Here is a 144,179-nt window from a genome sequence, read left to right as displayed (position 1 = left end):
CGACAACATGCGCCATGCGACAACATGCAGCATGCGACAACATGCAGCATGCGACAACATGCAGCATGCGACAACATGCAACATGTGACATCATGCGACATGCCACATACAGTACATACATACATACAACATACATACTGACATACAGTACATATAACATACTCACCATCACTTGTCACTTTGATCCCCGAAGCCATTGTCATCTGTAAAAAATATTAAAATAATAAACAAACAATATACTCCCTGATCCGCAGAAATCCAATTAAAACGAGTGTCCCTCGACGATCTCCCGTGGAGAGCAGCAGCATCAGATGATGCAACCACTCTCCAGGGGCACCAGGAACACAATGAGGGGAGGAAGGTATCCTTCCACAATGTATTCCCCACAATGTATTCCTATGCCCCTGTGAGAAAATAGTCCCTAGTCTCACTTTATGGCATGCTGTATGAGAAAGTTCCCACGCAGCTTTTTGCCATAAAGTGAGACCAGTGAACTATAGTAACCTCAGTGATGCACTGCAGGAGCCATTGTCTCCTGTCAGTGTGTCACGGAGGGTCCTATAGAGCAGTAACATCACCCGATGTCACTGTTCTATAGGGGAGATCGTCGTGGGACACTCGTTATTAATTGGACTACGGCGGACAGGTAGTATACGGTTTATTATTTTACGTTTTTTTCAGGCGCTGAAGTATGGTAAGTATGGTTAAATGAAGAATATTAAAATACTTTTTCCTAATGTGTGTGTGTTTTATTAACCCTTTTCTTACTATTGGATTAATAACGGATAGGCGTCTTATTGACGCCTCTCTGTTATTAACCCGGCTTAATGTCACCTTACAATAGCAAGGTGACATTAACCCCTTATTACCCCATATCCCACCGCTACCCGGGAGTGGGAAGAGAGGGGATAAGTGCCGGAATTGGCGCATCTTACAGATGTGCCATTTCTGGGGTGGCTGCGGACTGGTATTTGTAGCCGGGGGGGGACCAATATCCATGGCCCCTCTCTAGGCTATGAATATCAGCCCGCAGCTGTCTGCGTAGCCTTTCTGGCTATAAAATATTGGGGGGTCCCCACGTCATTTTTTGGGGGGGCCCCCCTATTTTAATAGCCAGTAAAGGCTACGCAGACAGCTGCGGGCTGATATTCATAGCAGGCTACAAATATTGGCCCCCGGCCGTCGGCTTTCCCCCTCTGGCACAGAAAATTGCGCGGGAGCCCACGCTGTTTTTTTCCGTTTTTTTATTAAATGCTCATTAAGGCCTGTTTCACACTTGCGTCGGTACGGGTCCATCGCTATGCGTCGGGCCTACATACTGACGCACGTTGTGAAATTTGTGCACGTCGTGGGCAGCGGATGCAGTTTTTCAACACATCCGCTGCCCATTCTGAAGTCCGGGGAGGAGGGGGCGGAGTTTTGGCCGCGCATGCGCAGTAGAAAATGGCAGACGCGAGGGACGTGCCAACGGTCCGCCAAAACACGCATCCGTTGCACGACGGACGCGATGTGTGGCCATCCGTCGCGATCCCTCACTAATACAAGTCTATGTGTAAAAAACGCATCCTGCGAGCACATTTGTAGGATCCGTTTTTTTCCCAAAAAGACGGATTGCTAAAAACGCAAGTGTGAAAGTAGCCTTAGGCTGCTTTCACACTAGCATCGGTAAGGGGCCGTCGCGCTGCGTCGCTAATAAAAGTCTATGGAGAAAAAACGCATCCTGCAGACAACTTTGCAGGACGCGTTTTTTCTCCACAACGACGCATTGCGATGTGCAGTGCACAACGCTAGTGTGAAAGAGGCCTTAGAAACATCGGCCTTTCTATTATATATCTATGGATATATCTATCCATAGATATATTTATAGATAGATACATAGATGTATCTATCCATATATTTGGCTGCTTTCACACATCAGGTTTTTGCCGTGAGGCACAATCCGGCGAGTTTTGAAAAAAACGGATCCATTTTTTCCGCCGGATCCGTTTTTTTCTCATAGAGTTGTATTAGCGCCGGATTGCGCCTGATGGCCACACGTTTCATCCGTTTTTTACCGGATCCGTCAAAAAAGCTGTTTCCGCCGGATGGAAAACACATACAGAGGAACGTTTTTTCTGTCCGGCGAAAAAACGCACAGCGACGGATCCGGCAAAAAAACGTATGAAACTGAGCTGTGAAATTATGAATCTGGCCTTGGAATCCGTTTTTTCATGCATGTTTCCATTTAAATCATGCACATTTTCCGTTTATTTACTTATTTCCAAAAACGTCATTAAAACCGCGCATAAACAGCACCAAAAAAAACATCAAAACTGCACCAAAAACTGCATCAAAACTGCACCAAAAACTGCATCAAAACCTGGTGCAGTTTTGCAGTTTTGGTGCAGTTTGCAGTTTTTGGTGCGGTTTTGATGCAGTTCTTGGTGCGGTTTTGATGCATTTCTTGGTGCGGTTTTGATGCAGTTCTTGGTGTGGTTTTGGTGTGGTTTTGATGGAGTTTTTGGTGCGGTTTTGATGCAGTTTTTGGTGCATTTTTTGCGCAGTTTTGATGCAGTTTTTGGTGCAGTGTTGATGCAATTATGGTGCGGTTTTGATGTGTTTTTTTTCAGTTTTGAGGCGTTTTTTATGCAGTTTTTTGCACGGTTTTGATGCATTTTTTAATTCGCTTTTGTTGCGGTTTTTGCACGGTTTTTAGGCGTTTTGGTGCGTTTTTGAAAGGTAAATAAAGATGTATTATTGAACAAAAAAAAAAAAGATTTGTGATGTCATTATTGTCCAACTTCTTCTTTTACATTTGTCCAACCCACACTCCATTAAACACACAGATAGACAGATAGATGATAGATGAAATGGATAGACAGATCTACATATAGATAGATCTATAGATGCATACATCTATCTATTCATATATCTGTCTATAGATGTGTCTGGATAGATAGATATATCTATTGATAGATGTATGGATAGCGTAGGGTGTGTGTCCACTGTCCGGATTACATCCGAATAAGCTGCAGATTGGATGCTGCGTACTTGTAGTCCCATCGGATGATGCCTGCACACACACCCCAAAAGACCCCCCGCACAGCCCCTCACACACACGAACAGCCCACAGACCCCGCACACACCTGAACAGTCCCGCACAGCGCCGCATACATCCGATCAGCCAGCAGACCCCGCCCGCACACACATACACGCACACAGTCACCGCCCACACACTTCCATCCTCCCGAGCTGCAGCGTTTCTCGGACCCACATCCGCCGCAAAACTGCAGATCTTTTTTACATCTGCGGTTTTGCTGCGGATGTGCCCAAGTCAATGAAAGTCTAAAGGTGCAGAAACACTGCAGTTCCGCACAAAAGAAGTGACATGCTGCGAGAAAAAAAAGCTGCGTTTCGGTGCGGCTTTTTCCGCAGCATGTGCACAACAAGACTGCGGCTCCCATTGACTTACATTGGTTGTGCACTACACTGCGGATTTGATGCAATTCAGTGCGGCAAAAAACTCTGCGGATCTGCAATTAAATCCGCAACGTGTGCACACAGCCTTAGGCTAGGTTCCCATTGCGTTAGCGCAATCCGCTAGCGCTTAGCGCTAAACGGATTGCCCTAACGCAATGTCTTTTAAGGGGTCACGTTAAACGTCCCCGCTAGCGCAGATCCCCGATCTGCGAGAGCGGGAAACGGACCTCGGGCGCGCCGCGGACGCTGCAAGCAGCGTCCGAGGCGCGCTACAAAAGAACGGCACATCGCTAGCGCGTGCCGAAAATGACACGCGCTAGCAATGCGCTTTAACATTGCCGGCAATGGGAGTGCTAACGGATGCGTTGCACGGCGTTAATTTCGCCGTGCAACGCTGTCCGTTAGCGCTCACACTAAAACGCAATGGGAACCTAGCAAAAAAGCCAAGCAAAAAACTAGTGTGGGATTGCACTTTTTTTGCCATTTCATTTCACTTTGAATTTTTTTCACATTTTCTGTTACACGACATGGTAAAACCAATGGTGTCGTTCAAAAGTAGAACTTGTCCCGCAAAAGATAAGCCCCCACATGGCCATATTGATGGAAAAATTATGGCTCTGGATAGAAGGGGAGCGATAAACAAAAAAAGGTCCAGGGGTGAAGGGGTTTAGAAACATGGATATGGACATATCTATGGAAACAGACATAGATATATCTGTATCTATCTATCTATCTATCTATCTATCTATCTATCTATCTATCTATCTATCTATCCATCTATCTATCCATCTATCTGTGTGTAATGGAGTGTGGGTTGGACAAATGTAAAAGAGGAGGTTGGACAGAAATTACATCACAAATCTTTTTGAAGATAGAGGAGTGAGGGGTTGGGTGTGTTTTGGAGTGGGTGTGCTAGGTTCGGGCTTAGAGGCCAGTGCAATGCATCATGGAACTTGTAGTATTAGAGCACAATAAGTCAGGAGAAAGGAAGTTGTCGATTAACTCCATGAGAGCTGGATCCAGCACTGAAGATGTGCTGCTACAGCATGATAAAAGGTAATATTGCTAAAATAAACACAGTGGATGTTTTCAGTGGCACATAATAGCAAGATTTATGAAAAAAAAAAAGGTTATAGTAGTGGACAACTTCTTTAAATTTAAGAGGGGACTGGATACCTTTCTTGAAAAATATAATGTTACAGGGTATATACACTAGATTCCTTGATAGGGTGTTGATCCAGGGAACTAGTCTGATTGCTGTATGTGGAGTCGAGAGGGAATTTTTTTCCCCAATGTGGAGCTTACTCTTTGCCACATGGTTTTTTTTTGCCTTCCTCTGGATCAACATGTTAGGGCATGTTAGGTTAGGCTATGGGTTGAACTAGATGGACTTTAAATCTTCTTTCAACCATAATAACTATGTTACTAAGTCAAGAGTGAGCCAAGAAATATCTGAAGACAGATTTTTCAAAGATTTTATGGACAGATGAGATAAGACTCTTGATGGACCAGATCAGTAACGGACACGAAGCTCCCCTTCCACTGAGATTGCCAGCAGCATGGAGGTGGAGTGCTGCTATAGGCTGGAAATATTAAATTTTCAAGTTGAAGTTGGACTCAAAATCAACACCCTATTGAAAACTTTTGGAACCTTCAACCGCAGATTTATGGTGAAAGAAAATAGTCACCTCTCTGATCAGTAATAAACTGAAAAAAAAAAAAAAGAGATGGAGATAAAGCCCGAATAAATAATAGTAATATAATTCTTTACTAAATACAAAACTACAATTAATTAACCCCTTCATGACATGCGCCGTACATGTCGTGTCTCTTCCTTTGATGTGGGCTCCGGCGCTGAGCCCACATCTTTCCCAGCACATGTCAGCTGACATGTGCCCCTAACAGCCACGGGGTTAATATAGACAGTGCATACTGTATATAATAAGGCAGTGTAGTAAACACAATACATAGAATCATAACACATTAATAATAGTCATTATTGTAGTTTTTATACTGTAATGTTCTCCAGGATTAGGTATTGGAAAGTATAAATCAGGCTATTGTAGGGAGTTGGCTCTTGTAGTTACTGAATGACACTGTGGCTTTAAGAGACCATGCTCCCCTCTGAGTTGTGTGCACTTGGACTAGTCTTTTCTCCCCTGCAGTTTTGCTGTGTGTTGGCTTTGGACAAGAACCAAAGAGTGAAGAGGGCCTCGTGTCTGAGGGACATGGACAAGATGAGTTTTTGCTGTGAGATACTGGTAAAAGTGAACTAACTGCTTCAAGGTAGAAGATAGTGCCCGTCCACTGCATGATTCAGAATCAGGACCGCATCCAAAGAGGGAAAGTGTCACATCGTGCATCCAGGGCAGTTTTCCTGAAACACTTGTAACCTGAGAGAAAAAATAACACTGTGGTACCAGCCATCCCTCCACATTGCAAGAAGGAACTAGACTTGGCCAGACCCAGGAAAGAGAGATTCGTTAATCTGAAGGAGGAGCTCACCACAACCAACCTGGCTCAGCTGCATCAGGACCAATTAACAGCTACCAGACTTTCTTCTAAATCTACAGAACTGGGAGTTACACCGATGTAAATTGTGTTAGGGTTTAGCGCAAGGTTCTTTATCTTTATCTAGGATGCTATAGCAGCGTGGCCAGATTATCGGAAGCCAGGTAGTTAGTTAGAAGAGAGTAGTTTGTGAAACTTATTTATACGGTTTATATTGAACTTTGCATTGCCATAGCTGGAGCGCAGCTTGTATGACACGCTCCAACTATCTCCCTTTGTATCTAATATTACTGTTCTCATTACAGTAACTGTTAGTCTTACTGCCCGGCATATAATCCTCTGTTTTTCAGTAAAGCCAGTGTTTTATTTCTGAGTCCTCGTCTACTGTACTGTATTTGAGTCCTGCCTGGCAGTGTCGTTCAGTCACCGCTTCACTTTTATTAAGTAAATACATGTGGCAGTGGTACATGTATTGTTGCCCAAAGTGGAACCCTCGACGCGCATGTGCAGGGCAACTTTGTCAGGAGGTACAAAATAATAAGGATGGGGAATATACCGTATATATTTGTGTGTACCATGGCCACGTGTGATACACAATCAGTGTGATGTACTTCCGAGATATGGCGGCGTCCAGGGAGCTACCATGTGGCATGTGAGCGCAGGCGGAAATTATTGCATCACAATTACATAATTTGAGATCACGCATAACGTCCAGACCGCCAGTCCCTGTTATACCTCTTTGAATAGTGTCTGGGAGGCCACGATTGGTGATGCCCAAAAGTTGATTGTCAAAAGATTAAGAAACTAACAGACTCCATAGATGGAAGGATTATGGCTATTTTGATCACTGATCTTTTTTTTTTTTTTTTTTTTTTAATGTCACAAATGACTTTTTGTACATTTTGAGTTGTTTGGTGATTATTCTAACTTTAAAAGATTATTATTATTTTTATAAATAATATAATTGATGAAAATAAAAACAATTGAGAAGGAAATTTTATGTTTTTAATTTAGTTGCATAAAATAGTTGCCCAATAATTCTGCACACAGATGTTCTCCGAAAGACAAAGCCTCGCTTTTACTTTTAGGTTTTTTTAAACCTTTTGGATTGACCCGAAAGCACTGTAGTTCAATAATAAACTGAATCATGAAAAATACAAATTGCCTATTAATTCTGCGCACAGGGCATGTATAAATGGTACATAACTGTCATCACCTCTTGTTTGCGTTCGTACCTCTTTTAAGTATTAATCATCTTGATTTTTTTTTGTTCTCTCCTAAAATGACAAAAATACAATATGACGAGATTAAAGGGAAAACACATTTCTAATATACAATATAGAGGTATTCAGAAAATTACATTGTGTTAGTCATGACCATAACTATAGCCATAGCAACTGCAATAAGGCCCAGAAGGTAAGAGGACCCAGTGATGTGCAAAATCATTGTGTCTTTTGTACACATTTGTTCTGTCTAGCACTATAATGTGGGTTCTTGGATATATATTGCTATAATGCATACCTTTAGTTATTGCTACTCATGATGTTACTTCTGTTTTCTACCATTCCATTTAATTTTCCTATGGGGTTTTATGAATTTTAGCTATGCTCCTAGTTAGGGTCAGATCAGGTCCAGCTCTAAAAAAAAAAAAAAGAAGCACCCTGGGCCTGTCCTTTTTAGCATTGCTCAAGAATTCCAATAACCGTTTATTTAAAATGCTATGTCTGAGTATTGTAGAATGCCTGCGGTTAAATGGGTTGTCTGCTCTTGTGGTGAGAGGCACTCTGTGTGACTGCAGAATTCTGAAACCTCACAGCATGCACAGTGCGCACTGTCAGGATTTTATATGCCAGCACCGGGACTGGGCAGTCATGTGACCACAAGTATGTGATTTGCATACTTACCGCCACAATCCAAATGGACATGCTGAGAGGAACCTGCAGATGTGTCAGGTATAATCACACACAGCTCTGCAGTGAGATCAGGAGAGCGGAGTGGCAATTACACATCACACTGGTGACACTGGTAACCATCACACATCACACTAGTAACCAATACACATCACACTGGTAATGCCTCCTTTCATTTACAATAATCTCTGGCAACATCAGTTTCCTATAGACTGCTTTTAAATGTTGCTGTCAGTGATTGACAGTGTAAGACCCCAGGTAACCGATTGTTACAGTGATGTTGCCTTCCTTTTGGGGAGGGCGAAATCATTTGTGGAGGCAAAGGGGATTCTCTTTACCAGGTTAGCACACACATGCAACACATTCTGAATCCAGGCCAGGAGGGGGAGCTCAGGACCCAGATTCAGGGGAGCTTCCGTCAAATATGGACATATGTCCTGGTCTGGAGGAGGAGTTGGAGAGTCTGGGAGAGACAGTGGATGGAGACAGTTGGTCTCCAGGAGGGAGAGATAAAGGAAGGATGTCTGGAACAGACAGGGAGGCCAGCAGCCACGTGGGAGCTGCAGCCTCCGGGACAAGGAGAACCTGAAGAGTTGTTGCATGCAGTGGAGCATTGAGGAAAGGAACGCAGGAGTGGAACGGGGCTCAGAGGGGAACAGTGGCAGGACACCCTCAGAGCCAGAGCGCAGCAGCCGGGTACCGGGAGCCCGAGGCCTTAGTGGAACTGTAGGACACTTGGCAGAACCGGAGGACTAAGAACTTTATGTGATTGGCCCACACCACACCTGATCGCAGCACCTGAAGAGCCCAGGGCATGATAGAGTCCCTGTAAAATGGCTCAAGCTGCCCGTTGTGCAGGTACCTGTCTTAGGATGGGGGAGAAGAGGACTTTGCTAAACAGCTTCAAGCAGCAGGGACCTCATAGGACAGCGCTAATTGAAAAAGCTTACGGACCTCATCCCAATTGCCTCCAAGGTGGCCGGACCCTAACTACACCTGTACCTGGTACCCTGGACTGAGGCCTGCTACATCTACAGTAAACCAGGTAAAGACTTTACAACTTGTGTCCTCCACTTATTCGTCGGCATACACTATCATCGACACACACCTTAGGACCCCTGGGAACCCCGCTTCACCTGGGGAAGCGTTACCATCATTGCTGCGACAAAATCCCCCAGAGGACCCCTTTAAAGCAGCGTCGGTCGCCCTATTGACCAAACACCACAGGTGGCGTCATGACAGACTTTACCACAATTTCCCTTAAAAGACCTTTCCCCTTTAATTGGACACCCAGGGCCACGGACCGGGTCGCAGCCACCATGACATCCCCTTTAAGAGCGACCGGACCCGGTACCGAGAACCCGCTGCCCAGGCGGGGCGCTCCAACAGCAGCACTTAAGAGGTTAACAATGAGCGCTCTGATTGCTGCTGTTAGAGGCAGATGTCAGCTATGTAATATAGCTGGCATCTACCCTATGTGGAGCAGGCTCTGCTTCTGTCTCCAACATGCTCCATGATGTAATAATATGTCGTTGAGCCTGTAGGAGTTAATGGATGTCTGAGGAATGTTCTGCCATGCTAAATGTACTTTGGCAAATCATAAAGATCAGCTGCTGGCAGCTCCCTTTGCAATTGACGACCAATGTCGTCTCATATGTGTTCAGCCGGAGACAAGTCTGTAGATGCTGCAGACAGTGTTGGACTGGAGCACAAATGGCCCACCAGAGAACAGCATGTTTGGGGACAACCACCCATTTACTATCGAAATAAGAAAGTTTAACATATGAAACAAACTGGAGGACGGCGCTCTGTGTATTAAGATTAAAAAAAAAGATAAAGCGTGGGAAAATAAATATCAGAGATTTCTTTCATTTTTCTTATCACGAGATCACATTGGATTTGATGGACTACGTTGGAATGTCCACCCATCAAACACACCAGCAAGTCCATGTCTGAATGGCTTAAGAAAAACAAAATTAAGACTTAGGAGTGGCCAATTCAAAGTCCTGATCTTAAAGGGAACCTATCACCCCGTTTTTTAAAGATTAGATAAAAATAGTGTGAAATAGGGGCAGAGCTGGGCTTTACATTCGTGCCTTTTTGGTGCCTTTATTCCCCCGTTAGCCTGCCGAAATACCTTTTTGAAGTGGCCGTTTTGTCCTGTCACTCAAGTTGGTCAGGTCGGATGGGCGTGGTTAAATAGCGGTTCCTCCCCCCCTGCTTCTCGGCGTTTCTTTCGTAAACGCGATCTGTGAATGGCACAGATCGCGCTTTTTATTAGCAGTTGCGCAGTGAGTTGTCCTCCGGCGCCTGCGCATTATGTTTTGCCCAACTGTGGGCATAGCATAATTACCATCACTGCGCATGCGTGGGTTGTAACTTTAGCCTTGGTGCCCCGGAAGTGATCATATGGGCACAGTGTTTATCTGGATGCCGTGCCGGTAAAATTTTCTCAGCCCGAACTGCGAGCGTAAGTTTGGTGCCAAAATCGCTCGCAGTTCGGGCTGAGAAAATGTTATGTTTGAATAATGCTATCACCAAGAAGGAGGCTGAGTTTCTGATGACATCTCATCCTGTGGTACCTACCTTTTACGCTTTGCCCAAGATACACAAATCCTTAACTGAACCACCAGGAAGACCCATAGTCTCAGGTATAGGCAGCATCTTTGAGCGACCATGTATCTATGTGGACCATTTTCTTCAACCCTTGGTCACTTCTCTAAAATCATTTACTAGGGATTCCACTCATCTTATGCAGACCTTGGAGACTTTGGAGATCCCTGCGGGAACGCTTCTAGTGAGCATGGACGTGGAATCTCTTTATACCAGTATCCAGCATCAATCAGGTATGCAAGCTGTCATGTACTTTCTTGAGAAAGATCCACATCGAGTCGCGGTGCATAAAGATTTCATTCTCCAACTTCTATTTTTTATCTTAGACAAAAATTATTTTGTGTTTGATAGAAAGTTTTTTCGTCAGCTATCTGGTACAGCGATGGGTGCACGTTGTGCACCGTCGTATGCCAACCTATTTCTTGGATGGTGGGAGGAGTTGATTGTTTACCAACATCAGGCGTTCACATCCAATGTATTGGTATGGCAACGTTACATTGACGACATTCTGTTGTTGTGGACGGGCTCTTTGGAAGAGTGCAATAGGTTTATTATGGATCTAAATGACAACTCAATTAACATCAAACTTACCTCTGTGGTGTCAGAATATAGTATTGATTTCTTGGATCTCAAACTATCTATTCAAAATTCAGGTATCGTGAGCTCCCTCTTCAGAAAAAAGACGGCTACGAATAGTCTCCTTCATTTTACAAGCTTCCATCCACACCATCTGAAGAAGGGTATACCAAAGGGACAATTTCTCCGATTAAGGAGAAACTGCAGTACTGACCCTGATTTTTTGCAACAAGCCAAGGATCTTTCCTGCCGGTTCAAGAAGAGAGGCTATCCCCATAGGGCAATCTCGGGTGCCTTCCAACACGCTTCACAACAGGACAGGAATAGTCTCCTTACTAAAAAGGTACGTGACTCGTCTCGTCCCCTCTCTTTAATTACCACCAATAATAACCGGTGGGCAGACATTCGCAAAATTCTTAACAACAACTGGGACATCCTTATGAGTGAAAAAAGAATAGTGCCTTTTGTGTCAAGATCTCCTTGTTTGGTGGCCAGACGAGCCAAAAACTTGAGGGATTCATTGTGTCACAGCCATTACCAACGGCCCACCTTAAGATTAAATAGTGGCACCAGGATTTACGGCTCATATCCTTGCGGCAACTGCACCATCTGCCAGTATATGATAGCACAGGATGGCTACTCAATTTCTACTCTTCCCTTCCAGATCCGACCCAGGGAATTCTTTAATTGCAGATCCAAGAACATCGTTTATGCGATCCTCTGTGATTGCCCGAAAATATACGTTGGACAAACGACACAAGAACTCAGAAGACGAACACAGCAACACATATCTAACATCTCTACGGCTCGTAGGGATAGAGAAAAGAAGAAAATTCTATCATCAGTGGCGACACATTTTTTGGATGTCCACCAGGGTAAAACATCTGGCCTCAAAGTCATGGGCCTTGAAAGTGTATGGACTAGCATCAGAGGCGGGGATATTATTAATGGCCTACTCCGCTGCGAAACTAAGTGGATATTTAATCTAAAGAGTCTGGCACCCCAGGGCCTCAATGAGGAATTACTTTTTACGGGCTTCTATAAAAAAAACTTTAAAATGTCTGTGATCTTGATAACCCTGCTATTACGGATACCAATACCTACATATATATCTATGCACGGAAGCAGCATAGCCCATTATCAGTATGAGACTGACATTATATTCTTGCAAAGGGCTACTGCATAGTATATTGTATGCGGCACACTATCTATTTTAGCTGCCTTTCCTAGTGCCCACCCCAATACTTATGCCATTCTTTATGCACGGTCACACGTGCTGCTGTATTGTTGGTATGGGCATGGTGCATTGGGTATACTCTTCTAACCCTTTCTTCTTAATCTATCATATTGCAGTAGGAACTGTATCATCATTTAAATGACAGTATCATACAGCATTTACCTATTTCTTGTGTTGGGTTTGGAGATATATATTGGTTCCACATGGTGTCTTCTCACTAATCTACATAGGTTTTATGTGCCACTTGCATTGGCGTCCATATAATATGGATGCCTCTATATTCTTGTACAATCCCGGTGTAACAGGCCAAAGTAACCCCGTCCCAGATTAACCCCGGGTATAATTTGGCCTAGGCCAGAGTATACCCCGGGGTATAAACTGGCCTAGGCCAAACTATACCCAGGCATAAAATGGCCTAGGCCAAACTATACCCCGGGGTGTAAAATAGCCTAGGCCAAACTATACCCCTCCAGGCCACATTATACCCCCCAGGGTTAAAGTGGCCTAGGCTACATTTAACCCTGGGTATATTTTGGCCTAGGCCAAACTATACCTAAGGATGTAAAACAGCCTAGGCCAAACTATAACAGGCCACACTATACCCTCAGGCCAGACTATAGCCTTTTACTGGTTGCTATGGGATTTTACATGGCCACTTTATCCTAGCAACGCCCTGGATACGGTTGGAAAAGGGGTTTATCTACCTTGGGGGCACCCTCACAGCACTGCGGGGAAGCCGGGGAACCCTTTTACTGGTTGCTATGGGATTTTACATGACCAATTTATCCTAGCAACGCCTTGTATACGCTTGGAAAAGGGGTTAATCTACCTTGGGGGCACCCTCACAGCACTGCGGGGTGGGTGGGGATCCCTTTTACTGGTTGCTATGGGATTTTACATGGCCACTTTATCCTAGCAACGCCCTGGATACGGTTGGAAAAGGGGTTTATCTACCTTGGGGGCACCCTCACAGCACTGCGGGGAAGCCGGGGAACCCTTTTACTGGTTGCTATGGGATTTTACATGACCAATTTATCCTAGCAACGCCTTGTATACGCTTGGAAAAGGGGTTAATCTACCTTGGGGGCACCGTCACAGCACTGCGGGGTGGGTGGGGATCCCTTTTACTGGTTGCTATGGGATTTTACATGGCCACTTTATCCTAGCAACGCCCTGGATACGGTTGGAAAAGGGGTTTATCTACCTTGGGGGCACCCTCACAGCACTGCGGGGAAGCCGGGGAACCCTTTTACTGGTTGCTATGGGATTTTACATGACCAATTTATCCTAGCAACGCCTTGTATACGCTTGGAAAAGGGGTTAATCTACCTTGGGGGCACCCTCACAGCACTGCGGGGTGGGTGGGGATCCCTTTTACTGGTTGCTATGGGATTTTACATGGCCACTTTATCCTAGCAACGCCCTGGATACGGTTGGAAAAGGGGTTTATCTACCTTGGGGGCACCCTCACAGCACTGCGGGGAAGCCGGGGAACCCTTTTACTGGTTGCTATGGGATTTTACATGACCAATTTATCCTAGCAACGCCTTGTATACGCTTGGAAAAGGGGTTAATCTACCTTGGGGGCACCCTCACAGCACTGCGGGGTGGGTGGGGATCCCTTTTACTGGTTGCTATGGGATTTTACATGGCCACTTTATCCTAGCAACGCCCTGGATACGGTTGGAAAAGGGGTTTATCTACCTTGGGGGCACCCTCACAGCACTGCGGGGAAGCCGGGGAACCCTTTTACTGGTTGCTATGGGATTTTACATGGCCACTTTATCCTAGCAACGCCTTGGATACGCTTGGAAAAGGGGCTTATCTACCTTGGGGGCACTGTCGCAGCATTGCATGGAGGCTGGGGAACTCTTTTCCTGGTTGCTAAGCGATTTCAAATGATCAATCTAAGGTACTTACACCATGTAAAACCCTATAGCAAGCAGGGTGCCCCCAAGGTAGATAAACCCCTTTTCCAAGCATATACAAGGCATTGCTAGGATAAAGTGGTCATGTAAAATCCCATAGCAACCAGTAAAAGGGTTCCTCGGTGTAACAGGCCAAAGTAACCCTGTCCCAGATTAACCCCGGGTATAATTTGGTCTATGCCAGAGTATACCCGGGCATAAACTGGCCTAGGCCAAACTATACCCCAGGGTGTAAAATAGCCTAGGCCAAACTATACCCCTCCAGGCCAGATTATGTAACTAATCTGGGGTTAAAGTTGCCTAGCCCAATTTATACCTCTCAGCTCATATTATACCCCAATGAAATCATTTGCATTGAGTGATATACACAAGAATTACTTAATGCTTCAACATTTTATTGAGAAACCAAACTGACAATTCTTAAAGAGTACCTCCCACTATACAAAACTTTTGCCCATGGCAAAAGTAGTTGTAAAGGGGGGTATTTGTAATGCATATGCATTACAAATACCCCCCCATTTTATAGTTACCTTAGGGGGGCTGCCCGATTACCCCCCCTCGCTAACCGCCGCTGCCCGTCTCCTGGTAGACGGGGTCCCCCTCCTGCCGCTAGGTGGCGCTGCCTCTCCATGCGCCGACGTCACAGCCAGGCGCCATAGAGGAGAGCGGCACCTGGCTAGTGCCGTTGGAGCTTGTAGAAGCAGAGCCAGCACCACCTAGCGGTGGGAGGGGGGGCAATAATTTCTCATTAGCTATAAGTCACTTATCATGCAATGCAATTATCTGGGGCAACAAATCGCCCAACAGTCATTCTGTGTATTATGACATTTAGTCTAGCATGTCCTTGCTACCAAATTAACGTTTAAAGCTAAACACTGATAACAACATTGAAATGATCGTGCTTATTTTCAAGATACAGTGCATGTTCAGTTGTTGACTGCAGATTGAAGCTTGCAGGATATGTCAACCAATCCATGGAGTCACCGACGTTTGTGTAGATTATTATGTCGCAACTCAACAGATTCGCCGTGGTCATGATCTCTGCATCAGTTGCCCAGACTCCATCACGAGAGATTCCAGAGATGTTCACATATTCATTCACATTTTGGTTCAAGTAGTCCTGTAGTTTTTTTGTCAAGTCAGTTTTCATATGGTGGATGACTTTATCTCTGAGAAGGGAATGGTTGTCCTCTGTTCCTGTCAAGATGTAGCTGATGGCCCGGAAGAAGCAGTTTCCATCACCTTTGGTTTTATATGTACGCCGTGGTTGTTCAAGGTCTCGTCTGCATCCACAGTATACAACCTTACTAAACGTAAGGCCAAGAGTGGTGCTAAGATACTTCCTTCTTGAACTTGGTAGTAGGTTGAAAGCCTTAGTTTGCTTATTTTTCTGTGTGGCAGAGTCACTGGAATAATCATCATCGGATGGTGGAGAAGCCTCTTTATCCTGGTAAATCTTTAGGTTGCTGGTGTGGTATGTGTTGCTTAATATCTTGCCAGTTTTGTTGTTCTTAAGTTTTACTCGTCCCTTGGTCAAGGATTCCACAACTAAATAAGGTCCAATCCAGCGTGGTTCCATCTTTGAACCTATGCGTTGAATACGGCGCTGATTCTTGATATAAACTATGGTACCAGCAGTGATTTCTTTGTTGCTTTTGTGTCGGCGATCAAAGGCACACTTCTGGTGTTCTTGAGCAGAGTGGATGTTGGTACTGACGTCTGAGTGCAGCTTTTTAAGAATGCTTGACAGTGTATTTAGCACATCAGGGGTGGCATGATCTGAAATGGGCATGGGATCCACCGTATCATCTTTTGAGGGATTAAGGTCCATGGGAAGCTTGGCCTTCCGTCCATACATGACCTCAAATGGAGTAACCTTGGTTGAAGCATGCACAGATGTGTGATAGGCAAACAGAACACCAGGGATGAATTGATCCCAGTTGTTTCCTTGGTCATTGACAAGCTTACTAAGAGCTTCTTTAAGTGTCCGATTATCACGTTCCCGCTGGCCATTTGTTTGTGGGTGGTATGCAGATGAAATACGGTGATCTGTTTGAAAATGTTCCATCAGGTTGTCAATGATCGAGTTTACAAACTCTCGTCCCTGGTCGCTAATCAGAGTCTCCATACAGCCAAGGCGACAGATAACGGAGTACAAAAAATTTGCCACTGACTTGGCACTCTTATCTGGGACAGCTGTTGCTTCAGTCCATTTGGAGAAATGATCAGTGGCAGCAACTATATATTTGTTGCCATTTGATGTTTCCTGAAGAGGGCCAATCATATCAATCCCAACTAAGCTCCATACTTTTCCAGGCACTGATATACTGTTGAGTGGTGGAGCTTCCTTTGTGATTTTGGGATTTATAACAAAACATTTTTGACAGGCTTTCACATACTGGTGAACGTCATTTTTCATTCCCTTCCAGTAAAACCGGTCAGAGATTTTGGCTAAAGTTTTATATCTGCCAAAATGGCCCCCAGATATTGGGTTGTCATGACAGGCCTTCAGGATATTTGGCAGTCGACTTTTAGTAAGAACCTCCTTTTCCCTATGATAAACAATTCCTCCTTGGGCTCGATATGGCTTTGCTGTTTGTCTAAACTGGGACTTGGCATTTGCACGTTTCTCAGGAGGTAGATCGTAGGTATACTGAGGGTACCTTTGTTCTGTTGCAGTGTAGAATCTCAAAAGCTGGTCATACAATTGATCTTCCATGGTTGTCAAAATTGGAAAAGATTTGGTGTCATAGAGAGCAGAGAGGTGTCATAGAGAACATACAAAACAAGTTATCATTAACTATGCACTGACAGGACAGCGCCATCTACTGTCAGTTCAGATCTGCACACTTTTCAACAAATAAGCAATAGGGTGAGAAAAACAGTGAAGTGATAACATTATGGCCTAGAGAAATACTATAAAAACTATTTTATACCCCCTGGTATAAAGTTTATCCCCCGGGGGTATACTATGGCCTAAGTCAGCTTTTGAATTTTTGTGCTGTTTCCTTCCTCAGTAAAAGGGTTCCCCGGCTTCCCCGCAGTGCTGCGAGGGTGCCCCCATGGTAGATAAACCCATTTTTTAAGCGTATCCAAGGCGTTGCTAGGATAGAATGGCCATGTAAAATCCCATAGCAACCAGTAAAAGGGTTCCCCACCCACCCCGCAGTGCTGTGAGGGTGCCCCCAAGGTAGATTAACCCCTTTTCCAAGCGTATACAAGGCGTTGCTAGGATAAATTGGTCATGTAAAATCCCATAGCAACCAGTAAAAGGGTTCCCCGGCTTCCCCACAGTGCTGCAAGGGTGCCCCCAAGGTAGATAAACCCCTTTTCCAAGCGTATACAAGCCGTTGCTAGGATAAAGTGGTCATGTAAAATCCCATAGCAACCACCTAAGGGGTTAACCACCTATCCTTAAGTGCTGCGAGAGTGCCCCCAAGGTAGATAAACCCCTTTTTCAAGCGTATTCAAGGCGTTGCTAGGATAGAGTGATCATGTAAAATCCCATAGCAACCAGTAAAAGGTTTCCCCACCCACCCGCAGTGCTGCAATGGTGCCCCCAAGATAGATAAACCCCTTTTCCAAGCGTATCCAAGGTGTTGCTAGGATAGAGTGATCATGCTATATCCCATAGCAACCAGTAAAGGGGTTCCCCACCCACCCCTCAGTGCTCGTCAGTGCCCCCTAGGTATACAAAGCCCTTTTCCAAGCATATCCAAGGCGCCAAGACAACGAGCTGGCACGAGCAGGGCTGAAGATTTCATGTCACATGTGACTATAGGGAGGGGGTGGGGCTTAGAAAGGGAGATCCCTGGCGTCACCAGAGGTGGAGGAGCTTGAAAAGGAGCAGTGCCCGATGGGAGGGGGAGCTGTGACCTAGAAGAATGAGCAGCTTTCCCTCAGCTTACCCTGGGGGGTATAATCTGGCCTGGAGGGGTATACTTTGGCCTAGGCTATTTTATACCCCGGGGTATAGTTTGGCCTAGGCCAAAGTATACCCGGGGTATAATCTAGCCTAGGCCACTTTAACCCCGGGTATAGTCTGGCCTGGGGGTATAATCTGGCCTGTTACACCGGCATCTGTCTTCAATATTTTTGTCATAGTATACCATATACCAGGCCTGCCATAGCTATTGGCATTTGTCTAATATTTCTTCTTCTACTGGCGTGTCGTTGCGTATAAATGTTGTTATGCAATAAATTTTGCGGCACTGAAATTAATATATGTTGTGCATTTACTGTTTCTTTCCGGCACCTCATGTGCCTATGGCTATAAGAATACCAACATTCGCTTTATGCGGTGTCTCTTATGGTGCACTTTGTTAGTGCCCACTTCAACACATATATTATCCATTATGCACCGTCTAATGTGCTTTTTTAAAGTGGTGGCATGGATATATTCTACATCATTCCTTCTTTCCACTTTTTGACAGTTCGTTAAATCTCAGCAGGAATATTACCTTCGCGACAATACTGTATATTATACACCTATAAGCTGCTACAGTATAATCTGGATGCTTTTATTTTACATGCTGCCTCGTATTGATAATGGCACATACGCAATTGAACAGTGTCATCCTCTTTCTGTGCGCAATGTTTGCCTTAATATTTATTTTCATATTTGTATCAGTAGTGTGTATATTGCCGCATTTGACCAGTTTATAATATTTATATCTAAGATATGCGACGCTCTATCTATGCATGATAAGGTGTTCTGCGCCTGCGCACCTGGCTGTTATACGCACATCTTTGCACTTCTTTTCTATCTGGTCATTAATGGGCTTGTTGCATCGTAACAGGTCCGCAATTTCCAGTAGCGCATGCGCATATTGATTCACGCCCTCCGTCTTGGTACATGGATATGCGACGCTTTATTTATGTATGATAAGGTGTTCTGCGCCTGCGCATATGGCTGTCATACGTCCATTTTGGTACTCCTTCCCTATTTGGTTATGTTTATCGCATCGCAATAGGTTCATGATGTCTATTAGCGCATGCGCAGTTTGACTCATGCCTTCCATCTTGGTACACCTGCGGACTTAGTTTCCGACCATAATACGACACTTCCGGTTCACAGCATGGCGCTCCGGGACTTTTTTGCAGCGTCTGCGGCGGCCTCCTGGCGGGATCCTACACAGCTGGTATGGATCTATATACTTTGATTATTGCTATATAAGTATCAGTGCAAGCACATTCTACATCTGCCCCTGACGAAGCCACGTTGTGGCGATACGCGTTGGGCTTTTTTGCCCCCCTCTGACTGGCTCTATACTCCACGGCTGCTGACTCGTGTTTTTGGCAGGTTCTATGGCGTCTCTTTTTACATCTACATGCTTTTTTCATTTCGTTATGGTCTAGGCTTCTCTACCTTTCCCAGGCCATTCTATTCTTTACAGGCAGGTCTGGTATGATGTTCTGTGCCATCTTTTTCTGATCTATACAGATCTCCCTCGCATCCACTTATATTGATGTTTGGGCACTGCCTCACTGCCTATACCACTTTATGCTTCTTAATGAATGATTGGTATCTCTAATGGTCTGTCAATTCTGTGTACCTTATCCGGTTTATATGATATGTAGGGTGCCTTGATATATAAGATTCAGTGGTTTATTGTGACTTTATATTCTATTAACATCTGCATTTACCATAGGTGTTGGGCCATACCTGCCATATTAACATAAAGGCTACATTGATTAGATACCTATAATGTATATACTATAGCCAATTTTTTGAGCAGCAGCATATTCCATACTTATTGTGCATTTTTTATGTATTATATACTGGTATTTGAAATAGTGTATTATTCACGCATATACTTACAGTGGAGTGAGCCTTCATTTTGTCTTAGGGGGCTTGTCTTTTTCCCCTCCCTCTTTGGGGTATGTACCAACTTTTGGTTTTTAAATGTTTTTAATTGTTTGTTGTGCCTTGTTTGATTTAATAAAATTTATTCTACTTTTATATATAATGTTTTGGTGATCCCTGGATTAGTGTATGTCTCTCTTTTTCTCTTCATATCACTTGGTTTTGACATACTCCGGGTGGATCCCAGTTAGTGATTATGCGATGGTGCCCTCCATTCCTCTTCTCTTTTGACAATACACAAGGTGGCGTATAGCTTTCTGGGATGCATATATGTGCTTTAATTATTCTTTATCTCTATAATTTCTAGTCCTCAGCCATAAAAAATCCCTCGACCTCCCTCTTACGACTGGGTTATGATTACTCATATATATATGATGATACTTTGTATATCATTTATTTTGTCTTAAAGGGAATCTGTCACCTCATATTTCGTATATAATCTGCGGCCACTGCCATCAGGGGCTTATCTACAGCATTCTGTAAGGGTACCGTTACACTAAACGACTTACCAACGATCACGACCAGCGATACGACCTGGCCGTGATCGTTGGTAAGTCGTTGTGTGGTCGCTGGGGAGCTGTCACACAGACAGCTCTCTCCAGCGACCAACGATCAGGGGAACGACTTCGGCATCGTTGAAACTGTCTTCAACTATGCCGAAGTCCCCCTGCAGCACCCGGGTAACAAGGGTAAACATCGGGTTACTAAGTGCAGGGCCGCGCTTAGTAACCCAATATTTACCCTGGTTACCATTGTAAAAGTTTAAAAAAAAAAAAAACAGTACATACTCACATTCTGATGTGTGTCATGTCCCCCGCCGGCGTCCACAGGGTTAAAACTGCTTTCGGCAGGAGCGCTGCTAATATGCACGCGCTGCTGCCGAGAGCTTCCCTGCACTGAATGTGTCAGCGCCGGCCGTAAAGCAGAGCACAGCGGTGACGTCACCGCTGTGCTCTGCTTTACGGCCGGCGCTGACACAGTCAACCCTGTGGACGCCGGGGGACGTGACAGACATCAGAATGTGAGTATGTACTGTTTTTTTTTTTTTCACTTTTACAATGGTAACCAGGGTAAATATTGGGTTACTAAGTGCGGCCCTGCGCTTAGTAACCCGATATTTACCCTGGTTACAAGTGAACACATCGCTGGATCGGCGTCACACACGCCGATCCAGCGATGACAGCGGGTGATCAGCGACCAAAAAAAGGTCCTGATCATTCCCATCAACCAACGATCTCCCAGCAGGGGCCTGATCGTTGGTCGCTGTCACACATAACGAGATCGTTAGCAGGATCGTTGCTTACGTCACCAAAAGCGTGACGTTGCAACGATATCGTTAACGATATCGTTATGTGTGACTCAGCCTTAATGCATTCTGTAATGCTGTAGATAAGATAAGCCTTCGATGTAACCTGAAAGATAAGAAAAACAAGTTAGATTATACTCACCCAGGGGCGGTCCCGGTTCGGTCTGGCGCCTCCCCTCTTCATACGATGACGTTCTCTTCTTGTCTTCCTGCCGCGGCTCCGGCGTACTTTGTCCTGTTGAGGGCAGAGCAAAGTACTGCAGTGCGCAGGCGCCGGGAAAGGTCAGAGAGAATAGACATTTTGATCGCTTGTTACAGCATTTTTTATTGTGGTATTGCAGTGACTCCAAAAAACTAATTTTGGTGCTCTTGAATTTTTTTTTTCCCATTTACGGTGATCGGGTTTATTTTTTATATTTTGATAAATATGACTTTTCTGAGTGTGGCAATACCACTATGTATTTTTTTTTATTATCTTTATTAAAACTTTTATGTTTTTAAAAAAAAGTAAAACTTTTTTTTTTTTTTTACTTTTCTTAATAGTCTCCTTAGGGGACTTGAACCTGCGTTAGTCTGATTTGTCTGATTACTTGTGATGTATACAGCAATGCCACAGTATTGAAGCCTGGCCACAGACTCTGTTTCAAAGGAGCTGACAAGCCCAAAGGTCTTCAACAGCTCCTCTGCTGTCACAGGAACCCATCGGCGTCACGTGATCATGTGACGGGTATGCACATGTTAAATACTGCTGTCAGAGTTCGGCAAAGGCATTTAACAGGTTAACCATCGTAGGTGGAGCTCCACTCCACCCGCAATTCTTAGAGGCAGGTCCTGGCTGTAACACACAGCCGTGATCTGCTGGGTATGTGGCGACTCCATACACCCGCTTCTGACTTTGCGCTGTACCTGTATGGTGCATGTCATGAAGGGGTTAACCTACATTGCAATTAAATTTATTAGCAAAATTTACAAACTTTCTGCAGTTTGCAATAAAGCAGTGAAACAGGAATAATTTATATACAAAAAATAGTGGTTTCTCCAAATTCTAAACAAAATGGCACCTTACTGACTACTTCAATCTCAAAATTGTTCAACAATCTTCATGACAAGCATTTTTGGTACTTTTAGAAGCCTTACTGGCTGCTATGACTTGCTGCAAATGCAATGCACGGCCAGACACGATCTTATGGTAGCATTACTGAAGAATCTTATCTTATTCCTCATGGGCAATGGCCTCCAGTCTACTAATAATGTTGTGTTTGTGTGCTGCAACTACCTTTTTAAATTCACACCAAAGATTTCCTATGGAATTGAAGTCAGGCGATTGTGATGGCAACTGCTAAATCTCCCGAGATGTCTTCTGAAATTAATCTTTGGCAGAGTTTGTTTGGGTGTCTAACCTATTGGAAGGTATAGTGGGCTCAGGCTTCAGCTTCTTCACAGAAGCCATGATGTTTTTTTCTCAGGATTTCCTGATACTTTACTGAATCCATCTTGCCCTCCATACACTACAAGTTTCTAATGCCAGAGGAAACAAAGGAGCCTAAACGCATTACTAAGCCACTGCCACGCTTCACTGTAGGCATCAATGAGCTACCACCATGCTTCCCTGTAGGCAGGGTGTTCTTGTCAGTGTATTATTCTTACTTACCATATATACTCGAGTATAAGCTGAGATTTTCACCCCATTTTTTTAGGCTGAAAGTGCCCCTATCGGCTTATACTCAAGTCATTGTCCCAGGGGGTTGGCAGGGGAGGGGGAGCGACAGCTGGCCATCATACTCACCTGCTCCCGGCGTGTCTCTGCATGTCCCCGTTTCTCTGGCGCCCGCAGGTCTTCCGGTGTTCAGCGGTCACGTAGTACCGCTCATTAAAGTAATGAATATGGACGTGACTCCACTCCCACAGGGGTGGAGCCGCATATTCATTACTTTAATGAGCGGTACCAGTGACCTCTGAACACAGGAACAAGCTGTCGGCGCCATCGCATCGGAGAAGCAGGGACCACACCAGGAGCGTGAGTATAACGGGGGAGGTGAGCCATGCGATATTCACCTGTCCCCGTTCCACCACCGCTCGCTGCTCCATCTTCCCCGTCCTCTGACTGTGACGTTCAGGTCAGAGGGCGCGATGACGTGTATAGTGTGCGTTCCGCCCTCTGCCTGAACAATCACTGCAGAGAGACGGAAGACAGAGCAGCGCCCGGCGGTGGAACAGGGACAGGTGAATATCGCAAGTGCCGGTGTGCCCGCCTGCTCAGGACAAGAGGTGAGTATGTCATTTTTTTTTTTTTAATCGCAGCAGCTACATTTGGGGCAAATGTTTCTATGGAGCATCTTATGGGGCCATAATCAACCTTTATGCATCATTATATGGGGCAAATGTTTCTATGGAGCATCTTATGGGGCCATAATCAACCTTAATGCAGCATTATATGGGGCAAATGTTTCTATGGAGCATCTTATGGGGCCATAATCAACCTTAATGGAGCATTATATGGGGCAAATGTTTCTATGGAGCATCTTATGGGGCCATAATCAACCTTTGTGCAGCATTATATGGGGCAAATGTTTTTATGGAGCATCTTATGGGGCCATAATCAACCTTAATGCAGCATTATATGGGGCAAATGTTTCTATGGAGCATTTTATGGGGCCATAATCAACCTTTGTGCATCATTATATGGGATACATTTTCTATGGAGCTTCTTATGGGGCCATAATCAACCTTTATGCAGCATTGTATGGGGCAAATGTTTCTATGGAGTATCTTATGGGGCCATAATCAACCTTTGTGCAGCATTATATGGGACATATATTTGTATGAACCATCTTATGTGGCCATCATTAACTTTATGGAGCATTATATGGGGCATATTTTATTATGGAGCATCTTTCGGGGCCCATCATGAACTTTATGGAGTATTATATGGGGTGTATTTTGTATGGAGCATCTTATGGGGCCCATCATGAACTGTATGGAGCATTAAATGGGGCTCCTGATTCAATATGGATATTCAAAACACTTAACCTACTGATATTTCAATTAATTTTACTTTTATTGGTATCTATTTTTATTTTTTAAATTTACTAGTAGCTGCTGCATTTCCCACCCTAGGCTTATTCTCGAGTCATTAAGTTTTCCCAGTTTGTTTTTTTGTGGCAAAATTAGAGGTCTCGGCTTATACTCGAGTATATACGGAACTTTCATTTATCCTCGTCCAGGCATACAGCTGATTCATAGGCCTGAAAAGATCAATCGCTTCACAGAACAGAATCCCAAAACTTTTTCAGTTGTGGGGAGATCTCGCCAACAATGTTCAGGGCTGCATAAGGGCATCAACACCTGTGGAGGGTGAAGTTGCAGGCTGGAATGTGGGCAGGCACTTTCAGGAAAGGCTGTGGCTCTAGGTCTTTCAGTAGGCCTCAACTCAGAGTGGTGTCCCAGTCTCCCAGAAGTTCAAACGGGGTCCAGTAGTGTCTTAGAGTGAAAAGGGGGTGTTCTGTCTGAGCTGTGAATGGCTCATTATACCTCTTGATTGTCAAGATTTCTCAGGAATGCTGTCTGACTATACATCATGTTTACAGCAGGTCTTAAGCCCTTGAAAGTGCTCTCTTAAGTACTAAAGACTGTTGTCATGAAGCGTTTGAATAATTCTTAGTTGCAGTTGCATTTTTGTGTTGAATTTGGAGAAACCTCTTGTTATATTAGTTGTTCTGAGCTATTTATAGTATCCCGGTTGGTTTACTGAAAATAGCAGAAAGTTTGTAGATTTTGCTAATAGACCTAATTTTCAATGGCAGCTGAATAATTTTGATCGCAGCTGTCTTCGTGATTTCAATGGTTCTGTTAGTGTATACAGCTCCCTGTCCTTCTAAGTCACTTGACCTCCATGTTGCCAACCAACAATTAGATGTACAAAGACCTAAGAAATTTCATTCCTAAAATGTTCCCTATTCCTCCTTAGGCTACTTTCACACTAGCGTCGTGCACTGCACGTCGCTATGCGACGTTGCAGCGCATCGATGCTTGCGTTGAAAGCGCCGCACAACGGGGGCAGAGGATGCAGTTTTACATCGCATCCGCTGCCCCATTGTGAGGTGCGGGGAGGCGGAGTTCCGGCCGCGCATGCGCGGTCGGAAAAGATGCTCACGACGCACAAAAAACCGTTACATGTAACGGTTTTTTGTGCCGACGGTCCGTCGCAACACGACGCAACTGTCGCACGACGGTTGCGACGTGTGGCAATGCGTCGCTAATACACGTCTATGGAGAAAAAACGCATCCTGCAAGCACTTTTGCAGGATGCGTTTTTTCTCCAGAACGACGCATAGCGACGTGCAGTGCACGACGCTAGTGTGAAAGTAGCCTTACTGAACATGGAAGTTGCTGTCGTTCTAATTCCTGCACTATCTCCAATTTCTCATACTTGTTATGTCATTATATTTATGCTAGGTTTTATGGTTCATCCAATGGAGATATTCACTTTGTTTTGATGGTGGCCGTCACTAACCCTTAAAGGCTTATGTGTGTGAATACAATCAAATATCGATCTTGTGAAGCATTGTGACATCTCAATGTTATTTGGAATTCTTCCGTGAAGTCATCATGACCACAACATTGTGGCATCATCCACATAAATATCAGTTAAATAAAACCTAATAAGATTTTTACAAACTGCAGCTAAAATTCTTTCATGGTTGGACAGGACAATTTTATGGCCTCACTGAGAGGAATATTGTGATTGATACACAGTATATCAGATTTCATCATTTTACGGTTGTTTTAGTTGTGTGGTATTTTTTGGCCCAAAAATCCTCAAATGGTACACATGGATCAGGAATTTTGAGAAAAATAAAAAAATGCACTTTTTTTTTTCACCCTTTTGAAAACAAAAATTCTCATGTTCCACTAAAATGTTGCAAAATGGGCTAAGAAATTTCAAGTGTCCATACAATCATGCAAAGGTGGAGAGCGGAGTACATTTACACAAGAAAATTAGCAACTTTTTAAAAAGTCGCAATTCATGATTCGTCTTCTGACACATAGAAAATAACAGCCATGCCAGAATTTGTGAACATAAAACGAGTGAACAGATATAAAAGACTCTAAAAGAATAAAAGAAGAATTTGACACAAATCAAAAGGGGGAGTCAGGGGGGTTATATACCCCTTTATGAAATGCAGCACAGGCGCTGATTAAAGGGACTCTGTCACCCCCTCCAGCCGTTATAAACTAAAAGAGCCACCTTGTGCAGCAGTAATGCTGCATTCTAACAAGGTGGCTCTTTTAGTTTTTGCTTCTGTTATTCCCTCAATAAAGCGTTTTATAATTTTCCCCAAATACCTATCTTTGTACCTGGAGGCAGGTCTGAAGCTTCCTCTGTGAAGCTCCCAACTGCCGTCACTCATCTCTTCTGGGGAGATGGTCGCCGCCCCCTGCGCGCTGTTCTTCTTAAATCCGGCGCCTGCGCTGTGCGTGCCTGCCTGGGGCAGGCGCAGTGTTCATTGGCCGTCCTAGCGCTGATGCCGGGTTCCGTTCTGCGCCTGTGCGGGCAGTGTGGCCACCCTGTTGCTGAATCCACGCCCTGCACTGTGTTATGCATTATGCACAGTGCGGGGCTGGAATTCCTGGGCATGCGCACTGCGCTTGTCAGACGCTCCCCGCCTTCCAGCGTCGGTCTGTGCAGGAATCTGCCCAGGAACCCCAGCCCCGCACTGTGCATAATGCATAACAGTGCGGGGCGTGGATTCAGCAACAGGGTGGCCACACTGCCCGCACAGGCGCAGAACGGAACCTGGCATCAGCGCTAGGACGGCCAATGAACACTGCGCCTGCCCCAGGCAGGCACGCACAGCGCAGGCGCCGGATTTAAGAAGAACAGCGCGCAGGGGGCGGCGACCATCGCCCCAGAAGAGATGAGTGACGGCAGTTGGGCTCTTCACAGAGGAGGCTTCAGACCTGCCTCCAGGTACAAAGATAGGTATTTGGGGAAAATTATAAAACGCTTTGAGGGAATAACAGAAGCAAAAACTAAAAGAGCCACCTTGTTAGAATGCAGCATTACTGCTGCACAAGGTGGCTCTTTTAGTTTATAATGGCTGGAGGGGGGTGACAGTGTCCCTTTAAATCAAGGTGTGTCCACTAAATAGCATCACAGGTATCTACAATCTTGGAATCAGTGAGTGGGCCTGTATATAGGCTACAGATACTCACTGTGCTGTTTGGTGACATGGTGTGTAACATGGACCAGAGGAAGCGAAGGAAAGAGTTGTCTCAAAAGGATTAAAAATAAAATTATAGACAAACATGTTAAAGGTAAAAAAGTTATAAACCATCTCCAAGCAGTTTGATGTTCCTGTGACTACAGTCGCACATATTATGCAGATATTTAAGATCCATGGGACTGTAGCCAACCTCCCTGGCTGTGACCGCAGGAGGAAAATTGATGACAATTCAAAGAGACGGATGATACGAATGGTAACAAAAGAGCCCAAAAAATCTTCTTAACAGAATAAAGGTGAACTTCAAGCTCAAGGAACATCAGTGTCAGATCGCACCATTCATCATTGAATGAGTTAAAGTGGAATTCATGGGAGATGACCAAGGAGGACACCATTGTTGAAAAAAATAATAAAAAAGCCAGACTGGAATTTGCCAAACTACATGTTGACAAGCCACAAAGCTTCTGGGAGAAAGTCCTATGGACAGATGAGACAAAAATGGAACTTTTTGGCAAGGTACATCAGCTCTCTGTTCACAGACTGAAAAATGAGGCATATCAAGAAAAGAACACGGTCCCTACTGTGAAACATGGAGGAGGCTCTGTTATGTTTTGGGGCAGCTTTACTGCATCTGGCACAGGGTGTCTAGAACCTGTGCAGGGTACAATGAAATCTCAAGACTATCAAGGGATTCTAGAGAGAAATGTGCTGCCCAGTGTCAGAAAGCTTGGTCTCAGTCTCAGGTCTTGCAACAGGGTAATGACCCAAAACACACAGCTAAAAACACCCAAGAATGGCTAAGAGGAAAACATTGGACTATTCTGAAGTGGCCTTCTATGAGCCCTGTCCTAAATCCTATTGAGCATCTCTGGAAAGAGCTGAAACATGCTGTCTGGAAAAGGCAACCTTCAAACACGAGACAACTGGAGCAGTTTGCTCTTGAGGAGTGGCCAAAATACCTGTCGAGAGGTGCAGAAGTCTCATTGACAGTTACAGGAATAGTTTGATTGCAGTGATTGCCTCAAAAGGTTGTGTAACAAAATATTAAATTAAGGGTATCATCATTTCTGTCCAGGCCTATTTCATGATTTTTTTGTTGTTGTTTTTTTAATTCTGTGGAAGCATGGCTGAAAAGCAATGTCTGACTTTCATTTGTTCATTTTCATAGATCTTCTACTTATTATTACGTTTGTCAGATTCAAGTTATTTCTGTGACCATTGTGGGTTTTTCTGTCATTAAATGTGGGGTACCAACAATTTTGACCACATGTGTATAATCCATGGATAGATGTGGGAAAAACAGCAGTCATTTTATTCTGATGCTATAACATTCCTTTAACCGCCTAAATTACCAATTATTGTTGTCTCTGCATATCAGATACGTTTTAGTCTAACCTTCCATTGGTCCTCACAATGAACTTTAATTATTAGTGGGTAAAAAGCATTGTACTATTTAACATTAAGCTTAAGTGGACAAAATGTATTAAGATCCATGATAGGGCATGTTGTCAAGAGTTGATAAAGGTCATCACCCAAATGTAAAGCTATTATAGGATCTTTGTGATAGGCCTCTTTCACACTTCCGTTGGTACGGGGCCATCGCAAACTGTCGGCCTGACGTACCGACAGACATTGTGCAAAATTGTGCACAACGTGGGCAGCGGATGCAGTTTTCTGACGCATCCGCTGCCCATTCTGAAGTCCGGGGAGGAGGGGGCGGAGTTCCGGCCGCGCATGCGCGGTCGGAAATGGCGGATCCGACGGACAAAAAGACGTTCCCTTGAAAGTTTTTTCGTCACGACGGTCCGCAAAAGCACGACGCATCCGTTGCACGACGGATGCAACGCGTGGCCATCCGTCATCAATAAAAGTCTATGGCAAAAAAAACGCATCCTGCGGGCACATTTGGAGGATCCGTTTTTTTACCAAAACGACGGATTGCGAAGGATGGCAAAAAACGGAAGTGTGAAAGAGGCCATAGAAGACTTATGGCACTAGTTCCAGGTGTCTCGAGTTTGGTTCCCTCCCCTGGGTCCGCTGTTGTGCTCCATATTCGGTTTTGCCAGTTGCTCGGCCTGGCTAGATTACATCATCAGACGAGGCCTATTTAAGACCAACTATGATACACACCTGTGTTTTAGGATGAACACTATGGGCCCGATGCATCATGATCTCTAGAATCTGAGAGTGAAAGCTTTGGTTAATCTGGCCCAATCCGTTAATTTTGTGTGCTGGGCTCCACCTTCAGCTTGTATTGTATTCACCTTGCTGGACCTCTACAACTCTGCATCACTCCTGCCTTCTTGGTCAACCATGTTCTGGATTTATCCATCGGTTGCAGTAAAGTGCTGTACTGTTGTTGGAGTCTGTTCATTCCTGCATTATGCCTGTGATTATAGCTCCCAACTATCCCGGATTCAGCGGGACTGTCCCGCTCTTAGGGCGCAGTCCCACATCCCGTCACATCAGAGCTTTTTTCCCGGCTCCTATACTCACTTCTCTGCGATATAGAGAAGAGGCCGCATATCTCTGTTATAAAAGTAGTAAAAATAATAAGCAATTACAAAAATTGCATTTTTTTTCATGAGTCTCCAACCCACAAAGCTTAAAATTACAGACAGAAACTTAAGCAATATGAAAAAAAAAAAAGGCGAGAAGAGGAGAGGGATTATTCAGCTCACCACGTGCAACACAATTGAGGCCTACATCAAAAGAACGTTGTGCACGGACTCCAGCCCGGCAGCTGGGCAACACGCAGAGGAAAAATATGGGGGATCCAGCATCCGCTTAATTATGTAGAATTAAAACATGACTTTTAATGGGAAAAAAATAAAATTATGTTAACAAAAACATGTGGAACAAACTAGGAGAACAAATATAGTGCAACAGGGTTTTAACTAATAAACATGACCTAGGTTTTGTCCTGATGAAGAGGTTGTGTATATATAGGACTTCAAAACGCGTTGACTTTAAACCGGATCAATAAAGCCTTTGTAAAATATATCGACTATCCTACTACATTCATCAGCTGCGCATTTATTGACACGTTACCCGAATTCTAAGAACAAAAACATACGATACAAAAATGGGGGAGAAGGGGAGGTTTTTCAGCTTTGTTCGTTTTATCATTTTATTTTTTTTTCCCATTGAAAGTAATCTTTTAATTCTACATAATAAAGCGGATGCTGGGGGGGAGGGGTTCCAGATGCAAACTACTGAGCCAAAATCTCTGATGGTGTAATGGGGAGAATTTTGTGTCCTTGATCTGTTTCCACAGACAGATTATACTGATAGCAGTGTATTACTATGTACAATGGGCATGGAAAGTATTCAGACCCCTTTAAGTTTTTCACTCTTTGTTTCATTGCAGCCATTTGGTAAATTCAAAAAAGTTCATTTTTTTCTCATTATTGTACACTCTGCACCCCATCTTGACTGAAAAAAACAGAAATGCAGAAATGTGTGTAAATTAAAAAAGAAAAACTGAAATATCACATGGTCATACAGGAAAGATATATATCTTGGTACCGTGTTAGCCAGTAGATAGAAAAATGTTTAGAATTGAGAGTCCTCAGTGGTTGATACCTTTTAATGGCTAACTGAAAAGATGGTAACAAATTGCAAGCTTTCGAGACTACTCAGGTCTCTTCATCAGGCATAGACTAAGGCTACTTTCACACTAGCGTCGGGCTCGGCCCGTCGCGGTGCGTCGGGCCGAAGTTCCCGACGCTAGCGTTGTCTCCGCCGCACAACGGGGGCAGCGGATGCATTTTTCCAGCGCATCCGCTGCCCCATTGTGAGGTGCGGGGAAGTGCGGGGAGGTGGGGGTGGAGTTCCGGCCGCGCATGCGCGGTCGGAAAAAGCGGACCGTCGGGAGCAAAAAACGTTACATGTAACATTTTTTGCTCCCGACGGTCCTCCACAGCACGGCGCAACCGTCGCACGACGGATGCGACGTGTGTCATTGCGTCGCAAATGCGTCGCTAATGTTAGTCAATGCAGAAAAAACGCATCCTGCAAGCACTTTTGCAGGATGCGTTTTTTCGGCAAAACGACGCATTGCGACGTAATGCAGTTAACGCCAGTGTGAAAGTAGCCTAATACAAATTCTGAAGAATCACATATTTATGCACAACATAGCACAGAACAAAAAAAAAAAAAAAAAACATGGATAAGACAGGTGGCATGAAGCAAGAATTACCATGAGTGATAAACAGTTATGTCCATAAATGTTGGGCCAGTTCTTAGATAAGGAATGTTTTATTGTCCTGATTGGGGTCTCTGTTGTGATGACCCCTTATAGTCTGAGGGGCAAATTCCTTAGTTGATGTAAAAAGACATAAATCCATGCGACACATTCATTCCACCACTAAGACAGTCAAAGGTCGTCATCAGTTTATATTCCCAGACTCTTCTGTCTCTCTGTGTTTTGAAGTTACCTTTCAATACAAGTAATTTCATGTCCATAATGCTATGATTTGGGAGACAAAAATGTGTTGCCACAGGTAGATCCATTCTTTTTTCTCTTATTGTATGGCGGTGAGAATTCATTCTTGTTCTAAGCTTTTGCCCTGTCTCCCCCACATACAGGCCCCAAGTTGGACATTTAGTACAATTAATTAAGTACACCACATTAGATGTAATGCAGCTGAAAGTACCTGGGATCTTGTAGTCCTGATGTGAGTTGGGGATCTTTATCTTGTCCGTGGTCATTATAAATGGACAGGTTTTACATTTTTTCTGATTGCAGGGAAAGGTTCCTGCAGCTGTTGGAGAGGACAGGGAGCTCTTGACAATGATGCTTCTTAGATTTGGGGGCTGTCTAAAACACAGTAGTGAGGGGGTCTGGAAAAATGGATTGTAATTGGGCATCTTTTTGTAGTAAAGGTTGTAATTTCCGTGCAGCTCCCCTTAGCACCTCCAGATTTGGATTGTAGGTGACTACTAGAGGTACTCGGTTATTTTCTTCTTTAGCTTTGTAATGTAGCAGGTGATTCCTTGATATTCTGGTGGCTCTTGTAATCTGGTTTTCAATTGTTCTTGGATGGTAGCCCTGATTCAAAAAGGTCTTTGAGGCGACCAAGGTGTTCATCCCTGTCCATTGGGTTGGAACATATACGATTGTATCTGATGGCTTGGCTGTAGACAATGGAGTTTTTTATGTGTTTTGGATGGAAACTGTCCCATTTAAGGTATGTTGGATGGTCGATTGGCTTCTGATACAGGGATGTCTCTATTTTATTGTTCTGCAGCTTAATGATGGTGTCCAAAAAGTTAATTTCAGTGCAGGAGTAGTTGAGTGTCGAGTTGATGGTAGGTTCACCCTACCATCAACTTGACACAACTACTCCTGCACTGAAATTAACTTTTTGGACACCATCATTAAGCTGCAGAACAATAAAATAGAGACATCCCTGTATCAGAAGCCAATCGACCGTCCAACATACCTTAAATGGGACAGTTTCCATCCAAAATACATAAAAAACTCCATTGTCTACAGCCAAGCCATCAGATACAATCGTATATGTTCCAACCCAATGGACAGGGATGAACACCTTGGTCGCCTCAGAAAGACCTTTTTGAATCAGGGCTACCATCCAAGAACAATTGAAAACCAGATTACAAGAGCCACCAGAATATCAAGGAATCACCTGCTACATTACAAAGCTAAAGAAGAAAATAACCGAGTACCTCTAGTAGTCACCTACAATCCAAATCTGGAGGTGCTAAGGGGAGCTGCACGGAAATTACAACCTTTACTACAAAAAGATGCCCGATTACAATCCATTTTCCCAGACCCCCCACTACTGTGTTTTAGACAGCCCCCAAATCTAAGAAGCATCATTGTCAAGAGCTCCCTGTCCTCTCCAACAGCTGCAGGTACCTTTCCCTGCAATCAGAAAAAATGTAAAACCTGTCCATTTATAATGACCACGGACAAGATAAAGATCCCCAACTCACATCAGGACTACAAGATCCCAGGTACTTTCAGCTGCATTACATCTAATGTGGTGTACTTAATTAATTGTACTAAATGTCCAACTGGGGGCCTGTATGTGGGGGAGGCAGGGCAAAAGCTTAGAACAAGAATGAATTCTCACCGCCATACAATAAGAGAAAAAAAGAATGGATCTACCTGTGGCAATACATTTTTGCCTCCCAAATCATAGCATTATGGACATGAAATTACTTGTATTGAAAGGTAACTTCAAAACACAGAGAGACAGAAGAGTCTGGGAATATAAACTGATGACGACCTTTGACTGTCTTAGTGGTAGAATGAATGTGTCGCATGGATTTATGTCTTTTTACATCAACTAAGGAACTTGCCCCTCAGACTATAAGGGGTCATCACAACAGAGACCCCAATCAGGACAATAAAACATTCCTTATCTAAGAACTGGCCCAACATTTATGGACATAACTGTTTATCACTCATGGTAATTCTGCTTCATGCCACCTGTCTTATCCATGTTTTTGGGTTTTTTTTGTTCTGTGCTATGTTGTGCATAAATATGTGATTCTTCAGAATTTGTATTAGTCTATGCCTGATGAAGAGACCTGAGTAGTCTCGAAAGCTTGCAATTTGTTACCATCTTTTCAGTTAGCCATTAAAAGGTATCAACCACTGAGGACTCTCAATTCTAAACATTTTTCACATGGTCATAAGTATTCAGACCCTTTGCTCAGTATTGAGTAGAAGCTCCTTTTGAGCTAGTACAGCTATGAATCTTCTTGGGAATGATGCAACAAGTTTTTCACATCTGGATTTGGGGATCCTCTGCCATTTTTCCTTGCAGGTTTCCGTCAGGTTGGATGGTGAATGTTGGTGGACAGCCATTTTCAGGTCTCTCCAGAGATGCTCAATTGGGTTTAGGTCAGGGCACTGGCTGGGCCAGTCAAGAATGGTCAGAGTTATTCTGAAGCCACTCCTTTGTTATTTTAGCTGTGTGCTTGGGGTCATTGTCTTGTTGGAAGGTGAACCTTCAGCCAAGTCTGAGGTCCAGAGCATTCTGGAAGAGGTTTTCATCCAGGATATCTCTGTACTGGGCCACATTCGTGTTTCCTTCAATGACAACCAGTCGTCCTGTCCCTGCAGCTGAAAATCGTAGTTACTTACCGATGACGGTATTTCTCTGATCCCAAGATGGCACCACGGAGAGAGGGGTCCGCCCCCAGGGACAGGAAACCTACAGGTGAAAAAGGGCGTACCTCTCTCCCACATCAGTTGGATTACAGAGCCTTATACAGAACTTCAGCTGCAACTCAATATTTGTACAAATTAACTTAACCAATTTAACTTAACAGAGGCACCGTGACTAAAGCTAATCATTAATATATTATAATGTGCACACCTGTGTGTGAAAAGGGAGGGAATATACGGGTGCCATCATGGGATCAGAGAAATACCGTTATCGGTAAGTAACTACGATTTTCTCTATCCCCATGATGGCACCACGTAGAGATTTGCATAGATAGTAACTCTTAGGGAGGGACCACTGCCTCTAGAACCCTTCGCCCAAAGGTAGGCTCAGAGGAGGTCAAGTCTAGACGGTAATTTTTGAAAAATGTAGACTGGGAAGACCAAGTGGCCGCTCTACATATCTGTTGTATCGAAGCGCCAGCTCTCTCTGCCCAAGATGATGCCACTGCTCTGGTCGAATGAGCCCTTATATTCTCCGGGATGGCAGTCCCGCAGGATGAGTAGGATAGGGCGATGGCGTCTCTTATCCATCTCGCTAGCGTGGCTTTCGATGCTTTCTGTCCCTTCCGTGGACCCTGGAAGCAGACAAACAGAGCCCTATCCTTTCTGCACTCCCTAGTGGCTGATAGATATTGGACCAGACATCTTTTTACGTCTAGGGTGTGTAGTGTTTTTTCCCCCTCATTTTTAGGGCTGGGACAAAAGGAAGGCAAAGATATCTCTTGCGTTCTATGAAATTGTGACGCTATTTTAGGGAGGTAAGCCGGGTCAGTTTTAAGAATGACTTTGTCCTCGAGTATTTGAGTAAAGGGTGGGCATGCAGATAACGCTTGTATATCGCTGACACGACGAGCCGAGGTTAGGGCCACTAGGAGTGTGGTTTTTAGAGATAAGATCTTTAACGGTACCTCTGCCAGGGGCTCAAAGGGAGGTTTGGTTAGGGCATTTAAAACAAGGTTTAGATCCCAAGGAGGAGAATTGTGGAGGGGAATAGGTCTGGACCTACTTGAGGCTTTAATAAATCTCATGACCCAGCGATCTCTGGCCAAATCATAATTATACAAAGCTCCCAAGGCTGCTACCTGAACCTTTAGAGTGCTTGTAGCTAGACCTTTTTCCAATCCCTTCTGTAGGAACTCAAGAATTTTCCCTATTGGGATTTCCCCGGATGGGTCTGCGCCAGATACTGACATGAATTTTTTCCACACTTTCCCATATATTTTGGTGGTTACGAGTTTCCTACTCTAATAGGGTGGACACTAGATTGGGTGAAAATCCTTTATCACTTAGAAGCTTCCTCTCAAAAGCCAGGCTGTCATGTGTAGATTCTTTACATTGGGGTGAAATACCGGACCCTGAGAAAAAAGTTTCAGAGTGTCTGGTAGAACCCAAGGGCTTGATATGGACATTTTTCTTAGCCAAGAAAACCATATTCTGCGGGGCCAGAATGGAGCTATTACTATCACTGTTGCTCCCTCCTCCCGAATTTTCCTCAGCACTAAGGGGATAAGAGATATCGGAGGGAACGCGTAGGCGAGGTGATAGTTCCAGGGAATTGTTAGGGCGTCTAGAGCTACTGGGCCCCCCCGGGGATCGATTGAGCAGAATGTTTTCACTTTGTGGTTTTGACGGTTCGCGAAAAGGTCTATTTCTGGCAGTCCCCAGAGTTTTACAATTTGACTGAATATCGACTGATTTAGCTCCCACTCCCCCTGTTTTAAGCATGTCCTGCTCAAGAAGTCTGCAGTTTGATTCTCTGAGCCTTTCAAGTGGAGAGCTGTCAAGGACTTTAGACTGTGTTCTGCTATGTGGAAGATGGATTGGGTTACCTCCATCAATGCTCGACACCTGGTACCCCCTTGGTGGTTTAGATATGCAACCACTACCTGGTTGTCCGAAAAGACTTTTACGTGATGGGAGTGAAGAAGATTTAGAAAGTGCGTTAGAGCTAATTTCACCACTAACAGTTCTTTCATGTTTGAAGAAGCTAGCTCTTGACTTTTGCTCCAATTCCCCTGTGCCACTTGATCGTCTATATGTGCTCCCCACCCCCAGGGGCTTGCATCCGTCGTTAGGATTTTTTCCGTCGGAAGTGCCCAAGGAACCTTGGTTAAATTCAGTGGGTCTGCCCACCAAACTAGGGAGTGTATCGTGCTCTGTGAGATACTTAATTGCCCGTCTAAATTTCTGTGCAGAGATATGCTTGAATCTAAAGTCTCCCATTGTAGGTCCCGGGAATGACATTGTGCCCACTGCACAGCCGGGATACAGGCAGTCATAGAGCCCAGCAGGGACATAGCTTTTCTCAGGGTAGTTACTGGGGATACCGTCAACTGTAACACTGCCTGTGTCATTTTTTGAATCTTCCCCTGAGGAAGATAACACTTCTGCGTGATCGAGTCTAGGACTATCCCTAAGTACTCCTGTACTTGGGACGGCACTATTTTGGATTTGGGTATGTTCAGCAGCCAACCTAGACTCGACAGTAAAGCCATGACCAAATCCAACTGTTGTTTGCACTGTTGGAATGAGGTCCCTACCACAAGGAGGTCGTCCAGATAGGGAACTATTAGGACATTCTGTTCCCGTATGTGGGCCATCACTTCTGACATTATTTTCGTGAATACCCGAGGTGCGATGGCTATCCCGAAAGGGAGAGCCCTGAACTGGTAGTGTTTTACTTCCCCCTGGATATTCACTGCCAGTCTGAGATATTTTTGATGATCTTTGTGGATGGGCACATGGTAATATGCGTCTCGTAAGTCTAGAACAGTCATGAAACACGAGGGAAAGAGTATTTTCACGCAAGATTTTATTGTCTCCATTTTGAAATGTTGAATCTCTAGGAAACTGTTTAATCTTTTGAGATTTATGATCGCTCTGTACGATCCGTCCGGTTTCCTGCGGAGGAAGAGGGGAGAGTAGAAGCCCGTGCCTCTTTCCTGGTATGGGACTTCTTGCAACACCCTTCTGGATTAAGTTCAGAATTTCCTCCTGGAGAGCTGACTGTTCGTGTGACTGTTTCTGAGGTGTTACCATGAAGGAATTGCCGGGAGGAATACGGAATTTGAGTCTGAGACCTTCTCGAATTATACCTAATATCCAGGGACTGTTTGAAATTTTTTCCCAGGCTGGAAGAAACTCGGCTAGTCTCCCTTCGACCCGGGGAGTACCTTCATTGTGATTTTTTACTATCCGGAGGGGGGGGGGGGGGTTTGTTGAACAGGAGGCCTCTGTTCTTATTCCTTCTGTCTTCCCATCCATCTTTGTTTCCTTTCGGGGGTCTTCTCCGCATGAATTTTTTGTTCCAAAAGGAACGCCTATAATACTGGTTGGGGAACCCGGGAAAGGATTTGTTCTTATCCCCCACTTTTTCGAGGATGTCGTCCAATGTTGACCCAAACAGGAATTCACCTTCGCAAGGTATTGAGCGAAGTTTGGTCTTCGTTTGAAAGTCCCCCGGCCAGCACTTTAGCCACAGGGCACGTCTCGCGGCGTTTGAGAAAGACGCAGACCTGGCTGCTAATCTAGCCGAATCTACCGATGCGTCGGCCAAGAAGGCTGCCGCACCTTTCATCACAGACACTGAGTTTTGTATTGTCTCTCTTGAGACTTTCCCTTTTAATTGGGAATCCAAGTGCTCGAGCCATACCATTAGGGCACGGGCCGTACAAGTGGCCGCGATGGCTGGTTTTAGACCACCTCCTGCTGCTTCCCAGGAATTTTTTAAGAAAGCGTCAGCTTTTTTGTCCATCGGGTCCTTTAGGGTACCCATGTCCTCGAAAGGCAGGGCAAATTTTTTAGAGGCCTTTGCTATGGCCACATCCAATTTTGGTGCCTTGCTCCAGGATGAGCAGGCTGGGTCATCAAACGGGTATTTTCTCTTGGGGTCAAGAGAACTTTGTCTGTTTTTTTCCATTCTTTTTTGATCAAAGAGAATTTTTTCGTTTATCGGGAATACTCTTCTTTTCTTTTGTTCCAATCCACTGAACATTATATCTTGTGCCGTTCTTTTAAGGCGTTCATCCACCAGACCCATGGTTGATCTGACGGCTTTTACCAGCGCGTCTGTCTCTTCGATAGGGAAGCAACTGCGTCCCCTTTCTGAGGATAGCGAAGAGGTCTCGGATGTTGAGGAATTGCTAGAATCAGATGTTTCACTTTCTGACTCGTCTACACTAGATTCAGGAGATTTGTGACTTTGTTTTTTCTTTGAAGTTTTAATGCCTTTGAGGGCACTCTCCACCTGACTTTTTATTAGCAATTTTAGGTCCGAGGCAAACGCCGGGGATTCCTCCTGAATTGTTTTCTCTATGCAAGAGCCGCATAGCTTTTTCTCCCAGGAGGAAGGTAGCTCTTCTGGACATATAGCACACACTTTGTCCTTCGATTTGCCTGTACATTTTCTTCCCTAGGAGAAAGAGTAACCCCGTATTACATCAGTACTTTCACGTAGATCACTCACCCGCTGTGAATAAGAGATACCGTCTCTGACCTGGGGACTATATCCACTGGATTCGTCACCGGTCGTGTAGTTTTCCCAGAAACCCGGCTGCGTTGTGACCCTGAGCGTCCACTGCTGCTGCGCTGCTGAGAGGAAGTATTTCCCTTGCGTTGTTGCTGTGAGCGCTGGTTCCGCTGTACCTGCACTTGCTGAGGAGACAATTGTGCACTCTCCTGTGCATCTTGCTGCTCCTTGTCACTCAGTGGCCTTCACACTGCGTTTAGTGAAGAGGTGGTTTAATCCACACATTCCCTCTGGAAGTGCTCCTTTTTAAAATTCCCGCTGTCGGAAGTGGTGATCTGCGCATGCGCACGCACTACTTCCGGTCCCGACCACGGGCGCCCTATAGGGAAGATATAATCCGGGACGCCCGCGCGTGCGCTCTAACATTCCGCCTGCCGTCTCTGCCCACACTGTGCTTCCGGTTAGGCGGCCGGCGTTACAGCGGTCCCATGTGTGCCCAGCTTCTGCGCCTGGGACTTTATGGTAGCGTAGCCGCCGCTACCTCCATGTACCGTCAGCGGTACGGAGGCTGTATCGGTGACCGCCGTCACCTGCCTCCTTCCTCCCCCTTTTTTGTTTCCGTGGGGAAGGCAGGCTCGATCCTCCTTCACTGCCTCCCCCCACCACACTCACCCATAGGGCCCGCCGACCCCAGCGGTGGTGCTTCAGGGCCGGAAAAAAGGTAGGGGGGGGGGGGGGGGGGAGAAAAAACCTGCTGGACCCAGCCGTAACAGGGCGCCCCCTGTCAGGAACCGACCAGACCAGCCCCCTGGAATCCCACGAAGAAACCAACTGATGTGGGAGAGAGGTACGCCTTTTTTCACCTGTAGGTTCCCTGTCCCTGGGGGCGGACCCCTCTCTCCGTGGTGCCATCATGGGGATAGAGAAAATCACCCCCATAGAATGTTGCTACCACGTTTCACTGTTGGTATTGTATTGGGCAGGTGATAAGCAGTGACTGGTTTTCTCCACACATGCCGCTTAGAATTTTCACCACCAAGGCTCTTCTCCCACGATTGCTCAGTTTGGCTGGATGGCCAGGTCTAGGAAGAATTCTGGTGGTCCCAAGCTTCTTCCATTTAAGGATTATGGAGGCCACTGTGCTCTTTGGAACCTTGAGTACTGCAGAAATTTTATTGTAACCTTGGCCAGATCTTTGCCTGCCATAATTCTGTCTCTCAGCTCCTTTGACCTCATGATTCTCATTTAGTCTGACATGCACTGTGAGGTCTTATATAGACAGGTGTGTGCCTTTCCAAATCAGGTCCTATCAGTTTAATTAAACACAGCTGGACTCCAATGAAGGAGTAGAACCATCTCAAGAAGGATCACAAGGATATGTACAGCATGTGACTCAAATATGAGTGTCTGAGCAAAGGGTCTGAATAATTATGACCATGTGATATTTGTTTTTATTAAATTTGCAAAAAGTTTCACATTTCCGTTTTTTTTCCAGTCAAGATACTGTGTAGAGTGTACATTAATAAGGAAAAAGATTTTTTTTTTTTAAGTTTACCAAGTGGCTGCAATGAAACAAAGAGAAATGTAAAGGGGTTTGAACACTTCCTGTACCGTGTGTGTGTATATATATATTTTTTTATATATACATACACACGCTGCGCAGAAAAATAAAGGGAACACTTAAACAGTATATAACTCCAAGTAAATCAATCTGTCCACTTAGGAAGCAACACTGTTTGACAATCAATTTTACATGCTGTTGTGCAAATGGAATAGACAACAGATGAAAATTATTGGCAATTATCAAGACACCCTCAATGAAGGAGTGGTTCTGCAGGTGAGGACCACAGACCACATCTCAGTACCAATGCTTTCTGGCTGATGTTTTGGTCACTTTTGAATGTTGGTTGTGCTTTCACACTCGTGGTAGCATGAGACGGACTCTACAACCCACACAAGTGGCTCAAGTAGTGCAGCTCATCCAGGATGGCACATCAATGCGAGCTGTGGTAAGGTTTGCTGTCTGTCAGCGTAGTGTCCAGAAGCTGGAGGCACTACCAGAAGACAGGCCAGTACACCAGGAGACGGGTGGGGCCGTAGGAGGGAAACCCTGCAGCAGGACCGCTACCTAAGCCTTTGTGCGAGGAACACTGCCAGAGCCCTGCAAAATGACCTCCAGCAGGCCACAAATGTGCATGTGTCTGCACAATCTGTTAAGAAACCGACTCCATGAGGATGGTCTGAGTGCCCGACATCCATAGATGGTGGTTGAGCTCACAGCCCAACACTGTGCTGGACACTTGGCATTTGCCACAGAACACCAGGATTGGCAAATTCGCCACTGGCACCCTGTGCTCATCACAGATGAAAGGAGGTGCACACTGAGCACATGTGACAGTCTGGAGATGCCGTGGAGAGTGATCTGCTGCCTGCAACATCCTTCGGCATGACCGGTTTGGCAGTGGTTCAGTAATGGTGTGGGGTGGCATTTCTTTGCAGGGCCGCACAGCCCTCCATGTGCTCGCCAGAGGTAGCCTGACTGCCATTAGGTAGAGATGAGATCCTCAGACCCCTTGTGAGTCCATATGCTGGTGTGGTTGGCCCTGGGTTCATCCTAATGCAGGACAATGCCAGACCTCATGTGGCTGGAGTATGTCAGCAGTTCCTGCAAGATGAAGACATTGAAGCTATGGACTGGCCCGCCCGTTCCCCAGACCTGAGTCTGATTGAACACATCTGGGACATCATGTCTCGCACCATCCACCAACGTCATGTTGCACCCCAGACTGTCCAGGAGTTGGCGGATGCTTTAGTCCAGGTCTGGGAGGAGATCCCTCAGGAGACCATCTGCTGCCTCTTCAGGAGCATGCCCAGGCGTTGTAGGAAGGTCATACAGGCACGTGGAGGACACACTACTGAGCATCATTTCCTTGTCTTGAGGCATTTCCACTGAAGTTGGATCAGCCTGTAACTTCATTTTCCACTTTGATTTAATGCATCATTCCAACTCCAGAAATCCGTGGGATATTAGTTGTGATATACATTGATCACTTTTAGGTTTCATTGTTCTCAACACATTCCACTATGTAATGAATAAAGGTTTACAACTGGAATATTTCATTCAGTGATATCTAGGATGTGGGATCTCCATCTCCGCCGTGCTTAATACTACAACTTGCTAAGGCTACGTTCACATTTGCGGTCAGTGCCGCAGCGTCGGGCGCCGCAGCGGCGCCGCATGCGTCATGCGCCCCTATACTTAACATGGGGGCGCATGGACATGCGTTGTGCTGCGTTTTGCGCCGCATGGCCGCAAGCGTTGGACGCAAGAAACGCTTCAAGTTGCATTTTTTTTGCGTCCAACTTTCGGCCAAAAAGGACGCATGCGGCGCAAAACGCAGCGTTTTAGCGTGCGTTTTGCCGCGTTTTCGTTTGCGTTGTGCGCTGCGGCGCACAACGCAAATGTGAACGTAGCCTTACAGTTCCATCGGTATAGGCAGACTCTTTACCATATGCAGTTTATTATGCTGGTTGGGCAGACCTAGGTCCTATACAGACTAGGTTGGTTATTATAATATAGCCATGTTGTGCCTTGTTAAATTTATTTAATCCTTGTGTATTGTCTTGTCATTGAACACAATTAATTTGAGGTGATCACTATTTGTGGACATATCTCTTGTTCTTTTTTTTAAATGCTTCAGTATAGGATATGTAGCAGCTGATCGCTTTTTACATATTGGTGGTGCCCTCCTGACACCCAGTTACATAGTTATCCCTCCAATTCATTAGTGATACTTCTATAGATGGGAATAAGGCTACTTTCACACTAGCGTCGGGAACAACCCGTCGCTGTGCGTCGGGCCGAGGTTCCCGACGCTAGCGTGGTCTCCGCCGCACAACGGGGGCAGCGGATGCATTTTTCCCACGCATCCGCTGCCCCATTGTGAGGTGCGGGGAAGTGCGGGGAGGTGGGGGCGGAGTTCCGGCCGCGCATGCGCGGTCGGAAAAAGCAGACCGTCGGGAGCAAAAAACGTTACATGTAACGTTTTTTTCTCCCGACGGTCCGCTACCACACGCCCAAGCGTCGCAAAATGGACGCGACGTTTGGCAATGCGTCGCAAATGCGTCGCTAATGTTAGTCTATGACGAAAAAACGTATCCAGCAAGAACTTTTGCTGGATGCGTATTTTCGGCAAAACGACGCATTTGCGACGTATTGCAGTTAACGCTAGTGTGAAAGTAGCCTAACCCCTTGTGAAGGACAGTTTTCACACAGGCGCTAGAACTGAGGCTTCTTATCCCAAAGGGATCACTTTTCAGCAGCCATATAATCAAGACTGATAATTCTAAAGCATACAACAGGATACATCTTTGGCATATGGCGATTGCCACAGAATAACTCAAACCAGGTTACTTTCCCATAGATGTTCGTGAACATATTCAGGCTACATATTCAGTGTGGCTACTGCGAAGCAAAGCTGATTAGCAGCTGAAGATAGATAATTGTCCCTAAACCATGCACAGCGGTATACAATTTAAAAAAATAAATAAATAAAAATGCATAAGATGACACTTATAAATCCCATTCACTTTGGAAATGAAGTGAGCAGCATTTTTTGTTTCTGAAAAATTATGCAGTGTCAAAACGGAACTCCGCTTAAGGCCGGGGTGTCACAACCAATCTCTCCATCCGAGAAAATCGGTCTGATTATGCAAATCACACTGGGATCTGGTTTTCTCGAAGACAGAAAGAAAAACAAAAAAAAAAGCCTTCCCCATTATGCTAGTCTAAAAACTGGGACCACACTGTGGTCAGATTTCCCCCCCCCCCCAAAAAAAAAAAAAAAAAAAAACCCCATAGACATGAATCGGTGAGTGCCATCTGACTGAGCCAAATCGTGCATACTGCAATTTTATTTTCTTCGGAAAAGAAGAAAACAGAATTTAGAACGCTCACTGCTACTAGGCCCGGAATACGTATATATACCTACTTGATAACTGGCCAGTAGCCATTAATGTAAAGGTGGGGTAACAGCCTGACTCGTGGCACTGAACTGCTACTTGTTTCTCAGCAGAACGAGTCCTATTCACACAGGACGATGCCGAGAACAAAGAGCTTTTAAGCAAACTAAGATAATCACCAGCCTGTGTACATTGTTCCATCAGGAAACAAGTAAAGCCTGAACCTATATAAAATGGCTTGTTAGCAGCAGAACAGTCTCCTCCTCAGGCACAAAAACCTCCAAGACGGATATCAAACAGTCACAGGCAAACGCTTAGATAAATGGACTTTATTGAACGCAGCACTCAACTCAGACATCTGAAATTAACCTGAAAAAGAGAAAAAGAAAATATTTAAGTTTGTGGTAATGCCAGAATTTCAGAAGTAAATTATTGAGCATCCAAACATAGTAAGACTTGCTATTTAACACACTTACAGCTCCTACACTGTCAGTCTACCCATAACAATACAGGCCATCATGTAAACTACTTATTCTATGGTATGTAACAATGCTTATAACCAAGAGGAACAGTGCACTGCCGAGGTAATATTACACCTGTGTGCATTACTATCATAAAATTCATAAAATATGGCAATGACAACTACAGCTGGAATTTCAGTAGCCAGTGGTCGGCAGTCAGCCGTCTACATGTGGCTGACAATGTTAAGTGTAACTCTATACACAACTTGATCACTTGGGGTCCAGGTCCCCTAAACTCCACCATTTTATGCTTCTGTGAGCTTCACGTTGCTCCAAAACTAAGGACTCCTTTACCTGAAAGTCTGTGGGACTCTGTTCCAAACTGAGTTCTGCTTTTGTCAAAGACAAGTGAAGAGCACCTGGACCCACAAAAACAGACCTTTTTACATGCCATAGGTAGTAGTTTTGCAAGTAATGGCCCCCAAAAAGATAAAAGTTGGCAGAAACTGCTCATTTCAGCTGGATTAGATAATTGTATATGGGTGCCCCATGGTCATCCCCTGCCAGAAGTGTCAGAGGCCCAAAGTTCGGTCAAGTGGTCCCGTGCAAGACTTGAGTCAGCATGTTTGGCAGATAGCCTACTTATGTCATCTCCCGCCTCGACTACTGCAACATCCTCCTCTGTGGCCTACCTTCTAACTCGCTCGCACCCCTCCAGTCTGTCCTTAACTCTGCTATCCGACTAATTAATCTCTCTCCTCGCTACACTCCTGCTTCCTCTCTCTGCAAATCCCTTTACTGGCTCCCAATTTCCCAGCGTATCCAGTTTAAACTACTAACACTGACCTACAAAGCCATCCATAACCTTTCTCTTCCGTACATTTCCGAACTAATCGCTCAGTATCTTCCCTCACGTAACCCCCGGTCCTCCCAAGACCTCCTTCTCTCCTCCACGCTTATTCGCTCCTTACTAGTGAAGAGCGAGTGTACTCGTTGTTCGGGTGACATCCGAGTATTTATGACTGCTCGGAGATTAAGTTTTCATCTCCTCAGCAGCATGATTTACAGCTACTAGCCAGCTTGATTACATGTGGGGATTCCCTAGCAACCAGGCAACACCCACATGTACTCAGCCTGGCTAGTAGCTGTAAATCATTCAGCTGCCGTGATGAAAACTAAATCTCCGAACACTAACAAATACTCGGAGGTCACCCGAGCAACAAGTACACTCGCTCATCACTACTCCTTACCCAATCGCCTCCAAGACTTCTCCCGAATATCCCCCATCCTCTGGAATTCTGTGCCCCAACACGTCCGGTTATCCACCACATTTGGATCATTCAAAAGAAATCTGAAAACCCATCTCTTCAAAGAAACTTACAACCTGTAATGACCACACGGCCACCTCAACACCATCGGAAATACTGCAACCCCAACCTACTGTCTCCTTCCCTATAATCCTGTAGAATGTAAGCCCACAAGGGCAGGGTCATCAAACCTCTGTATCAGTCTGTCATTGTTAGTTTTATTTACTGTTATTGATATTTTGTATTTTGATGTAACCCCGTCCAATGTACAGCACCATGGAATTAATGGTGCTATATAAATAAATAATAAATAATACTTATGTGTATGGCCAGCTTAGATATAGAATTAGTGATTACTGGGACATTATATACAGACAAGTCTATACAGGCCTTCACACCTAACATTACATGTCACCATAATGTCACTATGTACAGAACCTTGCAACTTACCTCTTAATCTTCAGACTGCTGAACTGTTCCTTTCTCGGAGACATAGATGCCGTCCAAGAACTTTCTGATATCCTTGTTCTTCACTGTAGTTGCTTGTTGGATCAAAGCAGCTAAAAGAAAACATGCAACATTTAAATCCAGACATCCTCTGACACCGCACACGGAGGCAGGACGTGGACTATGTTCACGCATTTTTCGCAGCTTTTTTTTTTTCTTTTTACTGTCTTTCTGCAGCAAAGAAGCCGCATTTTAGTGTTATAGCAAAAGCTATGTGATTTCAGAAATGTCGTGCACACGGCTTTTTCTCCTGATTTAATCAGGTAACTGCAGTAGTTATTTTAGTCTGCAGCTTTTTAGAAAGCAATGAAAGTGCAAAAATGGGGCAAAAACAAAAAACCACCACCGGAAACCGGTATCACGGCATATTTTTTTTCTGTGTGAATAAAACAAACTTGAACTAAGGGTATGTGCACACTTTCAGGATTTGCAGCAGAAAATTCTCCTACAAATCCTGATGTGTTGGCAGGAAGAACATGCATTTTTTCCATGCTTTTTTTGTTCCAAATTTTTCCACCACTCATTTATATGGACAAAATCTGCAGCCAAAATTTTCAAAAGAATTGACATGCTGAATATATAAATCTGACCCAAATCCGCAAGGAAAAAAAATAAGCAAATGTGCATTAACCTCCAGGAATCTCACTTGGATGGTGATCAGAAAAACCAGAGAAACGCAAAATGTGCAGAGACTCATACTGCAGACAAAGCACACACATAACCAGTCCCTAGAAATCAAGCAGCAAAACCTGCGTTTTGTACACAGCGTTTTTACGGCCGGGAGAGCAGGTTTTGGTTGCATGGTCTTATAACATTTACATATTTTTCTTTTTCCAGGTGAAGACTATAGCTTGAGTTTCCGCTAAAAAAAAAAAAAAAAAAAAGTACATGACAACCTTAAATAGGGTATTTCACAGACACAAACTCCTATCCACTGGGGGGGCCATCAGCCAATATTCCCAAAAATCCGCTGTGGAAAATGAGAAACTACTGCTCTACTCAGTGTAGGAAAAATATTGATCTGCCGATGGAGCCATGTGAGCCTCGTCTTTTGTGGAGTAAGTTTTTCATTACACAATTTTGGAATAAGTACAATGTTTTGATCGCTTCTAATTGCATTTTTTTGTTGTTGCAGAAGTTACAATGAACCTAGTGGCAGCAGCATGCACCCACAGTCTATGTCCCCCAATGAGGCGAAGGAGAAAAATCGCAATTCTAGAGGTTCCATTTTTTTTTATACTTTAGATTCCAGAGAGGACTTGAACATGCAAATAGACCGTATCTAGTTAAAAGTATGTTCTATCAACCTTACACAGTGTGGTATAGGAGGGCCAAAGACAGCCACGGGCAGGCAGCTATGGCGACCCATCCGTCCCCCTCGATCATGCTGCAGTTACACGGGCGTCATTAACATTTGCCAACATTCTCCACCACTGTTGGATCATCCAGAAGTAAAACCTGTGTTTTGGCAGAAATCAGTCTTCACACCTGAGCCGGATGCAGCGACTTGTCCCAGCCGGCAAAAGCTCTGTACAAAATCCCTAAAGCTGGTCCTAACCGGGAGCTGGAATCTGGCTGCCATACGGACATTAGAATTATGTGATTATCGGTCACAAATGATCCTTACTGGCCAAAATACTTTGCTGATCAATTTGAATTGAAAACAGATTTACATCCTCAAGTCTCAATAATGACCCATAATATTTTACCGATCCTTGGCCAGTTTTAAATGGCTCCAATACAATACAGCGGGACACTTTTCCACAAGATTGTTAAAGCAGTCAGCCATACTCCCGCTGGTTCACAATGTAAATCACCAAAGTAAAAAGTCCCAGGCATTCACTGAAGTAAAAAGTGCCTTAATGCCAAAGCCTATAAGCAATGATGATTGTGGCCATTCACTTACATTTTCAACACCCCGTCATCTACACATTAACACCAGAATATACAACTTACCGGAGTTTGACACCAACTCAATGTCATTGCCTTCAAGAACAAGTTCATCCTTCTGGGCTTGGGACAGAGCACAGACAACACCTACAAGAAAAGAGAACACATTATATAGTTACACATAGTGAGATCCTGGATACGCACAACGCAATCCTGAAAAATATAGGAGATGCATAGCAATGAGCAAAGGCGCTGTTCACATTGGCATCATGGATGCCATAAATACTATGCTGGATCAGTCTTACAGTAAATCGGAACTGACACCAACAACATTACACACTCAAGTGGTTCCATGTTTGGATGGCGAGAATGAAATGCATGCAAAATCCTGAACAAAAGGTTATAAGGCAAAAATACAAAGCCCAATTCCTGTGGTCAGCATTAGCGATGGCTCAAGTGCTCATCAGGCAATTTTACAGGATAACAGAGGCAGCCGAGGTCTATAGGAGAGACTGGACCAGAAGAAGTTTTTGTTTTATATCAGGAGCTGCATGAAAGCAGTGACTTTCTCCACTGAGTATTTCTTCAAAATTCTTCAGAGGGAAAAAAAAAAAAAAAAAGACTCCCTCATTAAACAGCAAAACTGATTTCCCTTATGAATCAGGAAATTTTTTTTATTTAAAGCAGTTTTTGGAGCCATTGCACAAAAAAATAAATAAATTCTAAAAATAACTGCAACAGCTCTACATTGCATAGCAGCAATTGTCACGTACCACAAACTTAGAATAACCGACAGATACTGAAGCAAATATATGACCAGATGCAGAAAATCGATGGTGACCCAAACAGATAATTTGAGCAGTGAATTGAAAAGGCCTCTAATATAACCGGACGTCCGGTGTCTGCTCTGCACATACCTGCTCTCATGCGCACCCGGCGGATGTACTTTTCTCCCAAGAAGTTTCTTATCTCCACGAGTGCCCCATTTTCCTGGATAACTACGTTAATTGGAAAGTGAGCGTACACTGATCTCATCTTGTAACGAAAACCCTAGGAGACAATGAGCACAGGATAAATATTACAGCAGGAACTTTTTAAGCTTTTACTGCAGGTAGCTTCCGTGACTTACAATCCAGCAGTATTTGGACTAGTCAGATGCAATGTATACATGGACTACAATACATGGAATCCTAGCTCAGATATGTGCCATAAGGCTGGGCCCTTTATCCTTCTCCTAGCCATGCTGTTAATAGGCTGGGCCCTTTATCCCTCTCCTAGACATGCTGTAAATAGGCTGGGACCTTTAACCCTGTCCAAGACATGCCATAAATAGGCTGGCACCTTTATCCCTCTCCTACACATGCCGTAAATAGGCTGGGACCTTTATCCCTCTCCTAGACATGCCGTAAATAGGCTGGGACCTTTATCCCTCTATTAGACATGCTGTAATTATGCTGGGACCTTTATCCCTCTCCTAGACATGCTGTAATTATGCTGGGACCTTTATCCCTCTCCTAGACATGCGGTAAATAGGCTGGGACCTTTATCCCTGTCCAAGACACGCTGTAAATAGGCTGGGACCTTTATCCCTCTCCTAGACATGCCGTAAATAGGCTGGGACCTTTATCCCTCTCCTAGACATGCCGTAAATAGGCTGGGACCTTTATCCCTCTCCTAGACACGCTGTAAATAGGCTGGGACCTTTATCCCTCTCCTAGACATGCTGTAAATAGGCTGGGACCTTTATCCCTCTCCTAGACATGCGGTAAATAGGCTGGGACCTTTATCCCTGTCCAAGACACGCTGTAAATAGGCTGGGACCTTTATCCCTCTCCTAGACATGCCGTAAATAGGCTGGGACCTTTATCCCTCTCCTAGACATGCCGTAAATAGGCTGGGACCTTTATCCCTCTCCTAGACACGCTGTAAATAGGCTGGGACCTTTATCCCTCTCCTAGACACGCTGTAAATAGGCTGGGACCTTTATCCCTGTCCAAGACATGCTGTAATTATGCTGGGACCTTTATCCCTCTCCTAGACATGCTGTAAATAGGCTGGGACCTTTATCCCTGTCCAAGACACGCTGTAAATAGGCTGGGACCTTTATCCCTCTCCTAGACATGCTGTAAATAGGCTGGGACCTTTATCCCTCTCCTAGACATGCTGTAAATAGGCTGGGACCTTTAACCCTGTCCAAGACATGCCAAACAGGCTGGGACCTTTAACCCTCTCCTAGACATGCCGTAAATAGGCTGGGACCTTTATCCCTCTCCTAGACATGCTGTAAATAGGCTGGTACATTTATCCCTCTCCTAGACATGTCAAACATCTAAGGTGAGAACGCTCCGAGCCCACAGCTACTGTACAATGTCAGAGAATAGACACCAGTGTGTACATATATAACAGTCTGCTGACTGAATTTAGTAGTGGAAAAGTCTTTAGAAGGTTCTGCTCATATTTTCTTCAGGAGTGAATTGAACCTATGCCTCCCAGTTTTTTGCTTGCAGGGGGAGGTGTGCTCCTCATTCCCACATGATGACAGTACGAACCAACGGCACGATCATGATGTTGGCCTGAACTGTGTGCTTTGCGGCGCTGCAGAGGACACTGCCTTTTCAGCAGTGGATATGCTCTGGGGCACTGAGGCTGGCCAGATAGTCAAGATTGAGAGCAGGCTCTGTTGGGAAGGAATGTAAAGCGCTGCGCTCCATAGCTAATAGACCGTCCACTGCTGATAGACTGCAGAGGTGGACGGCAATGAGCCATTAACCAAATTAAAACTCCCTCTAATCTTAAAAACAGAGAGGTTTTTTAACAAGTAAATTGCACACGTGAAAAAAAGATTACCTTCAGCAGATGAAGCGCTGTGCACTTTAACTCACCAGAGTGACTCCCTTGATCATGTTCTGCACATGGCTGCAGATTGTGCGCACCGTGGCCAGCTCCTTCCTGTTTCCCCACCATTTGTCTACACGGAGCTGAAAGAGAAGCAACCAGGCAGCATGTCAGTACAGCTTAAGATAGCAGCTAAGGAGACACAAAACCAACATGGCAGAGGCGGCGACTGGCTGACAAAGTCCTGTGTCAATGGCACGTCATTGTTACAGACCAACAAAAACGGCCGATCACATGACTGCGAATATGCGATATGCACACGGAATATTTCAATGCAAGTCATGTCATGAGGATGTTACAGACATGAGATTATAAAATGGTAGTATTCAACAATCCTGCATGGGTTTTCCATGTTCTGCACACCAATGGCATGTCCATGTAATATAAAATAAGCTGGCACCTGCCTCATCCAGCGCGGCCTGTCCACTCCTAACGCAGCCATTAATCACAGCCTTTATCCGTCACATTCACTGCTGGTGTGAGGTCACCGATGCCGCTGGTAAACAATGGGGAAACGGCAGAAATGCAGCTCTGCACTGTCATACAGTAGGCAGCAGCTTATGTTATGTGAAACACAGACATGCCATCAGCATACAGAAAACCCCTTTAAGAAGTTGTCCAGACTCCGGAAAAAGTCTGCAGTCACTATGACTGTATACTGCTGAATCATGACATTGTGATAGAGGATCTCCGTCACGATTCCCTGGTATTGCGGCTGCGAGGGGGCGGCCTTAATACTGCATGTACGCAATTTGCAGACTTATGGCCGCAAGGCAACTAGACGAGTTCAGCTTCTCTCACTGTAAGTGAAGGAAACCGAACGAGACTAGTCGTCATGTGACCACACGTATGGATAACGCATGCAAGCAATCATGTGACTTCTGAGCGTGGTAATGCCTGGGGAATCGTCACAGTGATCAGCGCCAGCAGTATGAAGTCACAGTGACTGCAGACCTCTGTCCAAAGTCAGGATCTCAGAAGAATGCTTGAAGCAGTGAACGTGTTAAAATAACCAACACAAACTTGTTAAATCCTCTGTCGATCTGGTGGTTCCACTGGTCAACCACTGATGACTGGGGTCTTGTAAGACATGTAGACATTACTTAGGACAGCAGTCACGTACATGTTTGAATGTCACCACTGCTGAACAGTTCACAAGGACCGGATAAAAACGTAACGTCCTGGCGATCTCCTAATACTCACCCTCCTCTTCTTCCTGCCCAGCAAGCACAATTCCACATTGATGTGGTTGAAGTTTCTCTGCAGGCTTCCTCTGGGCCCCTTCACAGTAACTGTGCGGCCCCTCAAGGAAATATTAACTATAAAGAAAAAGAAGTCTGTAAGAACGCGACTTATTAGACAGAACACGACATGTCCACATAAGAGACACTCACCCTTGTCAGGGATGTCAACAGTCTGGTTGCTGAGAATGGTCTTCATTCTGGAAGAGCACAAGATGAGAAGAGCCATTAGCCCACCATACATGGATCAGCTGCACTTTAACACCCACCCAAGTGGACATCATTAAAAAGCAACTTTATACAACTAAAGGTTTGCAGCATCCTGGGAGTAGTAGTTCCACAACAGGTGTAGAGTCAGAGCTTAAGGCTTTCCTTGGAGGAGACAATTGACGAACAAGTTTTCATAGTAACACGTTCCAGGCCCATGTAAACCCGAGCACAATGCTAGTCCACTGGGCAATGCGCTGTCCATGTATATACGTTGTCATTCTCGGCAGCATGTTGCCTGGTGGAGGTCGTGATGTGCTACCGATAACATGCACATATACAGGGACAGTGCACCTGATTAGTGATCTTTCCATTACAGTTATTGCTCGTTGTCCTGTGTGACCAGTCCAACGACTCAGCATCTAGTCCATGGCTGCTGGTTACTGGCCTGAACTTGCCGCTGTCTATTGGCCATTGCAGGTATTACACAAAGGACAGAAGGTGCCACCCTGACACCATGTTGTGCCCAGCAGGCTGGCATCAGACAAAACAGCAGCTGAAGGCTACACAGCAAGACATTAGTACGGCGAAATTAGCATTTATTTCAGGGTGAGGGATCAGATCCCATATTGAGAGCGCGCAGATCAGCAATGAGGACACATGGATCAGATGACCATCAGGTAACTAGGACGCCCACCCCAGTGCCATAAGTGTTCTCTGTAAGCTGCATTAGATCCCCCAGTTCCCTGCACCGTGACGAGCCTGTGCCACCCAGATCCCTGCACCGTGACGAGCCTGTGCCACCCCAGGTCCCTGCACCAAGATGAGCCTGTGCCACCCCAGGTCCCTGCACCAAGATGAGCCTGTGCCACCCCAGGTCCCTGCACCAAGATGAGCCTGTGCCACCCCAGGTCCCTGCACCAAGATGAGCCTGTGCCACCCCAGGTCCCTGCACCAAGATGAGCCTGTGCCACCCCAGGTCCCTGCACCAAGATGAGCCTGTGCCACCCCAGGTCCCTGCACCAACATGAGCCTGTGCCACCCCAGGTCCCTGCACCAACATGAGCCTGTGCCACCCCAGGTCCCTGCACCAACATGAGCCTGTGCCACCCCAGGTCCCTGCACCAACATGAGCCTGTGCCATCCCAGGTCCCTGCACCAAGATAAGCCTGTGCCACCCAAGGTCCCTGCACCATGGTGAGCCTGTGCCTGCCCAGGTCCCTGCACCATGGTGAGCCTGTGCCTGCCCAGGTCCCTGCACCAAGATGAGCCTGTGCCACCCCAGATCCCTGCACCATGACGAGCCTGTGCCACCCCAGATCCCTGCACCATGACGAGCCTGTGCCACCCGAGATCCCTGCACCATGACGAGCCTGTGCCACCCCAGATCCCTGCACCATGACGAGCCTGTGCCACCCAAGGTCCCTGCACCAAGATGAGCCTGCGCCACCCCAGATCCCTGCACCATGACGAGCCTGTGCCCAAGGTCCCTACACCATGGTGAGCCTGTGCCCAAGGTCCCTACACCATGGTGAGCCTGTGCCCAAGGTCCCTACACCATGGTGAGCCTGTGCCCCAGCACTCACACAGCAGCCCCCGGCACACATACGCCAGGCTCAGTATGAAGACGCCAGGATACAGCAGGACACATGAGATCCGGCCATAGGCAGAGCCTCACCAGCTCCAGGCCCAACCAGGGGAGGGGATCACATCAGCCACTTATCCGGGACTGTGGAGCAGGACAGCGGGACAATATGTCACCCATCACTGACGGGACACTCGGCGGAATCCGCTCGTCACATCGTTACACGCAGCACAGACCGATATCACCAGGATGGACACAGATCCCGGAGCCAAATCCTGCGCCGGCCGCCATCTCCTTACCTCGCTGCTGACAGAGGAAAGGGAAACGATGTGTCGTCATCACGCTTTTATACCGCCGGCGACGCACAGCTAAAGACCGCCTACAGGTCAGCAGCGTGAGATACGCAGCCATGCTCAATCGATAGCCGATGTGATGAAATGTTGTGTATCTCGTTACTGTGCCCACAAGGGCGATGTATAGAATCACTGCTGTATGTAATGACACGGAAGGAAGCGGCCGCCCCAGCGCACCAGTGACACATTGCTCTATTTCTATCCAATGCGGGGGTATAGAGCGGTGACCTTTATACGGCAGCCGGCGAGGGTCAGTCTGCAGTTTGTGATTGGTTCGCAGTGGAAGTTCTCAGGCTGCATTAATCGAGCGTCGAGCATTAACGCTCTGCAGCCGCTGTGCAGCGTACGATGAGGCTGATCGGGCTGAAGAGGGGAGCAGAGCTGCTGCGTCTCTCAGGGGTGAGACTCCGTTACCGTGTGTCAGCTGTATGTCTTACCGCTCACTACACTGATGGCCTGTCCTTACCAGAAGCCATGCACCTTCTAGGTATTCTGTGAAGGGGTAAACGGTGTATTAACTTGTTATGTGCTGCAGAGGGGAGACCTTGGTGGCTATTATTTACAATCATTATTTATTAGTGTGTTTTACAGCAGATTACCTTTACCTGTGTTATTGGTGCAATTTTCTTACTAGCGGCTTTTTGTCTCCACTGTCGGCAGTTGATTTTCAGATCCCTATCCTATGTGATGGCGTCTTACACCCTGCGCTGACATGGGACTGACGTAACAGCCCCTGCACTGACGTGGGACTGACGTACGGCCCCTGCACTGACGTGGGACTGACGTACGGCCTCTGCGCTGACGTGGGACTGACGTACGGCCCCTGCGCTGACGTGGGACTGACGTACGGCCCCTGCGCTGACGTGGGACTGACGTACGGCCCCTGCGCTGACGTGGGACTGACGTACGGCCCCTGCGCTGACGTGGGACTGACGTACGGCCCCTGCGCTGACGTGGGACTGACGTACGGCCCCTGCGCTGACGTGGGACTGATGTGCGGCCCCTGTGCTGACACGAGACTGATCTAGGGCCGTCTCACCATGTAAATATGACCCCCAAGAATGATGCACGCAAATATGAAGAATAAATGGACATTTGTGCACAAGCTAAACGTATTTCAGCACAAAAGAGTTAAGGGGTTAAAAGTATCTGATAATGATATTTCTCAATGACCCTTTCACTAGATTTTTTATTCAAAGCAAAATACCCCAAAATGTGCAAACTGCAGTACTGTGTGCTTGTTACTGTAGCAAGGAATGACACGTGAGATATGGGGCTGTCACACTTCTTCATCAGTTATTGAGGCTCCCATGAGCCTGAAGGTCTTAGGTCTTGTCCACACATCGGAGTTTGTGCGCCAAAGACAGGAGTGGAGCTTAGGCTGCTTTCACACATCAGTTTTTTGCTATCAGTCACAATCCGTGGAATGTTGAAAAAAACGGATCCGTCGCAGATTGTGAAAAACTGATGTGATGGCTCAGGTTTTTTGACAGATCCAACTAGCTGATACAGCTAATTGGATCCTAAATAAATCGGAGCATGCTGAGTTAAAAAAAAACAAACCAGAATCCGTCACCGAATTCCGTCATTTGACGGATCTGGCTCCATAAGGTTCCATTGTAGCAAATGACGGACGGCGATGGATCAGTCGCTGTCCGTTTTTTCGATGGACACAAAAAACGTTCCTATGTCTGTTTTTCTCCGGCCCCTGGAAAACAAATTTTCGACGGATCTGGCGAAAAACGGATGAAACGTGAGACCATCCGTCGCAATCCATCACTAATACATGTCTATGAGAAAAAAATGAATCCGGCGGCAACTTTTGCCGGATCCGTTTCTTTTTAAATTCACCGGATTGTGACTGACGGCAAAAAAACTGATGTGTGAAAGCAGCCGAAGGGTATGTTTCCACGGTCAGGAAACGCTGCTTGTTTGACGCTGCGCAGAGCTGCAGCGTCAAACACGCAGCGTCCAGATGTTCCAGCATAGTGGAGGGGATTTTATGAAATCCCGTCTCCACTATGCGTGGAAACCCGCACGCGGCGGCCCTGCGACTCCGGACATGCTGCGCGTCTTTTCAGATCGCAGCATGTCCGTACACCTTGCGGGGACGCAGTGTCCCCGCAAGGCATATCACAGGGCCCTATGGGAGAGAGCGATCATCCCGGATGTGAAGAGTTAACACATCTGGCATGATCGCGTCCCAGAAAGGGGGCGGGGCTTAGCGCCGAGCGGCTTCGCCGCTGCGGCGATACCGCCGGCCATCCTGACCGTGGAAACATACCCTGAGGGTATGTGCAGATTTTGCTGCGGATCCGCAGTGGATTGGCCGCTGCAGATTCACAGCAGTTTTCCATGCGTTTACAGTACCATGTAAACCTATGGAAAACAAAATCCACAGTGCACATGCTGCGGAAAAAAATGCACGGAAACGTAGCGTTGTTTGTTCCGCAGCATGTCAATTCTTTGTGAGGATTCCGCAGCAGTTTACACCTGCTCCATAATAGGAATCCGCAGGTAGAATCCCCACAAAATCGGCAAAAAAAATCCTGGTAAATCCGCGGTAATTCCGCAGGTAATCCGCAGTGCGGTTTACCTGCGGATTTACCTGCGGATTTACCAAAATCAGTCCGGAAAAATCCGCAGCGTGTGCACATACCCTTACAGAGGAAAAATAATTGAAAGATTGACCCCTGTTCTGTGTTTTGGGAACACGCTTGGCTTTGGCATACAAACACTGATGTGTGAATAAAGCCTTATATAGATGAGCGTCGGCTGTTGTAAGCCGCTGGATCACTGTATATTCCGGAACTCACTTTTCTCAATACAAGTTTATGGGGCTCGGAATAAAGCTGCAGAGCCTCGTTCAGAATCCCCATTGACTTGACTTGAGAAGATGTGTGATTTGGGCAGTCACGGGGTGCCAGTGCGGGGCTGAAGATGGCTGCCGGTGTGTGTGACTACATGCACATATGTGATCCCTCCTGGTGCTGCTTCTGGAACAATTTTTCTCTTTTTTGTCTGCCTTGGTTTCAAAGTTTTGCCCGTTCCCTTCAATTATTAAAGAAGCTAATTTTCCTTTCAGCCAACTGGGCGTGTACCACAGGACTTCTTTGTAGGTGTTTGGTTTTTCTTGCCAATCAAAAAAATGGCTACCCCCACATAGTTTAGTTGTATACACCCTGTTGGATGATGGGAAAATTTGCTTCATGGTGGGACACGGGAGGAAAAAAAGAAATGTTCCAGAATCTGTAAAACGCAAATTGGAGAAGGTTCTTGGTATAAATTAAAAATCTAGTAAAATCTCATCTTTTCATAAGTGATTCCAACTTAGACAAGTTGTCATTTTTCAACTGTATAACTGTCAGACCCACGAGGGTCCCACCATTTTATGGCCAAGAAAGAATGAAGGACAGGAGACCCAATGAAGCTGGTGTATTGACTTTGAAAATGTGGCTACAAGAAAACTGATGGAGGTTTCTTAAGCTTCTCCTAGCAAAGCTGTGAAAAATGGACAGAACTAGAATGCCATGAATTTGCTGTCGGCGTTTCACATGGACACATAGAATTGCACGGACGAGTTTGATCTGTGACTCGGATAAAAAAAATTTAAAAAAAGTTTTTTGGGGGGAGGTTAGCAGACAGGTGGGCCACAAACATGCAAATAGCCCCATAGACTATAATGTGCACATGTTCTATATGTGAAAAGCATAAAAAGAAGATGTACATGAATAATGGATGTTAGATTGCGGCCTTACTCTTAATATATAATGTATTTGTAAAGCAGATGTGTCTGAACAGCGCCAGAAGCATTTCATTCTCTTATGTCCTTTTTTTATAGGTGGCGGAATATCATACATCTTACCGGGTGTCCGTCGGGTTATCAGATGACAAGAAAGATCTCATCCAGAATGGACCAGACCTCCAAGATTTTATATCGGGGGATTTGGCTGATAAGAATGCATGGTCGGACTATAAAGGCAGTCTGAAGCGTCAGAAGGGAGAGAGGTATAAAGATCTGTCTTCCCCGATGTTCTCATGAAGTGCGGAGCTTGGGTATTTCTGTAATGTTACTTATACTGGACCCCCGGCCTGCGCTATGAACAGTACAGGGGGCTGCAGCAGACTGAGTGTTACTGGGGGGATTTCAAACAAATGCATTCCTGGAAAGTTGAGATTTTAGCATTTTTTGTATTTGTTGGGGAACAGGTGAAAGTAATGGGTAATGGTGTCTCCCTCTCCAGCGGGCGTCATATGAGGTATATTATCAGACAGCCCGATTTATAGGCGAAGGCTTTCTCCCAGTGAGTATAGCTCTGTTAGGTTCTGCTACTGTTCTAATACTAAAAGGTCTGACCGCACTTCCACATTATAGGAGTTTTCCAGTTTTATGATAAGGCCAAATTCACACCTTGTTCAATACCTTGTTTGTGTTTTCCACTTTAGGAACAGAATTCATGTCCGAGATGGATAAGGTACATAAATAATGTGAATGCAAGCAGAAGGGTCTATAGTGCTGCGGGGTTGGTGCAATGTGACAGACAGGCAGTGACCCAGGAAAGTTCAAACCAAACGTGTTTTAAAGGGACTCTGTTACCTGAATTTGGAGGGAACAATTTTCAGCCATAGGGGCGGGGTTTTCGGGTGTTTGATTCACCCTTTCCTTACCCGCTGGCTGCATGCTGGCTGCAATATTGGATTGAAGTTCATTCTCTGTCTCCGTAGTACATGCCTGCACAAGGTAATCTTGCCTTACTCAGGCGTGTACTATGGAGGACAGAGAATGAACTTCAATCCAATATTGCAGCCAGCGGGTAAGGAAAGGGTGAATCAAACACCCGAAAACCCCGCCCCTATGGCTGAAAACAGTTCCCTCCAAATTCAGGTGACAGAGTCCCTTTAATATCTAGAACTCACAAAGTAAACAACAGACGTTATCCTCCGGATCGCAACCGGGAATCAAGACAGTCCGTATCCAAGACTGGTTGCCGTGGGCGACTGCGCCACTGTGTACGCTGAAGGGTGCCAGGCCTTTTGGCTTTGCTTGGCTCCGTGTTACTTCACACAGGCTGAGCCTTGCAGAGCCTCCTGCTTTGCAAGTTTGCAAGCCAAGACTGACACACCCAACCCTTTGCTGCAAGGTTTTTAAATGGAATCTGTGGCCATGGGCCACTTGTAAGACTCGGCCTGGAGGGAGCGAATTGCCCCTCTACCATCCTGTAGTTCGCTCCAAAAATAAAAGCCCAAGCTGGGTTTTCTTAAATCTGCCTTAGCCAAATAGCTTGCCCAAGACCAAACTTACTTTTGTTTTGCACTCAACCACAGCTATATCTGTGACTGCAGTGCACTCCCGCGGCCTCAATACGCCTCTGTGTGCATCCTGAGGAACACACAGTGACCCTCGCATATAACATCGGTCACTGTCTGACCGGTCCCATTGGCTATTACAAGGTCTGTCTCATTTTCTCATTTATGTGTCAGTTTTTAGAACATAAAAAGCTCCTCATGCTGAACATCTATTGACGCCATGCTGCTGCCAGTAATGTCATTGTTCCATTTTGGACATTCATTTTGTCGTTTCCTAAAATGGAAAAGAACAGCAGAATTCCCAAATGTAGGTGTGAACAGACACTAACGCGGAATCATTCTGTAGTGGAAACATCTTCAGCTGTTGAGATATACAGTACTTAAAGTTTTAGTTTACATTTTGTAGCTGAAAATCCTCTACTGACCTAAGGCTTCGTCCACACAGTGGAATATTCAAGCTGATTTCACCGCACAATTACTTTCAGTGTGAAATCCGTGTCTCTGACCAAAAGCATCTGATTTATTGAATTGGGCAAACCTGGTGCAAATCTTCAGCAGAATTCAGACAGTTTTTGGCTGGGTCCATACTAAGTGTGTGACCACTTTGGGGCGCATGGGCTGAGGAGGTCTGACAGTGGCCACAGTCAGGATGGATGCCGTCCACCATAAAGACACTCATTGCATGGTATACTGTTGGCGGTAGTCCTTGGTATAGAGAGGAGGAGTTGGCTGCTCTTTACCATTACAGTTATATGCCCCTGATGAAGCTGGGTGAAACGCGCGTTGGAGGATAGGGCTCCACATTATTACTATGTAAGTCTGCATCTGCTATCTGCTGTATTTGTTAACCACTAGAATGTGTAATAGATATGTGGGCATTCTAATTATATATTGTTTATAACCTCAGGAGGTTTATTGTTGGCCCTCCATTAAGCTACTCTGATTTTTAGCAAAATCCATTATATTTTATAGTTAATAAAGTTGATATATTTGTGAGATATTTTGTAGCACCATTTTTTTTCTGGTTTATCTTGTTTTGCACAAATGTCTAGTTGGTTGCCTGGAATGGATACAGTTATAGCGGGTTTTTCAGACACAAGGCTTAAAAAAAAATCCAATTTGTTAAATATGGATCTTGAAAATATTAAAATGATGAATGATTTCAGATGTATTACATGCTCCCACATCAGTGCAGATGAATTGTGTCCACTATGCCCTTCTATTTGTATTATGCTGCGCTATTTTTGTGGAATCCATATTGAAAATCTGCCATGTGTAAACACTGCCTGAGAGTAGATTTATATATATAAATATATATATATTATTTTTTGTATCCATTTTTCAGATTGCGGCTCCCTCCTTGGGCAAAGACTGAGATTCCAATGGGAAAAAATTTTAATAAACTGAAAAATACATTAAGAAATCTGAATCTTCACACCGTAAGTATAAGCTAGAAGGGATTTTCCTAGAAAAATATTGCTAAAAAACCCAAAACAACAGGACTTTTGTCATGACCGCCTGCAGGAGACGCATTGGTATTTGTATTCGCCGCCGCCTCGCTCTCCCCAAGATGTTCTTTAAAGTATGACAGGGAAGATATGAGGATCTGTATCTAATTGCAGACATATAAATGATGTTAGCAGCCAAGGTCGTGTCTGTAAATGATTCTATTTGGTGACTAGGTGTGTGAGGAAGCCCGGTGTCCCAACATTGGAGAGTGCTGGGGTGGTGGAGAATATGGAACCGCTACTGCAACCATCATGGTGAGTAAGGAATAAGGTAATTGCCACATCTGTATCTCGTCCGGCATGGTGATCACACCTGTCGCTTTCATCTGTTCTATCCTCAGTTAATGGGAGACACGTGCACCAGGGGCTGCCGCTTCTGTTCAGTAAAAACAGCTAAAAAGCCTCCTCCACTAGATCCAGATGAACCGTACAATACGGCTAAAGCCATAGCGGACTGGGGCCTGGACTACGTGGTCCTGACGTCTGTGGACAGAGACGGTTGGTATGCGCCATATGACTGTAGTGCACATTATCCCCTTCCTGATCAGTGATGGACGTGTATGTTACATGTTGGATGGAGGTATATGGAGCAGGCTCAGGAGCTGAGCCCGCACCACATGGTAGATGCTGACTTTATTATACAGCTGCCATCTACCTCTAACAGCAGCAACCAGAGCTTACTCCGATTACTGCTGTTTAATATCTTAATGCCATGTTCACACTTTCAGTATTTGGTCAGCATTTTCCATTAGTATATATATGCCAAAAATCAGGAGTGTCAGAACCAGAGGAAAAGTATAATAGAAACACGTCACCACTTCTGTATTTCTCACCCACTCCTGGTTTTGGATTACAAATACTGATGTGAAATACTGACCAAATACTGAACATGTGACCATGGTCCAAATGTCAATGTCAGTCATCTTGCACTCCACCTCCGTGTGTCCTCCACCTCCGTGCGTCCTCCACCTCCGTGCGTCCTCCACCTCCGTGTGTCCTCCACCTCCGTGCGTCCTCCACCTCCGTACGTCCTCCACCTTCTTGGGTCCTCCACCTCCGTGCGTCCTCCACCTCCGTGCGTCCTCCACCTCCGTGCGTCCTCCACCTCCGTGCGTCCTCCACCTCCGTGCGTCCTCCACCTCCGTGCGTCCTCCACCTCCTTGTGTCCTCCACCTCCTTGTGTCCTCCACCTCCGTGCGTCCTCCACCTCCGTGCGTCCTCCACCTCCGTGTGTCCTCCACCTCCTTGTGTCCTCCACCTCCTTGTGTCCTCCACCTCCTTGTGTCCTCCACCTCCGTGCGTCCTCCACCTCCGTGCGTCCTCCACCTCCTTGTGTCCTCCACCTCCGTGCGTCCTCCACCTCCATGCGTCCTACACCTCCTTGTGGTGTACACCTCCATGCTTTGTACACATCCATGCATCACATTTCTGGCGTAAGACCGCTGGCACTTTTCATAAATTGGAGGGGCGGGCAAGGCTCCTCCTGGGCTCTCTTTATTTTGGTGAAGTTAATACACAGTGGAATGAGAACCGCCAAAAGTCGCCCTTTTTGCACAGCTCTGTCTTGCGGGGAAGAAAGGCTTTTTTTTTTTTAAAGCTTTTACACTAAATGAGGTTCGCCAATTCTATGGGTGCCAAAAAAGTATCCCATATGGATCAGCTGTATTGCACTTAATTTTTGCGGATACATTGCCATTATTAAGACATGAAACTGTTTTGATCACCTACATTTTACTGTTACTGCATAAATATGAATATAAAAAGCGAACACCCGGATGGCACCCAGATGACTAAACAGGCTTTTTCTGGCTGAATAGTGGACGGTTTACCCGGCCTTACTAAGGTGTGTTTTCACTGATCTTCCTCTGCAGTACTGCTATCTGGCCACCAGGTGGAGTGTTTCTCGTGTCTTTTGGTACAGTTGAATCACTTTCACATGAATTAATGGGACTTTTTAATTTCTGGATTAAATGAATTTTTTCCATTTTCTAAAATGAAGGCACATTACAAGGAAACGCCATCATTTGATGTTTAGTGAAGGAATGACCTCTGGGATTTCCACAAATCTTGAGCAGGACGCGGTTCCCTTTAAAATTTTATTTCCATCTTCATTAATGGATATTGTCTGATAGTATTATTTTTTTTTTTTTCACACAAGCTATTTTGCAATTTACTGCTTATTAAAATGTGTAGCCGTTTCTGAGATATTAACACTTCTCTCTTTTTTTATAGCGCATTGCCTTGGAGACCGACCACCTCTGCGAGACAGCAGAACATGTACAAGTGATTACTAGCTCTTTTCTATTGAGCTTGTAAGCTCTGTTTTGAAGCTGGCCAGAATTGCTGGAGATCACAATTGCTTCCTAACCCCCACCAGTTTCAGTACAGTGATTCCAAGCTACACAACAGCAGTGGTCGGTCTCCTAGGCAACGAGCAGTAAACAAAAGAAAAAATAGTATTATCTCAAGAACGGCTGAAAATTGCAACAAAAAGTAAACTGCAAAAGTGCTTGTATAAAAATGCGCTATCCAACTCTAGCGATCCAGGAAGATGGGAGTAACCCTCTGATCTGTACATGTGTCTGTAATTCCGGCCTTTTGTGTTATTTCCCATGACTTATTCGTTTTTTCTTTCGCACTTGTCCAGATCTTCCAGATGGAGGAGCCGAACACTTTGCAAGAACGGTGTCTCTTCTGAAAGAGAGGTACATGTGTCGGGGTCGTAACGACAATAAATCCTCATTCACCAGTCATTCCAAATCATAGTGTGAGCGCAGAACATCTGGTACCAATTAAAAATGACTCAGGCACGCAGCTGATTCAGTCTTAGCTGATGTCCTGCATCCACATCTTCAGAAGCAGTACAGCAACTGAGTTTATTTTACAATACACAGTACTAAAAAGGAATACAATGGGCGGGGTTTAAACAGTATACGTCTAGTGTTCAATCCCTTTCTGATTCGTCGGACGTCTTCTGGTGGATTCCTCCTCTTCTTTACATTTCTAAGTTTCGATTTCTGAAGAAATGAAACTTAACCTTTCAGATTCTAAACTAAAGTGAAGAATGAACACTGGCAGCCATCTTTAATACAGTTACATTTGCATTAGCAAGGGAAAACTTATTGTTTCACAGTATAAAATATATAAAAATACAAAAGGTATATAAGAAAATATATTTTCACCTTGACAATCCCCCGTAAACACTAAGTTTTTCCCTTAAGAAAGATCCTTTGAGACTGTCCATGTGATGGGAAAAGGGGAGGTGGATTTCTTCATCCAGACGCCTCAGAAACTCTCCCCTAGCGAGAGGCCTCCAGGCAGCTGAACCCTTCACTAACCTCACATGGAGTTCTCCCACTGTCCCTAAACTAAATCTCTTAGCATCATCTGAGAATGGGGGGTTTTGTCTACTCTCTTGAGGGGGACATACTTAGGGATCTCCCCTGGATCAGTACCATCGTACTCTGGTAAGTCTGCTTCTTGATTGAGGATGGTGCCAGTCGGAGTTGCTTTGGCAATAACCTTTTTATACAAGGGAATAACACAACAGAGAATTATCGATCCAATTACAAGGAGGGCAATCAGTATCAAACAAACTTATTGAAGGAATCCCTAGATCCCACCTAACCAACTGGAGAAGAAAGATGTGTCTGCTCCAGCATACATGACACGTCGTCTTATTGTCCTAATTTGTTCAACTTCTTTAGAAACCTTCAGGTCTTTCGGATCTACATTTCGCCATTTAGGTCTGGCTGTCTATATTTCGTCTCGTAAGTCTTTGGTCATACCGTCAATGAATGTATTTACCTATACTCTAACATCAAGTGGGTTTATGGGACTGTACTCCATGTCTTCCCATTTCAACTGTAACCGTCCAAAGTATAGCTCTACACTCTCTCCTTTGTCACATCTGTAGAAAGTCTTAATTTGCGTCCTAGCACGTCACCTGTTTTTGTGCTCACTAACTACCTAGGCCTGCCTAGGTGCACTTATACGTCCATCATATGATCATTATTTGTCTGTAGAATGAGAAAGGTTGGTTCTCAGGGTCAGCCAATGGCTTTTACGTAGCTAGCTAGTCAGAGGGCCTCCAGGGATAATACTCCTGTATCTGTCTTACCCAACCTGATGTGGTTGGTTCTCTGGTGGTGGGGAGTGACATGACATGCTGATCTACAGCTCCTTCCCAAAAGGATAACTGTCAGCCTACTTCTAAAAGTTAATGTCCCCACTATCCACCAACCACAATCCTGTGTCAGCTTCTTATGTCACTACATGTGATCTTGTCTGGACAGGATTCAGTGTAATTCTCTTAGGTCGGGTTGCAGCACGGGTCATACAAGCGTTAGGGCCCAAGTCCTCAACTATATCCTGAAAGGCATCACAGCTATAATTAACGAATCTTTGTTCACTGTAATATATGTATATTTGATCCATTCAACATTTTTATTAATCTACACCTGTGGGACTATAGAAGCAAAGCCAGCATAAATCTGGTTCTGGGCAGGGTGGATTGATTTAAATCACGCCGATTTAAATCATGATTTAAATCACGATTTAAATCAAAAGATTTTTTTCTATTTAAATCGGATCGATTTAAATCATGATTTTAATCATGATTTAAATCACTGATTTAAATCAAAAGGGTTTTTTTAATATAAATCACGATTAAAATGAGAAGTGAGAGCAGTGCGCATGTGCGCCCATAGTTACACGGACGAAACTAGGGGCAACGATCTAACGCCAGGGTGAGGGGGGGACCCCAAAGTAAGTAAAAATCTTTTTTGTTTTACTATATGGCAATAGGTAGGTGTTTAAAAGCAGCATGTCTTAATTGTATAAACTATTAATAGCCTCCACATTTTGTTCATACTGCCCCTTTAATTCCACACTTCTAGCTTGGTTTCACTTTTGGTTTAGTTTCTTTTTCCATTCAGTTGACATGCCCAAACTTGTTGGATAGTCAGCATCCTACAGAAACCTCTGGAAGAGCATGGCATTGTGAATGTTACACATATACAGCCTTTATTCTACTGAGTTAAACAACTCAGCTTTATCTCATGATGGAAGAACCTTTGGATGGTAAAATATTTTCCTCGAAAAGCAGTTTATTGAAAAAAATCCGATTTAAATCAAAAAAATCCGATTTAAATCAAAAAAATCCGATTTTTTTGATTTAAAAAAAAAAACATTGATTTTTGTCCACCCTGGTTCTGGGCTTTAAACTGGTCAGGCACCCCCCCCCCCTTGGCACTCCAATGGCATCAATATATACTAGTGGATCTTCTTCATAACTCATGTGGAGCTGATCAAGGCTTCTCCTCTTTCTGGTAGGTTCATCAGGTGTCTCTGGATCCCAAGGTAAAATCTTGAACTGCATAGCTAGTTTAACAAGGGTGCATTGGCCTATCCAGGCATTAGGCAACCTAGGACGGAGCTTACCATCTCCACATAACCAATCAATATCATACATATAATGTGTATGTTTGATTAGCAAGTCAGTATCTAGAGAACTGTTCTCTTTGCAGAAACCTGTCTCGAAGATCCCTACTGGTGTACCTGTGGTGTCGTGGGAATTATAGCAGGTGTAATTGTCAGCTAATACGGTTACTTCTCCTGGGACCTTTAGTCTGGGTTTTTCATGAATTAGTGGGACATAATCTGGGCAATCAGTGGACTTCAAACCTTTCAACAGATTCATGACACAGGCAGTAGTGTTGTCATCAGGGAAAAGCAATGCATGTGTGTATAGGTGTGTATTCGCACACGCAATACATCCTACAGAGATATTCTGGACTCTTACATTGTATCTCACCCATTCTAACCATAGGTTTTTCATTGGGGCTGTTTGTGTTTCTATGGAGAAAACCTCTTGCCAACTGAGACCTGGAATGGGGATCACTTCATTAACTACATTTTGCAAACGCTCACCTGGGCCTGTTTTAGGTGTACTGGTAACAGGGGCCTTGGTTGGTCTAGAGCTAATATCCTGGAGCTGTTTATGGCCTAAATTCCCATAGGGTCCAGCACTAAATACATAATTATAATGCCTTCCCAGTACGAACGTCTGCAGATCAGCATATTGGGGGCTTTCAAGATTTAGGAGGAGGGGATGACAGTTTTTACCCCATTTACAGCCCCTAAGTGGTTGCAGAAGGGCTGTTAGATGCATTCTCTCACGGAGACTCCTACCCGTCCCATCCTTGGGAACATGGCTTCACTAGGTTTATATCCCCAATCATCTCCCGTATTCCAGGCAGCATCTGTCCAATAATGACAATTATTGTTGTATTGTCTGGTAACACACATATAAAACTAGGTGATTCCCTCTACCACCTGTTGAGTCTCAGGGCACTTGACTACATCACAGAAATCAAATCGCCAGATATTCACCGGGGCTGTCAGGTTTACCCAGAGAATAGTGGGACCAGGATTCTTATTTACAATAGGGGCCGAAGAGGTAGGGGCGAGGATGGCCCCCAGTCCCAAGGTCAAAAACAACAGCAACATTTCCCTTCAGTCACTACTGTGACTAAACACTGGTTCGGTCTCTTTTACAATATGAGTCGTGGATCCGGGTGCTCTTTCCTTCGAGCTTTACTGCAGTGGGGGTGACCGGGATCACCGTGTGGGGTCCTTCGAATCTTGTCTGGAGACAATCTCTGCGCACAAACTTTTTCACATACACCAGGTCTCCTGGCACAAAGGGATGGTGTCCAGGAACCTTGTCTGGGTCTGGAAGAGAACTGAAGACAGTTAAATGCACTTTGGCAAGGTGTCCATGTAAGGCCTGCACATAGCTAGTCAAGTCCAGGTACTTGGGCTGCAACTGTTGTGGAAAGAAACATTCAAGATTGGGGCTCCTGCCAAACAGAATCTCATACGGTGACAGTCCTGTCTTCCTGTTTGGGGTATATCTTACTGAAAACAAAGCCAGAGGAAGGCATTCTGTCCATGGTTTACCAATCTCTGCCATTGCCTTCTGGATTTTAAGCTTAAGAGTTCCATTTAGTCTCTCCACTCTTCCACTGCTCTGCGGATGGTATGGACTATGCAATGCTTGACTTACCCCCAGTGCTGCCATTACCTCTGACATGATCTCTCCAGTAAAATGGGAACTCCGATCGCTTTCAATGACTTCAGGAACTCCATACCTGCATATGATCTCAGCCATCAGTTTCTTCGCTGTTGTCTTAGCCGTAGCTTTGGCAACTGGGTAGGCTTCTGGCCAACCTGAAAATAAATCAATGCAGACCAACACATACTCATACGTCCCTACCCTGGGTAACTGAATTTAATCATTCTGCAGTCTCTGGAATGGGTAAAGGGGCCGGGGAGTGTGTTTGGATGGGGTTTTCACTGTCCTACCCTGATTGTATGGCACATATCATGCAGCTCTGTACCTGCCTTTCTGCGCAGGTGGAAAACCCCGGGGGCAATCCATTGTTTCTGTAGGGTGTCACACATGGCCGTCTTCGAGTGGTGCACATTCCCGTGCAGAACCTGTGCCATCATTGGGTACAGTACCTGTGGTAGGCAGACCTTTTCACCCCTCCCCCATAGTCCAGTGACGGTATCAGAGCAAGCCCCTATCTTTTGCCACCTATTTTTCTCCTCCTTACTTGCCTGTTCTTGTAACCGGGCTAAGATGTCTTTCAACACAAGTGGAGAGGGTGGGGTGTCTAGGTGATGTACTCTAGAGGCTACAGGAGTGCTTGCTGCTCTCTTGGCAGCCTGGTCTGCCAGTGCGTTACCCTTTGTCCGTCCATCAGTGCCTTTGGTATGTGCCTTTACCTTTATGATGCCTGCTTGGGTGGGAAGCTGTAGTGCATTCATAAGTTGCTGGACTGCCTCAGCATGTTTAATGGGGTGGCCATTTGCTGTCAGGAAAGCCCTGGCTCTCCAGATAGGCCCATAACCGTGTGCAATGCCAAAAGCATACCTGGAATCAGTGTAGATATTTACAGTCTTACCTTCTGCTAGTTTGCACGCTTCTGTGAGCGCCTTGAGCTCTGCTTCTTGTGCAGACATATGAGCTGGCATTGACTCTGCCTTGATTACCTCATGTTCTGAGACCACAGCATATCTGGTAGAGAAGTGTCCTTGGTCATCTTGGTGACGGGATCCATCTACAAAAAGCTCAAAATCAGCATTAGAATAGGCACAATAGAGACCAGCCGTTTCCTGAGACATCAATTCTAGACAATCATGTGGTTTGGAAACCTAATCTTGTTCCTCTGGATCCATTCTAGAAAGAAAGAGTGTCCTTTTTCATGTCACCTTCATGTCACCTACTCCTCCCCCCTTTGGATCCAGGGGAACTAGGAGAAAAGTAGCGGGGTTTAGGACAGTGCACCTTTTCAAAGTCACATTAGTAGCCATGAGAATAGCACACTGAAGTCGCAGCTGTCCAGCCATGGACATGTGGCCAGATTGTACTTGGTTAAGGATACTATGTACATCGTGTGGGGTGTGGACCATCAGTGGGTGATCCAAAACAATCTCTGAAGATTTGTGTAGCAACAGCTGGTCAGACAACACAGCCCAAACACATAAGGGACTTCCTCTTGCCACCGTATCCAGGCGGCCGCTGTAATAAGCAACAGGTCTCTGTTTGTCTCCATGAAGCTGAATCAGCACACCTGTAGCATGTCCTGCATAGGTGAGCTCTGTCTGCAAGGCAGTCTGCAATACTGTACGGCAGTGCTCGGGTGTCTTGTAATCATATATAGGGCCTGCAGTGTGTAACACTATATCACAGGGCAAATTCCCTCTTTGGGTGGACATAGCGTCTCCTGGATGCAAGGGTCCATAAGTGGCAAGGTAGGCCTGACACTCTTGGGCTATGGCTGGGCCCCCCCCCCCCTGTTAGCTATCTGTTGGGCCAAACCACCTCTATGTGACAGGGTAGAGTTAGCTGGGTTCACTATGGCTCCTACCTGGTGGGTAATTATGTCCCCATACCCCACTGAGAAAAGAACCTGGGATTCCTGAGGTGTGATGTAGTAACGTGAATGACAGGGGAACCAAACTTCAGGTTCCTGGAAAGTCTGGCCTTGTAAGTGTGAAGGATTCACGGGAAGAGAATATCTAGGGGCCTTTCCGAGCTGGGCTAAATTCTTTTGAAAACTCTTTACTATTTTCAATGCATCATCCGGACCAGCGCGTGATCTACACCAAGTAAACACAGAGAGACTCAAGAGCGTAGCTACGCGTGTGCCCCCTCCTCTCCAGAAACAGGAGATAAGGAAATCACCGCATTCCTCAGCACACAAGGGAGAATACAAAAGCCCAGCTCTTTGCCCCCCCTTTCTCTAGCCCACAACACCGAAGGGAGAAATTTCAAGCAGGTCGCGCAGGGGCTCACTCGCCCCTCCCCTCTCCTACACAGCACTGATAAAAAGCTCCGTATCTTCTACACAGTCACAAATTACAGCAGTTTTCAGACTTAATTTCTACAAAACTTTCCTATGATCCTCCGTGGTCTGGGCGGAGCCCCAAGGACGGCCCGTACACGCACACGGCAGGTTTCCACCCAGGTTGGATTCTGCACAACACAAACAGGACACACCCACGCTTCTGGAGAGCTCGTCCCGTCGCCATTACAGGGCGGTGGCTGGGACTGCATTTTCATCACCAGTGGCACGGCGGCCATTTTACAATCTATAAGATCACAGTTCAAAGGCATTTTATAACCAAACACGGGTTCTACATTCTCTGATCCTCCCTCTCCATCAACCTATTTTCATCCTTTGTTCTTCAAGCCTCGCGCAACTCGCAGATGAGCTTGTGCTTGTTCTAACAATCCTTTATCTTTCAACATGCCTCGTTTGTTCTCTATGAGGTTATGCCACATAGCAGGCTGCAATCTCCCTGACGAGGGCAATCCTACATGCTTATACAATCTCTCAACATTCTTGACTGCCTTCTTGCCCTCCCGTGACTCTATTATTGCCTTGACTTCCACAGCATCCTCATCTAACTTGTGGGGCACAGACTTCTTCTGCTTTAAGATACGCAACATGACTCACAGAATACTGTGTCCTTCTGCAGTAGGCCACTGACAGCGATATCAACACTGGTGTTCTACAATACGGCATCTCGCTCAACGTATTAGAAAAAGAGCCTCGCGCTCAATATTTTCTGTCCCTAACCTGAACACCAGTGATTAACAGACTATCCTGCCACGATATTCCAAACCGTTGGGAGGCGGTCTCCTAGTGAGAGCCCTCCACAGAAATACAGGTGGTCCCCCTCCGGGACGTCTTAAATTACCTAGTTGGTACAATATCACAGAGGCTGCGTCTCCTATCCCTTTCTCTAAGCTGCCCCACAATCTACAACTAGCTCAATCTTTCACTCCACTTCACTACTAGACAACAGTCACGGGTAGGGTGGTTGAACGGAGTACAATGACCGGTGGAGGAGGTATGGTGTACACGAAGACGCGCAGGATGCGACGTCTCTCAGTTGCTGGTTCAGAGCGTGGCACAGGATCGCGTTCGATCTCACCACTCGACCGGTCACTCCCCAGACCCAAGGAGACCACAGACAAACCAATAACGGCTGAGACACTAGCAAGTGTGACATATACAGTGTATATGATCGCCACTTACCGTGTGCGAAGGGTGATCAGTCCTCGAGGTCAGCCACTACGGGTATCATCCACAGACATCCAGGCATGGGTCCAGAGGGTCTCGGATCGCTGTCCACGCCCCCCGTTGGGCTCCAAATTGTCGGGGTCGTAACGACAATAAATCCTCATTCACCAGTCATTCCAAATTATAGTGTGAGCGCAGAACATCTGGTACCAATTAAAAATGACTCAGGCACGCAGCTGATTCAGTCTTAGCTGATGTCCTGCATCCACATCTTCAGAAGCAGTACAGCAACTGAGTTTATTTTACAATACACAGTACTAAAAAGGAATGCAATAGGCGGGGTTTAAACAGTATACGTCTAGTGTTCAATCCCTTTCTGATTCGTCGGACGTCTTCTGGTGGATTCCTCCTCTTCTTTACATTTCTAAGTTTCGATTTCTGAAGAAATGAAACTTAACCTTTCAGATTCTAAACTAAAGTGAAGAATGAACACTGGCAGCCATCTTTAATACAGTTACATTTGCATTAGCAAGGGAAAACTTATTGTTTCACAGTATAAAATATATAAAAATACAAAAGGTATATAAGAAAATATATTTTCACCTTGACACATGTAAAATAGTAATTTATGCAGTTTTCCACATAATGGACTGGTAATATAGGTAAAAAAATAATAAAATATGTCGTATCAGCAATGTTCATAAATAAATATATTCAGGTTTACAATCTGATGTATATTAGGTGCAAATAGTAAAGTGCACAGATGTATATGAAGATGTTACCAGTGAGGTTGTCCACCCATTGGTGCGGTGCAACACCAAAACTCAATTTTTACACATTGGCTTTCAGTTCACTTGTGGTTATAGGTTTATATACTTGTTATAGTTCCATTTACTCATATTAAAGGGGTTTTCCAGTACTCGGACAACCCTCTTCTCAATCCTTGTGTCTCCCAATGGTGAAATAATAACATCTATACTCGCCTCTGGTGTCAGCACTGGCTTTCCTGGGGATCGGGTAAATTTATGTCATGTAATCCCTGTGGCCAGTTGGTACTGGCGTCACTCTCCCCTTCCTTTGGACAAATCGCATACATCCAGAGATGAAGAGCCCTGTGGCTGCTCTCACATTTTCTTCGGATGTATGGGACTCCGCTCTAGGAGAGGAGAGTGAAGCCGGCGCTGAGTGGCCTCAGGAGATCGCGTAACATAACAATGTCATGCAATCCCTGGGAGACCCAGTGCTGGAGCGGAGGCGAGTATAGGTGTTATTATTTTACAACAGGGATTGAGAAAAGGCTGACCGAGTAGTGGACGACCCCTTTAAACTCATATTACTTGTACAGCCAATACCATCCCCTTGCTATATATGGTAGGTTCATTGACCTTTGTGTAAGTGTAGAAAAATCTGACAGCAAGTGTAAGTCTGTTCACATTTAGCAATAATTGTTATGACGTTTTTGTTTCCAATGGAGCAAGTGACAATTACAGAGGCAAAAATGCACAAAAAAGATACATAAAGTTACCGTTCATAAGAATATTAGTCCCTACCAATCATGCGGTGCAGTAGAAAGCTGTGTTATTGCAAAATGGCAAAAAAGACCTTTTTTGCAGAATTGTTGCAATTAGTTGGTAAAAAAATAATCTAGTTTTAATACATTTTTACATTGGAATTGGAACGGTTTCACTACAATAACTGCTAATTGTGTGAATTTGCAAGAAAGGTGCTTGGAAATATATGTAGTTGGTTAGAGGTGGACAGACAGAAAAGGGCCCCTGTGCCAGGAACGTATATGGGCCCTCTTCGGTCCAGTAGGTCCTAATAATACCCTGCTTTGGAGGTGGTGGTGGCCCCCTTACCAATGATATGTCCGCCCCTGCAGTGTCTAATTCATAGGCCGACAGCTCCCACCGTCCAGACTATGTCACATGGATTGATTGCTGATGGCTCCGTATGTCGTGTGCTACTGTTGTCCTTTCCTTAATTCTGCGTTATCGCCTATTCACTCAGGAATTCCAAAATCCTTATTGAGTGTCTAACGCCAGATTTTCGTGGAGATAAGAACGCTGTAGGAACCATTGTCCGTTCCGGCCTGGACGTGTATGCCCACAATGTGGAGACCGTGCCAGCTCTACAGAGGTATTCTTCTTATCTCATATTATTACCTGTGATCACCATCTCTCCACAAGTGTGATATTGACCGCGCTCAATTCCATGTCCTTTTCTATATTTATAGGCAGGTCCGTGACCCTCGCGCAAATTTTGAGCAATCTATTAGCGTCCTAAGGCATGCGAAGACCGTGCGAGCGGATGTTGTGACAAAGACCTCCATCATGCTGGGGTTAGGAGAGACCGAAGAACAAGTGTATGACACCATGGCGGGTGAGTATTGGAGGGCTACCATTGGGTTATCCTCCCACTAGTCCTATGTCGGGTTACCATTGAGCTCATTATGTGTCTGTTCTTCCTTTCTAGCTTTACGTGATGCAGATGTAGACTGTTTAACCCTCGGCCAGTACATGCAGCCAACGAAGCGCCATCTCAAGGTGCGGGCATGCTCCACACTGAGGTTTCCTTTGTATGAATGTATAAATGTCTAAGAAAAGTGTTCCCGAAATGTTTCTATAGTCTCTGCTAGTGGTCGGCGAAACGATTGAGAGAGAACACTGCCAGCAGAACAATCAGCTTAGCCGAACGCTCCTGTGTTCTCTAGTCCGTCCAGTCCATCATCTGACATTCATCATCAGTTGCAGGAGAATCAGGAGCCTCCATACACATTACACTGTCAGCTGATCCTAATGTGTATGGGGGTCTTAAAGAATAATTGTCACTTTAATTTGTATTTCACAATCAATGGTGCACATTAAAATAAGCAATTGTGTAACACACCTTATCAGAGAAATCTGCTTCTTTCTCCTCCCAGACGGATCTTTCAGACTCAATCCATGGGTTAAATCCACATTAAGTAAAGGCAGACTGTCCCATTACTGAGATGGGAGATGACAGTTGGTGCTTATAAGATTCTATGGAATAGGAGAGCGGAGCTGGAGGCAGACACATCCCGCTGCAAGTTCTCCTTAAAGAGTAACCATTGTTAATTTTTATTTCATCAATCAATAGTACTCGTGAAAATAAGATCTATTACTTAGTTGCTTATCAGAGCAGTCTGCTTTTTTTCTCTATCAGGACTGATCGATCATTTATAGAATTCTCAAATCCCAGATAAAATGTGTATTCAGTGAAGAGAGGAGATGGCAGCTGGTGCTCATAATGTTCTATGTCATCTGGAGGAGGAAGGAAGAACTTGGCTTCTGGTTCCTCCCATCTACATAGGAGATAAGGTCCTATCTCATTAATGTAAAAATCTCTCTTCACTGAATACAGATTTTACCAGTGAATTCAGAATTGTATAAATGATCAGTCCAGGAGGAGAAGGAAGCATATTACTGAATGAAGGTGCTTATTTTCATGTGTACTATTTATTAAATATTAATATGTTTACACACACATTATACACACACACACACACACACACACACACACACACACACACACACACACACACACACACACTAAAGTTAAAGTGTAGCTGTGATTTCGGGAGAACTTGCAGCAGCATGTCCGTGTCTGCCTCCAGCTCCTCCCCACTGTCCTCTTCATAGAATCTCATGAGCACCAGCTGCCATCTCCTGTCTCAGTAATGGGAAAGGCTGTCTACACTGAATACAGATGTTACCCTTTAATTGAGAGTGAAAGATGAGTCTGAGAAGAGTGTAAAGGCCGACGTCTCAGATTAAGATATTAGAAATTTTCTTTTTATATGTAATATTGATTTAAGGCTTTAATAGCTAATAATAATCTACATACATTTTTATTTCAATATCCAATAATTGTACTTGCTTTTCTGCAGGTTGAAGAATATGTCACACCTGAAAAGTTTAAGCATTGGGAAAAAATAGGCAACGAGCTAGGATTCCTGTACACCGCCAGTGGTCCTCTGGTCCGGTCCTCTTACAAAGCAGGTATGCCTTTGCATTTCTTTAGGTTATGCCTCTTGGCATTGTTACCAAATGCCCATCTTATGTTTATTGCACTTTTGAGACAATAGTAATGATTAAGGAGTGTCAGATTTGTTAGAAACAAGTAGATCACATGGCATCCCTATGCTGGATCTTAGAGGTCAGCTGTAATCTGCACGAGAAGCCAGCAGCCAGTGTATAATTTCCCTATACTGCCCCCATAGGAGAAATGAGGAATTACATGGTGCCAGTTGATCTGAACGTCAGGTTACTTCTCTGTATGCCAGCTTTTATATCTACCACTGTGACGGAATCTTCAGCATGTTACATTTTAAATGTTTTTCACATATAATATCAGCATGCCTGATATTAATGTTCTACTATTAAACCCTGTGTTGCATTTGTGCTGTTTTTCCCCACACATTGTTAAAGGATAAAAAAAAATTAACATTGTGTGCACACGTTGCGGATTTGTCGCCGTTTTTGCTTTTTTTTTTCTGTGCAGATTTGTCGCAAGACCTGAAGGGTTTCCTGATTCCAGCAAAGTGAATCAGAATCCTGAAGTCTCATGCACGCGTTGCTTATTTTTTAACTTGTAGATTTAATGTATGGGGCAAAAAAAATCTGTACCAAAAACACATAAAAAATGCATTAAAAAAGTGTGTTTATGCCAAGAGATCTAGAAATGAAGCTGAAATATCTGCACCAAGTACTTAATGTGTGCACATACCCTAATACATATATGTCAGACATTGGCTAGGGGGCCAAATCTGGCCCTCAGGGTGAGTATATTTGGCTTGTGAAGCTGACACTTTATGTACATGCTCAGTAGTGACCGCGGCTGTGGGGTCAGAGTGGAGATGAATCTGTGCCGCACTTTATGTACATGCTCAGTAGTGACCGGTGCTGTGGAGTTGTAGTTGAGATGAATCTGTGCTGCACTTTATGTACATGCTCAGTAGTGACCAGAGCTGTGTGGTCATAGTGGAGATGAATCTGTGCTGCACTTTATGTACATGCTCCGTAGTGACCGGTGCTGTGGAGTTGTAGTTGAGATGAATCTGTGCTGCACTTTATGTACATGCTCAGTAGTGACCAGAGCTGTGCGGTCATAGTGGAGATGAATCTGTGCTGCACTTTATGTACATGCTCAGTAGTGACCGGTGCTGTGGAGTTGTAGTTGAGATGAATCTGTGCTGCACTTTATGTACATGCTCAGTAGTGACCAGAGCTGTGCGGTCATAGTGGAGATGAATCTGTGCTGCACTTTATGTACATGCTCAGTAGTGACCAGTGCTGCACATTATGTACATGCTCAGTAGTGACCAGAGCTGTGTGGTCGGGTAAATTGAGGAGTCGTAGTCAGAGGTTTGGCTTACCAACTGCACAACCCTGGCATGTAGGGCTGTGTGGGGATTACAGGTGGAGAACCATACTGTGATGGGGTCACCATTCTTTGTCGGGGAATTGAGGGGGTACAGTAGGATCATCATACTGTGTGTGTGGAGAAATTCACTGTGGGGGTATCATACTTTGTTTGCATCACACTTTATTATCTGTATTTAAGGTTTTTTGACCTTCATTATTACATTAGGCCACATGCTTTTTACTGCTCTTACATAACGTATTATATTACAATATCTTATTCTAAGATCTATTAATAAAAATGTACTTTGTTTGTGGGACGACCACTTTAAGGTTTGCTTCCATATCAAAAAGTTCATAGTTATATTTGAGAAGTAAAACCTTCCTCAATTGTGACATTTGTGAATAAATATCAAGGTCGGCCCACGACTCTGTCCAAGCTTTTAATCTGGGCCTCTGTGTATTTGAGTTTGTCGTCCCTTGCCCTGACAGTAAATTAATGCAAACTAATTTTTTTTCCTTGTGGATTTTTAGCATGATAGCTTTTTTTTTTTTTCTAAGTTGCAGCATGTCAATTTGTTATGAGCTTTTGAAGTATTTTTCACCAATTCAAACAATTGGAGGGAAAAAAATGCACATAATTATTAAAACGTAACACTGATTTTTTTTTTTAATGCACAAAAATCCACTGCAGATTCTCAACGTGTGCATGTAGCCTAAGTTTGCAAAAGTTAAAGGAGTTGGCCACTACTCTACATGGGAACTAACGGCCATAGATGCCACTTCACGAAATACTTTGAAAATAGAGTGATGGGTTCATGTCCAAAACCACAAGAATCCGCAGTGGCTGCTTTTTACAGATTGCGAGAATTTAAAGTTTACCACCATCTGTGAGGTAGATTGCTGGCGGCCACAACTATTGAGAGGGAGCAGAACTCTGCGATAAGGTGCACATACCTCTGTTCATTGTCTATAGGACATACATAATCCCTGTATGTATTGTGGCTGTCAAACAGCCGCGGGGACTCGAACATATTATTCGAGCATGGCGAAAAAAGTACTTGTCATGTAAATTTTTTTTAGAGGGGCTTTATTCTGCAAATTGTGAATATTGCATAATTTTTTCTTGTTACATTTAGGTGAATTCTTCTTGAAGAATCTGGTTCAGAAAAGGAAAATAAAAGCCGTATAAACATTAGTGTGGAACGATATGGGCTTAGGATGAAGAACGTGATGTATTTAGAAATGAATGTGAGCTCATCAGTAGCCATCGATGGTGTGCCCTATGGTGGGATATAACGTGGGGTGAGCAGAGAAGCTTTGGGTACATCGGCTGGAAGCTTCCTGATGCTTCTGATTGTAGAGCAACATTTAATTTAATTCAAACCTTTATAAGTCTAAAGATATAATGAAGACTTCAGCAGGAGGAAGCCCGCAGGGGCGGAGTCCTCTCTGTCAGCCAATCAGATTGCAGATGAAACTTTATTCCACTACTGTCTGAAGTTTTGCTTTTTTCTGTGTTACATTGGACAACATGCTGCTCGTTCTGTGTGACCTACTGGATGATTTACATTATTTTAGATTATAAATATTTAAGAAAATAAAATTACTTTCATCATAACACAAGGATATTCTTGGACTCCATAATAAAGTTTAATAAAACTGGATCTACAGCAGCATTTTGTTAATTAAATGTCCATTCTATTATTGCATTCCTCCTCTACATAAGGTTTTTTTTTTTATCCTTTATTTTTTTTTTTCCCACATCGCTATGAAAAGAATAATTGCAATTTTCACCCCAAACCTCCTATTGTCCTGTAGGATCATTTCTCAGTCACTTAATTATTATGAGACAAGTTTATAACGACCTCATAAATAACACTGGATCCACCATTGAGGTAAGTGATCACATCTCACCCCCTCCCCCTCCCTGCCCAATGACTTGCATGAGTAGCAAAGCATTGCCTGTCACATTAGATGGAGCTCGTCGCCACATATCGTCACCTTGAGTCATTAAGTTCACCAAAAAAGGGACAAACGACAAAATTATTGATGGAATTCTTTATTTTAGAAATCACATTTTTCTTTCAAAGTATATCAATTGAACATGATCCCGGAGACATAAAACCGCATTACCAGCGACTCTCATACTCCAAGCAATCAAACATCATCTTAACTTTTGGCATTAAAACCATTTTTCATGGATTGCTGCGCCCCCTTTAATCAGCTGCTTGGTGTGGGTGCCAGCAGTTAGATCCCCTCCCAACAACATGATATTGATTGCCTGTCATTAGAATAGGCCATCAGTATTAAAGTCCTGGAAAATGACTTTTATTAAGAAAAAAAAAAAAAAGATACATTCCCTTTACATAGTAAAAACGTACAATATTGGTCTGCCATATCCCGTAAGCCCTTCAGAGGACGCTGGCATTTTTATTGCACATATTGCCACCCTTTCTGTTTTCACATGCAACTATGTGTACAATTTTAATACAGGGGTTCTTCGCCTTAAGAGGACAAAATTAATACATAAATGCATGTACAGTATTTGGGGTTAAAAACATTTTTTTTGGAGCAATTGGGTTTCATTAAAAATTTGGCACCGTCTAACTTCTATAGCTTTTGTGTTGCATTGTCTACAGAATGAGTTAACTGACAAGCCATCAGTGAGCTCGTTCTAACTGTCTGACAGAGTTTGAAACTTATATATAATATTTTTATTTTTTTTTGTCTAAAATGCCTGCAATTCAAATATTGTAAAAAAAAGTTCCTAAAGTTGTACCAAGTTGCAATAATACATGTATTTCAAGTATATAAAAAAAAATTTAATGGTCAGGGTTTGTTTTATTTATTTTTTTTTAGAGAGATTTTAAAACATGATGCCTACATATTGAAAGTTTTGGGAAAAAAACAAACAACTTTTTTTAGATGCCCATTCCCCAAGCACAGTCACTAGGTGCACGAACAAAACAAGTGTATGATATGTGATCGCCGATTATAAAAATATAAAAATGTTCCAAAAAAATAGATCTGATTCAAAAGTGTCCCTTATAAATAACCACATAGAAAAATAATGCACAAAATCCCCTCCCGCGGCGATGACGTAATGAGTTACTGCAGAGCCTTTATACAGAGGCCATGAAACTTCAATGAATAAAGTGATTATATTCTGTAGTTCTACAAAAATAGTAAAAATAATTGTTTGGTCGGAAGTGTAATAGTTTACAAATACATTATCTATTGGGGACATTGAGAATCAACCAAGTTCTCCGCACCTGCAGTAAGAAAAGAAAATGTAACACTATGGGTATGTGTCCACGTTCAGGATTGCATCAGGATTTGGTCAGTATTTTACATCAGTATTTGTAAGCCAAAACCAGGAGTGGGTGATAAATGCAGAAGTGGTGCATATGTTTCTATTATACTTTTCCTCTAATTGTTCCACTCCTGGTTTTGGCTTACAAATACTGATGTAAAATACTGACCAAATCCTGATGCAATCCTGAACGTGGACGCATACCCTAAGGCTGGCAGAATCCTGGAGGTGTAGACCGTCTGCTCCTGGGTCAGCCACGAGTCCATATACGATTGTGCTCTCGTGACGCCTTCCTCAGGGCCGGATTTGTACTTCATTAGGCGTTCTCATTTCCAGTCTCAAAAGACATCTATACAGTAAAAAAAAAAAAATCCTTAACCCTTCCCCACCCAGTAGCTTTATACTCTGGCCTTCTTGAGGGGCACATCCCCGAGGCTGATCTTGGGCATGTCGGCTGTTGGTGTAAAAGGGATCCTCTTGGAAGCCACCTTTTTCCCGATGGTCTCAACCTGTAAATAAAAGTTAAAATTATAAGAATATTTAAATGATGGGGAAAAAAAAATTAACAAAAAAAAATTACAACTTGGGAAGTTTGAAACACAATCATTTGTGATGGCTGCCAATAGACTACTAAAAAGAAAAAAATATTTCACAAGTACAAGTTTTGTGGGCCATGTACAAACCGCGATTTTCAGACCGAGCACAGCTTTCCTGCCCCAAACTAGCAACAGCGGTAAATAAAAGGGAACATGCAAAATTAAGTTGGAATGGAGAACCATCGATATTGTCTGAACTAGTTTGTATAATAAAAAATAAAAAAATTATATTGGCGTTCCTTCTAGTTACTGAAAACTAGATGTGCAGTACTGTACATTTTGTACAGAGTCACCCTCACGTTATTAGCTATATGACATGGGAGATTTGTTGAGCTGTTGTATATGACTGAGCGCAGTTCCAGCTTTTGGCCATTAGGTGTCAGTGCATACAAAGGAAGTTTGTGCTCCACTGAGGCCACGTTCACACTTTCAGCATCTGGTATCAGTATTTGTAGCCAAAACCAATGTAGGAAAAGTATAATAGAGACACGTCACCACTTCTGTATTTATCACCCACTCCTGGCTTTCACTTACAAATACTGCTGTACCGCATGTGGCCTTAGAAGTGTGGGTCTCACTGCAGCTCCCTGGATATATAAAGACAAACTACATATTTTTATAGATGTAGCTAATGTAGTGAAGGCTGGAACGTCAGTTCTGACTCTTCAGTATGAGTCACGCTGAGAGGAACAACCAGAACGTCTCCTACTCCCTGAGGTCACCAATGTCCTTACTGCAGAATGTCTGTATGGCTACACCCAAGGTTCACAGTCTGCGTCGCCCACGGGGTGAATTTCTCATGTCTCAATTTATAAGCTTTTAATTTAGAAAAGCTGCGTGTATACGACCGGCACCAGTGTAGATTGGACATTACCGATAGTTATATCTGAGGATGCGGTCTGGCTGTGGCAGTGACCGACTGCATCAATTTCACAACTTGGGGGGAGTTTACCCCTCTATGAGTCAAAAGGAAATTCTGGATGGTGACTACAAGAAAAGATCACCCTGATTTCCTAAGAGGCCTCGTGCCCGGGTCATTCATTGCTGAGCCGGAGATACAGCACTTACACACATCTGCTAATCGCACGTCAGGCGGCACAAAGCCTAAATGGCATCATACAAGGGCTTTCTACATGCAGAATAGGGCACACGGACCCCAAAGACCTCCTTGTATGAGCAGCGCCAGGTATCCCTCCCCCCAGCTCTGCAGTCCGGGTCTTTCCTAGTATTACACGGCAGCCATTACCTCTAGTGACCGAACCATAGTGCTACAAAAATTTACAAAATGAATGTTGAAATCTCTAACAAGTCAATAAGATAAAGGGTAAAAATGTGGAAAATTTGCAGCAAAATTCACCTATAACTTATACTGTGGCAATCCGGCACATGTCCCTGACGGCCTCTCTTTGTAGGCTTTATTGCAGCCTGCTGACAGTCATTCCCTTACTTAGGACATAAAGTCGGCCATACTCATCAGATGACACCTGACAGCAGATCCTCCATATATAGGAGCGCTCCATCCGTTTCCAATAGGAAGAGAGGAAGAAGTCGCTCCCAGATTCCTCTAGCAGCGGATTATCTCCCCTTTGGGATTGCAAGGGCCGATCCTGCTCACCCGTGAGGTGGTCTGGCGGGGGACAATCAGGAGGCCCCCATTCACACCAGCTGGTTGGCCAGTCCCAACCAAAAGTCAGCGGGTTTGGCGGAATTTCATCCAATGTGTGCGGAGGTCCAAAGGAATGAATTGTCGCTATTTACTGCAGAATAAATAGCCGTCACGGGAACAACGTTGACACGGATATACCTGAAAGCCAATGTTCTGCAGCTCCCCATGAAGGTCATCCAGGACCCGGCGGCCATCAAATATGAACGCAGGCTTTAACATCTTGGAATGGATGCGTTGGAAATCCAGTTCCTACCACAACAGAAACATGGAGGTCAGCCTTCACTCATCAGGACATCCTCAACATGGTGGACAGGTCAACATATAGATACAAATGCAGAGCGTCCGCACCGATATAACGGTACAAACCAGTGCTCCCAGCATAGGAGGATCAGGAAAGAAAAGGGAAGGGATCGGCATTTCTTTGCTCACCTTAAACATGTCCCACTCTGTGCAGATCACTATGGCGTGAGCTCCCTCACAGGCCTCGTATGGATCCGGGGAGATATGGACCAGCTTCTCCACTGAGGGGGATGGGTACATATAATAACCTCATTAGAAGAGGAGTCCATGAAACAAAAAATCTACAAAATATTACAACAATCTGGAATAATCCTGTCCAACTTTGCCCAAAATAATAGTGATCTTATCTAGTAATGAGGTCAGAAAGGGGCAAATGACTAATCTGGGAGGAACAAAGTCCGCCAATAAGTGAGAATAGCCAGCAAACAGTGCAATGGTGGGCGGCTAAGGTCTCCCATTTCTCTAGCAGTCCCACGTCACGTACCTCTTTCGTCAGCAGTCACTCCAGGCTGGGATAAGTCCATGACGATTTGTTCCCTTGGTACTTTGGGATCGAATATGTGCAGCTTGGCCCCTTCATCCATAAGGTACTTGCTGATGTAGATGCTGGAGGATTCTCTGAGGAAAAGTAACGCAACAGTTTTGGTGAATTTCCATCACAGACAACTAATACATCTACATGAGCAGCCACATAAAGGTCTCCATTCACTGCAAGAACTGCCAGGCCTGGCTTGTCACTCTCCACATGGAGGAATGTTACTCCATAGTCCCCAGTCATATAGCCAAATCTGATCTCATACTTTGCACTGAAGAGGCAACATCCCAAAACATGTCTACAAATTGAGATTCTTGATTGGCTTTTATCCAAGTCATGTGGTGAGGTGGTGGTGTGGTGGTGAGGGTCGATATTGACTCATAGGATTGCTACTTCCGATATTGGTGCTGGAGTTCTAGTCCTCTTCCTCTCCTTACATATTATTATTATTATTTATTGTTATAGCGCCATTTATTCCATGGCGCTTTACATGTGAGGAGGGGTATACATAATAAAAACAAGTACAATAATCTTGAACAATACAAGTCATAACTGGTACAGGAGGAGAGAGGACCCTGCCCGCGAGGGCTCACATATTCAATGTTCCACATCTCAAAAAGCAAAATCTGCTGGTATGCAAAGGACCTTATAAACCAATATGGAACAGCACAGACAGCTGCACTGTAATGGCAGCACAAGGTCACATGGCTACCAACAGGGGTCAGAATGGCACATTATGGAGTAATGGTGGATCTGCACTGGCCAATTATCCGGAACGAGTATTTACTGTGCCCCATTTATTTGCCTTTCTAAAGAAGCTGCCAATCACCAGACAAAGATATATAACAACCACCTTCTGCATCGCCAACTGGTGGTTATTTAATGGCTGCATTCGACCAGTGTAAACTTCTCCCTATGAATATTTGGAGCATTTTTGATGAAGATTTGCTGCAAGAGAGCTTGACCTGCTGTGGATCTCACCCTGCAGTGGCCGTGCGGTTTCTCTACATCCATCTACTTTGCTGAAACAGCTTAAACGATGATTTGGGGCAACAAAAATACGCACCAAAAACTCATTATGGGAACTGAACATTTAGTACACCAAATTCTTTTCTCAGACCCAGCGGTCATAAATCTCTCTTCGGTGCTTTGGTGTCAGGGGTCTCTGGAGGTCACCTACCTTGTGTCACCAGTGTCCTTTTTGAAGGCAAATCCTAACACTGCAATTTTTTTGTCAGTCACGGTGTTGAAGAGACAATCGATGATCCTAGAGGTAAACCTCCGCCTCTGGTAGTCATTCATGTCAATCACCTGGAATGATAAGAGCGGTTGAGCAGGTCATGGTGTGAATACCTTCACAAATCTTGTGTCCATCATGGACTTCAAGAAGACAGCACATCCATAGCTGGATACATGTGATCTCGGAAGTCTATAACCATACTAATGTCCTGACACCAACCTCAATCCCATCATCTAAATGTAAAAATATGGCAGCAGATGCTCCCTCAGATTATGTGCACTGGCCGCTAAGATTATATTCCAAGGAACTAGAAGAATTGTCAAGCATCTTACGTGCACGACCAAGTCAGAACATTAGATTACCTGGGACTCAAGACAAGTGGGCAACTGACACGGCTAGCCCCCAACCCAGCACCTCTCGTGTGTCCAGGGCCTGTACAACGTATTCGTGCCGTACTAACAATATCTCACATGTCACCAACTCACAGAAACCAGAAATATAAGCCGCTGGCATGACACCCGGTGGGAAACCTACCTGCTGCCAGTATTTTGCAACTTCGTGCAAATTTAAAACTTCACACAAATAAACTAAATTAAGTACATCTTTCTGGAAGCAGCTACCACCAAAACCTACAAAAATAGAAAAATATTATATGCAGGAGTTATAACATTAAAAAGTCATCATCAAATACACTGATCCTATTGTACATAGATGATCATAGTGATCTATACCCTTACCAACATTCCTGCCATTGGAAATATATAGCTTTGCTATTGTTGGGAGCGAGTACTTGGCCACTTTAGCTGGACTTCAGTTTATCTGGTTGGATAATAAAACTACTTTCTTACCCCCCCCCAGCACATATGACAAATGTTCTGAATAGGCCGTCCATTGATCAGATACATGCAAAACAAATGACAGGTGCTTGTCAGCCGGGATGGGCAGGTGTAGACACAACCAGCCTGTGTAATGCAGGTGTAGTTTTCTATAACTGGAGGAATCCTTACAAGGGACCCTAATTCTATTTTTTGCTGCATGGGGTGTATCTACACTCTAGGCTTCACCTTCCCCCAATTCTACAGTACGATCATAGTTACCTAGCAGGAACCATCTATGGTACAGAACCACTAACACAATGCATACATATTTATTAGGGCCATTCTTACCAACACTGGCTTTAAGGAATTTATTTCCAATTCTTTGGTCCATCCCAATAGCCCTGGCCACTTCTTCTACATCTGCGCCAGTCGCTTCACACAAGGCACTGATCGAGTTAATACTGCTGATCCTCTGGGCAAGGAACGCATTAGCAGCCTAAAAGGAAGTAAAAAAAACACACTATGAACACAAGTCAACGAGTTATGAGGCTCCTGTGTAAATACCAGGAAAATATGAGCCCTCACCAATTTGGAAAGCTCAGAGGACCAAGTGTTGGTGGTGATAATCTTCTCCGAAGGGACCCAGTTTTCATAAACAGCACACAGGGCGCGCACCGCTCTCTGTCCTTCGGGGGTTTCATCTCCCCCAATCAGGACCCGGTCAGGGTTTTTAAGATCCTTGATGGCCGTTCCTTCCGCAAGGAACTCTGGATTAGACAGCACCTTGGAGGAAAGACGATCAAACCATTAGTACATGTGAGATGTAAAAGGCTAGGTGGACAATTGCCACCATTTGTATAAATATTGTTATCTATTGCAAACCCTGAACCTGTAGCCATAAATCCTACTGCACATACATGGGATCCATCGGTGATCTAATATATATGAGCTCCTCCCAAAGTAAAGCGAAGGATCAGAGATTTCCTAAATCTTTTTATCTCCCTTTGACCACTGATACAAGTCATTGCTGAGCACTCATTCTGATGCACGCTCCTGTGAGGAACTTGCGCTATTCCAGAATCTTGCAAACATTTTTAAAAACTCCTTTTAGTGAACTCTTCTAAATACCTGAAGGTTGAGATTGGGTTTTGTGTTGGCATCAAAGATCCGACGAATGCTCTCGGCAGCTCTCACGGGCACCGTGCTCTTTTCCGTCACAATTTTGTAACCATTGGAGTTCTGAACAATCCTTCGGGCACAAGCTTCTATGTATTTGAGATCTGCAGCTCGGCCTTTTCCCATACCATAGGTTTTCGTTGGGGTGTTAACCTGCCCAGAAAAAAAAAAAAGAAGTTAAAAGTTAAAATTAATAAATACTTAAATTCTTCTAAAATGTAAAAAAAAAGCCTGGAGTCAGCAAATTACACAGAAACATGTCTGACTGCATTTTTCGTTTTGCATACCTGTTATATAACCTGCTTATTATCTATCCTCAAAAGGTGTCTGGAGTTATAGCTAAAGGGCAACTAGAAATACACAGCTATCAAAAGGATCACTTCTCTCGGATGCGGCCCTCGACTTTATCAAGGGCTGCAAAACCAATAGGCACAAATGTCTGCTGATGCTTACGGTGTATTATGGACAGGGGCATCGTGAGGCTCCGTAATCCTATCTTCTGGGAAGCTCATGACTAGCATGCACCACGGATAACCCTTATCCCATTAGCCTGACCGGACAACTTCAAACAATCCTTTACAATATGTAACTGGTTAACATGTTGGAACTGGATGAAAGGGCAGCAGGCAGGTTATACAGGTAGTGACATGGATTTATATACAGTCAAGGCCAAAAATTTGGCACCCTTGAAATTGTTCCAGAGAATGAAGTATTTCTCCCAGAAAATAATTGCAATTACATGTTAAATTTCCTTTGTGTGTATTGGAATAACAGAAAAAAAGGCAAACCCCTAAAATGGGCCAGACACAATTGTTGGCACTCAACTTAATATTTGGTTGCACGCCCTTTGGAATAAATAACTGCAATCAATCTCTTCCTATAACCACCAACAAGCTTCTTACGCCTCTCAGCTGGAATTTTGGAGCACTCGTCTTTTGCTAACTGCTCCAGGTCTCTCATATTTGAGGGCGCCTTCTCACCAACAGCAATTTCAAGTGCTCTCCACAGGTGTTCAATGGGATTTAGATCCAGACTCATTGCTGGCCACTTCATAACTCTCCAGTTTGTTTCCATCCATTTCTGGGTGCTTCTTTAAGCATGTTTGGGGGTCAATGTCCTTCTGGAAGGACACAAACCCAGCTTTCTGACATCGGACACAACATTGCGACCCAAAATACTTTGGTAATCTTTAGAATTAATGCACACAGCCATTGGGCACCCTATGCCAAAGGCAGCAAAACAACCCCAAAAGTTCTTTGAACTTCCACCATATTTGACTGTAGGTACTGTGTTCTTCTCGCATTCTCTGTAAACAGAATAATTTGCTTTAGCAAAAAGCTCTATTTTGGTCTCATCTATCCACAAGATGCTTTACTAGATGGATTTTGGCAAACTGTAGTCTAGCTTTTTTTATGTCTATGCAACTGAAATAATCTTCTGGGAGAAAAGCTTCATTTTCTGGAACAATTTCAAGGGTGGAAACACTTGTGGCCATGACTGTATATCGTGTAAAGGAGCACGAAGGAAAGTCCTGGATGGAAGGTATGTGTCACCAAGGTGGCTAGCTTCGGTGATGCAAGTATCGGAATTGAAGGTTCCAACAATGGTAGGTTGTTGAGAATGTTTTTATTAGGACTGGATTTTGGGTCCGGGATGTAGGAGCGACCGAATTAGTCTGGGTGGGAAATTTGGCTCCCATACCTCCAACCAGAGTTTTGCAGGTCTTACAAAGGGCAGCTGAAGTCGCTCAAGTGTGTCTAGTGTGTGGGGGCTGCAGTCTATTCATTATTGCTGACTAGACAGAGAAGTAGTGTCTGGTTTGATGCACTGGAGACCATGGTGTATCTTTTGACTACCCAGAGAAGAGACGGTTTTCTTCCTGTGTTATTTATTTAAGCCAGGGAAAGTCCATTTTGCCTTCATGTGACCTCTATTAATGGTTTATGACAAATAAACATACCTAAGACAGTATGACACTGGAACAAAGTGCCATTGTGTACCCAAACCGCTACCAGACTACTTGAGGCCCTACAATAGACAGGTGTGACTTTACAGCTACCCTTACAAGCGTGGCTTCTCAATCCTTACCCAAAACCTCTATAACCAGAGACAGAACTAAAAATAAAACAACGGTTCGGACCAATCACGTCGTCGTGTCACTGGTCCGAACTGTTCGCTCTATCACAGCACAAACAGAGCAAGCTTTACCTCTGTAGCATTGGAGAAGTGCAGGATCATTGCTGATCCAGTGATCTGCCAGCTTCAGAGCAGCAGCCGCAAGCTATATAGCCAACAGCTAGCAAGCACACACTTCTGGCCTAAGAAACTGGCCACTTCTGATAAGACTGCAGAGGTGGCTGATAACCTAGGCAGCGAACAGTAAACGATAGAAGAAATAAATACTTCCATTCTTGAGAGCGGAGAGGATTAAACAGAATAAACAGTAAATTGCGATATCGCTTCTTTTTTTATACCGGTAATTTTATCCATTTAACAAAATGAGAACCTATGAAAATAAATAACTTACAGAAATGAACACAAGATCAGCCTCTTGTATGGCTGCATCAATGTCAGTGGAGTAAAACAGGTTTTTTCCTCGGCAGGATTCAACCACTTCTTTCAGTCCAGGCTGCAAGAAACAAAAAATTATTATAATAACGGTCGCCACAGCCAGACCCACGACCCGGGGAGAACTCAGAAGGGATCTCATGAAGATGAAAGCACAATGCCGGCTTCACGTGTCCAGCTGGATGTTCTTCACCTTTAGCTCTGGCATCCAAAGCCGGACAGAAAAATGCTACAATCTTCTATCCACTGCAGGAAGATGTCACAACTGATCCCACCGGAAACACACCGGTCATCAATTTTATGTCACTGCTTTTGTCCTACGCTGCAGGATTTAATTTAGGTAGATGGTTATATTTATTACTGCACCATAGATGGAGATCCTTGTGTAAGTTCCAGCATAACCAGTGCTGGGACTGCTCTGCTTTACTAGGTGTAGTTCTCGTGCTGACCCCTAGGGGCAGACGTGCCGCACTTCCTGTGCTGAGCTGGCACTCTGGAGATCTCAGCTGGAATCCTCAGGACATTTTCTGCAGAATTCTCCTTGTCAGAGGCACAAAGGATGTGATCACCTTCTTAGTGTCGCACAATTACTAGTTACACACAGAGAAGAGCTGCATTTTCTAGATTTTGTGACGTCTGTCAAGGAACATACCTACAGCCCAACATTATCAATCATCTATCAATAAGAGGCTGTTTTTTTTTTTTTGTTTTTTTTTTAAGGCTATGTGCACACGTCCTGAAAGTATGCAGAAATTTCCAGCGAAAATCCTGTGGTTTTCTGCAGGAATTTTGGTGCTGATTTTTTGCGTTTTTTTCCAGAGGTTCCCCATGCAATAATATAGTGGGAAATCCGCTTAAAATCTGCAAAATTAATGAACATGCTGCGTATTTTTCTGCATGCGTTTTTTTTGCGGAAAAAGCGCAACATGTGCACAAAAATTGCGGAAACCATTAAAAATTATGGGATGCTTAATGTATGCATTTTAAGTGTTTTTGCCACGGAAAGCCGCCGAAAAAAAACGTGAAAAATCCGCGAATAATCCGGAACATGTGCACATACCCTTAGAGGTTTCATGTAAAGCAGTGAGAATAGTGTCAGAGATTAAGGGGTCTCTCAACTCCCCCCGATAGATGATGTTGGGGGAGAGATGTTTTGGGTAGTTGCAGTTTCATTAACGATTACTTTGTTTTCAGGGGAGATAAGGAGTCCAGCAGCCGCCATGTCTGCTCTCCGTATTCACAACACATGAACACCCAGCAGAGTCAAGCGATCATGGGTGTGGGGAAGGAGTGAGAGATGGACGATTTGGCAGACAGCCATCTCACAGCCAGTTTAGGTCCCATTCACATGTTCAGTATTGGGGCAGTTTTTTACCTCAGTATTTGTAAGGCAAGAGCAGATGAGGAACAATCAGAGGAAACGTATAATAGAAACACGTCACCTCTTCTGTAATATCACCCACTCCCTCCAAATACTGAGGTAAAAAACTCACCAAATACTCGATGTGTGCACATGGCAGTGATGTCTTGCAAGGAAAAAAAAAAAAGCTATAAAGCATCTTTTTTTGAAGGAATAGTCCCAGGAAGATCGTGGTTTGATGTATTGTATTTTCAAACCCATCAATCCAGTTCGAGGCCAATATGGCCGCACGCAAGTACTGAGCATTCATTATGCCATCGTTTCAGAAATTGTTATTCAGAGATCAGCCTAGGTTTTTGCTCCTGTGTGTGGCACCTTTACATCGCACTCAGCCACGGATTTATTCTTCACCACAATAGAAGAAATATAGGACGGGAGAAAAATGGGTGCTAGGGCCCAACCCATGGAAATGTCACCCATGCCTGCACATAACGTACAGGGACTCGTACAATACTCTGATGTATGTATGACTGTGTGATATAGATGGACAGAGACACAGACTAGTGATGAGCGACAGTGCTGGCACAGTGCTGGCATACGGCATTATCCGAGCACACTCGTGCCGCTGTTCGACAGCATCAACACATTCAGGGATTGTCTAACAAACATGAAATAACTGCGTGTATTGCAGCTGTCGAACAGCCATGAGACACGCCACCGCGGAGATTGGAGCATATTTTTCTAGCACGATTAGGACACGAGCATGCTCAGATAACACCTTATCCAATCTCGCTTATCACTACAGACAGACGTTAGAGCGAAGAGCAAGCTCTTGGGACAAATCCACATACACAGAAGAGTCCTTACCTCATATATAGGGAGGGTGTCTGAATTCCAGGCATTTATTCGCGCCTCGTTTACGTCCACCACCGTCACCCTGATATCGGGGCACATGTGAGCGATGACGCTGCAGGTTGGACCGCCAACATATCCAGCACCGATGCAGCAGATCTTCTTAATTTGAAACATTGTGATGCTGAAAAATAACATTACACTGTTATTATAAGGTAATGCGCCAGCTCCGTCCAGCTGTAGAGAGGCAATATGGTGGCATCGGTTATAGGATGTTTCGCCCCCAGCAGTTTGCCCCAGGCACATTTCGCCCCCAGGCACATTTTACCCCGGGCACATTTCGTCCTCAGCATTTGGCCCCCAGGATGATACTTACCTGTCGCAGCTGCAGCTCCTTGGGTCACGGAGTGCAGTCTAGCGGTTCCCCGTGACGTCAGATGGAAACAGTTGAATTAACATGTCACAAAAGTGCAGGACTCTGTACAGTACTTTGTGACATGTGGATTGATGACAGATGGGAATTCATGAACCACAAGGACAAACGGGCGAACTGCTGGGGGCGAAACATCCAAATGCCGGTGGCATCATATGTATGGGGCGGTAATGAAGAATATACCTGAAGATGTGAAGCTCTGACATAGCACCATCATATTCCGCATCATCATCACTGTCCCCATTGGGGCTCCCAATCTAGATTCCTCATCAGTATGTTTTTGGAGGATGAGATTTAATCGGAGAACTCACGCAGATGTTGTCCTTGGTGGGATTTGAATCTATTACCCCAATGCTGAGAATAAAATAATGGAGGCACAGTGGGCCCCCACACACAGGGTTCATCATTATGGCTCGGGACTTGAGCTCTCCCATGTCTCCCAGTAAAGCGCCTCAAAAGACCCTCAGTAATTAGAATGGGACTTCGCGCAAAATTAGTCTTCATTATAAATACGGTCACCATTGTGGTATCCATGTGATACAGCTCACAGTCACTCTAGGCAGTAGGAAACCCAAATTATGATACCACCAGGCACACAGGCAAGGTTCCCAGGAGTCTTACATGAGAGAATCAGATTCACTATATGGTAATGACACTCAGCTCAATCTCTGATCGGGTGGGGGGGCACCTTACTAGGATCTGATTCTCTCGGATGGGAGAACGTCGTATCACAGGTATGGAGGAGACAGAGAACTTAATTACGCCATAGTCTGTGTCTGCGGTAATCGGACTGCACTCGGATGACATCCGAGTGAAGTCCAATGTTTCACACGCACCCATAGACTTCAATGGCATAGGAAGCTGAATGAAGTGACATGTTGATAGATGCGATCCAATGTTTTATTCCAGAGAAATTATTATTATTCATTTTTATAGCGCCATTTATTCCATGGCGCTTTACATGTGAAGTACGGGGCAAATATAGACAAACATTAAACATGAGCAAAAACAAGGCACACGGGTACATAAGGAGGGAGGACCCTGCCCGCGAGGGCTCACAGTCTGCAGGGGATGGGTGATGATACACTAGGAGAGGGTAGAGCTGGTTGTGCGGCGGTTCAGTAGGTTCAGGATCACTGCAGGCTGTAGGCTTGTCGGAAGAGGTGAGTCTTCAGGCTCTTTTTGAAAGTTTCTATGGTAGGCGAGAGTCTGATGTGCTGGGGTAGAGAGTTCCAGAGTATGGGGGAAGCACGGGAGAAGTCTTGGATGCGGTTGTGGGAAGAAGATATGAGGGGGGAGTAGAGAAGGAGGGCTTGAGAGGATCGGAGGTTGCGTGTTGGTAGGTACCGGGAGATCATGTCACAGATGTATGGAGGAGATAGGTTGTGGATGGCTTTGTAGGTCATTGTGAGGGTTTTGAACTGGAGTCTCTGGGCGATAGGAAGCCAGTGAAGGGCTTGGCATAGGGGAGAGGCTGGGGAATAGCGGGGAGACAGGTAGATTAGTCGAGCAGCAGAGTGTAGGATGGATTGGAGTGGTGCCAGAGTGCTAGAGGGGAGTCCAGAGAATAGGAGGTTGCAGTAGTCGAGGCGGGAGATGATAAGGGCATGCACTAGTGTTTTTGCGGTGTCGCGGTCAAGGAATGCGCGGATCCGGGAAATGTTTTTGAGTTTGAGGCGGCAGGAGGAGGCAAGGGCTTGGATATGTGGCTTGAAAGAGAGGGCAGAGTCGAGGATCACCCCGAGGCACCGGGCGTGTGGGACTGGGGAAAGTGAGCAGCCATTGACATTGATGGATAGGTCGGGTGGAGGGGTAGAGTGAGATGGGGGAAAGATGATGAATTCTGTTTTGTCCATGTTCAGTTGTAGAAAGCGAGCAGAAAAGAAGGCTGAAATAGCAGACAGACAGTGCGGGATTTTGGTAAGTAAGGAGGTGAGGTCAGGTCCGGATAGGTAGATCTGCGTGTCGTCGGCATAGAGATGGTACTGCATACCGTGGGATTCTATGAGCTGTCCCAGACCGAAGGTGTAGATGGAGAAGAGAAGGGGTCCTAGAACAGAGCCTTGAGGAACACCGACTGACAAGGGGCGAGGTGAGGAGGTGGTGTGGCGGAGGGAGACACTGAATGTCCGATCTGTCAGATATGATGAGATCCAGGAAAGGGCCAAGTCTGTGATGCCAAGAGATGAGAGGATTTGTAGCAGAAGGGAGTGGTCCACAGTGTCAAAGGCAGAAGACAGTTCCAGGAGAAGGAGGACAGAGTAGTGTTGCTTGCTCCTGGCAGTTAGTAGGTCATTGATGACTTTAGTTAGGGCAGTTTCAGTTGAGTGATGGGAACGGAAGCCAGATTGTAATCGATCAAAGAGGGAGCAGGAGGAGAGGTGAGAGGACAATTCAAGATGGACGTGTTGCTCCAGCAATTTAGAGGCATAAGGAAGAAGAGATATCGGGCGATAGCTAGACACAGAGGATGGGTCGAGGGAGGGCTTTTTGAGGATGGGTGTGATCTTGGCATGCTTGAAGGATGAGGGGAAGACACCTGTTGTGAGTGAGAGGTTGAAGAGGTGCGTTAGGGTTGGGATGAAGACCGTGGAAAGGTTAGGGATGAGGTGGGATGGGAGCGGGTCGAGCGTGCAGGTGGTGAGGTGTGATCTTGACAGGAGGGTGGAGAGCTGATCTTCTGTCATGGTGGAGAAGCTGGTTTTGGAGGAGCAGGGGTGAGCAGCTAAGAGGGGAAGTGGGCGCTGTGGGCCAAAGCTTTCTCTGATCGTATCGATCTTCTGTTTAAAGAAAGAGGCAAAGTCTTCAGCAGAAATGAGAGGGGAGGGAGGGGGTGCTGGGGGACGGAGTAGAGAATTGAAAGTGTTGAAAAGCTGTTTAGGGTTGTGAGACAGGGAGGATATGAGAGATGAGAAGTAAGTTTGTTTTGCGGCAGTGAGCGCGGACTTGAAGCTGGCGAGGGACTGCTTGTATGCGGTGAAGTGGTCAGCAGAGCGGGATCGCTTCCATTTCCGCTCAGCGATCCTGGAAGCCCGTCTCAGTTCTTTAGTCAGGCTGGTCAGCAAGGGCTGCCTGTTGATTGTACGAGTTTTGCTATGTATGAGCGGGGCGGCCGAATTGAGTGTTGCTGTTATTGTGGCGTTATAAAAAGCAGCAGCAGCATCTGTGTCATGAAGGGAGGCTATGTCGGTAAGAGGGAGAAGGGACTCAGAGAGTGATTGTAAGTTGAGATGTTTGAGATTTCTGCGAGGGAGTTCATGGAGTGGTGGTTGCACACTAGGAGAGGAGAGGGAAGAGAATGTCAGTAGGTTGTGGTCAGACAGGGGGAGGGGTGAGTTAGTGAGATTAGTAAGGGAGCAGAGGCGGGTGAAGACGAGGTCCAGCGTGTGGCCATCTTTGTGAGTGGCCTCAGAGGACCATTGAGTGAGGCCAAAGGAGGCAGTCAGTGATAAAAGTTTAGAGGCAGATGAGGTGGAAGTGTCAATCGGGATGTTGAAATCACCCATGATGATAGTGGGGATGTCAACAGAGAGGAAATGAAGTAGCCATGTGGTGAAGTGGTCGAGAAAGGTGGAGATGGCTAGCTCTGGGGGGCGGTAGATGACAGCCAGCTGGAGGTTGGAGGGGGAATAGATGCGGATGGAGTGCACCTCAAATGAGGGAAGAGTAGCGGAGGGTGGTAGCGGGATTGGAGTGAAGGCGCAGGTGTCGGACAGGAGCAAGCCAACTCCTCCACCACGTTTGTTGGTGGAGCGAGAGGTGTGAGAGAGGTGGAGACCGCCGTAGGAAAGCGCAGCTGGAGAGGCTGAGTCAGAGGGGGTGAGCCAGGTTTCCGTGATGCCAAGGAAGGCGAGTTTGTTGGTGATGAAGAGGTCATGGATAAATGGCAGTTTGTTGCAGACAGAGTGTGCGTTCCATAGTGCTCCAGGTAAGGGGACCGGGGGAGTGGGGGCTGGATGAATGGGTATGAGGTTGTCATGGTTGGGAAAACGTGCAGAGGATCGAGGTAGGGGGTTAGAAATGAGCGTGGGGATGTGTTGGGGTGGGCCGGGATTTGGGGATACATCACCGGCAATGAGGAGTAGCAGACAGAGCGTTAGAAGGTGGGTGCAGGATAGGACATGATGCGGCCGCGTGTGTCTGGAGAAAAAGGATTGTATGTGGAGGAACAGTTCTGAGGATAAGGTGAGATGGCTGGGGAGGATGGAGGAAGAAATTACTAATTCCTTACAAGGTGGAGGGATTGCAGGAGATTGTAAGAAGGAAAGTAGTATGGGAGTGAATGAGAAAAGAAACCGAAACATTGTAGTGGTTTGGTGTTCTGTTACCTTCCAGTCAATTCCAGTCCAATTCAGTCTAATTCAAATTCATAATTAAAAAGATGTAATTTAAAAGATGGAAGTTAGAAGATGAAATGCAGCAGACGCCTGCATGTGAATATATCCCCAGCTAAGGGCAATCAGGTGTGAATGAGGGGGTGGCTGGGTATGGGAGACCAGATGTAGAGAGTTAGGCAGAGGTCATAAAGAGAGGGAGGGGTTGGAGTGACCACTCAGAGAGATGCCAGAATAACACAATGAGATATATGGAACAGGTCATGGAAACAGGCTGATAGGTGAGAAAGCATACTAAAAAGGATTATATGTGCTGCACCAAGACACTCAGATCCAGGGAAGGCATAGTAAATTCAATGCAATATACAGAGACATTCAGGAGCCAGGGAGAGCTGGGGAAAATCAATGCATACCATGGAAATTCAATGCAATATACAGAGACATTCAGGAGCCAGGGAGAGCTGGGGAAAATCAATGCATACCATGGAAATTCAATGCAATATACAGAGACATTCAGGAGCCAGGGAGAGCTGGGGAAAATCAATGCATACCATGGAAATTCAATGCAATATACAGAGACATTCAGGAGCCAGGGAGAGCTGGGGAAAATCAATGCATACCATGGAAATTCAATGCAATATACAGAGACATTCAGGAGCCAGGGAGAGCTGGGGAAAATCAATGCATACCATGGAAATTCAATGCAATATACAGAGACATTCAGGAGCCAGGGAGAGCTGGGGAAAATCAATGCATACCATGGAAATTCAATGCAATATACAGAGACATTCAGGAGCCAGGGAGAGCTGGGGAAAATCCTTTTTTCCTTATATGTAAACGAGCTATTAAGATCTCTGGGCCTGACACTGAGCACATGAGAATCTGCCTCCAGAGATTATTGTAAATGATAGGAGGCGTTACCAGGGTGAGACATGTAATGACTGACAGTCCGCTCTCCTGATCTACATGTCTCACACTGGTAACGTCCCCTAGTATGTAAAATATTCTCTGGAGGCAGATTCTCGGGGAGATCAGTGTCCGGCCCATAGATCTTAACAGCTCATTTACATATGGAGGAAAACGTGGATTTATCTTGAATAAAACATCGGATCACAGATATGAAGGTGCCATTGTATTCAGCTTTCTATGACCTACATGCCCAGATAGATGGCTTAGGAGGGACGATCCTACTGACAGATTCACTTTAATGGTCAAATCTGATCTGCAAAACGGATGCGAATATGACATGCTCCAAGGATCAATGTGCGGTCCTAGAAAAAGACAAACAGCACATGTCACATGGATGTACGGATCCCCAGCTCTGCTACATCTGCATACATAGTGGAGACAACAGTCTCCTCTCACCTTACAGAACACAGTGATGTCCTTTACACCAGGGATGTGATATTAGTCCTGCACCAGCCCTCCGGACCTCTCTCCACAGGTTCAGCTCCAACATTACCAGTAATGAAGAGGTAGACGCCTATAGGAGGCCTGCGCAGCCCATGCTGCCCACCGCCCCGGGACATTAGTAATGGGCCCCTCACCCTGTCTGGTACATACGTCATACTCCGCTCTATCACTGTGTGGGTTCAGGAGAAGGAAATCTACATCACAAGGAGGAGGAGGACCCTGGGGACAACGGCTGTGGGGTCATCATACCAGGGCTCCGATATATTACATGGCTAATGGAACATGTCACCGAGGAAAAGAAAGGACGTCTGGATGTGATTTATAAAAGGTGGAGGATACTGGCGTACGCTGTCACCCAACTTTTCCCAGTAGCAGATGTAGCCAAGAGTGGCCACCCAGCTTTCCCAGTAGCCAAGAGTGGCCACCCACCTTTCCCAGTAGCCAAGAGTGGCCACCCACCTTTCCCAGTAGCAGATGTAACTAATAGGGGCCACCAAGCTTTCCCAGTAGCAGATGTAGTAAAGAATGGCTACCCAGCTTTCCCAGTAGAAGATGCAGTGAAGAATGGCTACCCAGCTTTCCCAGTACCAGATGTAGCTACAAAGAACTTTTAAAGTGAAATGATAAAATTAACACAGGGTTACAAAGTAATATTGTCTGACACGTGTCTAATAAATACAATAGTTAGTATTGATCATCTCCACTGCTAAGATGGCGGGAGGAGCCATAAAGTGGTGGTGTAATGTCAGGAGACCCCGACGTGCGGGCGACCTCGTCCGTGCAGGTAGTAAATGGAGCCTTTCATCCACTGACTGAATAGGGGGCATTCATGAGAGCGGTGGGATCTCGTCCAGTGTAATCATCACTGGGTATGGAGAGAATTACCACAATGATGGATGAAGAAAAGCCATACATTTATGTGAGCTCACACTGCAATCTGTAGAACTACAAGTCACAGCCATTTCATATAATCAGTGGCCATAATGAGCTTTCTTATTATTCGAGTAATACATGCAGTGGCGTAACTTGAAACTCATGGGCCCCGATGTGAAAGCTCCAACCGGGCCCCCAAATATTTTAAATCTTTAATAGCAATAGTCTTTTTCTATAGGCCAAAGGGAGTTTTAGGGCCCCCTAGGCTCCAGGGCCCGGGTGTGATTGCAACCCCTGCACCTGTTGAAGTTACGCCCCTGAATACATGAGATTTGCTTTGACTTGTAGTTCTACATATTCGGCACTAGAAATATCTGGAGAATGTGCGATTTACCAGTGGCAGCAAATATTCAATGTGGACCCTATAGGGGCGGTGAGAATGGCACACGGGGATCCCTACTAGTCCGATTATAGGGACAAGCAGCGCCAGAGGGGTCGACCCCAACTCCGGGATATAGAATGGCAGGAAATTCAACTTTTACTTTCTTTTGGAACCAGTCCCGATTTTGGCTTTTTCCCCTATACCCAGACTGCTGTAATGAACCCTTATTGGTGGCAGGCCAGCTCCTGCTCTAGTTCACACGTGTAGATTTCTTCCTATGGGCCCTGAGCGATTCGTAATCCACAGCCCATCATCCATGCGGTGGCACATGTGGCGCAATCACAGGTTTCATACAGTAAGGACCCTCCATGGCCCCATCTCCTGAGGATTAGTGATCAGCAAATATGGATCCGATTACAGGAGCCTCCAGATTAAAAACAGATGTAGGAGCAAAGAGGAGAACCTCAATGCAACCTCCCAGGATCACCAAGGTACACAGTATATACACCTCCCAGGATCAGCAAGGTATACAGTATATACACCTCCCAGGATCAGCAAGGTATACAGTATATACACCTCCCAGGATCAGCAAGGTATACAGTATATACACCTCCCAGGATCAGCAAGGTACACAGTATATACACCTCCCAGGATCAGCAAGGTACACAGTATATACACCTCCCAGGATCAGCAAGGTATACAGTATATACACCTCCCAGGATCAGCAAGGTACACAGTATATACACCTCCCAGGATCAGCAAGGTACACAGTATATACACCTCCCAGTATCAGCAAGGTACACAGTATATACACCTCCCAGGATCAGCAAGGTATACAGTATATACACAGTACAGGATCAGCAAGGTATACAGTATATACACAGTACAGGATCAGCAAGGTATACAGTATATATACAGTACAGGATCAGTAAGGTATACAGTATATACACCTCCCAGGATCAGCAAGGTATACAGTATATACACCTCCCAGGATCAGCAAGGTATACAGTATATATACAGTACAGGATCAGTAAGGTATACAGTATATACACCTCCCAGGATCAGCAAGGTACACAGTATATACACCTCCCAGGATCAGCAAGGTATACAGTATATACACCTCCCAGGATCAGCAAGGTACACAGTATATACACCTCCCAGGATCAGCAAGGTACACAGTATATACACCTCCCAGGATCAGCAAGGTACACAGTATATACACCTCCCAGGATCAGCAAGGTATACAGTATATACACCTCCCAGGATCAGCAAGGTATACAGTATATATACAGTACAGGATCAGTAAGGTATACAGTATATACACCTCCCAGGATCAGCAAGGTACACCGTATATACACCTCCCAGGATCAGCAAGGTATACAGTATATACACCTCCCAGGATCAGCAAGGTATACAGTATACACACCTCCTAGGATCAGCAAGGTATACAGTATATACACCTCCCAGGATCAGCAAGGTATACAGTATATACACACCTCCCAGGATCAGCAAGGTATACAGTATATACACCTCCTAGGATCAGCAAGGTATACAGTATATACACCTCCCAGGATCAGCAAGGTATACAGTATATACACCTCCCAGGATCAGCAAGGTATACAGTATATACACCTCCTAGGATCAGCAAGGTATACAGTATACACACCTCCTAGGATCAGCAAGGTATACAGTATATACACCTCCCAGGATCAGCAAGGTATACAGTATATACACCTCCTAGGATCAGCAAGGTATACAGTATATACACCTCCCAGGATCAGCAAGGTATACAGTATATACACCTCCCAGGATCAGCAAGGTATACAGTATATACACCTCCTAGGATCAGCAAGGTATACAGTATATACACCTCCCAGGATCAGCAAAGTATACAGTATATACACCTCCCAGGATCAGCAAGGTATACAGTATATACACCTCCCAGGATCAGCAAGGTATACAGTATACACACCTCCCAGGATCAGCAAGGTATACAGTATATACACCTCCTAGGATCAGCAAGGTATACAGTATATACAAAGTACAGGGTCTCTAGTATATAGACATGCTGCTTAGTGTATATATTATACGCCATGTAATGCCCCCTCTGCAGTGTAGATGTACAGCCCTGGACAAATGTTTGGAGACTGACACAAACTTTGGTTTTCACAAAGTTTTGCTTCTTTTAGTCAGATGTTTTGTTTACTAAGATACAATTATCAGAATTTCATACATGTTTACACTTTTATTGACAAATACATCAAGTTTATGAAACACTGAATATTTACAGCATGGTCCCTTATTGTTCAAGTCTTCTGCCATTCGCCTTCCTGGCAGCTGGATATCAACTTCTGGGCCAAATCCTGACTGACGACCGCTAGTGATGAGTGAACATGCGGGGATAAGGTGTTATATGAGCATGCTCAGGTGCTAACCGAATGATTCCAGTGTACTCGAACACAACATCTTTGTTGGATAATCTCGGCATGTGATGTGGCTGTCTAACAGCTGGGAAACATGCAGCCGAGGGGACTCGGAACTTATTTTTCGAGCACACCAGACACTCGGTTAGGACAGGAGCATGCTCAGATAACACCTTATCCCAGCACGTTCACTCATCACTAATAACCGCCCATTCTTGTCTAATCCCTGCTTAAAGTTCGTCACAATTTCTGTGTTTGTGTGTCCAGCCGCCATTTAAGGATTGATCAGAGGACCACAATGGGATGGAGATCTGGGGAATTTTCTCACCATGGTCCCAAAATGCCAATGTTTTGTTCACTGAGTCACCTCGTTATTACTTTTGCCCTGGGACATGGTTTCCATCATCCTGGAAGAAGCAGTGTTCATCACCGAACTACTCCAGGATGGGTGGGAGACTTTGCTCTTGGAGGATGTTTGGATCCTTTATTCATGGAAGTCGTCTTTGCCAAATTTATGAGTGATCATCCTCCATGGATGAAAAGGCTTTCCGTCCAGAGTATTGGGCTCACCCACAATATTGCCTAATAACAATGTCATGAATAAAAGATGATGATTGAGAATGTGTCACAAAGCAAAAGTGATGGGCAAGTGGTGTGTTACACAAAACAGAAACTTTGTGTCCATGAGAAGTGATACACCCAGAAATCAATGACAGTGAGGACCAGTAGTGGTCAATCCTCAACCAGCAGGGGGCAACACAGAGACTGATGAATGTAGATAATCTGCAAGAACTGACTACAAAGGATGGGTCAGCAGCCAGGAGCTGGGTCAGCAGCCAGGAGCTGGGTCAGCAGCGGATATCCAGCAAGGGACCTACAACTGCACATCTTCCCCCCAGTATGACAGCGCACAGATCCGCTCCCCCCAGTATAGCAGCGCACAGATCCGCTTCCCCCAGTATAACGGCGCACAGATCCGCTCCCCCCAGTATAACAGCGCACAGATCCGCTCCCCCCAGTATAACGGCGCACAGATCCGCTCTCCCCAGTATAACAGCACAGATCCGCTCTCCCCAGTATAACAGCACAGATCCGCTCCCCCCAGTATAACAGCGCACAGATCCGCTCCCCCCAGTATAACAGCGCACAGATCCGCTGCCCCCCAGTATAACAGCGCACAGATCCGCTCCCCCCACTATAACAGCGCACAGATCCGCTCCCCCCAGTATAACAGCGCACAGATCCGCTCCCCCCAGTATAACAGCGCACAGATCCGCTCCCCCCAGTATAACAGCGCACAGATCCGCTCCCCCCAGTATAACAGCGCACAGATCCGCTCCCCCCAGTATAACAGCGCACAGATCCGCTCCCCCCAGTATAACAGCGCACAGATCCGCTCCCCCCAGTATAACAGCGCACAGATCCGCTCCCCCCAGTATAACAGCGCACAGATCCGCTCCCCCCAGTATAACAGCGCACAGATCCGCTCCCCCCACTATAACAGCGCACAGATCCGCTCCCCCCCAGCATAACAGCGCACGGATCCGCTCCCCCCAGTATAACAGAGCACAGATCCACTCCCCCCAGTATAACAGCGCACAGATCCGCTCCCCCCAGTATAACAGCGCACAGATCCGCTCCCCCCAGCATAACAGCGCACGGATCCGCTCCCCCCAGTATACCTCACACTTTCCCCGGTATAACACCTTACCTGGAGAGTGCAGTGAGGAGCCCAGTACTGTGTCAGTCTCACCCACGGCCGGGTGGGCTGTAGGTCCATATACCCGGCAGCAGGCCCACCCACGGGGGAGGAGAGGGGGTGTGCCGGGCCGCCCGGGGGGTAGTGCTCATGGTGAGGGAGGATCGGGATAACGGGGGCTGGGGGGGATAATGGGGGCGGGGAGGGCTCTGGCTCCGGATGTAGCTGTCACATCCCACCCCCTTATACCGCGCAAATAGTACAGCCGTACATTCACTGTGAGGGCCGGGCCTGAGCCGCCGCTGCTGCTGCCGGACTGTCAGCTCCTGGGCCCAGACGCAGTGATGGGCAGTCCGGCTCACTCGGCTCCGCTCACCATAAAGAGCCGGCTCTTTTTTTGTTTAAATAGAAGCCCGTTTTCCTCAGTCACGTTCCAGGCCTGTACAGTGATGGCCTCGTTATAGACCTGTATGAGTATCTGGTGAAGCAGCACAGACGGTGTTCTCAGCATTGCTGTTTCCTCAGATTGTTCGCTCTTGTGAGCAGGGCCCCTCTACTACTCGGCTGTAGTAACGTGTTACTTTCTAATATGTGGCGTTTTTGTACATTGCTGTGGTCATTCCCTCTTGGACACAATTTATCTGCATCCGTATTTTTTCTGCAAACGCACAGAACTGCATCCTGATCGGGATTTGGTTGGAAATGTGAAATTCTGATTTCTGGGGCAAAGAGGAGAAAGGAGAGGGGAGAGACTGGTGAAAGGAAAAAATGGGGCTCTGAGCCTGTGCAGCATCACATCCACATGCAGATTGGACGCAGGCATCCTGATTCCGGGGCGTCTACATTGACAATCATGATTTTTGGACGCGCTGCCACGTACCAGGATGTCAGCAGACTTTTTTTTACACCCAAAATTTGCAACAAGCTGCGTTTTGGGAGCACATGACAAATCCTGATGCAAACGCAGGTCCATGCGTCCCTATGTTAGGCTACGTTCACATTTGCGTTGTGCGCCGCAGCGTCGGCGCCGCAGCGCACAACGCAAACGAAAACGCGGCAAAACGCACGCTAAAACGCTGCGTTTTGCGCCGCATGCGTCGTTTTTGGCCGCAAGTTGGACGCAAAAAAAATGCAACTTGAAGCGTTTCTTGCGTCCAACGCTTGCGGCCATGCGGCGCAAAACGCAGCACAACGCATATCCATGCGCCCCCATGTTAAATATAGGGGCGCATGACGCATGCGGCGCCGCTGCGGCGCCCGACGCTGCGGCGCTGACCGCAAATGTGAACGTAGCCTTAAGTGTAGGGATGCATCAGGATTGCTCCACATCACAACGCACCGCACCAAAGCGCTAGTGTGAAAGCAGCCCCTAACCAGGTGTTCCCATGTTATATACATGCTCCCAATACATTTTATTAACACACTATAACATAGGGCACAAGCCCTTCTAGTGAGGCCGCTCACTGTATGGCGGCACAGCATGCAGAGTCTACATTATGTCGGCATCCTGCTCCCATACAGTTTCATCACTTTCCCATACAGCACATCCCTTGCTTCTGAGCATGCTCAGTCCCGCATAACGGATCCCTGCACATGGAAGCACACAGATCCGTGTTGTTCTGGATCCGTGCTCCATGGTAATCCCAGATGTGTAGCCACGGGTCCGTGCGTGTCCCCGTGTAACGCTCCTCCGTACAGTACATCATGGGCCCCATGTAATGCTCCTCCGTAGAGTACATCATAGGCCCCATTTAACGCTCCTCCATACAGCACATCATGGGTCCCATGTAATGCTCCTCCATACAGTACATTATGGGCCCTGTGTAACGCTCCTCCATACAGTACATCATGGGCCCCATGTAACGCTCCTCCATACAGTACATCATGGGCCCCATGTAACGCTCCTCCATATAGCACATCATGGGCTCCATGTAACGCTCCTCCATACAGTACATCATGCGCCTCATATAATGCTCCTCCATACAGCACATCATGGGCTCCATGTAATGCTCCTCCATACAGCACATCATGGGCCCCATATAACGCTCCTCCATACAATACATCATGGGCCTCGTGTAACGCTCCTCCATAGAGCACATACATCATGGGCCCCGTGTAACACTCCTCCATAGAGCACATCATGAGCCCCGTGTAACGCTCCTCCATAGAGCACATCATGGGCCCCGTGTAACGCTCCTCCGTACAGCTCATCATGGGCCCCGTGTAACACTCCTCCATACAGTACATCATGGGCCCCATGTAATGCCCCTCCATACAGCACATCATGGGCCCCGTGTAGCGCTCCTCCATAGAGCACATCATGGGCCCCGTGTAATGCTCGTCCATACAGCACATCACGGGCCCCATGTAACGCTCCTCCATACAGCACATCATGGGCCCCATATAATGCTCCTCCATACAGCACATCATGGGCCCTGTGTAACGCTCCTCCATACAGCACATCATGGGCCCCATGTAATGCCCCTCCATACAGCACATCATGGGCCCCGTGTAGCGCTCCTCCATAGAGCACATCATGGGCCCCGTGTAACGCTCCTCCATACAGCACATCATGGGCCCCATGTAATACCCCTCAATACAGCACATCATGGGCCCCATGTAATGCCCCTCTATACAGCACATCATGGGCCCCATGTAACACTCCTCCATACAGCACATCATGGGCCCCATATAATGCTCCTCCATACAGCACATCATGGGCCCCGTGTAATGTCCCTCCATACAGCACATCATGGGCCCCGTGTAATGTCCCTCCATACAGCACATCATGGGCCCCATGTAATGCCCCTCCATACAGCACATCATGGGCCCCATATAATGCTCCTCCATACAGCACATCATGGGCCCCGTGTAACGCTCCTCCATACAGCACATCATGGGCCCCGTGTAATGCCCCTCTATACAGCACATCATGGGCCCCATGTAACGCTCCTCCATACAGCACATCATGGGCCCCATATAATGCTCCTCCATACAGTACATCATGGGCCCCATGTAACGCTCCTCCGTACAGTACATCATGGGCCCCATGTAATACTCCTCCATACAGCACATCATGGGTCCCATGTAATGATCCTCCATACAGTACATCATGGGCCCCGTGTAACGCTCCTCCATACAGTACATCATGCGCCTCATATAATGCTCCTCCATAACACATCATGGGCTCCATGTAATGCTCCTCCATACAGCACATCATGGGCCCCATATAACGCTCCTCCATACAATACATCATGGGCCCCGTGTAACGCTCCTCCATAGAGCACATCATGAGCCCCGTGTAACGCTCCTCCATAGAGCACATCATGGGCCCCGTGTAACGCTCCTCCATACAGCACATCATGGGCCCCGTGTAACGCTCCTCCATACAGCACATCATGGGCCCCGTGTAACGCTCCTCCATACAGCTCATCATGGGCCCCGTGTAACGCTCCTCCATACAGTACATCATGGGCCTCATGTAACGCTCCTCCATACAGCACATCATGGGCCCCATATAACGCTCCTCCATACAGCAATCATGGGCCCGTGTAACGCTCCTCCATACAGCACATCATGGGCCCCATGTAATGCCCCTCCATACAGCACATCATGGGCCCCGTGTAGCGCTCCTCCATAGAGCACATCATGGGCCCCGTGTAACGCTCGTCCATACAGCACATCATGGGCCCCGTGTAGCGCTCCTCCATAGAGCACATCATGGGCCCCGTGTAACGCTCGTCCATACAGCACATCACGGGCCCCGTGTAACGCTCCTCCATACAGCACATCATGGGTCCCATATAATGCTCCTCCATACAGCACATCATGGGCCCCGTGTAACGCTCCTCCATACAGCACATCATGGGCCCCATGTAACACTCCTCCATACAGCACATCATGGGCCCCATATAATGCTCCTCCATACAGCACATCATGGGCCCCATGTAATGCCCCTCCATACAGCACATCATGGGCCCCATATAATGCTCCTCCATATAGCACATCATGGGCCCCGTGTAACGCTCCTCCATACAGCACATCATGGGCCCCATGTAACGCTCCTCCGTACAGTACATCATGGGCCCCATGTAACGCTCCTCCATACAGCACATAATGGGCCCCATATAATGCTCCTCCATACAGCACATCATGAGCCCCGTGTAACGCTCCTCCATACAGCACATCATGGGCCCCATGTAATGCCCCTCCATACAGCACATCATGGGCCCCGTGTAGCGCTCCTCCATACAGCACATCATGGGCCCCGTGTAGCGCTCCTCCATACAGCACATCATGGGCCCCATATAATGCTCCTCTATACAGCACATCATGGGCCCTATATAATGCTCCTCCTTACAGCAGATCATGGGCCCCATATAGTGCTCCTCCATACAGCAGATCATGGGCCCCAGGTAATTCTCCATACAGCACATCATGGGCCACATGCTGCATGCATAAAAAAAAAAATCAAATACCTGTCCTGTTTCGGCCGCAGGTCCGGTATATTTAGCGTCTCTCCCGGCTCTGCACTGCTCAGGACAGAGAGGCTGGGCGCGCAGTGATGATGTCTTCGCGCCCTCTGCCCTGATACGTCTGTTGCAGAGTCAGAGGGTGCTGAAGATACCTCCCCTCTTTTGCAGCAGCTGCAGTATTAAAGGGAGGGCCCGTGCCAGCGCTGGCCCCAGCACTTACCTGGGTTGGCCGGGTGGTGCCATTGGCCCTGGTGGTGGCGGCGGGTTGAGACTGGGTTCACACGCCCGCCTCTGCTTCCTGCAATATTTGAGGGCCCGCGTCAATAATTTTTTTTTCTTCTTCCTCCTCCTTCTCTTTGGGGCCCACCGAGTGTTTCACTTTCACCGGTGGGCCAGTCCAACCCTGGGTGTCTATGAGGCACGCCTATTACTAACCCAGTAAACAAAAGTAAAAACACACACATGCAAATATAACTTTATTAGAAAAAAACATGGGTCCGATACAGGGCCGGCTCCAGGTTTTTGAGGGCCCCGGGCAAAAGAGTCTCAGTGGGCCCCCCCTTTAACACATACCACAATTCATGATCGCATATAACACAGCCATGTAGTATATAACAACCCACGTAGCATATAACACGGCCCACATAGTATATAGAACAGCCATGTAGTATATAGCACAGCCCACGTAGCATATAACAGCCCATATAGTATATAGCACAGCCACATAGTATATAACACGGCCCACGTAGTATATAGAACAGCCATGTAGTATAGAGCACAGCCCACGTAGCATATAACAGCCCATATAGTATATAGCACAGCCCACGTAGTATATAACACAGCCCACGTAGTATATAACACAGCCATGTAGTATATAGCACAGACATGTAGTATACAGCACAGCCCCCTCCCCCCAAGAATGGCCCCATAGTCCAGTACTCACTGTTAGTTACAGAAAAAAGCAACTCCTCACCTCTCAACATGCCCGCGCTGCTCCCTGCTCCAGTCTTGGCGGCTGCTGCTGCACTGCCTGACACACAGCGAGTGCTCGATGACATCATCGCGCACCCGCAGCGGCAGTGTCAGAGGCAGAGCGGGGAATGATGGGAGAGAGAGTGTCAGGTGACGCTCTCTCCTCCATCATTTGCTTAGAAATTTTCTGGCAGATGCCGGTATAGTTCAATGCGGCGGCGGGGGAGTTGGCGCTGGCGACAGGCGGGCCCCCCTGCTTCACAGAGGCCCCATAGCGGCTGCATGATGTGCTGCTAGCTGAGGGCCCTTGGGGGAGCGGGGGCCCTAGGCAGCTGCCTGCCCCTAACGCCATCCCTGAATGGGCCCCCCTGTCTCGCCAGGGCCGCGGCATTTGCCCGGGTACGCCAGGTGCTGACGCCGGCCCTGGTCCGATATAATGCGCCAAACATAAAAAAATGAAATGCTTCTTTGTGGCCACAGGCCCGGACTTCTCAGCGTCGTTGTCTTGCCACTCTCTGTACTGAGACTGTTTAGAACAGAGAACGCGCAGTATTGACGTCATCGCGCCCTCGGACCTGTACGTCATAGAGTCAGAAAGCACCGCAGCAGAGGAATGGGGAGACGTAAGTATTGCAAGTGCCCGGTCCCTGAGCAAGCGGGTGGGGGGGCCCACTCGTGGATATTGGCACCAGGCTCCCATAGCGCTCTGGTGTCCTTGACAGCGAGTGGGCCCCCCGCCTGCTCAGGGCCCCGGCACTTACCCGGGTGCACCGGGTACTAACGTCACTGCTCATCAGAGTTGCTGGCTCCTGTTCCACTCTGTGAGACCCAGTGATTCTGATAAGCGATATAGTTACTGATGTCACTGCTGCTCACAGCCGGCCGGTCTTGCGGAGTGCAGCGGGATTCGGCGGCTCAGAACACCAGCGACGTCAGTAACTATATCTCTCATCAGATTTATCGGGTCTCAGAGGGCAGCGATTCTGATGAGCGGTATAGTTACTGAAGTCACCGCTGTTCAGAGCTGCCGGGTCTCACGGAGTGGGAGCCGGCAAGTCTGATGATTGGTGACATCAGTACCCGACACCTGTGAACAGCAGTAACATTATTTACTGCTATACACAGTCACCCTGCCTGGATTTGGGGAAAGCCATGGACTACGACGGACCTGCTTGGGAAAATTTTTCAAATAAATTGGTGAATGAGGGACAGTCTTGTTTTTTTCTTTCTGTTTTTCAGGTATCCATTTGTGGACTATGTCGAATTCGGAGTACTATGGTAGACCTGTATGGCTTTTTTAAATAAATTGGTGAACAAGGGTGTCAAGGTTGACAGCGGAGAAACCACACAGATCCCACAGTCGCCACCAATTATCAAAGATTACAACTAGGGGGGTCACACTGAACCACCCCGCGGTTAACTTTTTGTCACAAACCGCTCTCTCCTGCCCCCTTTCATCAGGACAATTAGAAGATTAACGGATGAGGCTGCGTCTATTACCACTAATAGGCCGATTATTGGAGAACTAACAGTGAGCGAATGGTATATGCACCTTCGATTCCAATGCATGGAACATATACCGTATTTTCTGGTATATAAGACGACTGGGCGTATAAGACCGCGACGTCATCGAAGGTCCTTCGCTCAATGCATCCTTAGGAACGGAGGCCGCCGCTTGCACCGCTGAGAGCCGCGGGCCGTCGGAGTGTAAGTATATCCCATATTTTTTATTTTTATTCTTTTCTCCAGGGCTGGTCATAGGATGTTGCTTCAATTAAAGAAAATTATGAGATTTCCAATATCCAATTTCCGCCCCTGGAGATTACAGATGGGATATATTAATGTTATATTTTTTATCATGATTTTTCCATTACCCAGAAACAAACATGACCCAGTTCACACCATCTATAAGGTGCTTATTTAATTGGAGAGATTCTAGTGAACTGACAGCAAAGTGAGTGAGTGCGTCATGTCTGTACCCTCGCTATGACACCGAAAAATCTATATCTCATAATTATCTGTTCTATACAAACCCCAATAATCATAACTTCTTATCTGCACTGAACCGACTAGTTGCAGACATCCATTTTCCTTTGAGGTAACAATAGTTACCTCTAAAGGTGTTAGATATTCGCTTTCCTTCCCTTGAAATGTCAGACTCTATGGCTGTTTCCGCACAATGTATATCTTCTTTCAGTCACATGGGCACTACAGGGACTCTGGGCTGCGAAAGGAGTTTTAATTTGCTTTGTCGCTTCTCACCTATACAGAATTTTCTCACTGAGCATATGTCAACTGTGCAATAATATTTCAAAGAGACTTTTAGATTGCTTACTCTTTCTCCTTGAAATTTTCACAGATGCGGTTCACCCGCTGGGATGAACAGATCCATGGTGAAAATGGCCTGGGTGTACATTTACATATGGCGAGTATACCCACAGTCCATGGGTTCAGCTGTCAGGGGGCAGTTGGCAGCCACATGTCCTGGAACTTGGCACCGCCAACACTTAATAGCTGTGGCACGACTGGACTTCGGGGCCAATTTAGGGGAACCGGGTCTCTTGTCACTCTCACTCCGGGATACTCCATCAGTGTGGGCTCGTTCCTGATTGACCCCAGCAGAGGGTCGTGGACGTTTCCCAGGCTCCGGGACTGGCAGGGCCTGACGTGATAACCGTAGTGGAGCAGAGTGGCTATATACCGCTCAATCAGGCTGACCACCTGGTCTAGGGTGCCGGGATCCCCTTGGCCCACCCAACGCTGAATAGCGGCTGGCAGAGTTCTTACTAGCTGGTCGACCACCACCCTCTCCACCATCTGGTAAGCGGTTAAGGTCTCAGGCTGACAACATTTTTTTTACCAGCTGTAGTAAGTGATATGCCTGAGATCTGGCAGGTTGAGACTCCGCAAATGATCATTGAATCACTCGTTGGGCCCGCACATATGTATTAACCCCCAGTCGGGCAAGGATCTCACCTCTCAGGTTTCCCAGTCTGCAGTGCGCCTGAACATGGTGAGGAAAGCCTCCATATTGTCCTCAGGACCCATCTTCCTCAGAGCTGACCGATCTTTGTACCGGGCCTCCGGACGAATTGGGGTCGGCTACAGGGCCACCTCTCGCAAAGCCGCAATGTGCTGCATCAATAAAATATTTGTTTGCTTCTGTTGCTGATTATGCTGCAGCTGCTGCCGTTGCTGCTGCTCCTGCTGCCATTGCTGAGGGAGGACCAACTGCTTCAAAAGCTCCTCCATTGTTTGGTCAGGCTTGGACTGCAGTGTTGCAGGCATAACTGACACGAAGCTCGCTTTGGGTATGCCTCAGTTCACGCTGCCTCATTCTCCACCATATGTAGTGCAGCGGGGCAGGTGCAGTGCGACAGATAGGCAGGGACCACAGGAAAGTTCAAAGCAAATGTCTTTAATGTCCAAAAAACTCACACAAAGGGATGATGTCCTCCGGATCGTAGCCGTGTTTTCGTAAACAAGTCCAGAACTCAGAACCCGTTGCCATGGACAATGGCACCGCCGTGTCTTTTGGATGCGTCAGCTGCCTGGAAGTCCCTGGCTCTGTGTTAGCTCCACACAGGCCTGGGTTGCACAGAGCCTCCTGTTCTGCAAATTGCAAACTCCAAACTGCACCAACCCAAGGCAAAAACTGATAGATTTAAGTGGAATTGTGGCCATAGAGCCACTTCCAAAAACCGGCGTGGAGAGAGGGATCCGCCCCACAACCAAACCTGCAAATCCATCTAAACATAAAAGCTCTTAACGGGTTTTCTTAACAAACTGAGATACTACTTGGACCCAATCCACTCTTTCTTTTATTTTGAACACCCGAGCCTTACACTATGGCTGGTCCAAATAACTAAAGCAATTGTTACCATCCACCTCTCGTGTCTCCCCTTTTCCTCATAGATTGTAAGGTTGCGAGCAGGGCCCTCATTCCTCCTGGTATCTGTTTTGAACTGTGATTTCTGTTATGCTGTAATGTCTATTGTCTGTACAAGTCCCCTCTATAAGTTGTAAAGCGCTGCGGAATATGTTGGCGCTATATAAATAAAAATTATTATTATTATTATTATTATTTTGCCTTGTGACTCACAGGCATTCTGCTGTGATAACATGGCACTCCAGTGGGTTTAATAGGACTCCGTCCGCATCCTGGGGGACATATATCGACCCTCGCATATGATCCCCCTCATTTCCTCACACAAGTCACAAAGTTTTATGCAACATTTTTTTTAGCCAGTGTTTGTTTCCAAGTCCAGGTCCATATACTGTATGTTTCTATGAAGATCTGCTCATTTCTTCCACATCACATATGGATCAGTCCTTCCAAAATCTTGGCAAGTATCATGTCTCATGTAAAAATGTATTTCTTCGGCATTTGACCTTATATTGTCATTGACATCACCAGAATGCGGGAGGGGAGTTCGTTAACATGCTGACCTTTTAGTATAGTTATCCAACTTCACCCATTACTATTTTTTTGGCTCGGGTGGAGTTAGCCTATTCTATAATGTGTGAGACTGCATTTACACACCCTCCATCACCCTGACATACAACGGCTGTTTCTGTTTTGACATCAATTTTACATCCATTTTTTCAGTATTTGGTCAATATTTTACATCAGTATTTGTAAGCTAAAACCAGGAGTGGGTGATAAATACAGAAGCCGTGACGTGTTTCTATTATACTTTTCCTCTGATTGTTCCACACTTGTTTTTTTAGCTTAGAAATACTGATGTAAAAAACGACCAAATACTGAACATGTGAACGTGGACTTAAACTATGGGTAAGTGAGCTGATAGTATTCAAAACAGAGAGCACACCAAGGAGAAAAACAAAATAGTAATGTTGCCTAATTCTTTGGAAGTCAAAGGAGATCTGTCACCAGATTTAATAATACAGACTGCAGACATCATTAAATAGATTTTAGACCTGCTGAGGCTGATGAACTTACTATAAAATATCCATCTCAACATAATAATAATAGCTGTATTAGATTAAAATTAGCATTTCATTATTCTTGCTACAGGTGGACTCCTAAAATTATTATTTCACTGTTAGGCAGGCAATCATTCACAAAAGACTAAGCAGTGATCCTGATATGAATTTTCACGGCAACTACACCAGCCACAACAAGTCTAAGATCTATTTAATGAATGCACTTTGCATTGAGAAATTTGGTGACAGACCTACATTAAAGCTCTATAATCACATAAAGGGGTTCTCCACTAGTTGAACACCACTTTCTCAATTACTATATTCTGCCATGCAAAATAATAACAACCTGTCCGGTGCCGGGTCTCCCGGGGCTTGTATGACGTTATGTCATGTGAGCCCTGCAGCCAATCAGCGGCCGCTACTCTCACGTTCTTCATAAAAAGGTGACGTCCAAAGAAGGTTAGAGAGCAGCAGATGTAGAACAACACCACAGAGGGAGTAGAGGCAGTTTAATTTTACATAGCCGAATATACAGTGCCTTGAAAAAGTATTCATACCCCATGCACTTTTCCACATTTTACATTACATCCACAAACATTAAAGTATTTTATTTGGGATTTTATGTGATATACCAACACAAAGTAGCAAGTATTTGTCAAGTTTAAAGCCTCATTCACACGTCAGTACTTTTGATCAGTATTTCATCAGTACTTGTATACCCCAGGAGTGTCTCCAAAACAGAGAACAGGTGTCAATTTTTCAATGATCGTTTTTCTCTGTAAGTTGCACTGCTGGCTTTGGCATACAAACACTAATGCAAAAATAATGACGTGTGAATGAGGCCTAAAGGAAATAAATGCTAAATGGTTTTCTCAATACTTTAAAAATATAAATCTGAAAATTGTGACGTTCATTTGTATTCAGCCCCCTGTAGTCTGATACCCCTAAATGAAATCCTGAGTGACCAATTGCCTCCAGAAGTCACATAATAAATGAATTGAGTCCACCTGTGTGTAATTTATTCTCAGTATAACTACAGCTGTTCTAAGAGCTTTGTTTGAGAAGATAAGGGATCAAATAGCATCATGAAAACCAAGGAACCCACCAAACAGGTCAGGGATAAAGTTGTTGAAAAGAGTAAGCAGAGTTAGGTTCTTAAAAATAGTCAAAACTCTGTAGTGATTTTGAAAGGATTGTCCAAAAAGTGGATAAACCTTTTAAAGGAACTCTGTCCGCAGGGATTTATTACTTACGGTAATTTGAGAGTGCTATCTGATTACAGTGATCAGTTACTTATTAGTCTGTGTGTTGTAGTTTCAATACAATTAGTGTTTCATCTGCAGGAGATTATAACTGAAACCAAAAATGAGGAAACCGATCATGATGTCAATAATTACATTTGTCACATATAGAGAAATTACAAAAAAAAAATATTAGAACCAAGTAATTGTGTGCAGTGGAAATACAGAAAGAAGAGCTCAGCATTCTGACCACTGCTACATCTACAACAGAGAAAACAAGGATTCTATCAAAATATATCACTGGTATTAGGCATACCTCCCAACTTTTGAAGACGGGAAAGAGGGACAAAGTTTGCGGCGCGCGAAGCGCACCGTGGCAAGTTTTAGGCCACGCCTCTGACCACACCCATTCATAATTAGTCACACCCATATCCGCGTCCCAACCACACCCATTTAGCACTGCTGATCACACTGTTTCATATACAATTATAAACAAAAAAATATGGCCACAGTGCTCCATACTGTATAATGACCGCGCATGATGCTCCATACTGTATAATGACCGCACATGATGCTCCATACTGTATAATGACCGCACATGATGCTCCATACTGTATACTGGCTGCACATGATGCTCCATATTGTATAATGACTGCACATGATGCTCCATACTGTATACTGGCTGCACATGATGCTCCATATTGTATAATGACTGCACATGATGCTCCATACTGTATAATGACCGCACATGATGCTCCATACTGTATAATGACCGCACATGATGCTCCATACTGTATAATGACCGCACATGATGCTCCATACTGTATACTGGCTGCACATGATGCTCCATACTGTATAATGACCGCACATGATGCTCCATACTGTATAATGACCGCACATGATGCTCCATACTGTATAATGACCGCACATGATGCTCCATACTGTATAATGACAGCACATGATGCTCCATACTGTATAATGACCGCACATGATGCTCCATACTGTATAATGACCGCACATGATGCTCCATACTGTATACTGGCTGCACATGATGCTCCATATTGTATAATGACTGCACATGATGCTCCATACTTTATAATGACTGCACATGATGCTCCATACTGTATAATGACCACAGTTCTCCATACTGTATAATGACATACAGGCACGCAGCTCACACACAGACACGCAACTCACACACACAGCTCACACACACGGCTCACAAACACGCAGCACACACACAGCTCACACACGCACGCAGCTCACACACATGCATCACACACACACGCAGTATCACACACACACGCAGTATCACAAACGCAGCTCACACACACACACACAGCCAACACACACACGCAGCCAACACACACACACGCAGCCATCACATACACACCAGATACCTCATACACACATGACACACATGCAGCATCTCACACACACACACATGTAGCATCACACACACACACATGCAGCATCACACACACACACATGCAGCATCTCACACACACACATGCAGCATCACACACATGCAGCATCACACACACACATGCAGCATCACACACGCAGCATCACACACACGCAGCATCACACACATGCAGCATCACACATGCAGCATCACACACATGCAGCATCACACACACACACACACACACACACACACACACACACACTCTCTCTCTCCTCTGTGGTGCAGGGGCGGCTGATCTGTCCATGTGCCGCTCTTCAGTTTCTGCTGCTCACATCTCTGCACTGTCCCGGCACCTCCCCTGTCTCTCCTTCTCTGCCGGGATACCAGATAAGAGCAGGAGACGCCGGAGCTCCGTGCACACACAGGCCGGTATGCTGAGTCGCTGTCGCTGACCTTTCAACTTGATTGCTGGCTTGCTGCTGGCAGCATGGCAGCGCTGCACAGGGGGCGGGGAGGGGGCGGGGTCTTTCGGGAGGAGACCCAGCTTTTATTAAAAAAAAAAAAACAGCCACAAACCTAAGTTACTCAGGTGCCGCCCCCTGCATTGTCCCCGCCCTAGGCACGTAGTGCAGGACAACTACTGTCCCTCCCGGGATCCCGGGGCTGACTGTCAAAATCAGGACAGTCCCGCGGGATCCGGGACGGTTGGGAGGTATGGTATTAGGGTCTCTGTGCCTACATGATGCTGCTCTCGGATTACATAGAAGAACCTGCTGACAGCTAACCAAGCCTTACAAAGCTGCTCCATGAACATTTGGTCCAGTAATCCACTGGTACATTCACACTTTTAATCCTAATGACAGATGCAGATTCTTTACTGTAAGAGACTATGCAGCTCTCAGCCACGTGATGCTGCAATGGTTGATTCATTACCAAAATTGTCAGGAAATTAAAGTCAAAGGATTGGCGTGCACTCTGTTGTAATACGAGGTGCTGGTGGAACGGAGCATGCAACACCTTACGTAACTGTCCTCAGCCCCTTATGCGATTTGTACAATTAGTCACGTGCTGATGAGCTGCTCACCCTAATTCAATGTTCAGTGAAAAACAGAGAGAAGCAGGAAGATAAGCTCGTTGTCATGTAACAGCGTAAGTATGAAAATCGCATGAGTGAAGAGGCCATGTGATGACCACTGGAACCTGCTGAGCTGAATCCTGACAGTGAGGATATTACACGTTGTTAGGATTGGCTGCGGGGCTTCAGTTAATAATTAAAGTGTGCGTCCAGGTTTGAGATGAAAATCTGCAGTCACTATAGCTGGCTGCAGGCTTCTGAATTCTCACAGCGCATGCACTTCACACTTTTAGGATTCTGCCTTGCACAAGTATGTGATTTGTATACTTCTGGCCACCTTCTGACTAGACGTGCCTGGCCTCGCTTAGTTCATTTTCATTGAGGCCACGCATATCTAGTCAGCACGTGACCACACACACAGTAATTACCCCTTCCACATACACACATTAATTACCCAAACCCCTACACAGTATATACCCCCCACATACACAGTAAACACCCCCCCCACACACACTAAATAACCCCCCAGTTCAGATTGACAGCTGGCTCAAAGAACTGCTGACTCCCAGTCCAGGGGTGGCAGAATGCAGCACCAGGGGAGACGCTTCGGACTGCCACATTAGGTGGCCCGACTGCGCCCCCCCCCCGCTGGCTGCGCTTAGGGCACATACCCAGGCATTCTGCCCCCCCCCCCATATGCGCCTGATGCAAGCCTCTTGTAGTACTCCAGTGCAGATATGGCCTCTATACATTATGTCATCCCCTCCATTACACCTTGCGCTCCAGCGCTGACATAACCTCCAGACATCACATATGTGATTGATATCAGCGCCTTTTCCTCACCTCCCCTAATGTTTATAATGCTCCAGTATGGACATAATTTATTTCCAATATTGGATCATATGGCAGTCTGATAACCTCTATTACTGGCATTTCCATACAGCTACTACTTTCTTCTTGAAGTACTACTCTTTCTTCCACAGCACCTTACGTAAGACATCCTGAACCAGCAACAAGACCAGGTACTCTGCTCAGTAGAGATGGTTCCTTACCAATTCACTCTCTCGACCCCCCTTTGCCTTGCAGCATCTTATAGACCCTATACTTTGGACTTTACTCTATAGATTGTTATGTGTAACACTACTCTGCAAACAACTAAACCACAATGTTTTTTTTCTTGTTTCATCAGCAAATTTGTCTTTCTTATAGTGACACCCCACTTCAGACCCTAAATACACTCTCTTGTATCCATGTTCTCAATATTTGCAAGCTCCTTCTGTCATTACGACTCTACAATGTTACCGCATCGAATCATAGAACGTTAATTACTTAATAGATTACATATATATTAGATCTAGAAATCATCATGCATATTTTTGTAAAATGGTATTCTGTTAATATGACTTGTATATTCTTTATATGGTATTTTATTAATTGATTCACCATGTATCGGGATCACTTCATTTATGGTCTTTTCTTTGCACAAGTCCGTTTATCTTTTTAGTTTTTCTGTTCCATCTAGAACAAACAAAATTAGTATCCGTTGGTTTCCTATGGAAATAGAGGGGCCCTATTCCTATAGAGTCCATCTGGTTTCCATTTATTTTTTAGAGCAGACGCAAAAGCTTCTCATTCAGGACAGACACCCGATGGAAACCAGACGGACCCCATATAAAGGAACGGGGCCCCTCTGCTTCTGTATGAAAGAGAAACGCACAGAAATCCCAATTCTGTCTGTTCTAAATGGACTAACGGACATGTGAACAGGGCCTTACTGCCTCCATCACAGACTAATCCGCTAAATTTGCTGACAGCCTAATGTTTATGGGGGCTGACAACTCTCTCCCCCACTCCGTCAGGTGATGTTGGGGGTGCAACCAGCCATTGGAATTTCAAGAGCTGATCCTTTTGTTCTCCCTGGACTCCTGGAGATAAAGTGCTGGCAGAGTTGTCTTCAGCCATTCTCATACAGAAAGCAGGAGGAGTCGGGAGAGATAGCTGTCTAATGTGTATGGGGACCTATCATTGTGAGCGCGGCATGATAAGATGAGCCACTATAGTCTGTAATCTGCGGATAAGAGCAGCAGGGGGTGGTCTGTGAAGTCCGGTCTTATCCTGATAATATCAGTACATTCCGTGACTGATTAAAAAAAAAATTGCATGGAAAGCAATATGTAGCCGTGAGTATATATTCACATGTGAGCTGAGCAAAATAACTTTTGGAAAATGTAACGGGAAAAATGAGGCAAGAATATGTTTTGCAGAACTGTGGCAAAGGGAAAAGTAGTCATTGGGTATGTTGGATTTCAGTATGCCCGCTGTGAGAAAAGCTGCTGCAAGGTGACGGGCTGCGGTGGTCTACCCCTTCCATTGAGACACACACACTGGGCTAAACTGGCCTTTTTGGGGATGTTGAGCAACTTCTCCTGGATGTTTCGGTACTGACAAAACCTAAGATAGAAACAAAATGAGCATATACCCTTTAGTAAGTGAATAGTAGCAGTACATATAACATACAGTACTTAGTAAACACAGTTTATGATCAAAAAAGTTAAAGCCATCCCACCGCGACTAGAATGACCCAATTGGGACGGGTTCTATCCTGTAGTATCAAAATTTCACATCAAAATTTCACCTTGTATCAGACGACCTCAATGTAGATTGGGGCAGAGCAGGACAGGGGCCCGACTGTTTCAGACACTTTCCCAAGGGAAGCTATATAGATGAAATGTCTAGCTCAAAAAAAGGGGCAGACACGTCACTGTTTGCATAAAGTACAAGAAACTACAGCAAAACCAAAGAAATGAGCCGCAGCATAGGTTGGTACACCCACAAATAGGAGCATGTTCACATTGTGGCTATTTGACAAAACCTGGACCAGTCCTAATTGGGGTACTCCTTGTCACAGTGGGGTGGCTTTTTTTGATCAAAAAGTGTTTACTAAGTATCCTGTTATTTACATGTACTATTACTATTTACTTACTTACTACAGGTTATAGTCTCCTTTTGTTTCGATCTTAAGTTTTGTCTGTTAAATGGCCATAATGTGAACATGCTCTTGTACGCGCTCTAACGCTGTGCACGCAGGCACTGCATCTCACACACGTGATGTGATCTCCTGACCATGTGACCATTATGCGAAGTCGGGAGCAGGGCCGTGTGATGTGGTACGCTGACCCCGTTACTTCCCATCCAGTGTTGCCTCCGGAAGCGTCGCTTTCACTGCGTCATTCCTCCTCATTGGCGTATGCCTATGTAAAAAAGCTCCTGCAGGTCCCCTATGTACCCCCCTGAAGAAGCTGATGCGAAACGCGCGCTGGGGAACCCGTACCCCACTACTTCAAGGTTGTATGGATTAGTGATTATTGCATCTATTCATGACACTTGTCTATATTAACTTGTATGAACTTCTGTACCGGAGAACAATACCTCATATCCACTCTACCTTTATTTTTGCTGATCTGTACATTTTACAAATGTCTCTGAGTAACTGATTTGTAAGGCAGAGGTTCTCTCAATTCAAGAGTTCTCATTCATTCCCATACTTATATCCCACCGCGGTGTTTGACTGTTCACTCATACTGATTTTTTTTTGTACCATCTACTCTTCTTGCCAGCCCCTTGTCTATGAGATTTGCTCTGCCTTGGTTATTACCTGACATATCTATATCTACTCCACAGACCTTGATGGATGAGGCCTCTTTGTCACTTGTCGTTGTTCACTTTTAATTACTTTTGTTGTGTTTGTATTTAATAAAGTTACAGTTGTGCTCAAAAGTTTACATACCCCGGCAGAATTTTTGCTTCCTTGCCCTTTTATTCAGAGAACATGAATGATAGCACCAAAACTTTTTCTCCACTCATGGTTAATGGTTGGGTGAAGCCATTTATTGTCAAACTACTGTGTTTTCTCTTTATAAATCATAATGACAACCCAAAATATGCAAATAACCCTGATCAAAAGTTCCCATACCCTGGTGATTTTGGCCTAATAACATGCACAGAAGCTGACACAAATGGGTTTGAATGGATACTAAAGGTAACTTCCTCACTGTGACCTATGACAAATGCCAGGAAAATTGTTCGGGGTGCAAAGAAAAACCCACAAATAACATCAGCTGAAATACAAGACTCTCTGAAAACCAGCGGTATGGCTGTTTCAAAATTCACAATAAGGAAGCACTTAAAGAAAAATGGGCTGCATGGTCGAGTCGCCAGAAGAAAGCCATTACAGCGCAAATGCCAAAAAAGTGTGAAGCCTACAATACGCAAAACAGCACAGAGACAAGCCTCCAAACTTCCGGAACAAGGTAATTTGGAGTGATGAGACCAAAATTAAACTTTTTGGCCACAACCATAAATGTTACATTTGGAGAGAGGTTAACAAGGCCTGTGATGAAAGGAACACGATTCCTATTGTAAAGCATGGAGGTGAATCGCTGATGTTTTGGGGATGTGTGTGCTACAAAGGCACAGGAAACTTGATCAAAGTTGAAGGAAAGATGAATGCAGCATGTTATCAGCAAATACTGAAGGCAACTTTGCAATCATCAGCCTGGAAGCTGCGCATGGGACATACTTGGACATTCCAACATGACAACAATCCAAAACAGAAGGCCAAGTCAACCTGTCATTGGCTACAGCAGAACAAAGTGAAGGTTCTGGAGTGGCCATCTCAGTCTCCTGACCTCAATATCATTGAGCTACTCTGGGGAGATCTCAAGTGAACAGTTCATGCTAGACAGCCCAGGAATTTACAGGAACTGGAGGCTTTTTGCCAAGAAGAGTGGGCAGCTTTACCATCTGAGAAAATAAAGAACCTCATCCACAACTACCACAAAAGATTTCAAGATGTCATTGATGTTAGAGGGGGCAATCACACGGTATTAAGAAATGGGGTATGTAAACTTTTGATCAGGGTCATTTGGCTTTCTTGTGGCCACTCGATCATGCAGCCCATTTTTCTTCAAGTGTCTCCGTATTGTGCATCTTGAAACAGCCACACCGCTAGTTTTCAGAGAGTCTTGTATTTCAGCTGATGTAATTTGTGGGTTTTCCTTTGCATCCTGAACAATTTTCTTGGCATTTGTCACAGGTGAGGATGTTACCTTTAGTAGCCATTCAAAACCATTTGTGTCAACTTCTGTGCATGTTATCAGGCCAAAATCATCAGGGTATGTAAACTTTTGATCAGGGTCATTTGAATGTTTTGGGTTCTCATTATAATTTAAAAAAGAAAAAACACAGTAGTTTGACAATAAATGGCTTCATCCAACCACTAACCATGAGTGGAGAAAAAGTTTTGGTGTTATCATTCATATTCTTTGAAAAAAGGCCAGGAAAGCAAAAATTCTGCCGGGGTATGTAAACTTTTGAGCACAACTGTATACCCATTTACATTTATTACTGCATATGCTACTGTGTTTTTTTTTTCTCTCATTTTGGAAATGCTGCCTCTATAGGCCGGGCTTACTCGGATTATCTGATTTCCTGCGGTTTGTTGTTACAGTGTTATTTCGGTCATGGATATAAGAGGAAGAGATCAAGCTTGGCTTGCTCATGTTGACATGATTTTTAACGGTGAAGTGGCATCGAGTGTGGATGCAAAAAATGGGCCCTCGATTGATTTTAAGAACTTTCTCAAATTTCTTTTAAAAAAATGTGCACGTGCTGGAATAAAGCCTCCCTAGAGAACTATCTGGCCAAAAGTATGATTCCAAGAGGCCTAAGGATCCATATTTCCCCTTCTTCCCTGTGGAAGAGTCCTTCTTCAAAAAATCGGTAGGAAGAGGCATGTAACATTTGCTGTCGATCCCTCACAGAGTTACTAATTGGCCTCAACAAGAAAAGCGATGAGTCCCTGGAAACTAAACTTGAGACTACCCAGAACTGACATACTCCCCTCTGCCCAAATGGACTCCTTCCGGAAGGATTTGGACAAACAATTTCTGGTTTGGGAGAAAGAGGTACAGAACACTAAGGGTACCGTCACACAGTGAAATTTCCATCGCTACGACGGTACGATTCGTGACGTTCTAGCGATATCGTTACGATATCGCAGTGTCTGACACGCAGCAGCGATCAGGGACCCTGCTGAGAATCGTACGTCGTAGCACATCGTTTGGAACTTTCTTTCGTCGCTTGATCACCCGCTGACATCGCTGGATCGTTGTGTGTGACAGCGATCCAGCGATGTGTTCGCTTGTAACCAGGGTAAACATCGGGTTACTAAGCGCAGGGCCGCGCTTAGTAACCCGATGTTTACCCTGGTTACAAGCGTAAACGTAAAAAAAACAAACAGTACATACTTACATTCCGGTGTCAGTCCTCCGGCGTCTCAGCTTCTCTGCACTGTGTGAGCGCCTGCCGGCCGGAAAGCGAGCACAGCGGTGACGCGGTGACGTCACCGCTGTGCTTTCCGGCTATGGCGCTTACACAGTGGAGAGAAGCAGAACGCCGGAGGACTGACACCGGAATGTAAGTATGTACTGTTTGTTTTTTTTACGTTTGTAACCAGGGTAAACATCGGGTTACTAAGCGCGGCCCTGCGCTTAGTAACCCGATGTTTACCCTGGTTACCCGGGGACTTCGGCATCGCTCCAGTGCCGTGATTGCAAAGTGTGACCGCAGTCTACGACGCTGGAGCGATATTCATACGACGCTGCGACGTCACGAATCGTGCCGTCGCAGCGATGGAAATTTCACTGTGTGACGGTACCCTTAGGCAAAGAAATTTTCTCATGATCTACAAGATTATAAAAACAATCATGTCTACATATGGCAACAAATGTAAGTCCAACATAGATCATCCTCTCCATGCCTCAATGGAGGATTCCACTTCAGATAACCAAACGCCCCTACCCACATATTAGGTGCAAGAGGAAGGAATAGGGACCAGCTAAGAATAACTCTTCCAACAAAAGGACACCTGGACCTGTGAGCGGACAATCAAGACTCCAGGTGATCAATCTATGCAAAGTGGTACTAAAGGTACCTTCACACTCAGCAACTTTACAACGAGAGCGACAATGATCCGTGACGTTGCAGCGTCCTGGTTAGTGATCTCGTTGTGTTTGACACGCAGCAGCGATCTGGATCCCGCTGTGATATCGCTGGTCGGAGCTAGAAGTCCAGAACTTTATTTGGTCGTCAGGTCGGCGTGTATCGTCGTGTTTGACAGCAAAAGCAATGATGCCAGCAATGTTTTACATGGAGCTAACGACCTGTGAGAACGATAAGTGAGTCGCCCTTACGTCACAGGATCGCTCCTGCATCGTTCTGGAGCTGCTGTGTTTGACATCTCTACAGCGACCTAAACAGCGGCGCTCCAGCGATCGGCTCGTTGTCTATATCGCTGCAACGTCGCTGAGTGTGACGGTACCTTTACTCATGTACAGATTGAAATTCTGAGTCTAGGCCTCACTTTCTCCCCGGTCCCCTGTTCGCACAGAAGTTGGTACTGAAGAAGTTGAATTAAAAAACATCAATTGAAGACTACTGGACCCCCAAAGAAAAGGATTTCATAGCGATTCTTGAAGAGCTGAGTGGTGAAAGGGAACAGACACCTGATCAAGGTAAGTTTCAGATTAGCAAACCCAAGAAATTCCCCCCCCCCTCAATCTGTTCTCAAATGTAGATCTCCTTTTCAGATTGGTCACAGACGAACTTAAGGCCCCGTCTCACATAGCGATTTACCAACGATCACGACCAGCGATACGACCTGGCCGTGATCGTTGGTAAGTCGCTGTGTGGTCGCTGGGGAGCTGTCACACAGACAGCTCTCTCCAGCGATCAACGATCAGGGGAACGACTTCGGCATCGTTGAAACTGTCTTCAACGATGCCGAAGTCCCCCTGCAGCACCCGGTAACCAGGGTAAACATCGGGTTACTAAGCGCAGGGCCGCGCTTAGTAACCCGATATTTACCCTGGTTACCAAAAAAAACAAACAGTACATACTCGCCTTTCGGTGTCCAGGTCCCTTGCCGTCTGCTTCCTGCTCTGACTGAGCCGCCGTACACTGAGAGCAGAGCGCAGCGGTGACGTCACTGCTGTGCTCTCACTTCTCACTGTACGGCCGGCAGTCAGTGAGAGCAGGAAGCAGACGGCAAGGGACCTGACGGACATCAGAAGGCGAGTATGTACTGTTTGTTTTTTTTTACATTTACGCTGGTAACCAGGGTAAACATCGGGTTACAAAGCGCGGCCCTGCGCTTAGTAACCCGATGTTTACCCTGGTTACCAGTGAAGACATCGCTGGATCGGTGTCACACACACCGATTCAGCGATGTCAGCGGGGCCTCAACGACCAAAAAAAGGTCCAGGCCATTCCGACACGACCAGCGATCTCGCAGCAGGGGCCTGATCGCTGGTACGTGTCACACATAGCGAGATCGCTATGGAGGTCGCTGTTGCGTCACAAAACTAGTGACTCAGCAGCGATCTCGCTAGCGATCTCGCTATGTGAGACGGGGGCTTTAAGCAAATCCTTAAAGGCATCTATAATGATAATCTGACAGGGGAACAAAGGAAGGCTTTACATGATTTAAAACAACTTAAGGGTGTCATCATAAAACCTGCCGACAAAGGGTTGTCATTGTATGGCCAGTTTCCTTGTATGAAAAAGAGGCTTTTCGACAGCTAATAGAAACCTCTTGTTGTAAAAGATTGACATTCAATCCTACATCTCTCTTCCAGGGACAATTACAATACCTACAGGACGAAGCCATTTGGGACAGCCTCATACCAAAAGATGTGAACGATGGATTAATACTACAGTACCCAAGAACTCCGTGTTTCTATCTACTTTCGCAAAAATTTGACTTCACCTCCTGGCAGACTGTTATGGACCTGGTGGTTAGGAGCACCCGAAATGACCTGATGGCTAAAACAGGAAACCTGGGACAAGCTCTGAGGATGTGGTAACTCTACTGACCGCAATCCCTAATCCTATCACACACACTAGAAATAGCCGTGGAGCGTGCCTAACTCTCCCTAGACGCCTCTACACAGCCTAAGAGCTAACTACCCCTAAAGATAGAAATAGCAGCCTAACATGCCTCAGAGAAATTCCCCAAAGTAAAGGTAGCCCCCCACAAATATTGGCTGTGAGTTAAGAGGAAAGTAACAAACACAGGAATGAAACAGATTTTAGCAAAGGAGGCCGAATCTTTTCTAAATAGACAGAGGATAGGAAAGGGAACTGTGCGGTCAGTATAAAAAACTACAAAAAACCACGCAGAGTGTGCAAAAGACCTCCACACCGACTCACGGTGTGGAGGTGCAGCTCTGCACCCCCAGAGCTTCCAGCTAGCAAGAAAATTACATAATAGCAAGCTGGACTGAAACATAGAATGTACTGAGAAATATATTCAAAAACCAATGAACAGCAAATAAACTAGCAGGGACTTAGCTTCTGCTGGAGTAGACAGGTCATCTGAGAAATCCAAGAGAGATCTGAACCAATACTGAGACATTGACAGCTGGCATGGACTAATGGCCTGGGCAGAGTTAAATAGGGAAACAAGCAGAAGCAATAAACGAGAGCAGCTGAGAAAGCCAACCTCAAAGATCAGCAGTTCCACTCAAAGCCACCAGAGGGTGTCCAAGGACAGAACTCACCAAAGTACCATTCACGACCACAGGAGGGAGCCCGAGAATGGAATTCACAACAGTATCCCCCCCTTGAGGAGGGGTCACCGAACCCTCACCAGAGCCCCCAGGCCGATCAGGACGAGCCAAATGAAAGGCACGAACCAAATCGGCAGCATGGACATCGGAGGCAACAACCCAGGAATTATCCTCCTGACCATAGACCTTCCATTTAACCAGGTACTGAAGCTTCCGTCTCGAAATACGAGAATCTAAAATCTTCTCCACCACATACTCCAACTCACCCTCAACCAACACCGGAGCAGGAGGATCAACGGAAGGAATCATAGGCGCCACATATCTCCGCAACAACGACCTATGGAACACATTATGGATGGCAAAAGAAGCTGGAAGGGCCAAACGAAACGACACAGGATTGATAATTTCAGAAATCTTATAAAGACCAATGAAACGAGGCTTGAACTTAGGAGAAGAAACCTTCATAGGAACAAAACGAGAAGACAACCAAACCAAATCCCCAACACGAAGTCGGGGACCAACACAGCGACGGCGGTTAGCAAAACGTTGCGCTTTCTCCTGAGACAACGTCAAATTGTCCACCACGTGAGTCCAAATTTGCTGCAACCTGTCCACCACAGAATCCACACCAGGACAGTCAGAAGGCTCAACCTGCCCTGAAGAAAAACGAGGATGAAAACCAGAATTACAAAAAAAAAGGCGAAACCAGAGTAGCAGAACTAGCCCGATTATTAAGGGCGAACTCGGCCAATGGCAAGAAGGTCACCCAATCATCCTGATCAGCAGAAACAAAGCATCTCAGATAGGTTTCCAAGGTCTGATTGGTTCGTTCGGTTTGGCCATTTGTCTGAGGATGGAACGCTGAAGAAAAAGACAAATCAATGCCCATCTTAGCACAAAAACCTCTGTCCGACACAATGTTCTCCGGAATGCCATGCAAACGAACCACATGCTGAAAAAATAATGGAACCAAATCAGAGGAGGAAGGCAATTTAGGCAAGGGTACCAAATGGACCATCTTCGAAAACCGATCACAAACCACCCAAATGATAGACATCCTTTGAGAGACAGGAAGATCGGAAATAAAATCCATGGAAATATGCGTCCAGGGCCTCTTCGGGACAGGCAAAGGCAAAAGCAACCCACTGGCACGAGAACAGCAAGGCTTGGCCGGAGCACAAGTCCCACAGGACTGCACAAAAGAACGCACATCCCGTGACAAGGAAGGCCACCAAAAGGACCTAGCAACCAAATCTCTGGTACCAAAAATCCCAGGATGACCAGCCAACACTGAACAATGAACCTCAGAAATAACCCTACTAGACCATCTATCAGGGACAAACAATTTCTCTACTGGACAGCGGTCAGGTCTATCAGCCTGAAACTCCTGCAGCACCCGCCGCAAATCAGGGGAGATGGCAGACAAAATCACCCCCTCTTTGAGAATACCAGCCGGCTCAGGGACTCCCGGAGAATCAGGCAAAAAACTCCTAGAAAGGGCATCAGCCTTCACATTCTTAGATCCCGGAAGGTACGAGACCACAAAATCGAAACGGGAGAAAAACAGTGACCATCGAGCCTGTCTAGGATTCAACCGCCTAGCGGACTCGAGGTAAGTCAGATTCTTGTGATCCGTCAGGACCACTACTCGATGTTTGGCTCCCTCAAGCCAATGTCGCCACTCCTCGAATGCCCACTTCATAGCCAACAACTCCCGATTGCCGACATCATAATTACGCTCAGCAGGCGAAAACTTTCTAGAAAAGAAAGCACATGGCTTCATCACAGAGCCATCAGAACCTCTCTGAGACAAAACAGCCCCTGCCCCAATCTCAGAAGCATCAACCTCGACCTGAAAAGGGAGCAAAACATCTGGCTGACGCAACAGAGGGGCCGAAGTAAAACGACGTTTAAGCTCCTGAAAAGCCTCAACGGCCGCAGGGGACCAATTCATCACATCAGGGCCTTTCTTTGTCAAATCAGTCAAAGGCTTAACCACACTAGAAAAATTAGCGATGAAGCGACGGTAAAAATTAGCAAAGCCCAGGGACTTCTGAAGACTCTTCGCCGATGTAGGTTGAGTCCAATCATAAATGGCCTGAACTTTAACAGGATCCATCTCGATAGTAGAAGGGGAAAAAATGAAGCCCAAAAAGGAAACCTTCTGAACTCCAAAGAGGCATTTAGACCCCTTCACAAACAACGTATTAGCACGAAGGACCTGGAACACCATCCTGACCTGCCTCACATGAGACTCCCAATCATCTGAAAAGACCAAAATATCATCCAAATATACAATCATGAACCTGTCCAGATACTTCCGGAAGATGTCGTGCATAAAGGACTGAAACACAGATGGAGCATTAGAAAGCCCGAATGGCATCACCAGGTACTCAAAATGGCCCTCGGGCGTATTAAATGCTGTTTTCCATTCATCGCCCTGTTTAATATGCACAAGATTATACGCCCCTCGAAGGTCAATCTTGGTAAACCAACTAGCCCCCTTAATCCGAGCAAACAAATCAGACAACAGAGGCAAAGGGTACTGAAATTTGACCGTGATTTTTTTGAGAAGGCGGTAATCTATACAGGGTCTCAGAGAGCCATCCTTCTTGGCCACAAAAAAGAACCCTGCTCCCAACGGTGACGACGACGGGCGAATATGCCCTTTCTCCAAGGACTCCTTTACATAACTCCGCATAGCGGCATGTTCTGGCACAGATAAATTGAACAATCGTTCCTTAGGGCAGAGGTCCCCAACCGCCGGTCCGCGGACCAGGACCGGGCCGTTGGGGTTTTTCAGCCGGTCCGCGGCGCCGCTGACAGCTACTTAGGCAGAGAGCACACACCCGCGGGCTGAGGCGGCTGTGGCAGGGGCTGTGTGCCTGGAGCGGCAGCTGCTGCTGAGAGAAGGTGGGCGCCTCAGCCGCGGGCTCCAGAAGGTAAACACCAGCCACGCCCCCCAAGCGCTCTCCCCAGCGTGCAGCATGGGGCCGGCCAGTACATTTCCAGCAGCCCGCTCTCCTCCACCTGGTGCTGCCCAGGGCACTGCCAGCCATGTTACGTGTGCCACACAAGTGCACATGGAGGGCGGGCTGCAGCAGCATGGAGCCAGCCTGTGCCCGGGCGCTGCACCGAGGATGACGGGGCAGGAGGTGCCCAGTGCCGCAGTCATTAATAAGGAGTTTAGAAGTAAACAAGCGTGTGCGGGAACAGCGGGCTGGGCCCCTCTGAATGAAGGTGTTACCGGCGACTGTGCAGGGTCCATGTGTGGGGAGCTGGGGTATAGCAGATGTAGCAGTGCTGAATATTTTTTTGTTGATAGGATTTCATGAAGTGGCCATGAAACATAATAAATAACAAACTCAGCTCTGCTACATCAGTAAAAAACCAATTGATTAATCATTAATCAATTGGTTTTTTACTGATGTAGCAGAGCTGAGTTTGTTATTTACTGTTTGTTACTCATGTGCTCTCAAAAGAAGTTATCGGTCCACACTGCACTGATAAAAGTACCACAAAGCTTTAGCATGAGGCCAGATGTAGCAGAGAGGAATGTGTCACTTGTAGATTTCATACACAGAGTGATTCATTTGTCGGGTTTATGAAACACTGAACACAGATGTAGCAGAGCTGATGGTGTCACAGCAGAGTACATTCATTAATGATTAATGAATGTACTCTGCTGTGACACCATCAGCTCTGCTACATCTGTGTTCAGTGTTTCATAAACCCGACAAATGAATCACTCTGTGTATGAAATCTACAAGTGACACATTCCTCTCTGCTACATCTGGCCTCATGCTAAAGCTTTGTGGTACTTTTATCAGTGCAGTGTGGACCGATAACTTCTCTTGAGAGCACATGATCAATGACTAACACAGGTCTGCTACATCCGCACCGCCGTGCCGGAGGAAATGTTATGGAATGATCAGGAAACTGTCAAGGAGCGAAAGAAAAAGAACAAATCCAGCCCTGCTACATCTGAGTTACAATATTATTAGTGAACCATCACACAGCAGAGGGTTCGTCATAATGTATCAGTGCAGGATAGTTATAATATAAGCTCCATCCCTCCATAACCCCACCCCCATATGACCAAAGCCCCGCCCCTGCCCCACCCCCACCGGGCCATGGAAAACTGGTCTTGCTTAAAGCCGGTCCCTGGTGCAAAAAAGGTTGGGGACCTCTGCCTTAGGGAACTTACTACCAGGAATCAAATTAATAGCGCAATCACAGTCCCTATGAAGAGGTAGGGCACTGGATTTGGGCTCATCAAATACATCCTGGTAATCTGACAAAAACTCAGGGACTTCAGAAGCAGTGGAAGAAGAAATTGACATCAAAGGAACATCACTATGTATTCCTTGACAGCCCCAACTAGACACAGACATTGATTTCCAATCCAGTACTGGATTATGAACCTGTAACCATGGCAAACCCAACACGACAACATCATGCAAATTATGCAACACCAAAAAGCGAATATTTTCCTGATGTGCGGGAGCCATGTACATGGTCAGCTGAGTCCAGTACTGAGGTTTATTCTTGGCCAATGGCGTAGCATCAATTCCCCTTAAGGGAATAGGACTCTGCAAAGGCTCCAAAGAAAAACCACAGCGCCTGGCAAACTCCAAGTCCATCAAATTCAGAGCAGCGCCCGAATCCACAAATGCCATAACAGAGTAGGACGACAATGAGCAAATCAGAGTAACAGACAAGAGAAATTTAGGCTGTACAGTACCAATGGTGACAGACCCAGCGAACCTCTTAGTGCGCTTAGGACAATCAGAGATAGCATGAGAGGAGTCACCACAGTAAAAACACAGCCCATTCTGACGTCTGTGTTCTTGCCGTTCAGCTCTGGTCAAAGTCCTATCACATTGCATAGGCTCAGGCTTCTGCTCAGAGGACACCGCCAAATGGTGCACAATTTTGCGCTCACGCAAACGCCGATCAATTTGAAAGGCCAAAGTCATTGATTCATTCAGACCAGCAGGCGTGGGGAACCCCACCACAACATCTTTAAGGGCTTCAGAAAGACCCTTTCTGAAAATTGCTGCCAGGGCACACTCATTCCATTGTGTAAGCACAGACCATTTTCTAAACTTCTGGCAATATACTTCTGCTTCATCCTGACCCTGACATAGAGTCAGCAAGGTCCTTTCTGCCTGATCCACAGAATTTGGTTCGTCATAAAGCAATCCAAGCGCCAGAAAAAATGCATCTACATTAAGCAATGCAGGATTTCCTGGCTCAAGGGAGAAAGCCCAGTCTTGCGGGTCGCCACGCAATAAAGAAATAATAATCTTTACTTGCTGAATGGGGTCACCAGAGGAGCGGGGTTTCAGAGCAAGAAACAATCTGCAATTATTTTTGAAATTCAAGAATTTAGATCTATCCCCAGAAAACAAATCAGGAATTGGGATTCTAGGCTCTAACATCGGATTCTGAACTACATAATCTTGAATACGTTGTACCCTTGCAGTGAGCTGATCCACACAAGAGGACAAACCTTGAATATCCATATCTACACCTGAGTCCTGAACCACCCAGAGGTTAAGGGGATAAGAAAGACAAAACAAGCTGCAAAGAAAAAAAAAATTGACTCAGAACTTCTCTTATCCCTCTTTTGAGATGCATTAACACTTTGTTGGCCAGATGTACTGTTATGGACCTGGTGGTTAGGAGCACCCGAAATGACCTGATGGCTAAAACAGGAAACCTGGGATAAGCTCTGAGGATGTGGTAACTCTACTGACCGCAATCCCTAATCCTATCACACACACTAGAAATAGCCGTGGAGCGTGCCTAACTCTCCCTAGACGCCTCTACACAGCCTAAGAGCTAACTACCCCTAAAGATAGAAATAGCAGCCTAACTTGCCTCAGAGAAATTCCCCAAAGTAAAGGTAGCCCCCCACAAATATTGGCTGTGAGTTAAGAGGAAAGTAACAAACACAGGAATGAAACAGATTTTAGCAAAGGAGGCCGAATCTTTTCTAAATAGACAGAGGATAGGAAAGGGAACTGTGCGGTCAGTATAAAAAACTACAAAAAACCACGCAGAGTGTGCAAAAGACCTCCACACCGACTCACGGTGTGGAGGTGCAGCTCTGCACCCCCAGAGCTTCCAGCTAGCAAGAAAATTACATAATAGCAAGCTGGACTGAAACATAGAATGTACTGAGAAATATATTCAAAAACCAATGAACAGCAAATAAACTAGCAGGGACTTAGCTTCTGCTAGAGTAGACAGGTCATCTGAGAAATCCAAGAGAGATCTGAACCAATACTGAGACATTGACAGCTGGCATGGACTAACGGCCTGGGCTGTTATGGACCTGGTGGTTAGGAGCACCCAGAATGACCTGATGGTTAAACTTGAAAAGGGACAAGCTCTGGGGAAGTGGGAACTCTGCTGACCGCAAACCCTAATCCTATCACACACACTAGAAATAGCCGTGGAGCGTACCTAACTCTCCCTAGACGCCTCTTCACAGCCTAAGAGCTAACTACCCCTAAAGATAGGAAATAAAGCCTTACCTTGCCTCAGAGAAATTCCCCAAAGGAAAAGGCAGCCCCCCACGAATATTGACTGTGAGTTAAGAGGAAAGTCACAAACACAGGAATGAAACAGGTTTTAGCAAAGGAGGCCAGTCTTAACTAAATAGTCAGAGGATAGAAAAGGGAACTATGCGGTCAGCACAAAAAAACTTCAAAAAACCACGCAGAGTGTGCAAAAGACCCCACACCGACTCACGGTGTGGAGGTGCCACTCTGCACCCCCAGAGCTTCCAGCTAGCAAGGACATATCATGATAGCAAGCTGGACTGAACTTAGCAAGTACTAAGAAATATATTCAGTATGCAATGAACAACAAATGAACTAGCAGGGACTTAGCTTCTGCTGGAGTAGACCGGTCCTCAGAGGAATCCAAGAAAGATCTGAACCAGTACTGATACATTGACAGCTGGCATGAAGTAACGATCTGAGTGGAGTTAAATAGGAAAGCCAGCATAGCAATAAACGAGGGCAGCTGAGGAAGCCAACCTCAGTGACCAGCAGTTCCGCTCAAAGCCACCAGAGGGAGTCCAAGAGCAGAACTAACCAAAGTACCATTCATGACCACAGGAGGGAGTCCAAAAACAGAATTCACAACACTGGGCAGAGTTAAATAGGGAAACAAGCAGAAGCAATAAACGAGAGCAGCTGAGAAAGCCAACCTCAAAGATCAGCAGTTCCACTCAAAGCCACCAGAGGGTGTCCAAGGACAGAACTCACCAAAGTACCATTCACGACCACAGGAGGGAGCCCGAGAACGGAATTCACAACAGCAGACCCATAGTTTTCAGAAATGGGGCCTATGCAAAACCCTAGGTAGGTACCTGGAACATCATCTGAAACCTCTTGTAGTGTCACTTCCTTATCTAAAGGACACGGGGAACCTTCTGAGATATATAGATAACATCACCCTAGAACCAGACTATTAGACACAAAGATGGCCTCAAAGCTACCAGGACTTTTTATGCATGACCCCAAAGGATCATAGATTTATTCTATTCCTGATGTCCATTCTAGAGTTTGCCCTCACGCATAATTTTTCCATCTTTAAAGAAGCCCTCTACCTAAAAGTTCAGAGAACAGCTATGGGGGCGTCTTTTGCCCTCTCTTAAGCCAACCTTTTCCTGGGGCTGAGGGAGATGGGTCTATTCTTTACAGATCCCACCTGTCTGACTACCAAGATATCCTCCTGGACTCGTTATATATAGACAATGTTTTGGTTATCTGGCAGGAGACCAAACAAGAGCTACACATGCTGGTAAGACAACTTAATAACAACACCAATATCCAGTTGACCCATCAATAGTCAAACCGAGATACTATTTCTAGATACTCATATTAAAGGCACAGATGGACTTTTACATACAGAAGTCCATAGGAAAGAAACAGTAGTGAACGCCTTGCTATATATGTCTCATCATCTCACCCACAGAGCTTGAAGAACAGTATCCCCATTGGACAATTTTTATGAACTCAACGCCTCTGCTCTGATGATTCTTCCTTTGACCAACAGTCTCAGGATTTAGCTGTAAGCAAAGGTGAAAAAGGCCGCTGCGAGCAAGGCGACCTACAAAGCTGGATCAGTTACACCAGTTTTGTCAGGAGGAAAGGGCCCAAATTCCAACCAACTATTGAGAGAAGCTTGTGGAAGGAGATCCCAAACGTGTGACCCAAGTCATTCAAATTTAAGGGCAATTGTACCAAATACTAAAGAAATGTATGTAATATTTTGACTTTGCAGTAACTAATAAAAATGCCCTAAAACATTCTCCCTCTCTCATTCTGGCATTTGGCAAATATTAATAATTCTGGTAATCCTAATCGACCTATAACGGAAAAGGTTTATTTTGATTTCATGTCAGATATTGACAAAAACATGCAGATCTGACTTTTTATATAGTGTATGGAAACTTCTGGTTTCACCTGTATATAACTAACCTTTTTAAACCACTTACACCCTTTGTCTTATTCTTGCATTTCTTCTGCACACGGCTCTTGTTAAACATCTGCTCTAAACCAATTTTTTAACACAATATGTGTTCTAATAACATTTTGGTGGTGGTTTGTCTCACACAGTGTTTTGCACCTTTTGTATGTGTGTGCGTGTGCTCGCATCCCCGTCACTGCCCCATGTCACTCATCACTTCTGTATAAGGTGTATGTCTCCCCGTACTCCCAGTTCCCACATCCTATTACATATCCACATCTACCGTTCTCCCACTGTCCTTATCCAGCACAACTATTAGATTATTGTTACCACATTATTTATTATATATGTATTTCAGACCTGATGTTTTCTATATACCTATCACTCCCCTCATCGTTTTGTGCACTGTTACTTTAAATCTGTGTATGTCCCTTCCCCTCATTTGTCTTTCTACACCCACATATGCATATATCAAGAGGAGGCCGGTTCTGCTGTGCCTACGAGCCACACGTGCAGCTGTCTCCATGTATGTGCGTCCTGCTAAATATACTCACCGGCTTCCTTATTACACTTGATGCGTATTTTCTCCTTCAGTTGAACGCTGTGCACGCAGACTGTGCATCTCACACGCGTGATGTGCATTCCTGTGGGCTGACCCATATGCGGTTGTCATGGCAACAAGTCCACATAGCGTCACACTCCCCATCTCCTTGGCCGACCCCGTGACTTCCAGTCCAGTGTGGCCTCAGGAAGAGCCGCTTTCACCACGTAATTCCTTCTCACTGGTGTGTGCCTATATATATAAAAAAAAAAAGCTCCAGCAGGTCCCCTACGTATCCCCCCTGAAGAAGATGACGCGAAACGCGCTTTGGGGAAACCGTACCCCATTACTTCAAGTTTGTATGGATTAATAATTTTTGCAGCTATTCATGACACATGTCTACATTAAGTTGTATGTACTTCTGTACCTGAGTACAATACCTCATATCCACTCTACCTTTATTCTTAAGAGTTCTCATTCATTCCTATACTTATATCCCACTTGGGTATTTGACTGTTCACTCATACTGATTTTATTTTATACCAACTACTCTTCTTGCCAGCCCCTTGTATAGGAGATTTGCTCTGCCTTGGTTATACCTGACATATCTATACCTACTCCACAGACCTTGTTATTGGGCCTCTTAGTCACTTCCCCTTGTTCACTTTTAATGACTTTTATTGTGTTTGTATATGTTGTGTGTGTGCCTATGCTTCTGTGCTTTTTTGGTTTCTCTCATTTTGGAAGTGCTGCCCCTGTAGGCTGGGCTTACTCGGATTATCTTATACTTTCCTTGTATACCAACTTCTGCTCCGGCTCATTTCTTAGGTTTTGCTACTGGTATGGGGAAGTCTGTGGCAGGCTCAGCATTGGATTCATACTGACCTAGGTGAGAATTTATGGACATTGAAATATCGCTTTAAATCTGATGACATGGTTTCTGCATTCTCTAAACTTTACCTATATTGCACATATTATATGTGAAAAGACACTAACTGACATTACTTTTTTCCAACAGATGTCATCATGAACTCAGCAAGTTTTTATGTGAAAGACTAAAAAATAACCCAGACAGGACCAAAGTGTAATCATTGTTTATTAAGTCAATAGAAAGTGCATAGTACAAGCCCTTTACTCTGAATGATTTGTAATCCTCATGGCACAATCAGCAGCTTTTTGTTTGGCGCAATTACTATAAGCAACTGGAATCATTTCGATATTATTAACAAGGATAAATAATAAATGTAACACAGCATATAGTTCCTACATATAAGGTGAGAAGGCAGGGCTGGAACTGGAAGAGGACAATGAGAGCGAATCATCGGTCGTAGGTCTCCATGGACAGCCATCGAAATGTGATGATACGTCAGAGGTGAGTCACTGTAGCAGAATCAGACTAGTGATGAGCGAGCGTGATAGGACAAGGAGTTATCCGAGCATGCTCATGTCCTAGTTGAATATTTTAGGTGTGCTTGAAAAGCATGATCGAATCGCCGCAGGTGCAGGTCTCGAGCCTGTCCGAAGTGCACACCAGAGCAAGGGTGGGGTGGCGAGAGTCAGCCCCAACAATCTGATTGATATCTGAATTTTAGGGATAAGCCAATAATATTAAAGTCCCTCAAAACGCTCTAAGCTGTGTTACCATTCTTATGGTTGTTTTTAACTCAGGTCCCAAAGCTGTGGCTTTCCATTAGATCCAAGACTACAACTCTCACCATGCAGCAACAGCTGGAGAGCTACGAGGTTGGGACCGATGCTATAGAGACTGTACAGGCCCTGGAGTACAGTAAAGTGTCCTACATTTTACAAGACACTTATGCTGCTATAAGGTTGATATTGGGCAGATTTCTATTGTATTGAGATGATGCCATATGGAAATATTCCAAGACAAGACAGATACTTTATGAAATGTTGGCAAGTACATTAAGGCCCACCATCCACCAGCTATCCCCTGTGTATGGCCAGCTTTATCCTTCACCCACTGGCTCCTACAACATTAGATTGTCTTTGGATTTATGCAGATCATTTTGTTGGCAAAAGGCTTTTATATTCACAGGTAAAAGCGACGCCGTCAATTGTATCAGATGCCCCCAATTTACATGTCGTTAGCCCTTGATTTGTTTATAGAGATGGTTAAGGTACCGTCACACTAAGCGACGCTGCAGCGATAGCGACAGCAATGCCGATCGCTGCAGCGTCGCTGTGTGGTCACTGGAGAGCTGTCACACAGACCGCTCTCCAGCGACCAGCGATGCCGAGGTCCCCGGGTAACCAGGGTAAACATCGGGTTGCTAAGCGCAGGGCCGCGCTTAGTAACCCGATGTTTACCCTGGTTACCAGCGTAAAAGTTAAAAAAACAAACAGTACATGCTCACCTGCGCGTCCCCCAGCCTCTGCTTCCTGACACTGACTGAGCTCCGGCCCTAACAGCAGAGCGGTGACGTCACCGCTGTTGCTTTCACTTTCAGTTTAGGGCCGGCGCTTTAGTGTCAGGAAGCAGAGGCTGGGGGACGCGCAGGTGAGTATGTACTGTTTGTTTTTTTAACTTTTACGCTGGTAACCAGGGTAAACATCGGGTTACTAAGCGCGGCCCTGCGCTTAGTAACCCGATGTTTACCCTGGTTACCAGTGTAAAATATCGCTGGTATCGTCGCTTTTGCTGTCAAACACGGCGATACACGGCGACCTAGCGACCAAATAATGTGCAGACCTTCTAGCAGCGACCAGCAATTTCACAGCGGGATCCAGATCGCTGCTGCGTGTCAAATACAGCGATATCGCCATCCAGGTCGCTGCAACGTCACGGATTGCTGGCGATATCGCCTAGTGTGACGGTACCTTTATCCATTTAACACAATTGGACACTTTTAATGTGCAAATGAGCATGATAGAGCAGACTTGTTTCCATAATTAAAGAGGTTGTCCGCTATTTTAACACAGATGTCTGATCGGTGGGGGTAGGACACCCGACAACACAAATCCCCCCCCCCCCCCCCCCCCGCAGACCAGCTGTTCTAGGCGTCCGGCCAGTTATGTATACTGTATAGTGGCCAGAGCTGGGTACTGCACATCCAGCCCCTATTGATCTTAATAGAGGCGGTGCAGTATCTGGCTGTGGCCGCTGTACAGTTGGCAGAGCTGTGCAGCTCCGGAATCGGTCAGTTCCGGTCACAGAGATCAGTTGATCGGCGGGAGTGCCGGGTATCACACCCCTCTGATCAGACATTGATGACCTATACTAAGGATAGGCCATCAATGTTAAAAGTAGAGGATAACCTCTAAGCTAATCAGACATGGAGCATGTCATTACTGATCACTGGAATTTACCTGCCCTATACTACATTACTGTCCAGAGCTACATTGTTTAGACTTGATTATCAGTAATCTCGGCTTTTGCGACTCTCATGACCGCATAGGAGCCGTATTTTACAGTCGTGTTATGCCCTGACTGTGGGTCTCCTGAGACTTTTAGGGTGGATTTCCAGCGGCCGTCAATAGAGAATCCTAGGAATGCTCATTCACAAATATCAGCCGGTCTAAACAGGCTGCCAACCAAGAGAAACAAGCAAACGCTCATTGGAAGGGTAAAATGATTAGCAAGCTTTTATTAAAAATAAAATAGTTCTCGGCAGCACATTGTCCTATGTAAACAGATGTGCTGCAGAGACAAATGATACGGTATGGGCACAGGACAATCGGTCACTAACAGCTGCTCCTGGCCAGTGTAAATGTACAGGTGACGCTGTTAGTTTGTGTTAGGGTATGTTTCCACGTTCAGTTTTCACTTGTGCTTTCACTTTCACTTTAGGGCCGGCGCTCAGTCAGTGTCAGGAAGCAGACGCTGGGGGACGCGCAGGTGAGCATGTACTGTTTGTTTTTTTTACTTTTACGCTGGTAACCAGGGTAAACATCGGGTTACTAAGCGCGGCCCTGCGCTTAGTAACCCGATGTTTACCCTGGTTACCCGGGGACCTCGGCATCGTTGGTCGCTGGAGAGCGGTCTGTGTGACTGCTCTCCAGCGATCAAACAGCGACGCTGCAGCGATCGGCATCATTGTCGCTATCGCTGCAGCGTCGCTTAATGTGACGGTACCTTTAGGAGACCTATAGTCAGGCAGGCGGGGGATTGTGGCTGCTCTTCAGGTGTGTGGTTCTAGTTTTATACCAGGACTCCGCATTTAACATTTTGGCAGGTATCATTTTACTATAGCCTTCCAAGTTTTTTTTGTTCTTTTTTTGCTGGTGTGTAATATTTAGACAACCTAATAGTTACAGACAGCGACCCATAATGGCGTACATCCAGAACACAACATGACCAGCACATGAGGACAGATTGGCTTGGGTACAGATGTCACCCTATCCCTGTCACAAGGACTCGTGAGTTACCAATCATACCCCTCACAACTAAGAACTTATAGGTTTCACTGCCATACAGATTAAGTTGAACGTGCTCAGCCGACAATCTAATGTGTATGGGGGTCTCCAGACCAACAGATGATAAGCACCAGTCGGTGGGGTCTGCTCTCATGGAGGACACAGGAGCGCTCCGCCAAGCATTCCTTTGTATGGGAGAGTTATCGAGATAGCGGTTAGTCACAATCGTTTATTCGATAGCCATCTAATCTTTGTATGGGGGATTAGGATAAAAGAAGCTGCTCTCACATGTAGGAATTGTTACTTAGGTAATAAAACCTTTAAGCCTAATTCAGACCAGCCAAGAATGGAATATCTTATCATGAAGTAACATTAGATCTCGGCATCAATGGAATGTTCCACAGTCTCTTAATGATTCGGAATGTCACATAGAATTAGTACAAGTAATAGGGGTCAGGTTTACCAGCCACAACCAACACAATCTCAAAAATAAGACTATTCTTTGGGAGATTACAAAATCTTCAAATCAACACATCAATTGTATTCAGTTAAAGGGATTGTCCAGGAATTCTATCCCAGGGATAGGTCATCAATATCAGAATATCAAACAGCACTCCATAATCAGCTGGTTTGCCACAAAACACCATTATTGCATCTTTCCGCATCCAAAAAGACACACTACACTCATAAATATACCTTCTTGTGAGTGCAACATTTTGGGTTACAGACCCTTCGCCAGGCTGGATGGAATGTCAGGAGACATCCGATGATCATGGTGGTCTCTATGAGAGGACGTAGTGGGTACGGTCACTTAGCCTTGCACCAAGTAGAGGTTTGGCCAGAGAGTTGGTGCAGTGTGCCAGTCCCTGAGATAGATTATCAATATCAGATTGGTGGGGGTCCGACGCCCCCCAGTTTGCAGCTCTTTCAGTGGCAGAATGTATATAGTGTATGGTGCTGGTACAGTACAGCTTCATATACTGTAGATTAGTTCTCATTCTATTGAACACTGATTTTTTTCATTGACAGAGCTGAATGAGGGCTTGTTTTTTGGGGGAAGAGTTGTATATTTGAGTGACACTATTCGTTTTACCTTACACTGTACTGGAAAACGGGAAAAAAATTCCAAGTGAAAAATCTGCAATTTTGAAAGGCTTTTTTGTGGACTTGGCTTTTACGGTGTTCATGACATGGAAACCAGATACTCCAGGTCAGTACGATTTCAGAGATACCAAACTTGCATATTTATTTATTTTTTAAGTGGTGACAAAAAAAAATAAAAATAAATAAAATTCAGATCCTTGAAAAAAAAATAATATATATATAAATAAAATTCTGGTTTGGGGGCACCACATTCCTAGAGCCATAACTTTTTTTTATTTTACAGTTGACGGAGTTGTACGATGGCCTTTTTTTTTTGTATAATGAGCTTATGTTTTGATTGATACCATTTTGTGGTCCACAAGTCGTGTGATAGGTTTTAGTTTTTTATTTTTTTTATTTTTTTGGGAGGGGACTGTAAAATTGTAATTTTACTTGTTTTTTTCTCTCATTATGGCATTTTAAAATTGGGTTTATTAATTTTATATTTTGCTACATTGGGCTTTTATGAACACAGCGATGCAAAATATGTATTTTTTTAAATTTCTTAATTTTTAATGAGGGAAAAGGGGGTTGTGATTCATATTTTTTCGTATTTCTTTTTTATTTATTGTTTAGACTTGAACCTATGATTGTTCACTCATAGTATATTCTGCAATAACACAATATTGCAATATATAGTGTAAACCAGAGTCTGCTCTGAAACTCAGCATACAGCTTCAGTGGGGTACTAAGATGGCAGCAACAGGGACGGTTGTCATAGTAAGCCATTAGTGACCCGTGATCATGTTGCGGAAAACTGATGGGAGACAGTGGGGGAAAATCCTGTCTGTGACGTCGATTAAATCCCGCTGTCAGATATTGACGAGACATCTAGCTGGCTAGCAGCCGTGGCCGTAGAGACATGCTGGCCATTTAATATAGCTAGCATTAGCCAGTATAGGGGAGCCCCCCACACACAGTCACCCCAGCGCAGGATGTACAGTTACTCCATATGTGCAGGAGCTGAGCTGCAGTACCCGGCAATGGCCACTACACAGTATGTGGCGCTGTACTGTTCCAGCTGCTCACTGTGTACATCAGACTTCTGCCGGACCTGCAATCGACCAATCGGTGTGGATGTCGGACCCCCACAGTCTGAGGATAGTTAATCAATGTACAAGTCCTGGACGATCCCCTTTACCAGACAAAGATAACTATCTACAGTATATTACAATATACAGTACCATTAGTAAATTTACCACCCTCTATGAGCGTCTAGATTTTATAAGGTGACAGTATATAATCGGTTAATGTAAACATTATGTCAAGGAAGATGCAAAACAATTTGACCGATGACTATGACAGTACAAAGGTCCACACAGAGAAATGTATAGATCATGGGAATGGTTCTATATTTTACAGGAGGCTGGTTGCAGACCTCCCTAATCCGGGAGCTAGCAATGCAGTTATTTCCAAACAACCCTTGGTGTCAGGTCCAGGGTCTACGAGGGGCTTGGCACCCCAAGGAGTCAGGCCAAAGCGGTCTCATCTCGGTGTGTTCTCGTAACCTCCATGTTTGAAGAGCCTTCTAATGGAGAGACCATATGTGACCACTTATGGCCTCACCAACCTGTCTGGTCATGGTAATTATCATTTACCATTTCATATCTTCAGTTTCAGTGACCGTTCTTTGTGTTCTTGGGGTAACATAGAATAGGCATCTTCAGCAGGGGGCCACAAACGCAACTTTGCGTTGAGATACACCCTACCTGGTCATGGATCCTCTATGTATAGGATGGTCATCGCCCAATAACGTGGCACCTCAGCTACCGGTATGTAGGTAGGATTATTACACTGATAAGTAAGGACACCCGAAACAGGGTGCAACAAAGCAACCGTGAAGCAATAAAAAGCAATGCTGTATACGGTCATGAATCCGAGAGATATTTGTATGCTAATCGCATAATCCTGGAGGATACCACAAGTCAGGAATACGGGCCCGGAGCTACATGTCCTGCCGCTAGGACATGGTTAAATATTGTGGTCTTTTAGGAAATGTGTAACCACCGATTATAGGGGGAATTCATTAAAATCAGACAAACTCACATGGCAGTAAACATTGACATATATGATGCGAAATAACAAAACTCCAACTCTAAAGAGGGGGGGCTGTATGGGGCGCAGCTAAAAGGAAGCCCCCACATGACTGCGTTGCCATGGGGAGCAGTGCAGTATTTTTTGAAAATTAAACTGGGGGCTCAGGATTGGTAGGATAGGAATTGGGTGGGGATTCTATGGGAATGGGAGGAGGGGACCTGGGAAAAGTGCGGGAAAGGGGTCAGTCGGTCAGAGACAGGCGAAGTGAGTATACCTGCTGCCACAAGCTACTCACCATGGCCACCGTGGACAGCTTGGTAGCTCAACTTCGCAGGCAGGCGAGATCCAGGAGG

The 144,179-nt window shown here is 45.4% G+C and overlaps 3 protein-coding genes and 1 long non-coding RNA gene across 4 annotated transcripts; 2 read left to right on the top strand and 2 right to left on the bottom strand.

The window, feature by feature from the left end:
* Window positions 1-44,578: 44,578 nt before the first annotated feature.
* On the bottom strand, window positions 44,579-52,846 carry RPL9 (ribosomal protein L9). Its single transcript, XM_077279901.1, has 7 exons — window positions 52,719-52,846; window positions 52,528-52,643; window positions 51,312-51,407; window positions 49,347-49,479; window positions 48,496-48,576; window positions 46,483-46,592; window positions 44,579-44,633 (listed from the first exon to the last, which is right to left on the bottom strand). The coding sequence occupies exons 1-6, from the start codon at window positions 52,807-52,809 to the stop codon at window positions 46,486-46,488; spliced, it is 624 nt and encodes a 207-aa protein (XP_077136016.1). The 5' UTR covers window positions 52,810-52,846; the 3' UTR covers window positions 44,579-44,633; window positions 46,483-46,485.
* Window positions 52,847-54,820: 1,974 nt separating this feature from the next.
* Window positions 54,821-79,177, top strand: LIAS (lipoic acid synthetase). The gene is made up of 11 exons (XM_077279900.1): window positions 54,821-55,109; window positions 58,552-58,718; window positions 61,363-61,456; window positions 61,700-61,780; window positions 61,867-62,023; window positions 64,173-64,230; window positions 74,137-74,265; window positions 74,363-74,508; window positions 74,602-74,672; window positions 76,037-76,148; window positions 78,650-79,177. Exons 1-11 carry the CDS (start codon window positions 55,059-55,061, stop codon window positions 78,700-78,702), a joined length of 1,119 nt encoding a protein of 372 aa, XP_077136015.1. The 5' UTR covers window positions 54,821-55,058; the 3' UTR covers window positions 78,703-79,177.
* Window positions 79,178-80,352: 1,175 nt separating this feature from the next.
* On the bottom strand, window positions 80,353-103,711 carry UGDH (UDP-glucose 6-dehydrogenase). The gene is made up of 12 exons (XM_077279899.1): window positions 103,507-103,711; window positions 91,953-92,121; window positions 89,685-89,786; window positions 87,110-87,310; window positions 86,567-86,764; window positions 86,330-86,477; window positions 85,698-85,792; window positions 85,104-85,234; window positions 83,873-84,006; window positions 83,518-83,609; window positions 83,227-83,337; window positions 80,353-81,335 (listed from the first exon to the last, which is right to left on the bottom strand). Exons 2-12 carry the CDS (start codon window positions 92,112-92,114, stop codon window positions 81,225-81,227), a joined length of 1,485 nt encoding a protein of 494 aa, XP_077136014.1. The 5' UTR covers window positions 92,115-92,121; window positions 103,507-103,711; the 3' UTR covers window positions 80,353-81,224.
* A 33,408-nt stretch (window positions 103,712-137,119) lies between these two features.
* On the top strand, window positions 137,120-138,046 carry LOC143793166 (uncharacterized). The gene is made up of 2 exons (XR_013220066.1): window positions 137,120-137,161; window positions 137,291-138,046. It is a non-coding gene; the product is annotated as an uncharacterized LOC143793166 (long non-coding RNA).
* Window positions 138,047-144,179: the final 6,133 nt, after the last annotated feature.

This window comes from Ranitomeya variabilis, chromosome 1 (genome assembly GCF_051348905.1).
Source record: "Ranitomeya variabilis isolate aRanVar5 chromosome 1, aRanVar5.hap1, whole genome shotgun sequence".
Taxonomy (NCBI): domain Eukaryota; kingdom Metazoa; phylum Chordata; class Amphibia; order Anura; family Dendrobatidae; genus Ranitomeya; species Ranitomeya variabilis.
The sequence above is the reverse complement of the archived record's forward strand: the minus strand, read 5'-3'. Positions and strand labels throughout refer to the sequence as shown.

Excerpts from the sequence above, each read along its gene's own strand:
- UGDH (XM_077279899.1), bottom strand. The coding sequence starts at position 92,114 with ATGTTTCAAATTAAGAAGATCTGCTGCATCGGTGCTGGATATGTTGGC. Across the intron at positions 89,787-91,952 it reads ACACCCTCCCTATATATGAG|CCTGGACTGAAAGAAGTGGT; the intron begins GTAAGGACTCTT and ends TGTTTCTTGCAG. Across the intron at positions 86,765-87,109 it reads AACCCAATCTCAACCTTCAG|GTGCTGTCTAATCCAGAGTT; the intron begins GTATTTAGAAGA and ends CTTTCCTCCAAG.
- RPL9 (XM_077279901.1), bottom strand. The coding sequence starts at position 52,809 with ATGTATGGTGGGCTAATGGCTCTTCTCATCTTGTGCTCTTCCAGAATG. Across the intron at positions 51,408-52,527 it reads TGGGCAGGAAGAAGAGGAGG|CTCCGTGTAGACAAATGGTG; the intron begins GTGAGTATTAGG and ends CTTCTCTTTCAG. Across the intron at positions 48,577-49,346 it reads CCGGGTGCGCATGAGAGCAG|GTGTTGTCTGTGCTCTGTCC; the intron begins GTATGTGCAGAG and ends CTTTTCTTGTAG.
- LIAS (XM_077279900.1), top strand. The coding sequence starts at position 55,059 with ATGAGGCTGATCGGGCTGAAGAGGGGAGCAGAGCTGCTGCGTCTCTCA. Across the intron at positions 74,673-76,036 it reads CAACGAAGCGCCATCTCAAG|GTTGAAGAATATGTCACACC; the intron begins GTGCGGGCATGC and ends GCTTTTCTGCAG. Across the intron at positions 76,149-78,649 it reads CCGGTCCTCTTACAAAGCAG|GTGAATTCTTCTTGAAGAAT; the intron begins GTATGCCTTTGC and ends TGTTACATTTAG.